The sequence below is a fragment of the Scyliorhinus torazame genome, chromosome 24 (genome assembly GCF_047496885.1).
Source record: "Scyliorhinus torazame isolate Kashiwa2021f chromosome 24, sScyTor2.1, whole genome shotgun sequence".
NCBI lineage: Eukaryota > Metazoa > Chordata > Chondrichthyes > Carcharhiniformes > Scyliorhinidae > Scyliorhinus > Scyliorhinus torazame.
This window is the reverse complement of record NC_092730.1, coordinates 38,553,530-38,697,708: the sequence shown is the minus strand read 5'-3', so window position 1 is coordinate 38,697,708 and position 144,179 is coordinate 38,553,530. Positions and strand designations below refer to the sequence as shown.

Genomic DNA, 144,179 nt, shown 5'->3' with positions numbered 1-144,179 from the left:
TTTATGAAGAATCTGCATAGCGGCATTGCCCTTGTGCTCGACTCTTCTATTTGTAAAGACTGCTCACTTATGTCTATTGTTCTGTTCGCAGTGGACGCCACCAAACCAGAAAGAACCAAATTGACCCAGTGATCCCGATATAAAACCAGGGGACAAAAAGTCTTTCTTTTGATTTTACATCAGCAAGGATACAAAATCTAACAGGAATTAAGAAGCACATTGACTTGATAAAATAAGCTTTGCTTCGGAGGAAATGGTAAATTGTTTCAGTGGAATGCACAAAGCGATTTAAATTCTATATTCATCGTCATTTCATTTCAAACTTGATGTGCTTTTACTATTTTTGAACCCTGTATCTGAGTGCCAGAGTCACAGATCTGATTATCCAGTCAGTAACTGATCTTTTCCTGTTGGGTTTTGCTGTGCCAATTTAAGCAGGATTCTCACGTCCTGAGGCCGCCGCTTCCCCGGTGAATGGGAGGCATTGGATCTTCCTGGGGTGAACATTTTGCTGGAGAAATGTAACCTCGTGGAGGAAAAGTTAATATCAGCAGTGGGATTCGGACCCATGCCTCCAGAGGAGACTGTGACCTTAATGCAGTGACTTCGAACGCTCGACCATCCTGACGCGCTGTCGCAAAAGATATGCTGCGTGCAAAAATCGATTAAAATTCTATCTTCGTCGTCATTTAATTTCAAGCTAGAAACAAGTACCAGGTGAAAGATACTGAGGGAGATAGTAAATGGGTGACCAAAAGACAGAGCAAGAGTAGGAAGGCAGTGCAGGTGTCCTCTGCGGTCATCTCCCTGCAAAACAGATATACCGCATTGGATACTGTTGAGGGAGATGGCTCACCAGGGGAAGGCAGCAGCAGCCAGGTTCATGGCACCGTGGCTGGCTCTGCTGCGCAGCTGGGCAGGAAGAAGAATGGCAGGGCTATAGTGATAGGGGACTCAATTGTAAGGGGAATAGACAGGCGGTTCTGCGGACGCAATCGAGACTCCAGGATGGTATGTTGCCTCCCTGGTGCAAGGGTCAAGGATGTCTCGGAGCGGCTGCAGGACATTCTGGGTGGGGGGGGGGGGGGGAGGGTGAACAGCCAGCTGTCGTGGTGCACATATGCACCAACGATATAGGTAAAAAACGGGACAAGGTCCTACAAGCTGAATTTAGGGAGCTTGGAGGAAAACTAAAAAAGTAGGACCTCAAAGGTCGTAATCTCAGGATTGCTACCAGTGCCACGAGCTAGTCAGAGTAGGAGTGTCAGGATTGAGAGGATGAATACGTGGCTCGAGAGATGGTGCAAGAGGGAGGGATTCAAATTCCTGGGACATTGGAACCGGTTCTGGGGGAGGTGGGACCAGTACAAACCGGACGGTCTGCACCTGGGCAGGACTGCAACTGATGCCCTAGGGGGGGTGGTGTTTGCTAGAGCTGTTGGGGAGAGTTGAAACTAATGTGGCAGGGGGATGGGAACCGATGCAGGAAGTTGGAAGGTTGTAAAACAGGGACAGAAATAAAAGGCAGTAATGGGGAAAGTGTAAGGCAGAGAAGCCATAGTCAAAAATCAAAAAGGGCGACAGTACAAGGTACAGTGACTGAGGGGAGCTCAGTGAATAGGACCACGAATACTAAAAGAAATAAAACGGGAAGTGAAAACATTAATGTTAAGCAACGCGGCAGGTTGTTACAGGAAGATATGGGTTCGATGACAAGGAAAATTAGGAGAAAGGTTAAGAGGAAATATAACTTAGGAGAGGTTACTGATCGAGGTGTTAAGATTCAGAACAGAGGTAAAAAAGCCAACATAAGTGTACTTTACCTGAATGCTCGTATTATTCAGAATAAGGTAAATGAGTTGATGGCGCAAATCGTCGTGAATGACTATGATTTAGTGGCCATTACTGAATCATGGTTAAAGGATGGTCACGACTGGGAGTTAAACATCCGAGGGTATCAAACCTTTCGGAAGGACAGAGTGGATGGTAAGGGAGGTGGTGTAGCTCTGTTATTTAAGGATGACATCCGGGCAACAGTAAGGGGTGACACCGGTGCTATGGAGGATAAGGTTGAATCCATTTGGGTGGAAATCAGGAATAGTAAGGCGACAAAGTCACTGATAGGAGTAATCTATAGGCCACCAAATAGTAACATTATGGTGGGGCAGGCAATAAACAATGAAATAACAGATGCATGTAGAAATGGTACACCAGTTATCATGGGGGATTTTAATCTACATGTTGATTGGTTTAACCAGGTCAGTCAAGGCAGCCTTGAGGAGGAGTTTATAGAATGTATCCGCGATAGTTTCCTAGGTGGAACCTACGAGGGAACAAGCGGTCCTAGATCTGGTCCTGTGTAATGAGACAGGATTGATTCAGGATCTCATAGTTAGGGAACCTCTCGGAAGGAGCGATCACAATATGATGGAATTTAAAATACAGATGGAGGGTGAGAAGGTAAAATCAAGCACTAGTGTTTTGCGCTTAAACAAAGGAGATTACAATGGGATGAGAGAAGAACTAGCTAAGGTAGACTGGGAGCAAATATTTTATTGTGAAACAGTTGAGAAACAGTGGAGAACCTTCCAAGTGATTTTGCACAGTGCTCAGCAAAGGTAAATACCAACAAAAAGGAAGGGCGGTAAAAAGAGGGAAAATCGACCGTCGATATCTAAGGAAATAAGGGAGAGTATCAAATTGAAGGATAAAACATACAAAGTAGCAAAGATCAGTGGGAGACTAGAGGACTGGGAAATCTTTAGGGGGCAACTGAAAGCTACTAAAAAAGCTATAAAGAAGAGTAAGATAGATTATGAGAGTAAACTTGCTCAGAATATAAAAACAGATAGTAAAGGTTTCTACAAATACATAAAACAAAAAAGAGTGGCTAAGGTAAATATTTGTCCTTTGGAGGATGAGAAGGGAGATTTAGTAATGGGAGATGAGGAAATGGCTGAGGAACTGAACAGGTTTTTTGGGTCGGTCTTCACAGTGGAAGACACAAATAACATGCCAGTGACTGATGGAAATGAGGCTTTGACAGGTGAGGACCTTGAGAGGATTGTTATCACCAAGGAGGTAGTGATGGGCAAGCTCATGGGGCTAAAGGTAGACAAGTCTCCTGGACCTGATGGAATGCATCCCAGAGTGCTAAAAGGGATGGCTAGGGAAATTGCAAATGCACTAGTGATAATTTACCAAAATTATCTGGGGCCGTCCCGGCGGATTGGAAATTAGCAAACGTGACACCACTGTTTAAAAAAGGAGGTAGGCAGAAAGCGGGTAATTATAGGCCAGTGAGCTTAACTTCGGTAGTAGGGAAGATGCTGGTATCTATCATCAAGGAAGAAATAGCGAGGCATCTGGATGGAAATTGTCCCACTGGACAGACGCAGCATGGGTTCATAAAGGGCAGGTCGCGCCTAACTAATTTAGTGGAATATTTTGAGGACATTAACATTGCGGTAGATAACGGGGAGCCAATGGATGTGGTATATCTGGTATATCTGGATTTCCAGAAAGCCTTTGACAAGGTGCCACACAAAAGGTTGTTGCATCAGATAAAGATGCATGGCATTAAGGGGAAAGTAGTAGCATGGATAGAGGATTGGTTAATTAATAGAAAGCAAAGAGTGGGGATTAATGGGTGTTTCTCTGGTTGGCAATCAGTAGCTAGTGGTGTCCCTCAGTGATCAGTGTTGGGCCCACAACTGTTCACAATTTACATCGATGATTTGGAGTTGGGGACCAAGGGCAATGTGTCCAAGTTTGCATACGACACTAAGATCAGTGGTAAAGCAAAAAGTGCAGAGGATATTGGAAGTCTGCAGAGGGATTTGGATAGGCTAAGTGAATGGGCTAGGGTCTGGCAGATGGAATACAATGTTGACAAATGTGAGGTTATCCATTTTGGTAGGAATAACAGCAAAAGAGATTATTATTTAAATGATAAAATATTAAAACATGCTGCTGTGCAGAGAGACCTGGGTGTTCTAGTGCATGAGTCTCAAAAAGTTGGTTTTCAGGTGCAACAGGTGATTAAGAAGGCAAATGGAATTTTGTCCGTCATTGCTAGAGGGATGGAGTTTAAGACTGGGGAGGGTCTGCTGCAATTGTATAAGGTGTTAGTGAGGCCACACCTAGAGTATTGTGTTCAGTTTTGGTCTCCTTACTTGAGAAAGGACGTACAGGCACTGGAGGGTGTGCAGAGGAGATTCACTAGGTTAATCCCAGAGCTGTAGAGGTTGGATTACGAGGAGAGGTTGAGTAGACTGGGACTGTACTCATTGGAATTTAGAAGGATGAGGGGGGATCTTATAGAAACATATGAGATTATGAAGGGAATAGAAAGGATAGACGCGGGCAGGTTGTTTCCACTGGCGGGTGAAAACAGAACTAGGGGGCATAGCCTCAAAATAAGGGGAAGTAGAATTAGGACTGAGTTTAGAAGGACTTCTTCACCCAAAGCGTTGTGAATCTATGGAATTCCTTGCCCAGTGAAGCAGTAGAGGCTCCTTTATTAAATGTTTTTAAGATAAGGATAGATAGTTTTTTGAAGAATAAAGGGATTAAGGGTTATGGTGTTCGGGCCCGAAAGTGGAGCTGAGTCCACAAAAGATCAGCCATGATCTCATTGAATGGTGGAGCAGGCTCGAGGGGCCAGATGGCCTACTCCTGCTCCTAGTTCTTATATTATCCAGTGATGAACTGGGCTTCTCCCTGTGAGGTCTTGCTGTGCGAATGTAAGCAGGAATCTCATTCCCGAAGGTAACCGCTTCCCCATTGAATCTTCCTGGGGTTGCACATTTTGCTGGAGAAACGTAACCACGTGGAGGAAAAGTTAATGTCAGAAGTAGGATTCGAACCCACCCCTCCAGAGGAGACTGCAACCTTTAACGCAGCGCTTTCGACCATTCGGCCATCCTGACGCGCTGTAACCCAAGATATGCTCCATCGGCGAATCGATTTAAATTCAATTTTCATCTTCATTTCATTTCACACTAGATGTGGTTTTACTATTTTTGAACGCCAGCCAGACTCTTGTATCTGAGTGCGATCGTTCTCCAACACGCTGTGTGTTAAGGAGCTCTCATTTCTGCATTGATCAGTTTGCTCTATTCAACAAAGTCCGTACTGCCGCCTACCTGTTCCTCACACGAAGGTATTAAGAGTCTAAGATCTGAGCGGCCTGATGGATCCAATTAGACAGTTGCATCTTGGCGACTGGAATCTCTCTGCAGAGCTGCTTCTGGTGCTGCTTTCACAGGCTAGTAGCCTAATAGCCCCTCCAGTGTCCAAACACGAGGATGTTCATGCTGTCAAGGCGGCAGAAGAACATTCTGGGAGAAGCCAACTTATTTACATCCGCCAATACAACATGCCAGACTATTTACAACAAGGGAAGTGGAAATTTACCCGGAGTCCTGGGATCATTATTAATTCCTGATCCAGAGTTACTGAGCAGATCATGCCGTCATGAACTGGGCTTCTGCCTGTGGGAACTTGCTGTGCGAATTTAAGCACGAATCTCACGCCCCGAGGCCACCGCTTCCCCTTTGAATCGGAGGTATTGGATCTCCCTGGGCCTGAACATTTTGCTGGAGAAATGTAAGCACGTGGAAGAAAAGTTAATGTCAGAGGGGCATTCGAACCCTCGCCTCCAGCAAGACAGTTTGGCCATCCTGACGAGCTGGGGGAAATGTTATGCTCCGTGCACAAATAGACATAGACATAGAACATACAGTGCTGTAGGAGGCCATTCGGCCTATCGAGTCTGCACCGACCCACTTAAGCCCTCAATTCCACCCTATCACCCTCACCCCGCAACCGGATAATCCTTCCTACTTTTGTGGACACGAAGGGCAATTTTGCATGGCCAATTCAACTAGCCTGCACGTCTTTGGGCTGGAGGAGAAAACCAGAGCACCCGGGGTGAAATTCACGCAGACACAGGGAGAACATGCAGACTCCGCACAGACAGTGACCGAAGCCGGGAATCGAAACTGGAACCCTGGTGCTGTGAAGCAACTGTGCTAACCACGATTCGACCTTGCTGTCCAAAATTTCGAAATAAATTTCTTCTGCGATGGCCGAGAATCGAACACGGGTCAACTGCTTGGAAGGCAACTATGCTCACCACTGTACCACCATCGCTCACAGACCCGCTTTAAATTATATCTTCATTCGCATTTTATTTCTAATCAGTTGTGCTTTTCCTATTTTGGAACACCAGCCATAATCCTGAATCTGAGTACCGTCCTTCTCCAAGCCGCTGGGGGCTAAGGAGCTTCGCATTGATGCATTGATCAGTTTGCTGCAATCAACAAAGACCGAACTCCCGCCGACCTGTTCCTCACACGACGGTATTGAGAGTCTAAGATCTGAGCGGCGTGAAGGATCCAATTGTACAGTTGCATCCTTGCGACTGGAAACTCTCTCCACAGCTGATTCTGGTGCTGCTTTCACAAACAAGTAGCCAGAGAACCCTTCAGTGTCAAAACAGGAGGTCGCTCATGCTGTAAAGGCGGCAGAAGAACTTTCTGGAAGAAGCCAACTGATTCACGTCCGACAATCCAACCAGCCAGACTATTTACAACAAGGGAAGTGGAAATTTACTCGGAGTCCTGGGATCAATATTAATTCCTCAACCAGAGTCACTGAGCAGATCATCCCGTCATGAACTGGGCTTCTGACTGTGGGGTCTTGCTGTGCGAATTTAAGTGCGAATCTCACGTCCCGAGGCCACCGCTTCCCCATTGAATGGGAGGTATTAGATCTTCCTGGGGTTGAACATTTGTTGGAGAAATGTAACCTCGTGGAAAAAAAGGCAATGTCCGAAGTAGGATTCGAACCCACGCCTCCAGAGGAGACTGCAACATTAACGCAGCGCCTTCGACCGCTCGGCCAGCCTGACGAGCTGGCGACAACGTTATGCTACGTGCACAAATAGACATAGACAGAGAACATACAGAGCAGAAGGAGTCCATTCGGCCCATCGAGTCTGCACCGACCCACTTAAGACGTCAATTCCATCCTATCACACTCACCCCGCAACCCAATAATCCTTCCTACTTTTTTGGACACTAAAGGCAATTACGCATGACCAATTCCCCTAGCCAGAGCGTCTTTATGCTGTGGGAGGAAACCGGAGCACCCGGGGTGAAATTCACGCAGACATGGGGAGAACGTGCAGACTCCGCACAGACAGTGACCCAAGCCGGGAATCGAACCTGGAACCCTGGAGCTGTGAAACAACTGTGCTAACCACGGCGCTACCTTGCTCCCCAAAATTTCGAAATAAATTTTTTCTGTGATGGCCGGGCATCGAACCTAGATGAAATGCTTGGAAGGCAGCTATGCTCACCATTATACCACCATCGCTCACTGAAGAACTTTAAATTCTATCTTCATTGACTTTTCATTTCTAATCAGTTGTGCTTTTCCTATTTTTGAACACCAGCCAGAGTCCTGTATCTAAGTGCCGTCCTTCTCCAAGCCGCTGGGGGTTAAGGAGCTTCGCATTGTTGCATTGATCAGTTTGCTGCAATCAACAAAGACCGAACTCCCGCCGACCTGTTCCTCACATGAAGATATTGAGAGTCTAAGATCTGAGCGGCGTGAAGGATCCAATTATACAGTTGCATCCTTGCGACTGGAATCTCTCTCCACAGCTGCTTCTGGTGCTGCTTTCACAAACAAGTAGCCAGAGAACCCTCCAGTGTCCAAACAGGAGGACATTCATCCAGTAAAGGCGGCAGTAGAGTTTTCGGGGAGATGTCGACTGAGACACCTCAATAATCCAACCAGCCAGACTATTTACAACAAGGGACGAGACATTTACCCGGAATCCTGGGATCATTATTAATTCCTCAAATAGTGTCACTGAGCAGATTATCCAGTTGCGAACTGGGCTTCTGCCTGTGGGGTCTTGCTGTGCGAATATCAGCAGGAATCTCATTCCCGGAGTCCACCGCTTTCGCATTGAATGGGAAGTATTGGATCTTCCTGGTGTTGCAAATGTTGCTGGAGAAATGTAACCACGTGGAGGAAAAGGGAATGTCAGAAGTGGGATTCGAAACCACGCCTCCAGAGAAGACTGCGACCTTAACGCAGCGCCTTCGACCGCTCGGCCATCCTGAAGCACTGCGGCAAAAGATATGCTCCATGCGCAAATCGATTTAAATTTAATTTTCATCTTCATTTCATTTCGAACTAGATGTGGGTTAACTATTTTTCAACGCCAGCCAGACTCTTGCATCTGAGTGCGATGGTTCTCCAACACGCTGTGTGTTAAGGAGCTCTCATTTCTGCATTGATCAGTTTGCTCCAATCAACAAAGTCCGTCCTGCCGTCTAACTGTTCCTTACACGAACGTATTAAGAGTCTAAGATCTGAGTGGCGGGAAGGATCCAATGAGAAAGTTGCATCCTGGCGACTGGAATCTCTCTCCACAGCTGGTTCTGGTGCTGCTTTCACAAACAAGTAGCCGAATAACGCCTCCAGTGTCCAAACACGAGGATGTTCATGCTGTAAAGGCGGCAGAAGAACTTTCTGGAAGAAGCCAACTGATACACGTCCGACAATCCGACCAGCCAGACTATATACAACAAGGGAAGTGGAAACTTACCCGGAGTCCTGGGATCAGTATTAATTCGTCAACCAGAGTCACTGAGCAGATTATCCAGTTATGAACTGGGCTTCTGCCTGTGGGGTCTTGCTGTGCGAATATCAGCAGGAATCTCATTCCAGGAGGCCACCGCTTCCTCATTGAATGGGAGGTATTGGACCTTCCTGGTGTTGCATATTTTGCTGGAGGAACGTAACCACGTGGAGGAAAAGGGAATGTCAGAAGTGGGATTCGAACCACGCTTCCAGATAAGACTGCTACCTTAACGCAGCGCCCACGACCGCTCGGCCAGCCTGACGCATGGCGGCCGAAGATTTGCTCCATGCGCAAATCGATTTAAATTTAATTTTCATCTTCATTTCATTTCATTTCAAACTAGATGTGGTTTTACTATTTTTGAACGCCAGCCAGACTCTTGCATCTGAGTGCGATCGTTCTCCAACGCGCTGTGTGTTAAGGAGCTCTCATTTCTGCATTGATCAGTTTGCTCCAATCAACAAAGTCCGTACTGCCGTCTAACTGTTCCTGACACGAAGGTATTAAGAGTCTAAGATCTGAGTGGCGGGAAGGATCCAATTATACAGTTGCATCCTTGCGACTGGAATCTCTCTCCACAGCTGCTTCTGGTGCTGCTTTCACAAACAAGTAGCCAGAAAACCCTTCAGTGTCCAAACAGGAGGTCGTTCATCCAGTAAAGGCGGCAGAAGAGTTTTCTGGGAGATGTCGACTGAGACACCTCGACAATCCAACCAGCCAGACTATTTACAACAAGAGACGAGACATTTGCCCGGAATCCTGGGATCATTATTAATTCCACAAATAGAGTCACTGAGCAGATTATCCAGTTATGAACTGAGCTTCTGCCTGTGGGGTCTTGCTGTGCGAATATCAGCAGGAATCTCATTCCAGGAGGCCACCGCTTACCCATTGAATGGGAGGTATTGGATCTTCCTGGCGTTGCAAATTTTGCTGGAGAAACTTAACCACGTGGAGGAAAAGTTAATGTCAGAAGGGGAATTCGAACCCACGCCTCCAGAGGAGAGTGCGATCTTAACACAGCGCTCTCGACCGCTCGGCCATCCTGACGCACTGTGGCCAAAGATATGCTCCATGCGCAAATCGATTTAAATTTAATTTTCATCTTCATTTCATTTCAAACTAGATGTGGTTTTACTATTTTTGAACGCCAGTCAGACTCTTCCATCTGAGTGCGATCGTTCTCCAACACGCTGTGTGTTAAGGAGCTCTCATTTCTGCATTGATCAGTTTGCTCCAATCAACAAAGTCCGTACTGCCGTCTAACTGTTCCTTACACGAAGGAATTAAGAGTCTAAGATCTGAGTGGCGGGAAGGATCCAATGAGACAGTTGCATCCTGGCGACTGGAATATCTCTGCACAGCTGCATCTGGTGCTGCTTTCACAGAGAAGTAGCCGAATAACGCCTCCAGTGTCCAAACACGAGGATGTTCATGCTGTAAAGGCGGCAGAAGAACTTTCTGGAAGAAGCCAACTGATTCACGTCCGACAATCCAACCAGCCAGACTATTTACAACAATGGAAGTGGAAATTTACCCGGAGTCCTGGCATCAGTATTTATTCCTCAACCAGAGTCACTGAGCAGATCATCCAGTCATGAACTGGGCTTCTGACTGTGGGTCTTGCTGTGCGAATTTAAGTACGAATCTCGCGTCCCGAGGCCACCGCTTCCCCATTGAATGGGAGGTATGAGATCTTCCTGGGGTTGAACAATTTTTGGAGAAATGTAACCTCGTGGAAAAAAAGGCAATGTTAGAAGTAGGATTCGAACCCACGCCTCCAGAGGAGGAGACTGCGTCCTTAACGCCGCGCCTTCGACCGCTCGGCCACCCTGACGAGCTGCAGAAACTGTTATGCTCATGCACAAATAGACATAGAACATACAGTGCAGAAGGAGTCCATTCGCCCATCGAGTCTGCACCGATCCACTTAAGACGTCAATTCCATCCTACCACCCTCACCCCGCAACCCAATAATCCTTCCGACCTTTTTGGACACGAAGGGCAATTACGCATGACCAATTCCCCGAGCCAGCTCGTCTTTATGCCGTGGGAGGAAACCGGAGCACCCGGGGTGAAATTCAGGCAGACATGGGGAGAACGTGCAGACACCGCACAGACAGTGACCCAAGCCGGGAATCGAACCTGGAACCCTGGAGCTGTGAAACAACTGTGCTACCTTGCTGCCCAAAATTTCGAAATAAGCTTTTTCTGCGATGGCTGGGAATCGAACCCAGGTCAACTGCTTGGAAGGCAGCTATGCTCACCATTATACCACCATCGCTCACTGAAGAACTTTAAATTCTATCTTCATTGTCATTTTATTTCTAATCAGTTGTGCTTTTCCTATTTTTGAACACCAGCCAGAGTCCTGTATCTGAGTGCCGTCCTTCTCCAAGCCGCTAGGGGTTAAGGAGCTTCGCGTCGTTGCATTGATCAGTTTGCTGCAATCAACAAAGACCGAACTCCCGCCGACCTGTTCCTCACATGAAGATATTGAGAGTCTAAGATCTGAGCGGCGTGAAGGATCCAATTATACAGTTGCATCCTTGCGACTGTAATCTCTCTCCACAGCTTCTTCTGGTGCTGCTTTCACAAACACGTAGCCAGAAAACCCTTCAGTGTCCAAACAGGAGGACGTTCATCCAGTAAAGGCGGCAGAAAAGTATTCTGCGAGAGGTCGACTGAGACATCTCAATAATCCAACCAGCCAGACTATTTACAACAAGAGAAGAGAAATTTACCCGGAATCCTGGGATCCTTATTAATAGCTCAAACAGAGTCACTGAGCAGATTATCCAGTCATGAACTGGGCATCTGCCTGTGGGGTCTCGCTGTGCGAATATACGCAGGAATCTCATTCCCGGAGGACAACGCTTCCCCATTGAATGGGAGGTATTGGATCTTCCTGGCGTTGCAAATTTTGCTGGAGAAATGTAACCACGTGGAGGAAAAGTTAATGTCAGAAGTGGAATTCGAACCCACACCTCCAAAGGAGACTGCGATATTAACGCAGCGCCTTTGACCGCTCGGTCATCCTGACGCACTGTGGCCAAAGATATGCGCCATGCGCAAATCGATTTAAATTTAATTTTCATCTTCATTTCATTTCAAACTAGATGTGGTTTTACTATTTTTGAACGCCAGCCAGACTCTTGTATCTGAGTGCGATCGTTCTCCAACGCGCTGTGTGATAAGGAGCTCTCATTTCTGCATTGATCAGTTTGCTCCAATCAACAAAGTCCGTACTGCCGCCTACCTGTTCCTCACACGAAGGTATTAAGAGTCTAAGATCTGAGCGGCGGAAAGGATCCAATTAGACAGTTGCATTCTGGCGACTGTAACTCTCTCCACAGCTGCATCTGGTGCTGCTTTCACAGACAAGTAGCCGAATAACGCCTCCAGTGTCCAAACACAAGGAAGTTCATGCTGTAAAGGCGGCAGAAGAACTTTCTGGGAGAAGCCAACGGATTCACCTGCGCCAATCCAAGCAGCCAGACTATTTACAACAAGGGAAGTGAAAATTTACCAGGAGTCCTGTGATCATTATTAATTCCTCAACCAGAGTCACTGAGCAGATCATCTCGTCATGAACTTGGCTTCTGCCTGCGGGGTCTTGCTGTGCGTATTTAAGCAAGAATCTCACGCCCTGAGGCCACCGCTTCGCCATTGAATCGGAGGTATTGGATTATCCTCGGGTTCAACACTTCGCTGGAGAAATGGATCCTCGCGGATGAAAGTTGAATGTCTGAAGTGAGATTCGAACACACGTCTCCAGAGGAGACTGTGACCGAAACGCAGCACCTTCATCCGCTCGGCCATCGGTACGCGCTGTGACAAACGGTGTGTTCCGTGCACGAATCGATTTAAATTCTATCGTCATTGTCATTTCATTTCAAACAAGAACAAAGAACAAAGAAAAGTACAGCACAGGAACAGGCCCTTCGGCCCTCCAAGCCCGTGCCGACCATGCTACCCGTCTAAACTAAAATCTTCTATACTTCCTGGTTCCGTATCCCTCTATTCCCATCCTATTCCTGTATTTGTCAAAATGCCCCTTCCATGTTACTATCGTCCATGGTCCCACCGCCTCCTCCGGCAGCGAGTTCCAGGCACCCACTACCCTCTGTGTAAAAAACGTGCCTCGTACATCTCCTCTAAACATTGCCCCGCGCACCTTAAACCGATGCCGCCCAGTAATTAACACCCCTACCCTGGGCAAATGCCTCTGACTATCCACTGTGTCTATGCCCCTCATAATTTTGTAGACCACTATCAGCTCGCCCGTCAACCTCCGTCGTTCCAGTGAGAACAAACCGAGTTTATTCAACCGCTCCTCATAACTAATGCCCTCCATACCGGGCATCATCCTGGTAAATCTCTTCTGCACCCTTCATAAAGCCTCCACACCCTTCTGGTAGTGTGGCGACCAGAATTGAACACTCTACTCAAAGTGTGGCCAAACTAAGGTTCTATACAGCTGCAACATGACGTGCCAATTCTTGTACTTAGTGCCCCGGCCAATGAAGGCAAGCATGCCGTATGCCTTTCTGACTACCTTCTCCACCTGTGTTGCCCCTTTCAATGACCTGTGGACCTGTTCACCTTGATCTCTCTGACTTTCAATACTCTCGAGTGTTCTACCATTCACTGTATATTCCCTACCTCCATTAGACCTTCCAAAATGCATTACCTCACATTTGTCCGGATTAAACGCCATCTGCCATCTCTCCACCCACGTCTCCAAACGATCTAAATCCTGCGGTATCCGCTGACTGTCCTCATCTCTATCCGCAATTCCACCAATCTGTGTGTCGTCTGCAAACTTACTTATCAGAGCAGTTACATTTTCCTCCAAATCATTTATGTTTTCTACGAACATCAAAGGTCCCAGCACTGATCCCTGCGGAACACCACTAGTCACAGCCATCCAATTAGGAAGGCACCCTTCCATTGCTGCACTCTGCCTTCTATGACCTAACCAGTTCTCGATCTAACTTGCCAGCTCACCCCTGATCCCATGTGACTTCAACTTTTGTGCCGGTCTACCATGAGGGACCTTGTCAAAGGCCTTACTGAAGTCCATATAGATAACATCCACTGCCCTACCTGCATCAATCATCTTTGTGACCTCTTCGAAAAACTGAGTTTACCTTGACAATCCAACCAACCAAACTACTCACAACAAGAGAAGAGGAATTTTACCCGGAGTCCTGGGATCAATGTTAATTCCTCAACCAGAGTCACTGAGCAGATCATCCAGCCATGAATTGGGTTTCTATCTGTACGGTCTTCTTGTGCGAATCGAAGCAGGAATCTCATGTCCTGAGGCCACCGCTTCCCCATTGTATCTGAGTTATTGGACCTTCCTGAGGTTGAACATTTTGCTGCAGAAATTTAACCTCGTGGACGGAAAGTTAATGTCAGCAGTGGGATTCGAACACACGCCTCCAGACGAAACTGCCACCTGAATGCAGTGTCTACGATCGCTCGGCCATCCTGAGACGCTCTGGCAGAAGCCCTCCTCCGTGCACAAATCGATTTGAGATCTTTCTTAATCATCATTTCATTCTAAACTCGATGTGATTTTCCTATTTTTGAACCACAGCCAGAGTCTTGCATCCGACTGGCATCGATCTCCAAGCCGCTGGGGGTTATGGAGCTTCTCAACGCTGCATTGACCTGTTTGCTCCAATCAACAAAGACCAAACTGCCGCCGACCTGTTCCTCATTATTGAGAGTCGAAGATCTGAGCGGCGTGAAGGATGCAATTAGACTGTTGCATTCTTGCGACTGGAATCTTTCTCCACAGCTGCTTCTCTTGCTGCTTTCACAGACAAGTAGCCAAAGAACCCCTGCAGTGTCCAAACAGGAGGACGTTCATCCAGTAAAGGCAGCAGAAGAGGATTATGTGAGAGGTTAAATGAGTCACCTCGACAATCCAACCAGCCAGACTATTTACAACAAGTGAAGAGGAATTTTGACCGGAGTCCTGGGATCCATATTAATTCCTCAACCAGAGTCACTGAGCAGATTATCCGGTCACTAGCTGGGACTTTGCCAGTGGGGTATTGCTGTGCCAATTTAAGCAGGAATCTCACGTCCTGAGGCCAACGGTTCCCCATTGAATGGGAGGTATTGGATGTTTGGTGGTTGAACATTTTGCTGGAGAAATGTAACCTCGTGGAAGAAGAGTTAATGTCAGAAGTGGGAGTCGAACACAGGCCTCAGGGAAGACTGCGATCTTAATGCTGCGACTGGGACCTTAAAGCAGCGCCTTCGAACGTTCGGCCACCCTGCCGCGCTGTGGCAACAGATATGCTCCGTGCACAAATCGATTTAAATTCTATCTTCATCGTAATTTCCTTTCAAACAAGATGTTCTTTTCCTATTTTTGAACCCCAGCCAGAGACCTGCATCTGAGTGCGATCTTTCTCCAAGCCGCTGGGGGGTTAAGGAGCTTTTCATTGCTGCATTTATCAGTTTGCTCCAATCAACAAAGACCGAGCTGCCGCCTACCTGTTCCTCACGCGAAGGTATTGAGAGTCTAAGATCTGAGCGGCGTGAAAGCTCCAATTAGACAGTTGCATCCTGGCGACTGGAATCTCTCTCCACAGCTGCTTCTGGTGCCGCTTTCACAGACAAGTCGCCAAAGAACCTCTTCTGTGTCCACACAGGAGGAAGTTCATCTCATGTCCTGAGGCCACAACTTCCCAATTGAACCGGAGGTATTGGATCTTCCTGGGGTTGAACATTTTGTTTGAGGAACATAACCTCATGGAAGGAATGTTAATGTCAGAAGGGAATTCGAACGCACGCTTCCAGAGGAGACTGCAAACTTAACGCAGCGCCTTCGACCGCTCGGCCATCCTAACGCTTTGTGACAAAACAGATGCTCCGTGCACAAATCGATTTAAATTCTATATTCATCGTAATTTCTTTTCACACTTCATGTGCTTTTCCTATTTTTGAACCCCAGCCAGAGTCCTCTATCTGAGTGCCGTCCTTCTCCAAGCCGCTGGTGTTTAACGAGCTTCTCATTGCTGCATTGATCAGTTTGCTCCAATCAACAAAGACCGAGCTGCCGCCTACCTGTTTCTCACGCGAAGGTGTTGAGAGTCTAAGATCTGAGCGGCGTGAAAGCTCCAATTAGACAGTTGCATCCTGGCGACTGGAATCTCTCTCCACAGCTGCTTCTGGTGCTGCTTTCACAGACAAGTAGGCAAAGAACCCCTTCAGCGTCCAAACAGGAGGACATTCATCCAGCAAAGGCGGCACAAGAGGATTCTGGGAGAGGTCAACTGAGTCACCTCGACAATCCAGCCAGACAGGCTATTTACAACAAGAGAAGAGGAATTTGACCCGGCGTCCTGGGATCAATATTAATTCCTCAACCACAGAGCAGATCATCCAGTCATTAACTGTGCTATTGCCTGTGGGGTTTTGCTGTGCCAATTTAAGGATGAATCACATGTTCTGAGGCCACCGCTTCCCCATTGAATCGGAGGTATTGCATCTTCCTGAACTTCAACGTTTTGCTGCAGAAACGTAACCTCGTGGAGGAAAAGTTAATGTCAGAAGTGGGACTCGAAGCCACGCCTCCAGAGGAGACTGTGACCTTAACGCAGCGCCTTCGGCAGCTCGGCCATCCTGACGAGGTGTGGCCAAATATATGCTCCATGCACAAATCGATTTAAATTCCACCTGCATTTGCATTTCTTTTCAAACTTGATATGCTTTTCCTATTTCTGTAACCCAGCCAGAGCCCCGTATCTGGGTGCCATCCTTCTCCAAGCCGCTGGGGTTTGAGGAGCTTCTCATTGCTGCACTGATCTGTTTGCTCCAATCAACAAAGACGGAACTGCCGCCGACCTGTTCCTCACACGAAGGTATTGAGAATCTAAGATCTGTGAGGCGTGATATATCCAATATAACAGCTGCATCGTGGCGACTGGAATCTCTCTCCACAGCTGCTTCTGGTGATGATTTCACAGACAAATAGCCTAATAACCACTCCAGTGTTCAAACAGGATGAAGTGCATCCAGTTAAGGCGGCAGAAAAGGATTCTGGGAGAAGTCAACTGAATCACCTCGACAATCCAACCAGACCGGCTATTAACAACAAGGGAAGAGGAATTTTGGCAGGCGCCCTGGGATCAAAATTAATTGCTCAAACAGACTTACTGACCAGATCATCTATCGTGAACTGGGCATCTGCCTGTAGGGTCTTGTTCTGCCAACTAAAGCAGGAATCTCACGTCCTGAGGCCACCACTTCCCCATGGAATCGAAGTAATGGACCTTCCTGGGGTTGAACATTACTTGGGGGAAAAGTTAATGTTAGAAGTGGGATTCGAACCCACGCCTCCAGAGGAGACTGCGACCTTAACTCAGCGCCTTTGACCGATCGGACATCCTGACGCGTTGCGACAAAATATATGCCCCGTGCACAAATCTATTTAAATTCTATCTTCATTGACATTTCGTTCCAAACTTGATGTGATTTTACTATTTCTGAACCCCAGCCAGTGTCCTGTATCTGAGAGCCTTCCTTCTCCAAGCCGCTGGGGGTTAAGGAGATTCTCATTGCTTCTTTATCAGTTTTCTCTAATCAACAAAGTCCGAACAGCCGCCTTACTGTTCCTCACACGAAGGTATAGAGAGTCTAAGATCTGACCGGCGTGAAGGATCCAACTAGACAGTTGCATACTGGCGACTGGAATCTCTCTCCACAGCTGTTTCTGGTGCTGCTTACACAGGCAAGTAGCCGAATAACCCCTCCAGTGTCCAAACAGGAGGAAGTTGATCCAGTAAAGGCGGTAGAAGAGGATTCTGGGAGAGGTCAACTGAGTCATTTCGACAATCCAACAAGACAAGCTATTTACACCAAGAGAAGAGGAATTTTACCCGGAGTCCTGGGATCAATATTAATTTGTCTACCAGACTCACTGAGCATATCATCCAGTCATAAGACATAGGAGCGGAAGCAAGGCCATTCGGCCCATCGAGCCCACTCCACCATTCAATCATGGCTGATTTCAACTCCATTTACCCGCTCTCAATACAAGCCCTTAATTCCTCGAGAAATCAAGAATTTATCAACTTCTGTCTTAAAGACACTCAACGTCCCGGCCTCCACCGCCCTCTGTGGCAATGAATTCCACAAACCCACTACTCTTTGGCTGAAGAAATTTCTCCTCATCTCTGTTCTAAAGTGATTCCCTTTTATTCTAAGGCTGTGCCCCCGGCTCCTAGTCTCCCCTGCTCATGGAAACAACTTCCCTACGTCCACCCTATCTAAGCCATTAATTATCTTTTAAGTTTCTATTAGATATCCCCTCAACCTCCTAAACTCCAATGAATATAATCCCAGGATCCTCAGACGTTCATCGTATGTTTGGCCTACCATTCCTGGGATCATCCGTGTGAATCTCCGCTGGACCCGCTCCAGTGCCAGTATGTCCTTCCTGAGGTGTGGGGCCCAACATTTCTCACAGTCTTCTAAATGGGGCCTAACTAACGCTTTATAAAGCTTCAGAAGTACATCCCTGCTTTTATATTCCAAGCCTCTTGAGATAAATGACAACATTGCATTTGCTTTCTTAATTACGGACTCAACCTGCAGGTTTACCTTGAGAGAATCCTGGACTAGGACTCCCAAGTCCCTTTGCTCTTCAGCATTATGAATTTTGTCACCGTTTAGAAAATAGTCCATGCCTCTATTCTTTTTTCCAAAGTGCAAGACCTCGCACTTGCCCACGTTGAATTTCATCAGCCATTTCTTGGACCACTTTCCTAAACTGTCTAAATCTTACTGCAGCCTCCCCACCTCCTCCATACTACCTGCCCCTCCACCTATCTTTGTATCATCGGCAAACTTAGCCAGAATGTCCCCAGTCCCGTCATCTAGATCGTTAATATATAATGAGAACAGCTGTGGCCCCAACACTGAACCCTGCGGGACACCACTCATCACCGGTTGCCATTCCGAAAAAGAGCATTTTATCCCAACTCTCTGCCTTCTGCCTGACAGCCAATCGTCAATCCATGTTAGTACCTTGCCTCGAATACCATGGGCCCTTATTTTACTCAGCAGTCTCCCGTGAGGCACCTTATCAAAGGCCTTTTGGAAGTCAAGATAGATAACATCCATTGGCTCTCCTTGGTCTAACCTATGTGTTATCTCTTCAAAGAACTCTAACAGGTTTGTCAGGCACGACCTCCCCTTACTAAATCCATGCTGACTTGTCCTGATCCGACCCCGTACTGACAAGAATTTAGAAATCTCATCCTTAACAATGGATTCTAGAATCTTGCCAACAACCGAGGATAGACTAATTGGCCTATAATTTTCCATCTTTTTCCTTGTTCCCTTCTTGAACAGGGGGGTTACAACAGCGATTTTCCAATCCTCTGGGACTTTCCCTGACTCCAGTGACTTTTGAAAGATCATAACTAACGCCTCCACTATTTCTTCAGATATCTCCTTTAGAACTCGAGGATGTATCCCATCTGGGCCCGGAGATTTATCAATTTTTAGACCTCTTTGTTTCTCTAGCACTTTCTCCTTTGTGATGGATACCATATTCAACTCTGCCCCCTGACTCTCCTGAATTGTTGGGATATTACTCATGTCTTCTACTGTGAAGACTGACGCAAAGTACTTATTTAGTTCCTCAGCTGTTTCCTTCTCTCCCATCACTAGATTACCAGGGACATTTTGGAGCGGCCCAATGTCTACTTTTGCCTCCCGTTTGTTTTTAATGTATTTAAAGAAACTTTTATTATCAATCCTAACGTTACTTGCTGGCCTACCTTCATAATTGATCCTCTCTTTCCTTATTTCTCTCTTTGTTATCCTGTTTGTTTTTGTAGCCTTCCGAATCTTCTGACTTCCCACTACTCTTTGCCACATTATAGGCTTTCTCTGTTGCTTTGATGCATTCCCTAACTTCCTTTGTCAGCCATGGCTGCCTACTCCCCCCTCTGATAACCTTTCTTTTCTTTGGGACGAACATCTGTACTGTGTCCTCAATTACTCCCAGAAACTCCTGCCATTGCTGTTCTACTGTCTTTCCCACTAGGCTCTGCTCCCAGTCGATTTTCGTCAGTTCCTCCCTCATGCCCCTGTAGTTACCTTTATTTAACTGTAACACCTTTACATCTGATTCTATCTTCTTTCTTTCAAATTGGAGATTGAATTCTACCATGTTATGATCACTGCCTCCTAAGTGTTCCCTTACTTTAAGATCTTTAATCAATTCTGGCTCATTACATATAACTAAGTCCAGAATGGTCTGTCCCCTCGTGGGCTCCATCACAAGCTGTTCTAAAAAGACCCCTCCTGTAAACATTCAATGAATTCCCTTTCCTTGGGTCCACTGGCAGCATTATCTACCCTGTCCACCTGCATATTAAAGTCCCCCATGATCACTGTGACCTTGCCTTTCTGACACGCACTTTCTATTTCGTGGGGCATTTTGTGACCCTGGTCCTGACCACTGTTCGGAGGCCAGTACATAACACCCATTATGGTTTTTCTTTGCCTTTGTGGTTCCTCAACTCTACCCACGCAGACTCCACATCATCTGACCCTATGTCGTTTAGTGCTATCGATTTAATTTCATTCCTAATTAACAAGTCAGCCCCGCCCCCTCTGCCCACCTCTCTGTCTCTTCGATAGGTTGTGAATCCCTGGAGGTTTAAATGCCAGTCCTGAACCCCCTGCAACCACGTCTCTGTGATGCCTACCACATCATACCTGCCAGTCACAATCTGGGCCACAAGCTCATCTACCTTGTTCCGTACACTGCGCGCATTTAAATATAGCACCTTTAATTCTCTATTGACCGTCCCTTTTTGTTTTCTTAGAATGGTGGACCTTGGTTTACTGAGCCTTTCCATACACTGTGTCATATTTTGTGGGACGGGGACTATCGTAACCTCTCCTGAGTTCTGTCTTTTCGTGCGTTTTTGTATTCCTAAGCAGCTACGCTTCCCACTGATTACTTGACCTCATGGTTCCCTGACTCCCCCCCCATTCTCTAGTTTAAAGTCCGACTGACCACCCTATTTACGTTTTTCGCCAGAACACAGGTCCCAGCTCGGTTCAGGTGGAGACCATCCCAACAGTATAGGTCCCCCCCTGTCCTAAAACTGATGCCAGTGTCCCATGAAAAGGAACCCCTCTTTCCCACACCACTCTTTCAGTCACGTCTTATCTTCCCTTATTCTTGCCTCCCTATGCCAATTTGCACGTGGCTCGGGCAGTAATCCGGAGATTATGACCCTTGACGACCTGTTTTTAAATTTGAATCCTAGCTCTTTATAATCTCTAAACAGGTCCTCTTTTCTCGACTTGCCTATGTTGTTGGTATCGACATGGACCACAACAACTGGGTCCGCCCCCTCCCTCACCCGTATCCTTTCAAGGCGGTCAGAGATGTCCCGCACCCTAGCACCGGGCAGGCAACATATCATGCGGGACTCTTTATTCTGCTCACAAAGGATACTATCTATCCCCCTGATAATAGAATCCCCTACAACTACAACTTGCCTATTTACTCCCTCCCCTTGAATGGCCTGCTGAACCATGGTGCCTTGGTCAGCTGACTCATCCTTCCTGCAACCCTGTTCGCCATCCACACAGGGAGCAAGTGCCTCATACCTGTTGGACAGGGTCAAGTGCTGAGGCTCCTGAGTTCCTGACTGCTGCTTCCCGTTACCTGCCTGACTTGCAGTCGCACCCTGCTGTCCCTGGCCACCGGCAGGATTTAAACTACTACTGTCATGAACTGGGCTTCTGCCTTTCGGGTCATGCTGTACGAATTCAAGCAGGAATCTCATGTCCTGAGGCCACCGCTTGCCCATTGAATGTGAGGTATTGGATCTTCCTGGGGTTGAACATTGCGTGGAGGAAAAGTTAATGTCTGAAGTGGGATTCGAACCCACGCCTCCAGAAAAGACTGAGACCTTAGCGCAGCGCCTGCGACCGCTCGGCCACCCTGCCACGTTGCGACAAAATATATGCTCCGTGCACAAATCTATTTAAATTCTATCTTCATTGTCTTTACATTCCAAGCTTGATGTGATTTTACTATTTTTGAACCCCAGCAGAGTCTTGTGTCTGAGTGCCATCCTTCTCCAAGCCGGTGGTGTTTAAGAAGATTCTCATTGCTGCATTGAACAGTTTTCTCTAATCAAGAAAGTCCGAACTGCCGCCTTACTGTTCCTCACACAAAGGTATAGAGAGTCTATGATCCGAGCGGCGTGAAGGATCCAACTAGACAGTTGTATACTGGCGACTGGAATCTCTCTCCACAGCTGCTTCTGGTGCTGCTTACACAGACAAGTAGCCGAATAACCCCTCCAGTGTCCAAACAGCAGGAAGTTGATCCAGTCAAGGCGGCAGATGAGGCTTCTGGGAGAGGTCAACTGAGTCACTTCGACCACCCAACAAGACAAGCTATTTACAACAAGAGAAGAGGAATTTTACCCGGAGTCCTGGGATCAATATTAATTTGTCAACCAGACTCGCTGTGCATATCATCCAGTCATGAACTGGGCTTCTGCCTGTGGGGTCATGCTGTGCCAATTTAAGCAGGAATCCCATGTCCTGAGCTCACCGTTTGCCCATTGAAGGTGAGGTATTGGATCTTCCTGGGGTTGAACATTTCGTGGAGGAAAAGTTAATGTCAGAAGGGGGATTCGAGCCCACGCCTCCAGAGGAGCCTGCGACCTTAACGCTGCGCCTTCGACCGCTCGGCCAGGCAAAACATATGCTCCATGCACAAATCGATTTAAATTCTACCCTCACCGACATTTCCTTGCAAACTTGATGCTCTTTTCCTATTTTTAAACCCTAGACAGAATCCTGTATCGGAGAGCCATGCTTCTCCAAGCCCCTGTTCGTTAATGACCTCCTCATTGATCAGTTTTCGCCAATCAACAAAATCCGAACTGCCGCCTACCTGTTCCTCACACGAAGTATTGAGAGTGTAAGATATGAGTGGAGTGAAGGATCCAATTGGAGAGTTGCATTCTGGCGACTCGAATCACTCTCCATTGCTGCTGCTTTCACAGACAAGTAGCCGAAGAACCCTTAAGTGTCCAAACAGCAGGAAGTTCATCCAGTAAAGGCGGCAGAATAGGATTCTAGGAGAGGTCAACTGAGACACCTCGACATTCCAACCAGCCAGACTATTTACAACAAGAGAAGAGAAATGTTACCCGGCGTCCTGCGATCAATATTATTTCCTCAACCAGACTCACTGAGCACATCATCCAGTCATGGACTGGGCTTCTGTCTGTTGGGCCTTGCTTTGCGAATGTGAGCAGGAATCTCATGTCCTGACGCCACCGCTTCCCAATTGAATCGGAGGTATTGGATCTTCCTGGTGTTGAACGGTTTGCTGGAAACACGTAACCTCGTGGAGGAAAAGGTAATGTCAGAAGTGAGATTCGAACCCACGCCTCCAGAGGAGACTGCAACCTTAACGCAGCGCCTTCGACCGCTCGGCCATCCCGACGCGCTGTGATCAAAGATATGCTCCATGGGCAAATCGATTTTAATTCAATTTTCATCTTCATTTCATTTCAAACTCGATGTGGTTTTACTATTTTTGAACGCCAGCCAGACTCTTGTATCTGAGTGCGATCGTTCTCAAACGCGCTGTGTGTTAAGGAGCTCTCATTTCTGCATTGATCAGTTTGCTCCAATCTACAAAGTCCGTACCACCACTTGCCCATTGAATGTGAGGTATTGGATCTTCCTGGGGTTGAACATTTCGTGGAGGAAAAGTTAATGTCAAAAGTGCGATTCGAACCCACGCCTCTAGAGAAGACTGCGACCTTAACGCAGCGCCATAGCCACTCGGCCATCCTGGTGCGCTGGCGTCAAAACTACGTTCCGTGTACAAATCGACTTAAATTCTATCTTCATCGTCATTTCATTTCAAACAAGATATGCTTTCGCTACTTTTGAACCCCACCCAGTGTCCTGTATCTGAGTGCCATCCTTGTCCAAACTGCTGGGGGTTAAGGAGCTTCTCATTGCCGCATTCATCAGTTTGCTCCAATCAACAAGTACCAAAGTCCCGCTCAACCTGTTCCTCGCACGACGGTATTGAATGTCTAAGATCTGAGAGACGTGAAGTATCCAATTGGAGAGTTGCATTCTGGCGACTGCAATATCTCTCCACAGCTGCTCCCTGTGCTGGTTTCAGAGACATGGAGCCGAACAACCCCTCCAGTGTCCAAACAGGTGAACGGTCATCCAGTAGAGGCGCCAGAAGAGTGTTCTGGGAGAAGTCAACTTAGTCACATCGACTGCAGTGTGGGTAGCTGAAGAACAGGTGTCCAAGACCGGATCAGACTGAAAGCAAAACTTTGATACCAATAAAGAAAATCGCAGATGTGCTGCTGACCAATAGCAACTTGTTTCCGTTTGTTGTGAGTGAGAACACGAATAGCAGAGGATGGTTTCAATCCATCGACTTCTGGGTTATGGGCCCAGCACGCTTCCGCTGCGCCACTCTGCTCGTGGTTGACTCTCTTCGGGGTCGGACTTGAGGCAAGATTTGAAGAAATCAGTAACAGCGTGATTAATGTTCCCAGAGAGTGAAACTTCCGTCACGAACTTCATTCTATGAAGGTGATTCCAGTCACTCCCCACTTTCCCATCAGAATAACGTCACAGAATCAATCACATCACCTTCACAGAACAACCATTCAGCACGAAAATAAATTATCTGAACTATGCTGACCAGTATTAGTGTGTTCAAAAGTGTGTTCCTGTTGAAAGAAAAAATAAGGAAGTGAATAGTTGTGTGGCTACCGCAGGACAGTAATGTTGTAGCTCCTGGTTTAAGGAGCAGAGTGCGCAGCGGAAGCGTGCTGGTTCATTGGCCTGAGGTCGAGGAATCGAGGCATTTCTCTGCTATTTACATTCTCCCTCACACCAAAAGTAAACATAACGCAGATTCCTGTTTGCTTTGCAGCAAATCCCTATCAGAAACTTTTTGCAGTCTAATCCTGACATTAGTCCCAGGAATGAAGGAGGCAGCATGGCACATTACAACATTGTAAAGCTCACACATAGGGAACCACAGAGAAAATTCTTTAAAGTCTCAGACGGTCTGACAACATCTGAAGGGAGTGAAAAGAGCTAACGTTTCGAGTCCAGGTGACTCTTTGTCAAAGCTGGACGGAAACGTTATCGAGCAGTACCCCATAGAGGGGCAATATAGATATACAACGATATCCAGTAATAACTCACAGGGGGCCAACAAGGAAATAAAGCTTTATCGAGCAATGAATCACAATAGAAACAGATTTCCCATTTTCTCTCTCGGACGGATGTGAACAATCCAACCAGCCAGACTACTTACAAGAAATGAAGACGAATTTGTCCCGGAGTCCTGGGATCAATAGTCATTCCTCAACCAGTTTACTGAAGCAGGTTATAGAGTCATTAACTGCGCTTTTGCCTGTGGAGTCTTGCTGTGCGTATTTAAGCGGAATCTGATGCCCTGAGACCAATGTTTTTCCACTGAAAGGGAGCTATTGGATCTTCCTGGAAAAATGTAACCTCGTGGAGGAAAAGTCAAAATCAGGGGTGTGAGTGGAACCCACGCCTCCAGAAGAGACTGCGACCTGAACGTAGCTCCTTAGCCGCTCCGCCATCCTGATGCGCTCGCGTCAAATTTAAGATCCGTGCACAAATCGACTTAAATTCTATCTTCATCGTCATTTCCTTTCAAACAAGATATGCTTTTCCTAATTTTGAACCCCAGGCAGTCCTGTATCTGAGTGCCATCGTTGTCCAAACTGCTGGGGGTTAAGGAGCTTCTCATTGCTGCATTCATCAGTTTGCTCCAATCAACAAGGACCAAATTCCCGCTCAACCTGTTCCTCGCACGACGGTATTGAATGTCTAAGGTCTGAGAGACGTGAAGTATCCAATTGGAGAGTTGCATTCTGGCGACTGCAATCTCTCTCCACAGCTGCTCCCTGTGCTGGTTTCAGAGACATGGAGCCGAACAACCCCTCCAGTGTCCAAATAGGTGAACGGTCACCCAGTAGATGTGTCAGAAGAGTGTTCTGGGAGAAGTCAACTTAGTCACATCGACTGCAGTGTGGGTAGCTGAAGAACAGGTGTCCAAGGCCGGATCAGACTGAAAGCAAAACTTTGATACCAATAAAGAAATTCGCAGAAGTGCTGCTGACCAATAGCAACTTGTTTCCGTTTGGTGTGAGTGAGAATATAAATAGCAGAGGATGGTTTCGATCCATCGACCTCTGGGTTATGGGCCCAGCACGCTTCCGCTGCGCCACTCTGCTCGTGGTTGACGCTCTTCGGCGTCGGTCTTGAGGCAAAGTTTGAAGAAATCAGTAACAACGTGAACAACGTTCCCAAAGAGGTGAAACTTTCTTCCCGAACTTCATTCTATGAAGGTGATTCCAGTCACTCCCACTTTCCCATCAGAACAACGTCACAGAAGAAATCACATCACCTACACAGAACAACCACTGAGCACGAAGGTAAATTAACTGAAATACGCTGACCAGAATCAATGTGCTCAAAAGTGTGTTCTTGTTGAAAGAATAAATGAGGAAGTGAATAGTTGTGTGGCTACCGCAGGGCAGTAATGTTGTGTCTCCTGGTTTAAGGAGCAGAGTGCCGCAGCGGAAGCGTGCTGGGTTATTAGCCTGAGGTCGAGGATTCGAGGCTGTTCTCTGCTATTTACATTCTCCCTCACACCAAAAGTAAACATAACACACGTTCCTGTTTGCTTTGAAGCAAATACCTATCAGAATGTTTCTTGCAGTCTCATCCCGACATTAGTCCCATGAATGAAGAAGACATAAGAACATAAGAACTTGGAACAGGAGTAGGCCATCTGGACCCTCGAGCCGGCTCCGCCATTTAATGAGATCATGGCTGATCTTTGTGGACTCAGCTCCACTCTCCGGCCCGTTCACCATATCCCCGAATCCCTTTATTCTTTAGAAAGGCATTAATCTTTTTCTTAAAAACGTTTAAAGAAGGAGCCTCAACTGCTTCACTGGGCAAGGAATTCCAGAGATTCACAACCCTTTGGGTGAAGAAGTTCCTCCTACACTCCGTCCTAAATCTACCTCCCCTTATTTTGAGGCTATGCCCCCTGATTCTGCTTTCCCCGACCAGTGGAAACAACCTGCCCGCATCTATCCTATCTATTCCCTTCATAATTCTATATGTCTCAATAAGATCCCCCCCCCCGCATCCTTCTAAACTCCAGTGAGTACAGTCCCAGTCTACTCAACCTCGCGTCATAATCTAATCCCCTCAACTCTGGGATCAACCTAGTGAATCTCCTCTGCACTCCCTCCAGTGCCAATATGTCCTTTCTCAGGTAAGGAGACCAAAACTGAACACAATACTCCAGATGCGGCCTCACCAACACCCTATACAATTGCAGCATAAACTCGCTAGTCTTGAACTCCATCCCTCTAGCAATGAAAGACAAAACTCGATTAGCCTTCTTAATCACCTGTTGCACCTGCACACCAACTTTTTGCGACTCGTGCACCAGCACACCCAGGTCCCTCTGCACAGCAGCATGTTTTAACATCTTACCGTTTAAATAATAATCCATTCTGCTGTTATTCCTCCCAAAATGGATAGCCTCAGACTTGGCAACATTGAACTCCATCTGCCAGACCCTAGCCCATTCACCTAACGTATCCAAATCCTTCTACAGACTTCCGGTATCCTCTGCACTTTTTGCTTTACCACTCATCTTAGTGTCGTCTGCAGATTTTGACACATTGCACTTGGTCCCCAACTCCAAATCGTCTATGTAAATTGTGAACAACTGCGGGCCCAACGCTGATCCTTGAGGGACCCCACTAGTTACAGGTTGCCAACCAGAGAAACACCCCTTTGATCCCCACTCTCTGCTTTCTGTTAGTTAACCAATCCTCTACCCATGCTACCACTTTACCCTCAAAGCCATGCATATTTAGTTTATGCAGCAACCTTTTGTGCGGCACCTTGTCAAAAGCTTTCTGGAAATCCAGATATACCACATCCATTGGCTCCCCGTTATCTACTGCACTGGTAACGTCCTCAAACAATTCTACCAAATTAGTCAGACACGAACTATCCTTTGCGAACCCATGCTGCGTCTGCCCAATGGGACAATTTCCCTCCAGGTGCCCCGCTATTTCATCCTTAATGATAGATTCCAGCATTTTCCCTACAACCGAAGTTAAGCTTACCGGCCTATAATTACCCGCTTCCCGCCGACCTCCTTTTTTAACCAGTGGTGTCACGTTTGCTACTTTCCAATCCTCTGGGACCACCCCAGAGCCTTGTGAATTTTGGTAAATTAGCACTAGTGCGTTTACAATTTCCCTAGCCATCTCTTTTAACACCCTGGGATGCAGCCCATCAGGGCCAGGAGACTTGTCTACCTTTAGCCCCATTAGCTTGCCCAATACTGCCTCCTTAGTGATTACAATCATCTCAAAGGTCCTCACCTATCATATCTTTATTTCCATCAGTCACTGGCATGTTATTTGTGTCCTCCACTGTGAAGATTGACCCAAAAAACCTGTTCAGCTCCTCAGCCATTCCCCCGTCTCCTATTATTAAATCTCCCTTCTCATCTTCCAAAGGACCAATATTTACCTTAGCCACTCTTTTTTGTCTTATATATTTGTAGAAGCTGTTACTATCTGCTTTTATGTTCTCAGCCAGTTTACTTTCATAGTCTACCTTACTCTTCTTTATGGCCTTTTTTAGTAGTTTTCTGTTGTCCCCTAAAGACTTCCCAGTCCTCTAGTCTCCCACTAATTTTTGACACTTTGTATGTTTTTCCTTCAATTTGATACTCTCCCTCACCTCCTTAGATATCCACGGTCGATTTTTCCCTTTTCTACCGTCTTTCTTTTTTGTTGGTATGAACCTTTTCGAAACACTGAGAAAGATCGCTCGGAAGGTTCTCCACTGTTCCTCAACTGCTTCACCATGAAGTCTTTGCTCCCAGTCTACCTTAGCTAGTTCTTCTCTCATCCCATTGTAATCGCCTTTGTTTAAGCACAAAGCACTAGTGTTTGATTTTACCTTCTCATCCTCCAACTGTATTTTAAATTCCACCATATTCTGGTCGCTCCTTCCAAGAGGATCCCGAACTATGAGATCATTAATCAATCCTGCCTCATTACACAGGACCAGATCTAGGACCGCTTGTTCCCTTGTAGGTTCTATTACATACTGTTCCAGGAAATTATCCCGGGCACATTCTATAAACTCCTCTTCAAGGCTGCCTTTACCAACCTGGTTAAACCAATCGATATGCAGATTAAAATCTCCCATGATAACCGCTGTACCATTTCTACATGCATCTGTTATTTCTTTGCTTATTGCCTTCCCTACCATCCTGTTACTATTTGGTGGCCTATAGACTACTCCTATCAGTGCCCTTTTCGCCTTACTATTCCTGATTTCCACCCAAATTGATTCAACCTTGTCCTCCATAGCACCAATATCATCCCTTACTATTGCCCGGACGCCATCCTTAAACAACAACGCTACACCACCGCCCTTACCGTCCATTCTATCCTTTCGTATAGTCTGAATCCCTTGAATATTTAACTCCCAGTCGTCACCATCTTTTAACCATGTTTCAGGAATGGCCACTAAATCATAGTCATTCACGATGATTGGCGCCATCAACTCATTTACCTTATTTCGTATACTACGAGCATTCAGGTAAAGTACACTTATGCTGTTTCTTACGTCCTTTTTATGAATCCTAACACCTTGATCAGTAACTTTTCGCAATTTATTTTTCCTCTTACCATTTCTCCTAATTTTCCTTGTCTTTGAACCCATATCTCTACATAATAACCTGTCACGTAACCTGCTGCCTTAATCTCCATTAACCATCATACTGTCCATAGCTTTACATTTCCCTCCCCCCCCCCAACTTGCTAGTTGAAAGTCCTTGTGACCAACCTATTTATCCTATTCGCTAGAACACTGGTCCTAGAATGGTTCAGGTGAAGTCCGTCCCAACGGTACAGGTCCCTCCTGCCCTATTACTGATGCCAATGGCCCATGAAATGGAATCCCTCTTTACCGCACCACTCCTTTAGTGCGGGAAACTTTTCTAATTTTCTCAACCCTATGTCAATTGGCACGTGGCTCGGGTAGTAATCCAGAGTTTATAACCCTGGAAGACCTGTTCTTTAATTTAGTCCCTAGTGTTTGATAATCCCCAAACAGGTGCTCTTTCCTAGTCTTACCTATGTTGTTAGTCCCCACGTGGACCACAACAACTGGATCCTCCCCCTCCCTCTCCAAAATCATTTCAAGCCGATCAGAGATGTCCCTCACCCTGGCATCGGGCAGGCAACATACCATGTGGGACTCTCGATCTGGCTTACAAAGGATGACATCAATCCCCCTAATTATAGAATCCCCTACAACTACCACTTGTCTTTTTGCTCGCCCCTCTTGAATGGCTTCCTGTACCACGGTGCAGTGGTCAGTCAACGCATCCTCCCTACAGCCCTCTTCCTCATCCACACAGGGAGTAAGTACCTCCTGCCTGTTGGACAAGGTCAAGGGCAGAGGCTCCTCAACTCCTAAACTCAGGATCCTCCTACATGCCTCCCTTGCAGTCACACCACTCTGTCCCTGACCACTGTCCGAATTAACAGTACTTATTCTACCGGGTGTGACTGCCTCCTGAAACAAAGCGTCCAGCATGACACATTGCAACATTGTAAAGCTCACGCAGAGGGAACCACGGAGAAAATGTTTTAATCTCAGCAGGTCTGAAAGCATCTGCAGGGAGAGAAAAGAGCGAACGTTTCTAGTCCACGTGACAATTTGTCAAAGCTGCACGGGAAACGTTATCCAGTAGTACCCCATGGAGGGGCAATATTGATATATAACGATATTCAGTAATACCTCACAGTGGGGCAATAAGAAAATAAAGCTTATCGAGCAATAAATCACAATAGAAACCGAGTTCCCAACTTCCCCTCTCGGACGCATGTGAACAATCCAACCAGCCACACTATTTATAAGTTGAGAAGACGAATTTTACCCGGGGTGCTGAGATCAATATGAATTCCTCAACCAGAGTCACTGAAGCAGGTTATCGAGTCATTAACTGGGCTTTTGCCTGTGGGGTCTTGCTGTGCGTATTTAAGCAGGAATCTCATGACCTCAGGCCAACGCTTTTCCAATGAAATTCCTGAGGTTGAAAATCTTTCTGGAGAAATTAAATCTCGTGGAGGAAAAGTCAATATCAGGAGTGGGATTCTAACCCACGTCTCCAAAAGCGACTGCGAGCTGAACGCAGCATCTTAGACCGCCTGGTCATCCTGATGCGTCGTCGTCAAAACTACGCTCCGTGCACAAATCGACTTAAATTCAACCTTCATCGTCGTTTCATTTCAAACAAGACATGCATTTCCTCCTTTTGAACCCCAGCCAGAGTCCTGTATCCGAGTGCTCCAAATGTGGCCTTACCAAAGTTTTGTACAGCTGCATCATCACCACACGGCTCTTAAATGCAACCCCTCTGTTAATGAACACTAGCACACCATTGGCCTTCTCCACAGCTCTATCCACTTGAGTGGCAACTTTCAAACATCTATGAACATAGTCCCCAAGATCTCTCTGCTCCTCCACATTGCCAAGAACCCTACCGTTAACTCTTTATTCCGCATTCATATTTGTCCTTCCAAAATGGACACCTCACACTTTTCAGGATTAAACTCCATCTGCCACTTCTCAGCCCAGCTCTGCATCCTATCTATGTCTCTTTGCAGCCGACAAAAGCCCTCCTCACTATCCACAGCTCCACCAATCTTCGTATCGTCTGTAAATTTACTGACCCACCCTTCAATTCCCTCATCCAAGTCATTAATGAAAATCACAAACAGCAGAGGACCCAGAACTGATCCCTGCGGTACGCCACTGGTAACTGGGATCCAGGCTGAATATTTGCTATCCATCACCACTCTCTGACTTCTATCGGTTAGCCAGTTCGTTATCCAACAGGCCAAATTTCCCACTATCCCATGCCTCCTTACTTTCTGCATATGCCTACCATGGGGATCCTTATCAAATGCCTTAGTAAAATCCATGTACACTACATCCACTTCTTTACCTTCATCCACATGCTTGGTCACCTCCTCAAAGAATTCAATAAGACTTGTTAGGCAAGACCTACCTCTCACAAATCCGTGCTGACTATCCCTAATCAAGCAGTGTCTTTCCAGATACTCAGAAATCCTATCCCTCAGTGCCCTTTCCATTACTTTGCCTACCACCGAAGTAAGACTAACTGGACTGTAATTTCCAGGGTTATCCCTGTTCTCTTCTTTGAACAGGGGAACGACATTCGCCACTCCCCAATCCCCTGGTACCACCCCTGCTGACAGTAAGGACGAAAATATCATTGCCGACGGCTCTGCAATTTCATCTCTTGCTTAACATAGAATTCTTGTATATATTGCGTCAGACCCGGAGGACTTGTCTATCCTCAACTTTTACAAAATGCCCACCACATCTTCCTTCCTAACAAGTATTTCCTCGAGCTTACTGTTTCACACTATCCTCTCCAACAATATGGCCCCTCTCATTTGTAAATACTGAAGAAAAGTACTCGTTCAAGACCTCTCCTATCTCTTCAGACTCAATACACAATCTCCCGCTACTGTCCTTGATCGGGCCTACCCTCGCTCTAGTCATTCTCATATTTCTCACATATGTGTAAAAGGCCTTGGGATTTTCCTGGATCCTACCCGCCAAAGATTTTTCATGCCCTCTCTTAGCTCTCCGAATCCCTTTCTTCAGTTCCCTCCTGGTTATCTTGTATCCCTCCAGCGCCCTGACTGAAACTTGTTTCCTCAGCCTTACATAAGTCTCCTTTTTCCTCTTAACAAGACATTCAACCTCTCTTGTCAACCATGGTTCCCTCACTCGACCATCTCTTCCCTGCCTGACAGGGACATACCTATCAAGGACACGTAGTACCTGTTTCTTGAACAAGTTTCACATTTCACTTGTGTCCTCCCCTGACAGCCTATGTTCCCAACTTATGCACTTCAATGCTTGCCTGACAACATCGTATTTACCCTTCCCCCAATTGTAAACCTTGCCCTGTTGCACGCACCTATTCCTCTCCATTACTAAAGTGAAAGTCACAGAATAGTGGTCACTATCTCCAAAATGCTCCCCCACTAACAAATCTATCACTTGCCTTGATTCATTACCAAGTACCAAATCCAATATGGCCTCCCCACTGGTCGGACAATCTACATACTGTGTTGGAAAAGCTTCCTGGACACACCGCACAAACACCACCCCATCCAAACTATTTGATTACTCATGGACAAAGACGAGAGTGGTCCTCAAGAAAGAGTGCTAAATAGGGGAAAGGCCAAGTATAACAAAATTCGGAAGGAACTACGGAATGGGGATTAGGAGAAGCTCTTTAAGGGTAAATCCACATTTGAAATGTGGGAGTCTTTTAAGGAAAGGTTGATTCGAGTGCAGGACAGACATGTCCCTGTGAAATTCAGGGATAGAAATGGCAAGATTAGGGAACCATGGATGACGGGTGGAATTGTGAGACTTGCTAAAATGAAAAAGGAAGCATACATAAGATCGAGGCGACTTAAATCTGATGAAGCTTTGGAGGAATATCGGGAAAGTAGGACACATCTCAAACGCGCAATAAAGAGTTCTAAAAGGGGTCATGACATATCTTTGGCTAACAGGGTTAAGGAATATCCCAAAGCATGCTATTCGTAGAAAGGAGCAAAAGGGTAACTAGAGAAAGGATTGGCCCACTCAAAGACAAAAGAAGGAATTTATGCGTGGAGTCAGAGGAAATGGGTGAGATTCTTATTGAGTACTTTGCATCGGTATTCACCAAGGAGAGAGACATGACGGATGTTGAGGCTAAGGATGGATGTTTAAATACTCAAGGTCAAGTCGGCATAAGGAAGGGGGAAGTTTGGGTATTCTAAAAGGCATTAAGGTGGACAAGTCCCCAGGTCCGGATGGGATCTATCCCAGGTTACTGAGGGAAGCGAGGGAAGAAATAGCTGGGGCCTTAACAGATATCTTTGCAGCATTCTTGAGCACTGGTGAGGTCCCGGAGGACTGGAGAATTGCTAATGTTGTCCTTTTGTTTAAGCAGGGTAGCAGAGATAATCGTGGGAATTATAGACTTGTGAGCTTGACGTCAGTGGTAGGCAAACTGTTGGAGAAGATACTGCGTGATAGGATCTATTCACATTTGGAAGAAAATAGACTTATTAGTGATAGGCAGCATGGATTTGTGCAGGGAAGGTCATAACTTACAAACCTAATAGAATTCTTTGAGGAAGTGACAACGTTAATTGACGAGGGAAGGCGTTTGATAAAGTTTCCCATGGCAGGTTGATGGAAAAAGTGAAGTCGTATGGGGTTCAGGGTGTACTGGCTAGATGGATAATGAACTGGCTGGGCAACAGGAGACAGAGAGTAGTGGTGGAAGGGAGTGTCTCAAAACGGAGAAAGGTGACTAGTGGTGTTCCACAGGGATCCGTGCTCGGAGCACTGTTGTTTGTGATATATATAAATGACCTGGACGAAGGAACAGGTGGTTTGATTAGCAAGTTTGCAGATGATATTAAGATTGGTGGAGTTGCAGATACCGTGGAGGACTGTCAGAGAATACAGGATAATATAAATAGATTGGAGAGTTGGGCAGAGAAATGGCAGATGGAGTTCAATCCAGGCAAATGCGAGGTGATGCATTTTGGAAGATCTAATTCAAGAGTGGACTTTACGGTCAATGGAAGAGTCCTGGGGAAAATTGATGAAGTGACAAATCTGGGAGTTCAGGTCCATTGTACCCTGAAGGTGGCAACGCAGGTCGATAGAGTGGTCAAAAAAGCATACAGCATGCTTGCCTTCATCGGACGGGGTATTGAGTACAAGAGTCGGCAGGTCATGTTACAGTTGTCTAGAACTTTGGTTAGGCCACAGTTGGAATACTGCGTGCAGTTCTGGTCGCCACATTACCAGAAGGATGTGGATGATTTAGAGAGGGTGCAGAGGAGGTTCACCAGGATGTTGCCTGGTATGGAGGGTGCTAGCTATGAAGAAAGGCTGAGTAGATTAGGATTGTTTTCGTTGGAAAGACGGAGGTTGAAGGGGGACCTGATTGAGGTCTACACAATTATGAGAGGTATATACAGGGTGGATAGCAACAAGCTTTTTCCAAGAGTGGGGGTGTCAATTACAAGGGGTCACGATTTCAAGGTGAGAGGGGGAAAGTTTAAGGGAGGTGTGCGTGGAAAGTATTTTACGCAGAGGGTGGTGGGTGCCTGGAACGCTTTGCCAGCGGAGCTGGTAGAGGCGGGCACGATAGCGTCATTTAAGATGCATCTAGACAGATATATGAACGGGCGGGGAACAGAGGGAAGTAGATCCTTGGAAAATAGGCGACAGGTTTTGATGAAGGCTCTGGATCGGCGCAGGCTGGGAGGGCCGCAGGGCCTGTTCCTGTGCTGTAATTTTATTTGTTCTTTGTTCTTTGTAAAGAGTTTCCACTCAATGTTTGGGAAGTTGAAGTCACCCATGACTACTACCCTGTGATTTCTGTACCTTTCCAAAATCTGTTTCCCAATCTGTTCCTCCACATCTCTGCTAATATTTGGGCCCACAGAAAACTCCCAACAAGGTGACCGCTCCTTTCCTATTTCTGACTTCAACCCATACTACCTCAGTAGACAGATCCTCCTCAAACTGCCTGTCTGCAGCTGTTATACTATCTCTAATTAGCAATGCCACCCCCCACCTCATTTACCACCCTACCTAATCGTATTGAAACATCTATAACCAGGGACCTCCAACAACCATTTCTGCCCCTCTTCTATCCAAGTTCCTGTGATGACCACCACATCGTAGTCCCAAGTAACGATCCATGCCTTAAGTTCACCCACCTTATTCCTGATGCTTCTTGCGTTGAGGTATACACACTTCAACCCACCTCCGTGCCTGCAAGTACTCTCCTTTGTCAGTGTTCCATTCCCCACTGCCTCATTACACGCGTTGGCGTCCTGAATATCGGCTACCTTAGTTGCTGGACTACAAATCCGGTTCCCATTCCCCTGCCAAATTAGTTTATACCCTCCCGAAGAATACTAGAAAACCTCCCTCCAAGGATATTGCTGCCCCTCTGGTTCAGATGCAACCCTTCCTGCTTGTACAGGTCCCACCTCCCCCAGAATGCACTCCAATTATCCAAATACCTGAAGCCCTCCCTCCGACACCATTCCTGCAGCCACGTGTTTAACTGCACTCTCTCCCTATTCCTAGCCTCGCTATCACGTGGCACCGGCAACAAACCAGAGATGACAACTCTGTCTGTTCTGGCTTTTAACTTCCAGCCTAACTCCGTTTATTACCTCCACACCCTTTTTCCTACCTACCTCGTTGATAGCAATGTGCACCACGACCTCTGGCTGCTCACTCTCCGCCTTAAGGATCCTGAAGACACGATACGAGACATCCCTGGCACAGGCACCCGGAAGGCAACATACCTTCTGGGAGTCTCTCTCGCGACCACAGAATCTACTATCTATTCCCTTAACCATTGAATCTCCTATTACGATTGCTTTTCTCTTCTCCCCCTTCCTTTCTGAGCCCCAGACCCAGACTCAGTGCCAGAGAGCTGGCCGCTAAGGCCTTCCCCCGGTAGGTCATCCCCCCCCCCCCCAACAGCATCCAAAACGGTATACTTGTTTTGAAGAGGAACGGCCACGAGGGATCCCTGCACTGTCTGCCTGTTTGTTTTATTTCCCCTGACTGTAATCCAGCTACTCTTGTCCTGTACCTTGGGTGTGCTTACCTCCCTGTAACTATTCTCTATAACCCCCTCTGCCTCGCGGATGATCCGAAGTTCATCCAGCTCCAGCTCCAGTTCCCTAACACGGTCTCTGAAGAGCTGGAGTTGGGTGCACTTCCCTCAGGTACAGTCAGCGCGGACACCGGTGGTATCCCTCACCACCCACATCCTACAGGATGAGCATGTAACTGCCCTAGCCTCCAACCCTTCTTGCCTTACAGAATATAGCTGCCCTGTGGATCGACTGGACTTCCGGCCTCTGACACTGCTCCCAGTCAGCTGCACACTCTATAAACTCCTGGTTCCGTTCTCGCTCTTTGCTGCAATGAAATTAAAGGAGCACCTTACTAACTCCTCACCTAACTCCCTCAGTCACCAAACACTCACTGTAGCAGTCAAATGCACCAAATTCATCACTCAGAGCAAACAAAGTGTGCACTGTAGCTGGATCACTTTTATACTGTGAATCCAGCCTCTGGAGACTGGCCTAATCCAATTAGCTAATTAATAAGCTCCAGCTGCAAGTACCTACAAGTAGAACCTGTGTGTAAAGCTTGTTGAAAATTCAAGTTCTCAACCAAACAGGAACTTTTAAGTTAATTAACTAAATAAAAGAAAGACTAGACTTTAGATCAAAATTAACCCTTATACACCCTCAGTCACGAAACTCTCACTATAGCACGCAAATGCACCAAATTCCGAACTCAGTGAAGAACGCCTCCAGAGGACAAACAGGAGGAACTTCATTCAGTGGAGGCGGCAGAGGAGGATTCTGGAAGAGGTCAACTGAGTCACCTCGACTGCACTGTGGGCAGCCAAAGAACAGGTGTCAAGGAGCGGTTAAGCGCCAAACACGTCCCTCCCTACCTTTCCTCCAAAATGCTCCCGCGTTCAGTCAATGGCACCACATCGATCGCACAGATGTTAAAAAGTGCTTTGCAGGGTTCGTCCGGGATTGGAACCCGGGACCTCTGGCATTTGATCGCAGCAGAATTGCCTACGTGACAATCGCCAAAGCGAGAATCATACCCTTAGACAAACGAGCCACCTGGTGATCAACGTCCCGCTGAAACAATCTTACCATTACTTCCCAACCGAAGCTTATTTTATTAACTCAATGGGCTTCTTAATTCCTGTTGAATTTGGTTTGGTTGTTAAAGTAAAATCCAAATAAACTATTTTTTGTCCCTTGCTTATCTTATCGGGATCATTGGGTCAATTTGGTTCTTTCTGGTTTGTTGGCCTGCACTGCGAACAGAATAATAGACACACGGGACCAGTCTTTATAAATAGAAGCGTCGAGCACATTCTTCATAATGCAGATTCTTCATAATATCCTGAAAGAGAATTGGAAAATGTTGGTTTACTCGGCTGGTCTGGCAACATCTGTGGAGAGAGAAAGAGAGTTACAGTTCCGAGTCAAGTATGACCCTGCTTCTCATACTCTGATTCCCTCTCTCCAGATGCTGCCAGCACTACTGGGATTTTCCAGCATTTTCTGTTTTTATCACGGGACTACCGCCAGCTCTCGGCGACCAACGTGGACACGGTGGGCAAAATGGATTTCGCCTGATCTGCAACTATTCAATGATTCTCTAAACGAGAGTGTAAGATCTGATCAAAGTGAAGTATCCAATTGGAGAGTTGCATCCTGGAGATTGGAATCTGTCTCCACAGCTGCTTCCGGTGTTGCTTTCACAGACAAGTAGCCGAAGAACCCCTCCAGTGGACAAACATGAGGACATTCATCCAGTGGAAGCGGCAGAGGAGGATTCTGGAAGAGGTCAACTGGGTCACCTCGACTGTACTGTTGGCAGCCGAAGAACTGGCGTGAAGAAGTGGTTAAGCTCTAAACATGACCCTCGCTCCCTCCCTCCCTTTCCTCCAAACTACTCCCGAGTTCAGTCAATGGCACCATATCGATCGTACAGATTTTAAAATGTTATTTGCACAGTCCGCAATCTGAACCCGGGATCTCTCTCATTTTATGGCAGCAGAAGATCCTAAGCGAGAATCAGACCAACGAGCCAGCCGGTGGTCAGCGTGCCGCTGACACCATTTTACCATTACCTCCCAAGCAAAATTTATTTTATCAACTCAATGGGCTTCTTAATTCCTGTTCAATTTGGTTTGGTTGTTAAAGTAAAATCGAAAGAAACTCTTTTTTGTCCCTTGCTTTTCTTATCGGGGTCATTGGGTCAATTTGGTTATTTCTGGTTTGTTGGCCTCCGCAGCGAACAGAACAATAGACATCCGGGACCAATCTTTTTAAATAGAAGCGTCGAGCACAAGGGCAATGCCGCTATGGAGATTCTTCATAAAATCCTGAAAGAGAAATATAAAATGTTGGATAACTCGGCTGGTCTGGCAACATCTGTGGAGAGAGAAAGTTACAGTTCCGTGTCCAGTATGACACTGCCTCCCATTCTCGGTTTCCCTCTCAGTCAATGTCTGGTACTGTATGTGAGGGTGGGATTCAGTCTCTATCAGACATTGGTACTGAATGTCAGTGTGGAAATCTTTCTGTATTTATCAATCACAATTATTGTTTGGGAAACGTGAGATGAATACGTAACATCAGCATGGCTGTAACAGATAGAGAAATTCACACAGAAAGAGACTAGCAGGGCAATTCACAGTGACACACAGAAAAGGTGCAGTGCAAACCAGCAAGATACTGAGATGGAGAAATTGGGTATTTAGGAAAATGTGTTTTCTGCTGCACACAGAGAGGCCCTGTTTGTAAATGTATATCCTGCTGTGTAACCGTGCTCTCTGATGTGTAACTGAGCTCTCAGCCGTGTAACTGAGCTCTCTGCTGTGTGACTGTTCTCTCTGTCGTGGAATAATGACTCTGCCGGTGACAGATCTGCACTGCACTGCACTAATTGGAGGGCTGTGACCAGTGGTGTTCCACAGGGATCAGTGCTGGGACCTTTGCTCTTTGTAGTATATATAAATGATTTGGAGGAAAATGTAACTGGTCTGTTTAGCAAGTTTGCAGACGACACAAAGGTTGGTGGAATTGCGGATAGCGATGAGGACTGTCAGAGGGGCGGGGGGGGGGGCTGAACGAAATATTCAGATGAATAAGGAACTCACACCCAAAACAGCAATCAGTAAATAATAAGGGAAGGGAAAGTCAGGGAACCAAGAGGTGAAGTAATCAGTGGGAAGCGTAGCTGCTTAGGAATACAAAAAAGCACGAAAAGACAAAACTCAGGAGAGATTACGATAGTCCCCATCCCACAAAATATGACACAGTGTATGGAAAGGCTCAGTAAACCAAGGTCCACCACACTAAGAAAACAAAAAGGGACGGTCAATAGAGAATTAAAGGTGCTATATTTAAATGCGCGCAGTGTACGGAACAAGGTAGATGAGCTTGTGGCCCAGATTGTGACTGGCAGGTATGATGTGGTAGGCATCACAGAGACATGGTTGCAGGGGGTTCAGGACTGGCATTTAAACATCCAGGGATTCACAACCTATCGAAAAGACAGGGAGGTGGGCAGAGGGGGCGGGGTTGCCTTGTTAATTAGGAATGAAATTAAATCAATAGCACTAAATGACATAGGGTCGGATAATGTGGAGTCTGTGTAGGTAGAGTTGAGGAACCACAAAGGCAAAAAAACCATAATGGGAGTTATGTACAGGCCTCCTAACAGTGGTCAGGACCGGGGGCACAAAATGCACCACGAAATAGAAAGTGCATGTCAGAAAGGCAAGGTCACAGTGATCATGGGGGACTTCAATATGCAGGTGGACTGGGTAAATAATGCTGCCAGTGGACCCAAGGAAAGGGAATTCATTGAATGTTTACAGGAGGGCTTTTTGGAACAGCTTGTGATGGAGCCCACGAGGGAACAGGCCATTCTGGACTTAGTGATATGTAATCAGCCAGACTTGATTAAAGATCTTAAAGTAAGGGAGCACTTAGGAGGCAGTGATCATAATATGGTAGAATTCAATCTCCAATTTGAAAGAAAGAAGGTAGAATCAGATGTAAAGGTGTTACAGTTAAATAAAGGTAACTACAGGGGCATGAGGGAGGAACTGACGAAAATCGACTGGGAGCAGAGCCTAGTGGGAAAGACAGTAGAACAGCAATGGCAGGAGTTTCTGGGAGCAATTGAGGACACAGTGCAGAGGTTCATTCAAAGAAAAGAAAGGTTATCAGAGAGGGGATTAGGCAGCCATGGCTGACAAAGGAAGTTAGGGAATGCATCAAAGCAAAAGAGAAAGCCTATAAATGTGGCAAAGAGTAGTGGGAAGTCAGAAGATTGGGAAGGCTACAAAAACAAACAGGATAACAAAGAGAGAAATAAGGAAAGAGAGGATCAAATATGAAGGTAGGCCAGCCAGTAACATTAGGAAAGATAGTAAAAGTTTCTTTAAATACATTAAAGACAAACGGGAGGCAAAAGTTGACATTGGGCCGCTCCAAAATGATGCTCGTAATTTTGTGATGGGAGACAAGGAAATAGCTGAGGAACTAAATAAGTACTTTGCGTCAGTCTTCACAGTAGAAGACATGAGTAATATCCCACCAATTCCGGAGAGTCAGGGGGCAGAGTTGAATATGGTAGCCATCACAAAGGAGAAAGTGCTAGAGAAACTAAGAGGTCTAAAAATTGATAAATCTCCGGGCCCAGATGGACTACATCCTCGAGTTCTAAAGGAGACAGCTGAAGAAATAGTGGAGGCGTTAATTATGATCTTTCAAAAGTCACTGGAGTCCGGGAAAGTCCCAGAGGATTGGAGAATCGCTGTTGTAACCCCCCTGTTCAAGAAGGGAACAAGGAAAAAGATGGAAAATTATAGGCCAATTAGCCTAACCTCGGTTGTTGGCAAGATTCTAGAATCCATTGTTAAGGATGAGATTTCTAAATTCTTGGAAGTGCAGGGTCAGATTAGGACAAGTCAGCATGGATTTAGTAAGGGGAGGTCGTGCCTGACAAACCTGTTAGAGTTCTTTGAAGAGATAATAAATAGGTTAGACCAAGGAGAGCCAATGGATGTTATCTATCTTGACTTCCAAAAGGCCTTTGATAAGGTGCCTCACGGGAGACTGCTGAGTAAAATAAGGGCCCATGATATTCGAGGCAAGGTACTAACATGGATTGACGATTGGCTGTCAGGCAGAAGGCAGAGAGTTGGGATAAAAGGTTCTTTTTCGGAATGGCAACCGTGACGAGTGGTGTCCCACACGGTTCAGTGTTGGGGCCACAGCTGTTCTCTTTATATATTAACGATCTAGATGACGGGACTGGGGGCATTCCGGCTAAGTTTGCCGGTGATACAAAGTTGGTGGAGGGGCAGGTATTATGGAGGAGGTGGGGAGGCTGCAAAAAGATTTAGACAGTTTAGGAGAGTGGTCCAAGAAATGGCTGATGAAATTCATCGGGGGCAAGTGCGAGGTCTTGCACTTTGGAAAAAAGAATAGAGGCATGGACTATTTTCTAAACGGTGACAAAATTCATAATGCTGAAGTGCAAGGGGACTTGGGAGTCCTAGTCCAGGATTCTCTAAAGGTAAACTTGCAGGTTGAGTCCGTAATTAAGAAAGCAAATGCAATGTTGTCATTCATCTCAAGAGGCTTGGAATATAAAAGCAGGGATGTACTTCTGAAGCTTTATAAAGCATTAGTTGGGCCCCATTTAGAATACTGTGAGCAATTCTGGGCCCCACACCTCAGGAAGGACATACTGGCACTGGAGCGGGTCCAGCGGAGATTCAAACGGATGATCCCAGGAATGGCAGGCTTAACATACGATGAACGTCTGAGGATCCTGGGATTACATTCATTGGAGTTTAGGAGGTTGAGGGGAGATCTAATAGAAACTTACAAGATAATGAATGGCTTAGATAGGGTGGATGTAGGGAAGTTGTTTCCATTAGCAGGGGAGACTAGGACCCGGGGGCACAGCCTTAGAATAAAAGGGAGTCACTTTAGAACAGAGATGAGGAGAAATGTCTTCAGCCAGAGAGTGGTGGGTCTGTGGAATTCATTGCCACAGAGGGCGGTGGAGGCCGGGACGTTGAGTGTCTTTAAGACAGAAGTTGATGAATTCTTGATTTCTCGAGAAATTAAGGGCTATGGAGAGAGAGCGGGTAAATGGAGTTGAAATCAGCCATGATTGAATGGCGGAGTGGACTCGATGGGCCGAATGGCCTTACTTCCGCTCCTATGTCTTATGGTCTTATGGTCTGAATATTTCCTGCAACGTTTGGAAGGAGAAGCAGCAACGGCAGCGAATGGAAACGTGGTTTGGTTTCATTCAGCTGAATGTATTTCTGGGTAAAAAGATCGTGGCAGAAATGGAACATATTTTAAAAATATTTTCTTGTTCTCTTTCCTTTGTCTCTCTATCTGTTTCTTTGTTTCTTTCTCTCTCCCTCGCTCATTGTTTTTGTGCTTCTCCGGGGACTGATTGGATACACAGCGAAACTCAGCCCCATCTCATTCCAACTCTTTTGGACCAGCATGTCCTGGTGATGGGCGGTCCTGAATCAGTGGAAGAATCGACAACCTATTCCATTCTTGGCTCTGTGAGAAGTCCCATTCCTGGTTGTGAGGTGGCTCTGAGATAAAGGGATCGAGAGAGAACGAGGTGACTGCAGTCTGACTCTTACTCTGAAAACAAGTTAGTGCGCCCTTGTACAAAGTGGATGTGTATGAGAACTGGAGAAAAGCAGATCATGGGTCTGTGATTGATTTTATTGAGCAGGACCTTGAAAGGTGAAGCAAACTTCGAACCAGTCAGCGCCTGTCTGAGAACTGGCAAGGAATTAAGGCTGATATTGAAACTGTTGACCTTGAATTAGTTGAGGCAAATCGATTCTTTATGAGGTGTTGGTATATTGTTTTCAGAGACACTGTCATACTTTCTTAAAATATGATTTGTGCTTGTTTTTGTTTTGTTCAATAATTTGGGGAATCTATTTGGAGCGGGTGCAGTTGGTTAATATCTGTGCCTCTTGCTTGGCAGCTCCCCGGGAAGCAGCAGCTCCATTCCTGTCGAGATCTGCGGACACAAACAGGATATCCAAACTATTGCGCACTGCTGCCATCTCCTGGTTGAACGCGAGTTCTACAACACGGTAACGCTGTATTCGTAACACATTTCAATTGGAGCAAAAGAACATTAACATGGTTAAATATTATCATTGTAGTAATCATCTTGAAATCCCCAGATATCTGATTTCTGACTGAGCTACCCAGCTCTACCCGATCTATCGGAATATGAAAGATTCCCATTACAGCCATATTGGTTACAAGAATAACGAATCCCTGATTTAATACATTCACCTGCTTCATTGTTTGTGTATTCGTTCTATAAATACAGAGGGGGCAACATTGCCCAGGGACAGGTGGTGGTATAGTGGTGACTGTCCCAGCATTTGACCCAGATTCAGTTCCTGCCCATCACAGTGGTGAATTATTTAATTAGATACCGCAGGTCCGGGCAGAAAAGGAGTGGACACTCTTCAAATAAAATTCACCAATTGTTTTCATCACCCATGGGTTCCTTATGTAATAACCAGCATCAATTTGTTTTGAGTGGAAACTTAGTTTAAATAAACGACAATCTTCAACATTAATAACTAAGTTCTCTGTCTGCAACAATAGTAAATAGGTGGGTTAAACGGGACAAAAATACGAGCCACGCAAAGTTCCGTTTACAAAATGAGCTTAAAACACTCCTAGTGGCTGAATAACTTAATCACTAAGTAAGTTACATAATTAATACCAGTAAAAAGTTATTACTGAAACAGGATGAAAAGGGCAGCATCAGGGCACAAGGACAAGGTAATGTCTCAGACCAGAGTAAGAGTCCAATGTAATGACACACAGAACATCAGAAATATATTGCATAAATACATTTATTGTGGACTGGTGCCATCTCCTGGCTGAGCGGGAGCCGTGTGACACAGACACTTTCATTCAGGAGCGTTTTAAATTGGAGTGAAATGCACACAAACAACACGAATTTCTTTCTGCTCACTGTGCCAGTTATAGTGATCTGTATTAAACGGCAGGAGCGGGATCCGCAGTCTTCACCTTGTTTTAAAATAATTTAGAGTACCCAATTAATTTTTCCCAATTAAGGGGCAATTTAGCGTGGCCAATCCATCTAGCTTGCACATCTTTGGATTCTGGGGGCGAAACCCACGCAAACACGGGAGAATGTGCAAACTTCACGCTGACAGTGACCCAGAGCCGGGATCGAATCTGGTACCTCGGCGCCGTGAGGCAGTCGTGCTGACCACTGTGCCGCCATGCTGCCCTCGCAATTTCGTTGTTGAAATAAAATCAAAAGAAACAATTTTTGTCCCTTGCTTTTCGTACTGGGATCATGGGTAAATTGGGTTATTTTTGGTTTGTTGGCCTCCACTGCGAACAGAATAAAACACATACGGGACCAGTCTTTGCCGTTGCTGAGTAAGCACTGTGCAATAGTCACTCCGAACGATTCTTTTTTTTATAGAATTTTACAGTGCAGAAGGAGGCCATTCGGCCCATCGAGTCTGCACCGGCTCTTGGAAAGAGCACCCCACCCAAGGTCCACACCTCCACCCTATCCCCATAACCCAGTAACCCCGCCCAACACTAAGAGCAATTTTGGACACTATGGGCAATTTAGCATGGCCAATCCACCTAATCCGCACATCTTTGGACTGTGGGAGGAAACCGGAGCACCCGGAGAAAACCCACGCACACACGGGGAGGATGTGTATACTCCGCACAGACAGTGACCCAAGCAGGAATCGAACTTGGGACCCTGGCGCTGCGAAGCATTTGTGCTATCCACAATGCTACCGTGCTGCTCCTGTTATGAAGCTGCTCTTCAAGCATTCTCTTTCTCAATCTGCTGAAGGCTGAGCTGACACATTGGAGGTGAGGGCGAATCCTGTCTGCTGGATCTGCCTTTTTCCAGTGGTGGCTTCCGATCATGGAAAACGGTCCACATTTTCCACGATCTCGCCATTTTATTCTGTGTGCCATTTCTATGTGAGTGTTGACAACATAATTCAGCTCTTGGTATTCACCGTGATTCAGGGACAGCACGGTAGAATAGTGGTTAGCACTGTGGCTTCACAGCGCCGGGTCTCATGTTCGATTCCCACTTGGATCACTGTCTGTGTTCTCCCAGTGTCTGCGTGGGTTTCTTCCGGGTCCCCAGTTTCCTACCACACTCCAAAGATGTGCAGTTTAGGTGGATTGGCCATGCTAAATTACCCTTAGGTTAGATGGGGTTGCTGGGATACGGGGAAAGGGTGGACGCGTGGGCTTCAGTGGGGTGCTATTAGAAGAGCCGGTGCAGATTCCATGGCACGAATGGCCACCTCTGCACTGTAAATTCTATGATTCTATATTCCCTTAAAAAATGCATCATGAGTAAATGAATGAAAATCGCTTATTGTCACAAGTCGGCTTCAAATGAAGTTACTGTGAAAAGCCCCTAGTCGCCACATTCCTGCGCCTGTTCGGGGAGGCTGGTACGGGAATTGAACCGTGTTGCTGGCCTGCCGTGAATCTGCTTTAAAAGCCAGCGATTTACCCCAGTGTGCTAAACCAGCCCCTGTCTGCTTTTTAGTCTAAACCAGTCATCTCACACGTCTCCAGACTGAACATCATCTTTCGTCGTTTGAAGTTCTAGACTGTCCACGTATCAGTTCAGAACATTTCCAAGTTTGTACCATCATCAAACTTTGAAACTGTTCCCTCTACACCATGATCTAGCACATTGTTATATACCAGGGAAAGCAAATATTCCGGTAGGAACCCTTGTCGAACACTACAAACCTTCTTCCAGTCCGAAAACTCTCTACTGGCCATTATATTCTGTTAGTGATTATTCAACCACATTTATATCCATATTGCTACTGTCGCTTTTATTCCAGGAGCTGTAACATTTCGCCAATTCTGTGCAGTTTTGGTTTCCTTATTTAGGTAAATACGGTTCAGAGGAGGTTTCCTCGATTGGTCCAGGAATGAGCGGGTTTTCTAATGAGGAAAGGTTAGACAGACTGCACTTGTTTCCAATGGAGATGTGAAGAGTGACAGTTGATTTGATTGAAGTACATCAGATTTTGAATGGTCTTGGCAAGGTGGAGGTGGAAAGGATGTCACTGCTTGTGGGTGAGACCAGAACTACTGGGCAGTTAAAAACAAGGATGTCGCCCTTTTCGGATGGAGATGTGGTAATTTCTCACTCCCAGAGAGTTGTGCGACTTTGGAACTCTGCCTCAGAAGGCGCCGGAAGCGGGACATTGATTATTTTTAAGGCGGAGATTCAGCAAATAAATCAAAGGTTTATCGGGGTTACATACAAACCCATTCAGCCAACTACCTGGATGCGCAAGCTTTCGTTTGTTTTTCTTGATATCTGAGGACAAATTCAGAGTCCTACACCATGATGAAACGGTCTTTAAATGTCGCGTTCGTTTCTTCGCGTGTTCTGTCCTGACACATTCTCTGGAGCTCAAACTTGCTCCCGATTTCAGTCAATGACACCGCATGGATCGTCCTGATTAAACATAAACAGAGCTCGTCCGGGATTTGAACCTGGGAGCTCTCGCATTTATATCGTTAACGGAAGTCCCTAAGCGAGAATCATACCCCTAGACCAGCGAGCCAACCGACAGGCAAACGTCACTCAAACCAGCTTATCATTGCGTCCCGAAGCCTATTGTATCAGCTCAATACGCTTTTTAATTCCTGTTCAATTTTGTTTCGTTGTTGAAATAAAATCAAAAGAAACAATTTTTGTCCCTTGCTTTTCGTACTGGGATCATTGGGTAAATTGGGGTATTTTTGGTTTGTTGGCCTCCACTGCGAACAGAATAAAACACATACGGGACCAGTCTTTGCCGTTGCTGAGTAAGCACTGTGCAATGGTCACTCCGAACGATTCTGTCATGAAGCTGCTCTTCAAGTATTCTCTTTCTCAATCTGCTGAAGGCTGAGCTGACACATTGGAGGTGAGGGCGAATCCTATCTGATGGATCTGCCTTTTTCCAGTGGTGGCTTCCGGTCATGGAAAACGGTCCACATTTTCCACGATCTCGCCATTTTATTCTGTGTGCCATTTCTATGTGAGTGTTGACAACATAATTCAGCTCTTGGTATTCACCATGATTCAGTCAGTGGTGGTCTGTGGAAAGTAGGAGTCAGTCTGTGGAGCTCTGTCTCCCATAGACTTGACGTTCAGAGTGACCATTACACAGTCCTTGTGGCGACAAGGTCCCATTTGCACATTGAGGATTCGCACCATCCGGTTATTTGACACTACTACCCTGCTATCAATTTTGAAATACAATTGCTGCATATTTCAGTCTCTGACACTATATGGCAGAGTCAGATTCATTCCATATTTGTAATATACCAATCATTCTTCGGCTTGTTACATATCTTCTGCAACAATCTGTCTTTGGGATTCAGTTAAATCGCTTTGCGAGTGTCTCTGGGACTGTATGAGAGTCTGTCATTCATTCAATATCTTTCATACTCTGAAAATCTCTGTGAAGGTTGAACTAAATCTGTAATGATCAATCTCTGTAATTGTTATTGAGTGGAAAAAATCATTATGTTGTTTGCTAGTTTCCGTTAAAACGTCTGCATATCAGAATCATGACAAAACCTTCAGTGGCAGTGGGCATGCGCGTGTGTTGGGGGAGGTGCATATAGATATTTGGGTGGTGAATGACTCTTTATCTGTCAGCCCCTGCTGTGCACAGGAACAAGTCTGACAACACCAGGTTAAAGTCCAACAGGTGTGTTTCAAACACTAGCTTTCGGAGCACTGCTCGTTCCTCAGGTGAATGAAGAGGTATGTTTCGGAAACATATATAGAGGCAATGTCAAAAATGCAAGACAATGCTTTGAATGCCAGCATTTGCAGGTAATTAAGTCTTTACAGGTCCAGAGATTAAATGAAAATGAGAATGATAATCGCTTATTGTCACAAGTAGGTTTCAAATTAAGTTACCGTAAAAAGCCACATTCCGTCGCCTGTTCGGGGAGACTGATCCGGGAATTGAACCGTGCTTCTGATCTGACTTGATCGGATTTTAAAGCCAGCGATTTAGCCCTGTGCTAAACCAGATAGGAGTGACCCCAGGTTAAAGGGGTGTGAATTGGCTCACACCAGGGCAGTTGGTAGGATTTCGCAAGCCCAGGCCAGATGGTGGGGGATAAATGTAATGCGACATGAATCCAAGGTCCCGGTTGAGGCCGTACTCATGTATGCGGAACTTGGCAAGAAGTTTCTGTTCGGCGATTTTCATTGTCGCGCGTCCTGAAGGCCGCCTTGCAGAACACTTACCCGGAGATCAGAGTCTCAATGCCCTTGACTGCTGAATTGTTCTCCTACGTGTTCTCTGGTGTGACATGTGAATATTCGATTCATTCTCTATCTGCAGACTCTGTTGCTTTGTGTGGCACAGGTCTCCCCAGACCAACGAGCCAGCCGCTGATTTGATCTCACTTGAAGCAACTTTTAATTGCGTCCAAAGCCCATCAGTTTCCCTACACAATTATAGATCAGAAATATGAAAGGACAATGTGACATTTATCTCTCTGTTCTGGAGCTGATCAGAAGCAGCGATGTCAGTTTGCACCACTCGCCAAGTCGGTCTGTGGATGCGCCTCGCCAATCACGTGGGTAATGTAATTCTGCCAGTCAGTGGGTTCAGTTGGCATTTTAGGAGAAATTCGAAGTCATCATGACTTCATCAGTGGCCTCATGGTTAAGGTGTGAGTGATGTTTATCATGATGTGATCAAATGTGTGTCTATTTCAGTCTTTCCGCAGGGAGTTTTCATACTGAGGAGAAACATGTTGGACATGGTCTGGGAATGTTTCACTCCGGTCCATTCCCAACATATCCTGCCCTGATGGGATGGGCTTTTCCTTCCAATCGTTGCAGAACACTTTTTGAATATTGATTAATATTCGTTAATTATCATTTATTAAGTATTGTTTCATATGTTTAGTGTAGTTTATTTAAAAATACTAATTACCAGACGCGATAAATTTTTACTTTCATTCCCGAAACAGCCAAATTGGGTGAAAACCATCAATGAGATGCAAAGGGAGCCCCGATTATTTGTGTGGTCAGTGGTTTGTTTATGGAGCTGAGTAAATATTCCGGAGCAGAGCGGCTGCGAGCGGGGTTCGAACCTCCGCGGGGATACAATAATGTGGGTTTGTCGTTTGTGTCCACACATTTGGCGAGGAATGGAGCTGCTGCTGCCCGGTGAGCTGGGCAAGCAAGAAGCACAGATATTGACCAACTGCACCCGCTCCAAATAGATTACCCAAACTACTGGACAAAACAAAAACAAGCACAACTGGTCTTTTCAGAAACTATGTCAGTCTCTACGAAAACAATATGCCAACACAGCTTCAAGATTCGATCTGCTGTAAGAATTCACTATGAACTGCCTCAATGTCAGCCGTAATTCCTTACCAGCTCTCAGATAGAAGCTGGCTGTTTAGAAGTTTCCTTCACTTTTCTAGTTCCGGCTCAGTAAAAATCAATCACACCCCCATGATCTGCTTTTCTCCTGTTCTCAGACACATCCACTTTCTACAAGTGCGCACGAAATGATTTGAGTCAGACTCGTTCTCTCTCGATCCCTTTATCCCAGAGCCACCTCACAACCAGGAATGGAACTTCTTACAGAGCAAGAATGGAATAGTTTGTCGATTCTTCCACTGATTCACGATCGTCCATCACCAGGACGTATTCGTCCAAAAGAGTTGGGATGAGATGTGGCTGAGTTTCACTGTGTATCCAATCAGTCCCCGGAGAAGCACAAAAACAGTGAGTGAGGGAGAGAGAAAGAAACATACAGAGAGACAACAGAAAGAGAACAAGAAAATATTTTTAAAAAATGTTCCATTTCTGCCAAGATCTTTTTACACAGAAATACATTCACCTGAATGAAACCGAACCACGTTTCCATTCGCTGCCGTTGCTGCTTCTCCTTCCGAACGTTGCAGGAAACTTTATTATTTATTGATTGTTGCTTTGAGTGTGAACTCCTTATTTATCTTTATGTTTCGTTTAGTTTCCAAAAAGGACGTTTTTCTAAAAAACTGAATTCGATAAATGTTAACACCGTTAACAGACAACCAACCGAAATTCCGATTCATTGTCGAGCCGGCAGCTTTTCCGGGGAGTTGAACAAACATTTCGAATCACACTCGAATCTGCCGGGGGGGGGGGGGGGGGGGGGGAGGCGCTATTGGATTTGAAGTCCAACGACTTGACCACTCGGCCATCACAGCTGCATAATTCAACAGTAATTTGGTCGATAGAAGACATTCTAAAACCGGCCTGGAATCACTCCAGGAAGTAATTGCATTCAAGCGATCAAAGCGGCCCCGGGGTTTATGTGAGGAGGGGTTGAATCTTGTGGAAAATAACCATTCAATTTGGAAAGAAGCCTTCAGATATTCGAAAATCTGAGTTCCCTAAACGCACAATTCCACTGATTAAATAGTTTGTGTAACAACATCAGTTACATTGGAAATATATTAGAAATTCATGTTCCTTTTCAAATGCAGCAGCACTAAACTTCCCAGTCTGGATGAAAATTAAAATGATGAATCTCGAAATTAGAGCACCGAGGGAGACCAGTGGAGACCGAATGGTCACGTGATGACGCAACTAAAATGATCACGTGTCTGGATTCCTGCAATTCTCCCCGGATCGCGGTCAGAGCACAAGCCAGGAGGAGCAGCTCAATTATTAAATCAATTATTTTTTTATTACAACTCCCAGGTTTCCAGTGATTCAAAGACGACCATTTCTACATGGTGTCAGTAGTGGACATTTTAGCAGAAGCATTTGAATGCATCAACCTCCTTGCTTCATAAAATCGTAGATTCTCCAGCGCAGAAAGCCATTCGGCCCAACAAGTCATTACTTACCCTCCGAATGAGCACCGCAGCCACTCTCCACAGCTCGGCTAGCTCAGTCGGCAGAGTCGTGGGTTCGAGCCCCATGTTGGGCGCTTCCTTACTATTATCGGTAAAGATTGATGCTGAATGAACTGTCTTCACAACAAGAAGGCAAGGTTATGTCGCTGGGCTGGGAATCCAGAGGTCTGAACTAACCCTTGGTGACAAGATTTAACAAATCTGGAATTGAAATTTCGTCGCAGTAATAGCGCAGAAAGGTTCTGCTTTAGGCGGATCAATTTCCACAACTGGGAACACATTTACACAACAGGGAACGATTTGACACAACCACAGTGAAGATCTGTCACCAGCAGAGTGACGGTTCCGACAGAGAAAGCACAGTTACACAGCAGAGAGCACAGTTGCACAGCAGAAAACACATTTTCCGAAAAAAACAGTTTCTTCATATCGGCACCTTTTCTGTGTGTCATTGTGTGTGTGTCCTGATAGTCTCTTCCTGCATTTCTCTGTGTCTTTCTCTGTCTGTCACAGCCGTGATGATGTTACGGATTCATCTCACTTTTCCCAAACAGTAATTGTGATTGACAGAAATATTTCCACACTGACATTCAGTACCAATGTCTGATAAAGACTGCATTCCACAAAAAGTACCAGCCATTGACTCATAATAAAGGCATCCTGCTCTCACAACCTGTTCCAGAGACTGAGGTGCAGACTGTTCCCTCCACTCGCGAACACTACCTGTGATTTACAGAAACAGAACAAATCTCAGTCAGGTGAGTAGCAGAGTTTGATGGGTACGACATGTATTCCACAATCGCCTTCTCTGCGCCAGATAATCAGATGCAGTCGGCATACGGCGTCTGTGTTGTTTTAACAAGAGTTTTACACAAGAACCGGAACACATTTACACAATATCAGGGTATAAGACGGAGGAGCAGAAGTAGACCATTCAGCCTATCGAATGTGCTCTGTATTTCAATGAGATAATGCTTGATCTGATATATGACGTGTTATGACCTCATACGGTGGCACGTTGTCACAGTGGCTACCTCACAGCGCCCGCGATCCGGGTTCAATTCCAGCCTTTGGTCACTGACTGTATGGAGTTTGCACTTTTTTTCTGTGTCTATGGGTTTCCTCCGGGTGCTGCGATTTCCTCGCACGTCCAAATGTGTGTGGGTGAGATGGAATGCCCATGCTAAATTGCCCCTTTGTGTTTATAAAGTTGGGGAGTGCGTTACAGGGATGTGGTTGGGGCATAGGGACTCTTTCAGAGTCGATGGGCCGAATGGCCACCTTTTACATTTTAATGATTTCATGATGATCCTCATGCCCACTTTCCCGGCTTTTCATCTCTAGATTTCATGATTAACCTTTAAAACCAATACTCCAACTAAGCCTCAGGTACCAGTAACTCCTCAATGGACGCTAATTTTCCGGCAGCCAATCATTTGATCAGTCTGAGGGAAGTCGCATCCTGGAAACATCATAAATTGATCCAGTTCCAAAGTAAATTAAGTCGCTTCACTCCCTGATAACCAGAGGCTGCTTTCCCCGTTGACGGTGAGATCTGACTGATGGTGATTTAACCTGAGGATCACGATACCTCAGGCGAATGGCAAGGCTGTGAAGGCGGGGTTTTCCTGATTCAGTTCTATTGTAACCGTGTGATCTTAATCTAAATAACCTGGTTCTCACTCTGTTAATATTGTCTCACGCTGAGGCAGACCTCACCGGTTGGATAGACGAGTGATCGTTCTTCAGTCTTGTCATGGACGAATCCGCTAAATACAAGACCATAAGACCATAAGAAATAGGAGCGGAAGTAAGGCCATTCGGCCCATCGAGTCCACTCCACCATTCAATCATGGCTGATTTCAACTCCATTTACCCGCTCTCTCTCCACAGCCCTTAATTCCTCGAGAAATCAAGAATTTATCAACTTCTGTCTTAAAGACACTCAACGTCCCGGCCTCCACCGCCCTCTGTGGCAATGAATTCCACAGACCCACCACTCTCTGGCTGAAGAAATTTCTCCTAATCTCTGTTCTAAAGTGACTCCCTTTTATTCTACGGCTGTGCCCCCGTGTCCTAGTCTCCCCTGCTAATGGAAACAACTTCCCTACATCCACCCTATCTAAGCCATTCATTATCTTGTAAGTTTCTATTAGATCTCCCCTCAACCTCCTACACTCCAATGAATATAATCCCAGGACCCTCAGACGTTCATCGTATGTTAGGCCTACCATTCCTGGGATCATCCGCGTGAATCTCCGCTGGACACGCTCCAGTGCCAGTATGTCCTTCCTGAGGCGTGGTGCCCAAAATTGCTCACAGTATTCTAAATGGGGCCTAACTAATGCTTTATAAAGCTTCGGAAGTACATCCCTGCTTTTATATTCCAAGCCTCTTGAGATGAATGACAACATTGCATTTGCTTTCTTAATTACGGACTCAACCTGCAAGTTTACCTTTAGAGAATCCTGGACTAGGACCCACAAGTCCCTTTGCACTTCAGCATTATGAATTTTGTCACCGTTTAGAAAATAGTCCATGCCTCTATTCCTTTTTCCAAAGTTCAAGACCTCACGCTGAATTTCATCAGCCATTTCTTGGACCACTCTCCTAAACTGTCTAAATCTTTCTGGAGCCTCCCCACCTCCTCCATACTACCTGCCCCTCCAGCTATCTTTGTATCATCGGCAAACTTAGCCAGAATGCCCCCAGTCCCGTCATTTAGATCGTTAATATATAAAGAGAACAGCTGTGGCCCCAACACTGAACCCTGCGGGACACCACTCGTCACCGGTTGCCATTCCGAAAAAGAACCTTTAATCCCAACTCTCTGCCTTCTGCCTGACAGCCAATCGTCAATCCATGTTAGTACCTTGCCTCGAATACCATGGGCCCTTATTTTACTCAGCAGTCTCCCGTGAGGCACCTTATCAAAGGCCTTTTGGAAGTCAAGATAGATAACGTCCATTGGCTCTCCTTGGTCTAACCTATTTATTATCTCTTCAAAGAACTCTAACAGGTTTGTCAGGCACGACCTCCACTTACTAAATCCATGCTGACTTGTCCTAATCCGACCCTGCACTTCCAAGAATTTAGAAATCTCATCCTGAACAATGGATTCTAGAATCTTGCCAACAACCGAGGTTAGGCTAATTGGCCTATAGTTCTCCATCTTTATCCTTGTTCCCTTCTTGAACAGGGGGTTACAACAGCGATTTTCCAATCCTCTGGGACTTTCCCTGACTCCAGTGATTTTTGAAAGATCATAACTAACGCCTCCACTATTTCTTCAGCAATCTCCTTTAGAACTCTGGAATATAGCACATCTGGGCCCGGAGATTTATCAATTTTTAGACCTCTTAGTTTCTCTAGCACTTTCTCCTTTTTGATGGCTACCATATTCAACTCTGCCCCCTGACTCTCCGGAATTGTTGGGCTTTTACTCATGTCTTCTACAGTGAAGACTGACGCAAAGTACTTATTTAGTTCCTCAGCTATTTCCTTGTCTCCCATCACTAGATTACCAGTGTCATTTTGGAGCGGCCCAATGTCAACTTTTGCCTCCCGTTTGTTTTTAATGTATTTAAAGAAACTTTTACTATCATTCCTAATGTTATTGGCTCGGCTACCTTCATATTTGATCCTCTCTTTCCTTATTTCTCTCTTTGTTATCCTCTGTTTGTTTTTGTAGCCTTCCCAATCTCCTGACTTCCCACTACTCTTTGCCACATTTATAGGCTTTCTCTCTGCTTTGATGCAGTCCCTAACTTACTTTGTCAGTCATGGCTGCCGAATCCCCCCTCTGACAATCTTTCTTTTCTTTGGGATGAACCTCTGTGCTGTGTCCTCAATTACTCCCAGAAACTCCTGCCATTGCTGTTCTACTGTCATTCCCACTAGGCTCTGCTCCAAGTCGATTTTCGTCAGTTCCTCCCTCATGCCCCTGTAGTTACCTTTATTTAACTGTAACACGTTTACATCTGATTCTACCTTCTTTCTTTCAAATTGGAGATTGAATTCTACCATATTATGATCACTGCCTCCTAAGTGCTCCCTTACTTTACGATCTTTAATCAAGTCTGGCTCATTACATAACACTAAGTCCAGTATGGCCTGTTCCCTCGTGGGCTCCATCACAAGCTGTTCCAAAAAGCCCTCCTGTAAACATTCAATGAAATCCCTTTCCTTGGGTCCACTGACAGCATTATTTACCCAGTCCACCTGCATATTGAAGTCCCCCATGATCACTGTGTCCTTGCCTTTCTGACATGCACTTTCTATTTCGTGGTGCATTTTGTGCCCCCGGTCCTGACCACTGTTTGGAGGCCTGTACATAACTCCCATTATGTTTTTTATTCCTTTGTGGTTCCTCAACTCTACCCACACAGACTCCACATCATCTGACCCTATGTCGTTTAGTGCTATTGATTTAATTTCATTCCTAATTAACAAGGCAACCCCGCCCCCTCTGCCCACCTCTCTGTCTTTTCGATAGGTTGTGAATCCCTGGATGTTTAAATGCCAGTCCTGAACCCCCTGCCACCATGTCTCTGTGATGCCTACCACGTCATACCTGCCAGTCATAATCTGGGCCACAAGCTCATCTACCTTGTTCCTTACACTGCGCGCATTTAAATATAGCACCTTTAATTCTCTATTGACCGTCCCTTTTTGTTTTCTTAGTGTGGTGGACCTTGGTTTACTGAGCCTTTCCATACACTGTGTCATATTTTGTGGGACGGGGACTATCGTAACCTCTCCTGAGTTTTGTCTTTTCGTGCTTTTTTGTATTCCTAAGCAGCTAAGCTTCCCACTGATTACTTCACCTCTTGGTTCCCTGACTTTCCCTCCCCCCCCCCCCCCCAATCTTTAGTTTAAAGTCCTATTGACCACCCTATTTACTCTTTTCGCCAGAACACTGGTCCCAGCTCGGTTCAGGTGGAGACCATCCCAACGGTATAGTTCCCCCCTGTCCCAAAACTGATGCCAGTGTCCCATGAAAAGGAACCCCTCTTTCCCACACCACTCTTTCAGCCACGTGTTAACTTCCCTTATTCTTGCCTCCCTATGCCAATTTGCACGTGGCTCGGGCAGTAATCCGGAGATTATGACCCTTGAGGACCTGTTTTTTAATTTGAATCCTAGCTCTTTATAATCTTTAAACAGGTCCTGTTTCCTAGACTTGCCTATGTTGTTGGTACCGACATGGGCCACAACAACTGGATCCTCCCCCTCCCTCTCAGTATCCTTTCAAGCCGGTCAGATATACCAGGCAACGTACCATGCGGGACTCTTTATCCTCCTCACAAAGGATACTATCATCCCCCTGATAATATAATCCCCTACAACTACAACTTGCCTATTTACTCCCTCCCCTTGAATAGCCTGCTGAACCATGGTGCCTTGGTCAGCTGACTCATCCTTCCTGCAGCCCTGTTCGCCATCCACACAGGGAGCAAGTGCCTCATACCTGTTGGACAGGGTCAAGGGCTGAGGCTCCTGAGTTCCTGACTGCTGGTTCCCTTTAACTGCCTGACCTGCAGTCACACCCTGCTGTCCCTGGCCACTGGCAGGATTTAAACTAGTTACTCTGACAGGTGTGACTGCCTCCTGAAACACAGTGTCCAGGTAAGTCTCCCCCACCCGGAGGTGCCTCAGTGTTTGAAGCTCAGACTCCAGCTCATCAACTCTGAGCCGGAGCTCTTCGAGCAGCCAACACTTACTGCAGATGTGGTCGCTGCAGCTCGCAATGGGATCTGCCAGCTCCCACATCAAGCAGCTCAAGCACATCACCTGACCAGCCATCACTAATTAATTAATTAGTTTAATTTAAGTTTGCGAGTTAGGCTGTGTTTTTTTTAATGTGGTGCCGATTTGCTATCAACCACAATATGAAGGCACTTTCTGGAAAGTTTACCTTTCAACCAGCAATAGTCTCATCGTACCACAATAATTTATCATTAATCTGCTCCAAGTATACTTTCACGACTCGCTGAAAGAATATAATCCCTATTTCCTGGGGAATAAAGCCAGGCAGGAGTAGAAACCTGTAACTGAATGATCAGAAAATGTCCATCGTGAAATGTGTGTTCCGATGATCGACGGATTCCTCTGTGAAGCCGGGAGCGTTTGTTTTTGCTGTCAAATGCTGGTTGATTCCAGTCTTTCAGCGGGGGCCTTTCACACTGTGTGGAAACACCTTGGAAATAATATTGAAGTGTTTCACATCAGTCCATTCATAAAAGTCCCTGAATGTGATGGGAATTCATTTTATTGAAAAACACTGCATTTCCAACATTGAACACGGGGCTGGAGTCAAAGATCACAGAATTTACAGTGCAGAAGGAGGCCATTCGGCCCTTCGTGTCTGCACCGGCTCTTGGAAAGAGCATCCTACCCAACGTCAACACCCCCACCCTTGCCCCATAACCCACTAACCCCACCCAACACTAAGGGCAATTTTGGACACTAAGAGCAATTTATCATGGCCAATCCACCTAACCTGCGCATCTTTGGACTCTGGGCGGATATTTTCCATCAGTTCATGGATGCAAAACGAATTAAGACGTTTCGACGCATGCACTTGTCGGTTGAGGTGGCCGAGTGGTGAAGGCGATGTACTGCTAGTCCATTGTGCTCTGTAACGGCGTTCGAATCCCATCCTCGTCCATTTTTCGTACGCTGTTTTCTCGGAAGTGGGACTCATTTTTCGATGCTGGATCTGCAATCACTGACGTGCAAATCCATTCCAGGTTGTGAGGCCGGATTGCATCGAGCTGTGTTGGAAAAGCGAGAATTCAAAATTCAGTCTTGTTCTGATTGAGATGAGTTGATCGGGTAGGGAGAGAGGAACCACTGATAATGTTGTCTGCTGTCTTGCGGCAGCGAGAGCTGTAGGCAGAATCACTGTGCGGGTGGCATGCTTGTGTGATGGGTTGGGCTGAGTTCACCACATTGCAGTTTCTTGCGAAGTTGGACTGGGCAGTTGCCATACCAAGCAATGATGCAGCCCGATAGGATGCTCTCTATGGCGCATCTGTAGAAGTTTGTGAGAGTCGAAGCAGACATGACGAGTTTCTTGTCCTTCCTTCGGAGGTAGAAACGATGTTGGGCTTTCTAGATTGTTGCATCAACGTGAGTGGACCAGGACAGACTGTTGGTGATGGCGACCCCCAGAGATGTAAAGATATCGACCATCTCCACTTCGCACCCATTGATGCAGACGGGTGTGTGTGTTGTGCAACGCTTCATGGCGTCGATGGTCAGTTCCTTGGTCTTTCCGATATTTAGAGACAGGCTGTTTTAGGTACTGTTATGGGCGAGGCGTTTTCCGAACCCCAAAATGTATCAGAGAGTTCAACCAACCTCTCCCTTGAATGGATTTGTTGCTTTTCCTAGCACATGGCTTTTTACCTAGGTGTGGGATTACAATTATGGACACGTGGGTTTTTAAACACAAAACATTGTTTATTCCATGAACTCAACAGAACATCTGAAATAAACATTGGATCTCTTACCACCTCTTACTTCAAAGATAACTCAGAAAAAATTGCAACAGTAAATAATTCCTTAAACTGTTCCTTCAAACTTCCAAGAGACTTAACACCTTGAAACAGAATCACATCAGGTTAAAGGCTTTACAATTATTAGTTTAAATCACCCAAATGATCCAGAGATGGTCTTTTATGTCAGAGATCCAGCTCCCTGCTAACACAGACACTCCCAACCTCTTTTCAATCTTGCAGCTCCCTGGAAACACACACACACACACAAGGTGCTTTTTAAACTGAAAGTAAAAACCTGAAAAATGGCTGACCTAAAGCCCAGCTCCACCCACTCTCTGGCATCACAGTTTTTTAAAGGTACATTGCTCAAACATCCATGTCTTAAAGGTACTCTTACATGACACCTCCACCCAAGAAAAATAACTTCAATTTCAAGTTGGTTTCATTTTTCACTTTTGCACCATTCACTAAGAAACATACACAGTAAATATACACTTTCGCTTAAAAAACAAAACACATGCCAACAGGTATAATAATGTAGTCCATGTTTTCTTTGTTCTTCTTCCTCCAACCGAAATCCTTCTCGATTGACAGTCTCTTTGAACAAAATCTCTGCACGAGATCTCTGCACGGGGGCAGCTCGGTAGCCTTGTGGATAGCACAATTGCTTCACAGCTCCAGGGTCCCAGATTCGATTCTGGCTTGGGTCACTGTCTATGCGGAGTCTGCACATCCTCCCCGTGTGTGCGTGGGTTTCCTCCGGGAGCTCCGGTTTCCTCCCACAGTCCAAAGATGTGCGGGTTAGGTGGATTGGCCATGATAAATTGCCCTTAGTGTCCAAAATTGCCCGTGGGGTTACTGGGTTATGGGGTTATGGGGCTAGGGTGGCGGTGTTGACCTTGGGTAGGGTGCTCTTTCCAAGAACCGGTGCAGACTCGATGGGCTGAATGGACTCCTTCTGCTCTGTAAATTCTATGATAATGATCCATCCATTCCTCTACTACTCTGCATTCCTCTTTAGAATCAAATACTTTAGTTCAATCTGACCACATAGTCCCTTGCAATTCTCCAATACAGGAACATTGGTGATCACAGCTTTCAGGCAGTCAAATGCCTGTTGAAAGTACGCTGTCCATTGAATATTTTTACGTTTCTTCGGCAATTCCATCAGTGGAGTAATCACGCCACAAAACGTTTGCACTAAAGTTCGATTAAATCCACTCATTCTAAGAAATCGCATTATTTCCCTTCCTCTTGAGGGTATCAGAAACTCCTCAAGGAAAGTGATTCGGGCTCCTGCAAATTCACTTTCGGCTAGTTTCATTACCAACCCCGCCACCTGAAGTCGATCGAAGAACTCCATACGATGCTTTAAATGTTCTTTCCATATCTGGAAGTTGGAAATAAAAGCAGATTGTCCTACTTTCTCAATGCAATCATTCAAACGTGGGATAGGGTAAGAGTCAGTTCTTGTAACTGCATTCACCTTTCTATAGTCCACATACAACCGTTGGGTACCGTCTGGTTTAGGTACCATCACTATGGGTGAGCTCCATTGGCTGCTACCCACTTCAATTATGACATTTTAAGCATACTCTCAATCTCTTTGTTAACCTGTGCCAATTTTAAAGGATTAAGCCTATATGAATGTTGTTTGATAGGAACAGCATTTCCTACATCTACATCATGTATAGCCATTTTAATACTACCCAATTTATCACGACAAACTTGCCCATGTGATTTCAATAACTCTTTCTGGCCAGTTCGTTTTTCCTCTGGAAGGTAACTTAACAATTCATACCAAATTTTAAGAACATCCTCATTATCCAATTTAATTTGAGGATGTCAAATTCACAGTCATCTGGATTTGGTTCGGCACTTTAAGTTAGAATCATTAAAACCTCCTTTTTCTCTCCTTCCCTTTCAAAGTACCTTTTAAGCATATTCACATGACACACTCGGTGAGTCTTCCTTCTATCTGTTGTTTTTACCACTTAATTCACCTCATTTAATTTCCTTTCAATCTGATACTGTCCACAAAACCTAGCTTTTAAAGGCTCCCCTGCCACTGGTAACAGCTTTATCCCCACTGGCAAAACTACGAACTTTGGATTTCTTGTCGCTACCCATTTCATTCCATTTTGTACATACTTTCAAATGTTGTCTAGGCAATTCACCTGCTCTATTTAATCGTTTCCTAAAATTTGACACGTAATCCAATAGTGTAATTTCCGATTTCGCACCCACCAATTTTTCCTTAATCAATTTAGGCGGACTAAAGGACTAAATTTGGTAGACTCATTAGGTGCATCCCTAATTGCAAACAATACGAATGGGATTCATTTATCCCAATCCTCTGGTTAATCTTGACAATACGGCCTCAACATTGGCTTTAATGTCTGATGCAAACTTTCTGACGCTCCCTGCGATTCTGGGTGGGACGCAGTTGATTTAAATTGTTTTATTCCGAAGCTATCCATAACTTCTTTGAATAACTTTCAAGTAAAATTAGTTCCTTGATCGGATTGAATTTCTGGTGGTAGTCCATATCGAGTAAAGAAATGAAGTAACTCCTCCACAATCCTTTTAGCTGTAATATTACGTACTGGAATGGCCTCTGGAAACCTAGTAGACACATCCATTACAGTCAAAAGATATTGATTCCCACTTTTTGTTTTAGAAAGCGGTCCTACACAATCGATTAGGACCCTTGTAAAAGGTTCCTTAAATGCTGGAATGGGTATTAAGGGCGCTGGTTTTATCATTGCTTGAGGTTTCCCTATCACTTGACATGTGCGACATGATTTATAAAATTTAACTACATCTTTATGTAGTCCAGGCGAGTAAAACAATTCTTGATTTTAGCTTGTGTTTTCCTTATTCCCAAATGACCTCCCACTGGTACCTCATGTGCAACTCGCAACACCTCCTTTCTATACCCTACCGGCAATTCTACTTGATGACCTTCTGCCCACTTTTCATCCGCCTGCATATGTACAGGTCTCCATTTTCTCATCAGGCCATCATGTTTACGGTAATAACACACTGGTATACTCTCAGATTCCTCTTCCGTATATGCTTTCTGATATATCCGTTTTATTTCTACATCTTTCTGTTATAACTCCGCAAATATTCCTGAACTAAAAATATCCGCCTCATCCTCCACCTGTTCTTGTTCTTTTTCAACCATCTGATCAAAAATTGTTGCTGATAATTGCACTTCAACTTCACCTTTACTCTTTGATTTCTCCTCTTGTCTTAACCTGTAACTTTGCGACCTTGTTCCTACACAAACCGGAAAAATCCCAGGATATTCGTCCTTCAACACTTCAGTTGACTGATTTTCCACTGGCTTATCAACCACAGTAGGCATCACTCCCACCTGCGATGCAGGTATATCATTACCCAAGATAAACTGTATTCCTGGACAAGATAGTTTATCTATTACTCCTACTACCTCTTCACCATTCTTCACTGGACTTTCCAACCTCACCTTATACAATGGAATGCGACTCCTCTCACCCTGAATTCCACATATCACCACCTTTTCTGGCAACATTCTTCCCAAACTACATAATTCCTCATTTTTACCATTAAAGATTGACTAGCCACTGTATCTCAAAACATTGTGACTTCTTCACCTGCTCCTCTTGATACACGTAAGTAAATTCTACCCACACAAGTAAATTCTCTAAATACATCTGGCACCTTCTTAACAATTACTTCTTGAACAGGCTGTACAATTGTTTGCACCTCCTTCGCGTCCCTTGGGATTTCCTTCACCACTCTTACAAACCCCACCGTCTTTTCCTGTTTTACCACATCACCCTTCTCAGTGTTTGTCTTCAACCACCAACACTGTGACTTTAATGGCCTAGTTTATTACAGTGAAAACATTTGAAACTTTTCATTTCTTTTCCACCCTCCTGGATTTCTTTTTTAATCAGAGGTACACTCCCTTTATTGTCTCCCATCATATCACCTTTACCTTTACCACTTGAGTATTTCTCATGTCCCCAGTTTCTATCCCTCATCGGCTGAAACTGATGTCGGAAAACAATCTTTGATTTATGAACGTATTCATAATCATCTGCCATTTCCGATACTAATTTCGCAGCTCTAACCTTCTGTTCTTCCACATGAGTTCTCACTACATCAGGAATTGAATTTTTAAACTCCTCCAAAAGTATAATTTTCTGAGAACTTAATACATTTGGTCTATTTTCAAAGCCCTTATCCACCTATCAAAATTACTCTGTTTCAGCCTTTCAAACTCCATGTATGTTTGACCAAATTATTTCCTTAAATTTCTAAACCTTAGTCTGTAAGCTTCAGGCACTCGCTCAGATGCCTTAAGATGGGTTTCTTCACCTGCTCATACGTTCCAGATTCCACCTCCGGTCGTGATGCAAACACTTCACTAGCTCTACCTACCAGCTTTGTTTGAATCAGTAACGCCCACATGTCCTGTGGCCATTTCAATTGTTTAGCTTCCTTCTGAAATGAAATGAAAAAGGCTTCCACTTCCTTCTCGTCAAACCGTGGCAGTGCTTGGACATATTTAAATAGTTTCCCACCAAGCCTTCGACTATGACGCGCTTTCACACTATCCTCATCACTATCATCCAGCTGTACGTTTCCCTTTACATCTGCCAATGTTAACTGATTGTCATCTTTCATGGCCATTTCTGAAGTTCAAACTCGCTCTCTTTATCTTTTTCCCTCCTCTGTGTTTCCATTTCTTTTTCTTTTTGTTCTGCTAGGACTATTCTTTCTTTTCTCCTTTCTGCTCTCTCCTTTTCTTTTTCCTCTCTCTCTCGCTTTCTCTTTCTTTTTCCTCTCTCTCCCTCTCCTATTCAAGCCGCTTTAATTCTTTCTCATGTTCCATTTGCTTAATTTGCAACTGAATTTTTGCCATTTCCAATGAGTCAAACTCTATCGTATGCAAATTTAAATGCTTAACCACCGCCATAATTACTTCATCTTTTCGCATTTTGTCAGGTAAGGTTAACTGCAATGTTCTTGCCAAATCTAACAGTCTGATTTTCGTTTCTGCCCGTAAAGTACTCCGTGTGACATTCTCCGCCCCCAAAAACTTCTGAGCCTCTGAAAGAGCCATTGTTCACAACACTCTCCCCACGTAAACTAAAATACCACACCTGAAAAGGAACAATCCTTCACTGTCTTTAAGTTCACAAAAGCCAATCCAATAGATAGACTTTTATCCCGGACGAGCCCCCAATTTCTATGGGTGAGGCATTTTCAGAACCCCAAAATGTATCATGGAGTTCAACCAACCTCTCCCTTTAATGGATTTGTTGCTTTTCCTAGCACACGGCTTTTTCCCTAGGTGTATTATTATTATACAATTATGGACTCGTGGGCTTTTAAACACAAAGCACTGTTTATTCCATGAACTCAACTTAACATCTTAAATAAACATTGGATCTCTTAACGCCCCTTACTTCAAAGATAACTCAGAAAATATTGCAACAGAAACAATTCCTTAAAATGTTCCTTCAAACTTCCAAGAGACTTAACACATTTAAACAGAATAACATCAGGTTGAAGGCTTTACAATTATCAGTTTAAATCACCCAAATGATCCAGAGGTGGTCTTTTATGTCAGAGAACCAGCACCCTGCAAACTAAGACACTCCCAATCTCTTTTCAAACTTGCAGCTCTCTGGAAACACACAGACACACACAAGCTGCTTTTTAAACTGAAAGTAAAAATCTGCAAAATGGCTGACCTAAAGCCCAGCTCCACCCACTCTCTGACATCACTGTTTTCTTAAATGTACATTGCTTAAACTTACATGTTTTAAATGTACACTCACATGACAGTGCACTATGCAACCATGTGATTTATCTACCTTCTGTATCTGATTCGTCATTGTTTGGGATACGACCTACCGCAGTGGTATCATCCACAAACGTATAGCTTGAGTTGGAGCTAAATCCTGCCACACAGGATATGCCTCCATATTCAGCGGGTCCGACAATGACAAGACTGAAGAACGATCACTCGTCTATCAAATCAGTGAGGTTTGCCTCACTGTGAGACAAGATTAGCAGAAGGAAAACCAAATTAATTAGATTGAGATCACACGGTTATACTAGACCTGAAACATGAAAACCCCGCCATCTCACAATTCCCGTTCCAGCCTCCCCGAACCGGCGCCGGAATATGGCGACTCCGGGCTTTTCACAGTAACTTGATTGAAGCCTACTTGTGACAATAAGAGATTATTAGTATTATTATTATTGCTCCTCGCCTGAAGTATGGTGATCCTCAGGTTAAATCACCACCAGTCAGATCTTACACTCAAAGGGCCTATGGTCATCAGGGACTTAATTTATTTTAGAACTGGATCAATGTATGACATTTCCAGGATGTGACTTCACTCAAGACTGGCCAAATGACTGACAGCCGGGAAATTAACGACCATTGAGGAGTTGCCGCTACCTGAGGCTTGGTGGGATTGCTGGTTTTAAAGGTTCATCATGAAATCTAGAGATAAAATGCCGGGAAAGTGGACATGAGTATTATCATGAGATCATTAAAATGTAAAAGGAGGCCATTCATCCAATGGACTCTGCAACGATATTCTGAAAGAGCCTCTGTGTCCCCATCACATCCCTGTAACACCACCCAACTTTCTGAACACTAAGGGGCAATTTAGCATGGACAGTCCACCTAACCCGCACACATTTGGACTGTGCGAGGAAATCGCAGCACCCGGAGGGAACCCACACAGACACGGAGAGAAAGTGCAAACTCCACACAGTCAGTGACCAAAAGCTGGAATTGAACCCGGATCGCTGGCTCTGTGAGGTAACCACTGTGATAATGTGCCACTGTATAAGGCCATAACACGTCATATATCAGATCAAGCATGATCTCATTGAAATACGGAGCATATTCGATGGGCTGAATGGCCTACTTCTGCTCCTACGTCTTATACCCTAATATTGTGTAAATCTGTTCCTGTTCTTGGGCAAAACCCTTGTTAAACCAACACAGACGCCGCATGTCGTCTGCATCTGATTATCTGGCGCAGAGAAGGTGATTGTGGAATACATGTCGTACCCATCAAACTCTGCTACTCACCTGACTGAGATTTGTTCTGTATCTGTAAATCACAGGTAGTATTCGCGAGTGGAGGGAACACTCTGCACCCCAGTCTCAATAGTTTGTGAGAGCAGGATTCCTTCATTATGAGTCAATGTCTGGGACTGTATGTGAGGGTGGGTTTCAGTCTCTATCAGACATTGGTACTGAATGTCAGTTTGGAAATGTTTCTGTATCTATCAATCACAATTACTGTTTGGGAAAAGTGAGATTAATACATAACAGCAGCACTGCTGTAACAGACAGAGAAAGATACACAAAAAATCAGGAAGAGACTATCAGGACACACATACAATGACACACAGAAAAGGTGCCTAGATGGAGAAACTGTTTTTTTAGGAAAATGTGTTTTCTGCTGCACACAGAGAGGCCCTGTTTGTAAAATTATATCTTGCTGTGTAACTGAGCTCTCTGCTGTGTAACCGTGCTCTCTGCCATGGAACCGTGACACTGCCGGTGACAGATCTTCACTGTAGTTGTGTCAAATCATTATCTGTTGTGTAATGTGTTCCCAGTTGTGGAAGTAAGATCCGTCGGAAGCAGAAGCTTTCTGCGCCGTTACTGAGAAGCAATTTTAATTCCATATTTATTAAAATTTGTCACGAGGTTCGTTCAGATCTCTGGATTCCCAGTCAAGGGACATAACCTCGTGTTCCTGTTATGAAGACAGTTCATTCAGCATCAACATTTTCAGATAATAACAAGAAAGCGCCCAACGTGGGGCTCGAACCCACGACCCTGGGATTAAGAGTCCCATGCTCTACCGACTGAGCTAGCCGGGCTGCTGATTTGCTATTTATTAAACCGCTTCTTGAAGAGAGTTGCTGCGGTGCTCATTCGGGGGGGTCAATGCTGACTTGTTGGGCCGAATGGCCTACTTCTGAGCTGGATATTCTACGATTCTGCGATACAAGCATGTTGATGCGGTGAAGTCCTTCTGCCATACTGCCCACTCCTGACACCATGTAGAAATGCTGGTCTCTCAATGACTGGCGACCAATGGCATGTAATAAAAAATAACTGACTTAATAATTGAGCAGCTCCTCCTGGCTTGTGCTCTGACCGCGATCCGGGGAACTGCCGGAATCCCGACACGTGACAATTTTAGTTGCGTCATCAGGTCATCAGGTGACCGTTCGGCCTGCACAGGTCTCCTTCTGTGCTGTAATTTCTAGATTTCATCATTTAAATTTTCTTCCAGACTGTAAAGTGTGGTCCTGTTCCATTTGAATTTCCAATATATTTCCAATGTAACTGATGTTGTTCCACAATCTATTTAATCGGTGGAATTGTGCGTTTAGGGAGCTGAGGTTTTCGAGTCTCTCAAGGCCTCTCTCCAAATCCAATGGTCATTTTCCACGAAGATTCAACCCCTCCTCACATAAACACCGGGGCCCCGTTGATCGTTTGAATGCAATAACTTCCTGGAGTGATTCCAGGCTGGTTTTAGAATGTATTCTATCGACCAAATTACTAGTGAATGACACACTAAACACAGCTGATGGCAGACTGGTTAAGGCGTCGGACTTGAAATCAATGTTGTGTCCCCGCGCTGGTTCGAGCCTTGCTCGCAGCGACTGTGATTCGAAGTGTTTGCTGAACTCCCCGCGCAAGCCACTGAATCGGAATATTTGTAAATGAACGGTTTGAACCTATATCAGAATCAGTCAGCATTTGTTTTGGAAACTGAACGACATATAAAGAAGCTCGCACTCAAAACAACAATCAATAAATAATAACGTGTCCTGCAATGTTTGGAAGGAGAAGCAGCAACGGCAGCGAATGGAAACGTGGTTCGGTTTCATTCAGCTGAATGTATTTTTGGGTAAAAAGATCGTGTTAGAAATGGAACATATTTTATCTCTCTATCTGTTTCTTTGTTTCTTTCTCTCTCCCTCACTCACTGTTTTTGTGCTTCTCCGGGGACTGATTGGATACAGTGAAACTCAGCCCTATATCATCCCAACTCTTTTGGACGAATACATCCTGGCGATGGGCGGTCCTGAATCAGTGGAAGAATCGACAAACTATTCCATTCTTGGCTCTGTGAGAAGTTCCATTCCTGGTTGTGAGGTGGCTCTGGGATAAAGGGATCGAGAGAGAACGAGGTGACTGCAGTCTGACTCTTACTCTGAAAACCAGTTCGTGCGCCCTTGTACAAAGTGGATGTGTCTGAGAACAGGAGGAAAGCAGATCATGGGCCTGTGATTGATTTTATTGAGCCGGACCTTGAAAAGTGAAGCAAACTTCTAACCAGTCGGTGCCTGTCTGAGAACTGGTAAGGAACTACGGCTGATATTGAAACGGTTCATCTTTAATTAGTTACAGCAAATCGATTCTTTCAGATGTGTTGGTGTATTGTTTCAGAGTCACTGTCATAGTTTCTTAAAATATGATTTGTGCTTGTTTTTGTTTTGTTCAGTAATTTGGGGAATCTATTTGGAGCGGGTGCAGTTGGTCAGTATCTGTGCCTCTTGCTTCGCAGCTCCCCGGGAAGCAGCAGCTCCATTCCTATCGAGATACCTGTTCCTCACTCGAAGATATTGAGAGCCTAAGATCTGAGCGACGTGAAGTATCCAATTGGAGAGTTGCATCCTGACGACTGCATTCTCTCTCCACAGCTGCTCCCGGTGCTGCTTTCACAGACAAGTAGCCGAAGAATCCCTCCTGTGTCCAAACAGGAGAACGTTCATCCAGGAGAGGCGCCAGAAGAGTGTTCTGGGAGAAGTCAACTTTGTCACCTCGACTATACTGTGGGTAGCTGAAGAACAGGTGTCAAAGAGCGGATCAGACTGTAAGTAAAACGTTGATACTAATAAAGAAAAAGGTAGATGTGCTGCTGGCAAATAGCGACTTGTTTCCGTTTGGTGTGATTGAGAATATGAATAGCAGAAGATGGTTTGGATCCATCGACCTCTGGGTTATGGGCCGCTGCTCCACGCTGCTCGTGCTTGACCCTGTCCGGGGTCGGACTTGAGGCAAAGTTTGAAGAAATCTCTAACAGCGTGATCAATGTTCCCAGAGAGGTGAAACTGCCGCCCCGAACTTCATTCTATGAAGATGATTCCAGTCACTCCCCACTTTATCATCAGAACAACGTCACACAAGAAATCACATCACCTTCACAGAACAACATTCAGAACGCAAGTAAATTATCTGAAATTTGCTGACCAGAATTACTGTGCTCAAACGTGTGTTCGAGTTGAAAGAAAAAATGAGGAAGTGAATAGCTGTGTGGCGACCGCAGGGCAGTAAAATCGTAGCTCCTGGTTTAAGGAGCAGAGTGCCGCAGCGGAAGCGTGTTGGGGCATTAGCCCAACGTCAGGGAATCGTGGCTATTCTCTGCTATTTACATTCTCCCTGACACAAAAAGAAAACATAACGCACGTTCCTGTTTGCTTTGCAGCAAATACCTATCAGAAACTTTCTGGCAGTCTCATCCCGACATTTGTCCCAAGAATGAAGGAGATAGCATGACACATTACAACATTGTAAAGCTCACACATAGGGAACCACAGAGAAAATGCTTTAAAGACCAGGTAACAATTTGTCAAAGCTGGACTGGAAACGTTATCCAATAGTACCCAACAGAGGGGCAATATAGAGAAATAACGTTATCCAGTAATACCTCACAGGGGGCCAATAAGGAAATAAAGTTTTATCCAGCAGTAAATCACAATAGACACCGAGTTTCCAACTTCCCCTCTCGGACGGATGTGAACACTCTAACCAGCCAGACTATTTACAAGAAGATAAGACAAATTTTACCCGGAGTCCTGTGCTCAATATTAATTCCTCAACCAGAGTCACTGCAGCAGATTATCGAGGCATTAACTGCGCTTTTGCCTGTGTGGTCTTGCTGTGCGTATTTAAACAGGAATCTCATGTCCTGAGACCAACGCTTTTCCACTCAAAGGGACGTATTGGATCTTCCTGATGTTGAACATCTTGCTGGAGAAATTTAACCTCAGGGAGAAAGAGTCAATATTAGGAATGGGAGTCGAACCCACGCCTCGAGTGGAGACTTCGATCTAAACGCAGCAGCTTAGACCACTGGGCTATCGTCCAAACTGAAATCAATACACAAATCGACATAAACTCTATCTTCATCGTCATTTAATTTCAAACAATAGATGCTTACCCTACTTTTGATCCCTAGCCAGAGTCCTGCATCTGAGTGCCATTCTTATCCAACCCGCTGGGGGTTAAGGAGCTTCTCATTGCTGCATTGATCAGTTTGCTCCAATCACAAGAACCGAATTCCCGCTCTACTTGTTCCCCACACGAAGATATTGAGAGTCTAAGATCTGAGCGACGTGAAGTATACAATTGGAGAGTTGCATTCTGGCGACTGCATTCTCTCTCCACAGCTGCTTCCGGTGCTGCTTTCACGGACAAGTAGCCGAAGAACCCCTCCAGTGTCCAAACAGGTGATCGTTCATCCACTAGAGGAGCCAGAAGAATGTTCTGGGAGAACTGAACTTCGTCTCCTCGACTGTACTGTGGGTAGCTGAAGAACCGGTGCCAAAGAGCGGGTCAGACTGAAAGCAAAACGTTGATACTAATAAAGAAAAAGGCAGATGTGCTGCTGACAAATAGCAACTTGTTTCCGTTTCGTGTGAGTGAGAATATAAATAGCAGAGGATGGTTTAGATCCATAGACCTCTGGGTTAGGGGTCCAGCACACGTCCGCTGCGCCACTTTGCTCGTAGTTGATCTTCTCTGGGGTCGGACTTGAAGCAAAGCTTGAAGAAATCAGTAAGAGCGTGATCAATGTTCCCAGAGAACTGCCGTCCCGAACTTCCTTCTATGAAGGTGATTCCAGTCATTCCCCACTTTCTCATCAGAACAACTTCACAGAATAAATCACATCCCCTTCATAGAACAACCGTTCAGCACGAAAGTAAATTAACTGAACTATGCAGACCAGAATCAGTGTGCTCAAACGTGTGTTCTTGTTGAAAGAACAAATGCGGAAGTGAATAGTTGCCTGGCTACAGCCAGGCAGTACTGTTGTAGCTCCTGGTTTAAGGAGCAGAGTGCCGCAGCGGAAGCGTGCTGGGCCATTAGCCCGAGGTCGAGGAATCGAGGCTATTCTCTGCTATTTACATTCTACCTCACAGCAAAAGTAAACATAACGCACGTTCCTGTTTTCTTTGCAGCAAATACCTTTCAGAATCCTTCTTGCAGTCTCGTCCCAGGAATGAAGGAGACAGCAGGACACAGTACAACATTGCATAGCTCACACAGAGGGAAGCACAGATAAAATGCTTTAAAGTCTCTGCTCAATTGATCCTCAAGATAAACACTTCCAAATTCCACCAATTCCATTGGGAAATGCATGAATATAGATTGTTTAAATTTTACATACTTCTAACACCTCTCCGTCCACCCGATCACATTCTATCACCGACAGTTCATGTGAATCTCCCGCGCTCTGTTGCGGTTCTGTGTCGTGGCCAGTATATGTCAACACACTGTGGCAGAGAGAAGTTCACAGATTAGAGTGAGACACAACTGATAAAAATTGTTTTTATTATATTAAAGTTGGGACGGCGGGATTTCGAAGAAGATAATATGTGGTGATGATCTTTTCTTATATTTTGGTTGTGTTGAATCCGTCAACATGTTGTATGTGGGAGTGAGGTGCATTCTCTCTGCCCTTCTCTGGTCCTGTTTGTAAATGGGGGATTCCTGTCACTCTCGGGTAATGTGTGAGAGTGTAAGAGACATTCTGAACCTGTCAGTCTTCGTCACTATATGTGCCGGTGGATACGTTGTCAGTGGAACCGCACCGTGACACAAGTTCTTCGGCTACCCACAGTACCGTTGAGGTTACCGGGATGACGTCTCCCATAATTCTCTTCAGCCACCTCTCCAGGATGAACCTCCTCCTGTTTGTAGACTGGAGGGGTTCTTTGGCTACTTGCCTGGAATAAGATCGCATATTAAAATTCCATTGAAGTAAATGAGTTGTATCATGTGGTTAAGGAGACGCACAATAATCCATTGTACTCTGCACACGTGGATTCAAATCCCATCCTCGTCTGCAATGTGTCTGTTGTGTCTCTGTTTGGTCCACTTCATGAGCATGAAGTACAAATGCTGTGATTTTTTGCTTTGGTTCACGAGCTTGGCGGGTGGTGAATTCGGCGAACACTGTCCATGTTGAAACCGCATTATAAAAAGGTGAGAAAGTTACTTATTTCAGTCCCTGCCCTAATTGCGTATAAATTCTGAGTTGGAAACTGTTTCCTCCTCTCATTTTGAAACTCACAAAGTCGCGCAAAAGATAAGTTCATAAAATGAAGAAACATAATTCAGCCATTAGACCCATCGAGTCTGCCCGCCATTCTATCATGGCTGATATCTTCCCCATCTGCGAACTACAATGTTACAGACAAAGAGGTCGATTGCGTTATCAGCAGGAACACCTTCTCCCTAGAACGCATGCCCTCGAAGCGGGAGTAGGCAATTTAGCCTCCTGAGCATAACACCTTCCATGTGATGTTGGCTGATCCCATCCTGGCGTCAACTCCACCGTCTTCCCGTTCTCCGTATCCCTTCAACTCCTTACCAATAAGAATCTCTCTACATCCTCCTTAAACTTACTCACGCTCCCTGCATCCAACGCAACTGGGGTACCGAATTCCACGGAATCATAAACCCTTTGGGATAAGTAGTTTTTACTCAATTTTTAAAAAAATTACAGTGCGGAAGGAGCCAATTCGGCCCATCGAGTCTGCACCGGCTCTTGGAAAGAGCACCCTACCCAAGGTCCACACTTCCAACCTATCCCCATAACCCAGTAACCCCACCCAACACTAAGGGCAATTCTGGACACGAAGGGCAATTTTGGACACTAAGGGCAATTTTATCATGGCCAATCCACCTAACCTGCACATCTTTGGACTGTGGGAGGAAACCGGAGCACCCGGAGGAAATCCACGCACACACGGGGAGGATGTGCAAAACTCTGCACTGACAGTGACCCAAACCAGAATCGAACCTGGGACTCTGGAGCTGCGAAGCAATTGCGCTATCCACAATGCTACTGTGCTGCCCTAAAAGGCAGATGTGCTGCTAACAAATAGCAACTAGTTCTCGTTTGGTGTGAATGAGAATATGAATAGCCAAAGATGGTTTCAATCCATCTACCTTTGGGTTACGGGCCCAGCACGCTTCCCTTGCGCCATTCAACTCGTGACTAAATCTATTATTCTAAGAGCATGACCTCTCCTTTTAGAATGCCCCACAAGAGGAAGCAACAGCTCCACGTCAACTTTGTCCATACCTTTTGGCACCTGATACACCTCAATTAGATAATGACGCATACATTCTGAGTGAGAAGCTGTGGACCAGTCTTCCTCAGTTTGAAACTCACGATGTCGCACAATAACATCCGATTCAACTATTAGATCGATGACCGGGAATCGAACTGGGACAACTGATTGGAAGAAAACTTTGCTCACCACTCTCCCATCATCGCTGCATTTCCAATTTTGAACACCAGGTGGAATAGAAGGAGGCAGATACATTCAAACAGTTCATGGATGCAAAACGAATTAAGACATATTGACATGTGCACTTGTGGGACGAAGTGGCCGAGTGGTTATGGCGCTGTGCTGCTAATCCATTGTGCTCTACACATGTGTGTTCGAATTCCATGCTCGTTGATTTTAAATCCACTTTTCTCGGAAGTAGGCCTCCTTTTTCCAAGATGGATATGCAATCACTGATGTGACAATCTATTCCAAATTGTCAGGCCAGATTGCATCGAGTTGGGTTAGAGGACGGTGGAACGGAGGCAGACGTGTTTGGGGCTTAACCGCTCTTTGACACCAGTTCTTCTTCGGCTACCCACAGTACAGTCGAGGATACCGGGTTGACTTCTCCCATAATTACCTTCTGCCACCTCTCCTGGATGAACATCCTCCTGTTTGTGCACTGGAGGGTTGCTTCGGTCACTTGTCTGTGAGAAGGTCAGATATTAAAGTTCCATGAAGTAAAGGAGTTGTACCACGTGGTTAAGGGGATGCACAAGAAACCTTTGTGCTCTGCGCACTTGAGTTCGAATCCAATCCTCGTCTGTAACGTATCTGTTGTGTCTCTGTTTGATCCACTTGATGAGGGTGACGGAAAAATGCTGTGATTTTTAGTGTTTGGGGCTTGGGGTTGTGAATAATCGAACACTTTCCATATTGAAACCACTTTAGAAAATGACGAGAAAGTTACTTAATTCACTCACCCCCATAATTGCGCACACATTCTGAGTTGGAAACTATTTTTTTCCCTCAGTTTGACAGCCATGAAGCCGCGCAAACGATAGATTCATCAGATATATGAGCAGTATTACGCCATTCGACCCATCGAGTCTGCCCGCCATTCGATCATGACTGAAATGTTCATCATCTGCTACCTGAAATGTTACGGAGCAAGAGATGGATTGAGATATCAGCCAGAACACTTCCTCCCGAGAACACATAACATTGGAGCTGGGATATGCAATTTAGCCTCTTGGGCGTAAAACCTTCCATGTGATCTTGCCTGATCAAACATAATGGCCTCAACACCACCGTCCTGCCCGTTCTCCAGAACCCTTCAACTCATTACCAATAAAAGTCTCTCTAAGTCCTCCTTAACTTTCTCACTGTCCCTGCATCCACCACACTCTCAGGAAGTGAATTCCACAGAATTACAACCCTTTGGGAGAAGTAGTTTTTCTTTTTTAAATTTGCCTCCTCATATTCTAAGATGATGACCTCTCGTTTTAGACTGCCCCACAACAGGTAACATCAACTCCACGTCGACAATATCTACACCTTTTCGCATCTTGAACACCTCACTTAGATAATCCGTATAAATTCTGAATGAGAAACAGTTGACCAGTCTTCCTCAGTTTGAAACTCAGGATGTCGCGCAAAAACATCCGATCCAACTATTACTGCGATGGACGGGAATCGAAACGAAGTCAACGGTTTCTAAAGCAGCGATGCTCACCACTATACCACCATCACTGCGTTTCCCCTGTTAAACACCTGGTTGAATAGAAAGAGGCAAATAATTTCCATCAGTTCATGGATGCAAAACGAATTAAGACGTATTGACGCGAAAAATTGTGCGACGAGGTGGCCGAGTGGTTAAGGCGATGGATTGCTAATCTATTGTGCTCTGCGCACGTGGGTTCGAATCCCATCCTCGTCGACTTTTCGTCCATTGTTTCTCGGAAGTGGGATTCATTTTTACACGATGGATCTGCAATCACTGATGTGACAAACTATTCCAAGTTGTCAGGACACTTGCATCGAGTTGTGTTAGAGCAGGGACGAACGGAGGCACGAACGGCGGCAGACGTGTTTGGGGCTTAATCCCACATTGCCACCAATTCTTCTGCGGCTCCCCACTGTGCAGTCGAGGTTACCGGGTTCACTTCTCCCATTATTAACTTCTGCCACCTCTCGTGGATGAACGTCCTCCTGATTGTACATTGGTGGGGTGCTTCGGCTACTTGTCTGTGACAAGATCGGATATTAAAGTTCCATGAACTAAAGGGGTTGTACCACGTGGTTAAGGTGATGTACAATAATGCATTGTACTCTGCACTCGTGGATTCAAATCCCATTCTTGTCTGTAACGTGTCTGTTGTATCTCTGTTTCGTCCACTTCATGAGGATATAGAAAAAAGGCTGTGATTTTTAGCTTTTGTTTAAGGGCTTGGCGGGCGGTGAATAGTCGAACACTGTCCATGGTGAAACCAAATAATAAAAAGCTGAGAAAGTTACTTTTCACTCCCTGCCCTAATTGCGCATAAATTCTGAGTTGGAAAATGTTCCTTCCTCTCAGTTTGAAACTCACGAAGTCGCACAAAAGATAAGTTCATAAAATATAGGAGCAGAATTAAGCCATTAGACCCATCGAGTCTGCCCCGCCATTCTATCACGGATGATGTGTTCCTCATCTGTTACCTACAATGTTACAGATGAAGAGGGCGATTGATCTCAGCTAGAATACGTCCTCACTATAACACATGACCTAGGAGCGGGAGAAGGCAACTTAGCCTTCTGAGACTAACACATTCCATGAGATCTTGGCTGATCCCATACTGGCCTCAACTCCACCCGTTCTCCATAACCCTTCCACTCATTACCAACAACAATCTCTCTAACTCCTCCGTAAATGTATTCAGTGTCCCTGCATCCATCGCAATCTGGAGTAGCGAATTCCAAGGAATCACAAGTCTTTAGAGGCTAGATTCACTGTATAAAAGTAATCCCCTACCGTGCAGACTGTGTTTGCACTGAGTGCTGAATTTGGTGCATTTGAGTGCTATAGTGAGAGTTTGGTGACTGAGGGAGTGCTGAATTTGGTGCATTTGAGTGCTCTAGTGAGAGTTTGGTGACTGACGGAGTAAAGTGAGGAGGGAGTAAAGTGCTGCTTGCATTTTGTTTCCTCCATTTCCGCAAAGAGTGAGAAGAGAGCCAGGAGTTTACAGAGTGCAGCTGACTGGGAGCAGTGTCGGAGGGCGGAGATCCAGTTGGTCCACAGGGCAGCTATATTCTGCAAGGTAAGAGGGGATGGCGGCTAGGCCAGTTGCATGCTCCTCCTGTAGGATGTGGGTGGTGAGGGATACCACCGATGTCCGCGCTGACTATACCAGCGGGAAGTGCACCCAACTCCAGCTCCTCAAAGACCGTGTTAGGGAACTGGAGCTGAAGCTGGATGAACTTCGGATCATCCGGGAGGCAGAGGGGGCGATAGAGAAGAGTTACAGGGATGTAACCACACCCAAGGTACAGGACAATAATAGCTGGGTTAGAGTCAGGGGCGGGTGGGGGGGGGGGAGGCAGACAGTGCAGGGATCCCTCGTGGCCGTTCCCCTTCAAAATAAGTATACCGTTTTGGACGCTGTTGGGGGGTGACCTACCGGGGGAAGGCCCTAGCGGCCAGGTCTCTGGCACTGAGTCTGGCTCTGGGGCTCAGAAGGGAAGGGGGGAGAATAGAAAAGCAATAGTTGTAGGAGATTCAATTGTTAGGGGAATAGATAGAAGATTCTGAGGTCGCGAGCGAGACTCCCGGAAGATATGTTGCCTCCCGGGTGCCAGGGCCAAGGATGTCTCGGATCGTGTCTTCAGGATCCTTAAGGGGGAGGGGGAGCAGCCAGAAGTCGTGGTGCACATTGGTACCAACGACGTAGGTAGGAAAAGGGGTGGGAGGTAATAAATGAGTTTAGGGAGATAGGCTGGAAGTTAAAAGCCAGGACAGACAGAGTTGTCATCTCTGGTCTGTTGCCGGTGCCACGTGATAGCGAGGCTAGGAATGGGGAGAGAGTGCAGCTGAACACGTGGCTGCAGGAATGCTGTAGGAGGGAGGGCTTCAGGTATTTGGATAATTGGAGTGCATTCTGGGGAAGGTGGGACCTGTACAAGCAGGACGGGTTGCATCTGAACCAGAGGGGTACCAATATCCTGGGAGGGAGGTTTTCTAGTACTCTTCCGGAACGTTTAAACTAATTTGGCAGGGGAATGTGAACTGGATTTGTAGTCCAGCAACTAAGGTAGCCGATATTCAGGACGGCAAAGCGTGTAATGAGGCAGTGGGGAAGGGAACACTGACAAAGGAGAGTACTTGCAGGCACGGAGATGGCTTGAAGTGTGTATACTTCAACGCAAGAAGCATCGGGAATAAGGTGGGTGAACATATGGCAAGGATCGGAACTTGGGACTACGATGTGGTGGCCATCACGGAGATTTGGATAGAACAGGGACAGAAATGGTTGTTGGAGGTCCCTGGTTATAGATGTTTAAATAAGATTAGGGAGGCTGGTAAAAGAGGTGGGGGGGTGGCATTGTCAATTAGAGATAGTATAACAGCTGCAGAAAGGCAGTTCGAGGAGTATCAGCCTACTGAGGTAGTATGGGTTGAAGTCAGAAATAGGAAAGGAGCAGTCACCTTGTTAGGAGTTTTCTTTAGGCCCCCCAATAGTCGCAGAGATGTGGAGGAACAGATTGGGAAACAGATTTTGGAGAGGTGCAGAAGTCACAGGGTAGAAGTCATGGGTGACTTAAACTTCCCAAACATTGAGTGGAAACTCTTTAGATCAAAATAGTTTGGATGGGGTGGTGTTTGTGTAGTGTGTCCAGGAAGCTTTTCTAACACAGTATGTAGATCGTCCGATCAGAGGAGGGGCAATATTGGATTTAGTACTTGGTAATGAACCAGGGGAAGTGATAGATTTGTTAGTGGGGGAGAATTTTGGAGATAGTGACCACAATTCTGTGACTTTCACTTTAGTAATGGAGAGGGATAGGTGCGTGCAACAGGGCAAGGTTTACAATTGGGGGAAGGGTAAATACGATGTTGTCAGACAAGAATTGAAGTGCATAAGTTGGGAACATAGGCTGTCAGGGAAGGACACAAGTGCAATGTGGAACTTGTTCAAGGAACAGGTAGTACGTGTCCTTGATATGTATGTCCCTGTCAGGCAGGGAAGAGATGGTCGAGTGAGGGAACCATGGTTGACAAGAGAGGTTGAATGTCTTGTTAAGAGGAAAAAGGAGACCTATGTAAGGCTGAGGAAACAAGGTACAGACAGGGCGTTGGAGGGATACAAGATAGCCAGGAGGGAACTGAAGAAAGGGATTAGGAGAGCTAAGAGAGGGCATGAACAATCTTTGGTGGGTAGGATCAAGGAAAACCCCAAGGCCTTTTACACATATGTGAGAAACATGAGAATGACTAGAGCGAGGGTAGGTCCGATCAAGGACAGGAGTGGGAGATTGTGCATTGAGTCTGAAGAGATAGGAGAGGTCTTGAACGAGTACTTTTCTTCTGTATTTACAAATGAGAGGGGCCATATTGTTGGAGAGGACAGTGTGAAACAGATTGGTAAGCTCGAGGAAATACTTGTTAGGAAGGAAGATGTGTTGGGCATTTTGAAAAACTTGAGGATAGACAAGTCCCCCAGGCCTGACGGAATATATCCAAGGATTCTATGGGAAGCAAGAGATGAAACTGCAGAGCCGTTGGCAATGATCTTTTCGTCCTCGCTGTCAACAGGGGTGGTACCAGGGGATTGGAGAGTGGCGAATGTCGTGCCCCTCTTCAAAAAAGGGAATAGGGATAACCCTGGGCATTACAGGCCAGTTAGTCTTACTTTGGTGGTAGGCAAAGTCATGGAAAGGGTACTGAAGGATAGGATTTCTGAGCATCTGGAAAGACACTGCTTGATTAGGGCTAGTCAGCACGGATTTGTGAGGGGTAGGTCTTGCCTTAAAAGTCTTATTGAATTCTTTGAGGAGGTGACCAATCATGTGGATGAAGGTAAAGCAGTGGATGTAGTGTACATGGATTTGAGGAAGGCATTTGATAAGGTTCCCCATGGTAGGCGTATGCAGAAAGTAAGGAGGCATGGGATAGTGGGAAATTTCGCCAGTTGGATAACGAACTGGCTAACCAGTAGAAGTCAGAGAGTGGTGGTCGATGGCACATATTCAGCCTGGACCCCAGTTACCAGTGGCGTACCGCAGGGATCAGTTCTGGGTCCTCTGCTGCTGGCGATTTTCATTAATGACTTGGATGAGGGAGTTGAAGGGTGGGTCAGTAAACTTGCCGATGATACGAAGGTTCGTGGGGTTGTGGATAGTGAGGAGGGCTGTTGTCGGCTGCAAAGAGACATAGATAGGATGCAGAGCTGGGCTGAGAAGTGGCAGATGGAGTTTAACCCTGAAAAGTGTGAGGTTGCAAGGACAAATATGAATGCGGAATACAGGGTTAACGGTAGAGCACTTGGCAATGTGGAGGAGCAGAGAGATCTTGGGGTCTATGTTCATACATCTTTGAAAGTTGCCACTCAAGTGGATAGAGCTGTGAAGAAGGTCTATGGTGTGCTCGCGTTCATTAACAGAGGGGTTGAATTTAAAGCCGTGAGGTGATGATGCAGCTGTACAGAACTTTGGTAAGGCCACATTGGGAGTACTGTGTACAGTTCTGGTCGCCTCATTTTTGGAAGGATGTGGAAGCTTTGGAAAAGGTGCAAAGGAGATTTACCAGGATGTTGCCTGGAATGGAGAGTAGGTCTTACGAGGAAAGGTTGACGGTGCTAGGCCTTTTCTCATTAGAATGGAGAAGGATGAGGGGCAACTTGATAGAGGTTTATAAAATGATCAGGGGAATAGATAGAGTAGACCGTCAGAGATTGTTTTCCCGGGTGGAACAAACCATTACAACAGGACATAAATTTCAGGTGAATGGTGGAAGATATAGGGGGGGATGTCAGAGATAGGTTCTTTACCCAGAGAGTAGTGGGGGCATGGAATGCACCTCCTGTGGAAGTAGTTGAGTCGGAAACATTAGGGACCTTCAAGCAGCTATTGGATAGGTACATGGATTACGGTAAAATGATATAGTGTAGATTTATTTGTTCTTAAGGGCAGCACGGTAGCATTGTGGAGAGCGCAATTGCTTCACTGCTCCAGGTTCGATTCCGGCTTGGGTCACTGTCTGTGTGGAATCTACGCATCCTCCCAGCGTCTGCGTGTGTTTCCTCCGGGTGCTCCGGTTTCCTCCCACAGTCCAAAGATGTGCAGGTTAGGTGGATTGGCCATGATAAATAGCACTTAGTGTCCAAAATTGCCCTTAATGTTGGGTGGAGGTGTTGACTTTGGGTAGGGTTCTCTTTCCAAGAGCCGGTGCAGACTCAATGGGCCGAATGGCCTCCTTCTGCACTGTAAATTCCATGATTAATTTAGGGCAGAGGTTCGGCACAACATCGATGTGCTGTATTTTTCTATGTTTTGGGGAAAGTATACTTTTCCTCAAATCTTTTTTAAATTTGAGATCTCTTATTGTAAGATTATGACCTCGCAATTTAGAATGCCCCACAAGAGGAAGCATCAACTCCGCGTTTACTTTATCCATACCGTTTGACATCTTATACACCTCAATTACAGAATTGCGCATAAATTCTGACTGAGAAACTGTTGGCCAGTCTTCCTCAGTTTGAAACTCACAATGTCGCACAAACACATCCGTTACAACTATTACTGCGATGGGACAAGTAGTTTTTCCTCAAATGTTTTTTAAATTTGCTATCTCTTACTCTAAGCTTAAGAACTCTGGTTTGAGAATGCCGCAAAAGAGGAAGCATTATCTCCACATATACTTGATCCTGACCGTTTCGCAGTTTATACACCTCAAGTAGATATCAGCGTAAAACGTCACAGTTAGAAACTGTTTCTCTTCTTCACTTTGAAACCCACAATGTCACGCAAAAGCTTACGATTACATTTTTACTGCGATGGCCGGCATTCAATCTCGGTTGAACTGCTTATAAGGCAGCTATGCTCACCACTGTACCACCGCCGCTCACTGCCTGAGTCCTTTTGGTACCTGGCATTTGTTTGATAAACTGTTTGTAAAAAAAAGTCGTACTAAGCTTCTGTTATTTTACTCCAATTTAATATGCTTCTGAATGAAAGTGTCCTTGTCGCACGGCTCCCGCTCAGCCAGAAGAATTGCCGAGTCCGCAATAAATATATTTATGCAATTGAATTCCGATGTTCTGTGTGTCCTTACATAGGATTCTTACTCCGACCTGAGACCGAACCTAGTCCTGATCCTGTGTATTTCACCAGTATTCAGTAATCTACAGTCTCTCCAGTGGATTCTGACGTTATCGGTTCTTATTCCACAAGAGTCTGCTCTTGGGCGGCACCGCGGCACAGGGGCTGTCACTGCTGTCACACAGCGACAGGGACCCGGGTTCAATTCCGGGGTAACACGGTCTTCGAATCGGCACCGACCCTCGGAATGAGCACTGTACCTTGGTCCAAAACCCTAACCTCCCCCTGGAACCTCACCTGAGGCAATTTAGCCGGGCCAGTCAATCTCAGGAATTGAGTAAGCGGAGGGAACTGTGACAGGAAACCAGGGTACCCAGAGAACACCCACGCAGACATGGGGAGAACGTGCAAACTCCGCACACAGTCACCCAATGCTGGAATTGAACCCGGATCCCTGGCTTTGTGATGCAGCAGTGCTAACCACAGGGCTTTGGTCCCACCCAAAAGCCGACTCCGCTGGACAGCACGCTGGCGCAGTGGTTAGCACTGTGGTATCACGCGCCGAGGTCCCAGGTTCGATCGCGGCTCTATGTGACTGTCCCTGTGAAGTTTGCACATTCCCCCCGTGACTGCGTGTGTTTCGCCCCCACAACCCAAAATAAATGTGTAAGCTAGGTGGATTGTCGACGCTAAATTGCCCCTTAATTGGAAAAAATGAATTGGGTACTCGAAATTTATTTTAAAAAGGCGTCTCTGGCGGATTTCGAACCAATAACGTCAGAACGTCTCAGCAGAACACGAAATACAAGTCCTACACTGTATCACTTGCTCTATAGAGCCACCAATGATCTATTTTTATTATTGTTTATTATGTAAATAATTTAGTTGCTAATCCATCTGGCCCCAGGAGTAAACATAACACAGTTTGTAAATTGAACTTTGATTGTATCGTTTTTTTGACCCGATTAACCCACCCTTTTACTAATGTTTCTATTTACTATTGTTGACTAAAGATTCCGCGGAAAACAAGTTGAAACTGGATAGATGAAGTTAGATGATGAGAATATTTTGTGAATTTTATTTGAGGACTGTCCCCTCATTTTCTGTCCTGACCTGCGAAATCTAATTAAATAATTCACCACTGTGATGGCCAGGAGCTGAACCTGTGTCAATTGTTCGGACAGACGTAACTCTACTACCATCTCTTACCGGGCTTGGTCACCCCCTCTGTATTTATAGAACGAATACACAAGCAATGAACCGGGAGAATGGACTAAATCAGAGATTAGATTGTTTTGCAACAATGTGGCTGGAATGGGAGTCTTACATTTTCCGACAGACCGGGATGAGCAGGTTCGCTCAGTCAGAAAGCAGATGTCTGGGGCTTTAGTAGTGATTAATTGGTGTTTTACAATAATGCACTTCTAAAGAAGTGTGAAATACTTAAACATTTAAATTGATTGAATGTCTTTTTAACTTCAAAAACAGGATGTGTTGGCCATAGCTGTGTTCTTTAACGCCTGTGAAGCTATCAGTATTTCAAACAAGCTGCGGCTGTTAACCCTTTGTGGGACCTTTCCCTTTCTTTTAAAATCTCAGGCTTTTCCAGGCTCACTTTCATGGTTCGAATGACATATTTTTCCATTTTTGCATTACATCCCCTCTTGGCATTTGAAACATGGCCCCCTTCTTTTAATTCTTATCCCCCTACTCATTTTATACCATCGTACCCCATATCTGTGCTTTCAATATTCAATTTTCCTGGTTTCAAATCGTGTCCCAACCCCATCGTGTGCTTTTATCCATCGCTTATACCACAGTTGACAGACAGGTTATTCCTTAATTGTAATCACCGTGGACTATAGTGGCATCTGTTCAGAAAGGTAACACAATAGCTATTTTTCGTGTATTACACTATCTCCAAAGCATTTTATCTCCTTGGGATAGCAGCACCGTACAAGCTGCCACGTGTCCCTTAGGATCAGTAAGCCACTCAATACATCAGTAACCAAAAAGGTTGTTTATCTGTCACTGGCAGTCGAGTGTCCCATTCCTGTTGAATCGAAATTGCTTTATGTTCCTCATTGGTATCGTAAACGACTATATCATGTATTAACCACTTACTTCCGTGCCTCATCAATTTAAAAGGTGTCTTTGAACTCACTTCCAACCCTGATTTTCTCTCATGGGTAACTAACATGTCCCTGAACCAAGTACGTCCGGAAACATTTGATAGACATGCTATTGTAACTGACTGCCATGTCTCTTCAAGATCCCTGTCCTCCGTTATCATGTCTTGAAACACATGAAGCGTATATTTGCCCTTATAACAGTCGCCACATAACCAATCAAAAATGGTTGACAACCCTGTTTCTATTACAAGGAGCAATACATTTAATACATCCACTGGTGGGGGTCCAACTCAATTGAGCCCACTTTCTTCACATCGAATCATCACTTTATCGTCTTCCATATAAACATTATTCCTCCCTGTTGTCAAGTACAAAGTTACAAAAGTAAGCCTTATCTTAACACTTTGCTTTGCAACTAATCACACAAACAGTTTGTGTGTTACAGCTTTACATATGTTTTAGCAATCACAATTTGAAAGACAAAATATAATATCAACACATCGTTTCCTGGTCTTAACAGAGTGCTTTATAAGCCAGCACTTGTGACCAATAATGAGAGTATATAAATCACACATGGTATTAACAACATCAATATTCCCCGTGATATGATATGTGCTGGTACTTTGGTAAATTACCCACGAGATTACCCTTACTACACTTTAAGTGAACCCTTGTTTAGCCCCTTTGTATTAATACAGTTCCATTTTACAGAAAACTCTCACCCTTTGTGGTTGTTGAGTAAACAAAATTTGTTCAAACTGTTGAGCAGCTTTAGCTCCGTCATCATCAGACAGACTGAGATTCCCTGCTGCTTTTCGCTATTGTATGACAAGTTGTGCTCCTGTCTCAAGTTCTAATTAACTCTGTCAGATTCTGTGCTGTTGCGTTTAGTTCTAAGCATGTCAATTGTATCTGTAGATGTCACTTGTTCTTTAGAATAATTCATGCTTTTGACAGCATCCAATGCTATCCTAGTTCCAATTGTTCTATTGCCCAGCTATCTGCCGCCTGTTGTAGTTTAGTGCTGTTAGTCTCCCTCTAACTAAAATTAACTACCAAAGTCCAGCATTTGTTCCTTGTCAGTTGGCATCTGTTATCTCAAGCCATGTCAAATTCTTTTTCATACATACATAACAATTCTTAATAAGATGCACGACATTTCTTTTTAATAACTATCATAATGCCTCAAGGGAACTTCGTTTAATACATTGGTTGTAAATTTCCCACCGCAACATCAAGCTCAAACAAACAAAAATGTCTTCATACTATTGTCTCGTAAACTGTGTGGGTTCCTCGTCAGTCGCTGCTGTCTGTCGCGGCCCTTAAAAAATCCATCATGTAGTACACGTCCCGTGGAGAACTCAGATCATCCATCAGCTGGTGTCCAGGCCACATGTCCTGTCAGAGATGTGTGACCGAAGGTTTCACTGCTCAGTAATCATTTGATACTTCGGTTTATTCCTAACTCGAAAAGATTTCTTCCTGGCTTTGGCATTTACGTTCCTCAATTATGTAACCAATTGTATCATTTTTCTCTCTTTCCGTTGAGCAATTTTATTTCAACATTTGCAACATAGGTTTTGACATAATTTAAAATTTCCCAATTTCCACAGCACTGCTGCGGCAATTACCCCTCCCGCAATTGATCGAAACAAGTACCAATTGTTTTGAACAAAGGTTAACATAGTCCAAAACCATTTAAATGGACTTGCTATAATTTTAATTGCTGTTTTAAATGTTTCTTTAATTTTTAAGCCCACGTCTATGAAATCGTTTCCCAAATTATTCCTACTTGTGGTTTTGTTTTGCAACGCATTTCTTATCTTAACTTGCCCTTTCTCGGGGTCCCAGTTAGTATCATTAGTTTTCCCGAATACTGTCTAAAAATCTTTAACCGATCTGATAATTTTAGTACGTATTCCAGGCTGCTTGTAAGTGCTCCCAACATTCTACTGATCATTTTGTTACTGACACTGTTGCTTGATTCTAACATACTGCCGTTGAGCCCTATCTCCTGGATGTCTTGGAAATTAATGATTTCTTCTGTTATATTTAAACATTTGCTTATTCTTATTTTTATTCTGTGTTTTATCTGATTGAAGCTGGTATCTATTTTTCCATGTCCCATTACTTCACCTGATTTCCCTAATGCAATTAGAATACTAATATTCCGAAACTAATCACGGTAATCCCCATTAACATTGTTGCCCCCCATTTTAAGCAATCTAGCTTACTCCTAATCCTAGCTTCTTCCATTCCTTCTTTGAACCTGATCCTTATTTCGCTCTTGATTGTAGTCATATTTCTCCTTCCTAACAAATGTGTCTGTATCATTCTATCCATCTGAAAAATCAAACGATCAGGCCAAGGTTGGAGAGGGCCCTATTTGTTCATTTGTATCTTCTATTCTTGTTCGGATACTCCAGAAGTGCCCTCTCCAGGACTTCCGGATGTCCTTTGCTACCATAAGTTTTTTTTGTTTTTTTTGCTGGCTGGGTTTTTGCTCATATATGTACATCATACAATTAAGGCCGGTTAAGCCTTCTCCTTCTATCATTGCATCCCTGAGTGAGATTCGAAGAATCTCAAACTCCTCCTCTTTTGCTCGGTCAGTGGTCCAATCTGGTTGAAGCTTACCCTGATACATTTCGGATATTGCTACTGCCTTCACTTCAATTTCTTTATTTCTGATTATGACAGGAGTTTTATGAAAGGTAAGTTCTGAACATGACATTTTAACTTCATCATCTGTCCTATCAATGCTGCTAACAGGTTCACTGTCATCCCACTCTACTTCATCACATAATACTAGTGAGTGCAGTAATTCCCTGACACTCATAACCAAACATTCCTTTCCTCTAAAGCCTGTCCATTGTCTGGGCTTTTCAATTTATCCACAGAACTCCCTTCACTGTATCGGTGAAGTTTTGGTTCATATTTTTTCCAAATCCATAGCCCGGGTCAATCATTAATTTCGTACAACATTCCTTTTTTCCTTGTCCAACCGGTTTGGGGGGTATGGTCTGCCTACTGGCATGGCACCATTGCGGTGATACAGTCTCTGAACACTGTTAGGCTAATTTTATGTCCCCGAGTCATCCCAACATCTTTTAAACTATATACTCCCTCACTAATTGGGACAATCAGTTTGTCACTTCTCCACAATCCTGCACATCCTTTCAGAATTACATCATCGTTAGCTAGGTTTTCTCTGCAGTCATGCCATTTTGTCATTATCATACCATCCCACATACAATCCTTGCTGATTGCGTTTCTTCGTTACTGCCGAAAGGTTGCCTATGGATTATCATAATCCCTTGGTTATTATTTAGCTGGGTCAGATGTTTTACTTCTGACACAATTCTTTTTGCTCCAGACGCCATGCTTCTCTAATTCAACTCTATGTTCACCCAAATTCTGAACGATCTTTTCTTTACCTTTTACCTGGTTTTAGTTGGTAGCTTCACCCAAACTGCCTCTGTGCAATCGATTGGTATTTAATATCGCAATTTTTCCTGCATCGAATTTTATTAAATATTTCCCTGCCATCAGATTCGCATTTCCTGATACTGAAAGTAATGCTCCTAATCTAACTTCTGGTCTAATATCTTTATTCCCTAAAGCTCCTTCTATCATGTATTTAACATTCTAAACATCATTTTTCCTGCTCCTGACTATCTTTTGAGTCTTCGGGCACTAGGAACCTGCTGGAGCTGTGCCGTGTCAATTTCAACGGGTTAGTTTCAAAGTACTTTCCTGCACAGAGCTCTGACTGCTCCCGAGTAAAACCTCTTTTTGTGTTTATGCTGTGACCAATTTCGTTCTGAACATACTGATTTACTACCTCATAATATTGGTCACATTTCTACCTTCCGTTTATAACTTCTAATTGATGTGAAACTCGGTTTTGCAAAATACAACATTTTAAAAACTTGAAACACCAAAGGGAAATTCACAAATCCTTATTAAACACACACACACACACACACTCATTTATCCACCGAGACCTTGGATGTCTATTCCATCGGGTTTTAGGTACTCTAACAAAAATTGAGACCCCTCCGTTCTGATAAGCCTCTCTTATCCAGGAGTTTTTTTTGCCTCATTTAATCTCTTCCACTCTCGCCCCGTACTCTCGCCCCGTTGCTTCATCTCTCTTGACCGTGTTTCAGAGCAGGAGGATTACCCTAATTGCCATTTTCTGGACTTCTAAATATCTGTTCCTGGTTGTCCCTTTCAGGTGCACTCCGACATTCAGGATATGCACCCTATCTGGGACCTAGCCAGGGGTACGGAGGCACTATCTTCTTGTTTTAGTTAAAGGTCGATTGATCTTGGTCTCTAAAGTTTTCTCGGCGTCCCTATTTCTCTCGGCTTCCCCTCACAATCTGCTTGACTCCAAGGAAGATTTATTTTTGTCCTCCTTCTACCAGTAATGGATGCAAGAATCCCAGTATCTTTACTAAGATGTCTTGCAGACTTTTACTCAGGGTCAGTATCTTCTAGTCTTCTGACGCTCGCACCCAACTGAGTTTTATGTCCCCCCCCCTCCCCCCCCCCCCTCCAGATCCACAGAATATCCTTCCAAAAGTCAATCACACATGACTTTCCGCATTAAACTCGGCAGGTAAAGTTCGCCTCACACATAGACTAGAAACTTCTAATATTCTATCCTTTGTTCCGGTTAGAAACTTTTAATATTCTAACAATTATTTGGGAACTAGAAACGTCTAATATTCCATTCCCTTTTAGGTTAGAAACTTCTAATATTCAAACCTCCACCTGCTTAACTAGAAACTTCTAATATTCGAGCCTCGCTTTACCCAGAAACTTCTAATATTCTAGGCCTCCAAGTTGCGCGCCATGAAGTTAAAACCTCACCACTATTCTTAGAACTCCCCCTGTACCAGAAAAGGGTCAAGATATTCTAAATGATGAACAGGGATTCTCACTCCCTGACTCCTATGCAGACTTAGGTGGGCGCAATTCGGGTCAAAGCAGTGTTTCATGTTATCCCACGGCATAACCCATGTCTTCAGAGAAGATTCTGTTTACTTTCCACTCAGGTGCTTCACTCACGGGTCCGGCTTTTCTAAGTAGAGTGAAGTAAACTTTCTAATAAACACTCTTTCAGGTTATCAATTTAAGTTAGTTTTAATTTCAAATTAAAAGATGTAATCACTGTTTTTACAGAAAAGTAATAAAATCTTTTCTTTGCATCTTCCTGGTCAGTTGTTAGACCTTCAAGTCTGCCTTCACAATTTTCTCCTGTAACTTTTGTTTTTTTCCTGATGGATTCGCTGTTCTGCTCGGCTTCCGTGTTCAGTCCTTCCCATGACCGAGGGTAGCTATGAGAGCTGGCTGCTGAATTATTAGGTATTATATAGCCCTTTGCGCAGCCTTAGTTTCTACATGGCATTTATTGAAATGTAGCTGTTGCTTGCTGACTGTAGCTAATGCAATCTCCCTGTCGTTGAACGAGCTGATTCTGCTTGACATGTAATACTTTTGTTTGGCAGGTAATACATTTATTTGTTGCTTCGTCAGCAACTTTTCTGACATCTGTCTTTAGTGATGTTTTTTCTCAGTCTCAATACTGGATATGAACTCGTGTCCAACGAAGCAGTTCGCCTCTGCACTTCTACTGGTCAGCTGGTGTCAACGGCAGGTCGCTCCCTATATTTCTAACCTTATCTGGCTTGGACCTGTACCCTATGACCTGATTATTTGCTAAAAGATTTTTAACGTCAAAAATGTGTAAATTATGGGGTAAACGTGCCACCTCATGTGTTTCTTAGCTGGAAAGCAGTTGTCTCATATTTAAGTGGCGTCAGCAAGGTTTCCCGCTTAACCTTCTCCCCCAATTTAAACCTAAGATCCTGGTTGTTCCTTTTTTAATTGCTCAGTAAAATAATGCACTTCTCGGGAAGTGTGAAATACTGTTCCCGTTTATATAACTTAAGATTTTAAATTGATTGCATGTCTTTTTAACTTTAAAAACAGGTTCAGTTGTCCATATCTGTGTTTTTTAACGGCTGCGAAGCTATCTGTATTTCAAAAAAGCTGCGGCTGTTAACCCTTTGTGGGACCTTTCCCTTTCATTTAAAATCTCTGTCTTTTCCAGGTTCACATTCATGGTTCAAATGACATATTTTTTCATTATAACCTGTTCCACGAAGGTATTGAGAGACGAAGATCTGAGCGACGTGAAGTATCCAATTGGAGAGATGCATCCTGGCGACTGGAATCCCTCTCCACAGCTGCTTCCGGTGCTGCTTTCACAGCCGAATAACCCCTCCAGTGTCCAAACAGGTGAAAGTTCATCCAGTCGAGGCGGCAGTAGAGTGTTCTGGGAGAAATCAACTTAGTGACCTCGACTGTACTGTGGTTAGCTGAAGAACAGGTGTGAAAGAGCGGATCAGACTGAAAGCAAAACTTTGATACTAATAAAGAAAAAGGCCGATGTGCTGTTGACAAATAGCAACTTGTTTCCGTTTCGTGTGAGAATACGAATAGCAGAGAATGGTTTCGATCCATCGACCTCTGGGTTGTAGGCACAGAACAATCCCGCTTGTGCTCAAACGTGTGTTCCCAGTGTGCTCAAACGTGTGTTCTATTTGAAAGAAAAAAATGAGGAAGTGAATAGTTGTGTGGCGAACGCAGGGCAGTAATGTTGTAGCACCTGGTTTAAGGAACAGAGTGCCGCAGCGGAAGCGTGCTGGGTTATTAGCCCGAGGTCGAGGAATCGAGGGTATTCTCTGCTATTTGCATTCTCCCTCACACCAAAAGTAAACATAACAGGCGTTCCTGTTTGCTTTGCAGCAAATACCGATCAAAATCTTTCTTGCAGTCTCATCCCGACATTAGTCCCAAGAATGAAAGAGACAGCATGACACATTACAACATTGTAATGCTCACACATAGGGAACCACAGAGAAAATGCTTTAAAGTCTCAACAGATCTGACAGCATCTGGAGAGAGAGAAATGAGCTCACGTTTCGTGTCCAGGTGACCCTGAGTCAAAACTGCACGGGAAACGTTGTCCAGTAGTACCCCACAGAGGGGCAATATAGATATATAACGATATACAGTAATAACTCACACGGGGGCAATAAGGAAAAAAGCTTTCTCGAGCAATGAATCACAATAGAAACCGAGTCCCCAACTTCCCCTCTTGGACGGATGTGAACAATCCAACCTGCCAGACTATTTACATGAGAAGACGAATTTTACCCTTATCTTGAGATCAAAATTAATTCCTCAACCAGAGTCACGGAAGCAGATTATCGAGTCATGAACTGGGCCTTTGCCGGTGTGGTCTTGCTGTGCATATTTAAGCAGGAATCTCATGTCCTGAGACCAACGCTTTTCCATTGAAAGGGAGGTATTGGATCTTCCTGAGGTTAAACATCTTGCTGGAAAAATTTAACCTCGTGGAGGAAAAGGCAACATGAGGAGTGGGACTCGAACCCACGCCTACAGAAAAGACTGCGACCTGAACGCAGCGCCTTAGACCGCTCAGCCATCCTGATGCGTTAACACAGAAACTAAGATCCGTGCACAAATCGACTTAAAGTCTGTCTTCATCTTTATTTCATTTCAAAGAAGATATGCTTTTCCTACTTTAGAACCCGAGCTAGAGTCCTATATCTGAGTGCCATTCTTGGCCAAACCGCTGGTGGTTAAGGAGCTTCTCATTGCTGCATTGATCAGTTTGCTCTAATTAACAAGGTCCGATTTCCCGCTCTACCTGTTTCTCAGACGAAGGTATTGAAAGTCTAAAATCTGAGCGACGTGAAGTATCCAATTGGAGAGTTGCATTCTGGAAACTGCAATCTCTCTCCACAGCTGCTTCCGGTGCTGCTTTCACAGACAAGGAGCCGAAGAACCCCTCCAGTGTCCAATCAGGTGAACGTTCATCCAGTAGTGGCGGTAGAAGAGTGTTCTGGGAGAAGGCAACTTAGTCACCTCGACTGTACTGTGGTTAGCTGAAGAACAGGTGTCAAAGAGTGGATCAGACTGAAAGCAAAACATTGGTACCAATAAAGAAAAAGGCAGATGTGCTGCTGACAAATAGCAACTCGTTTCCGTTTGGTGTGAGTGAGAGTACGAATAGCAGAAGATGGTTTCGATCCATCGACCTCTGGGTTATGGGCCCAGCACGCTTCCGCTGCACCACTCTACTCATAGCTCGTTATTTTCGTGGTCGGACTTGAGGCAAAGTTTGAGGACATCTGTAATAGCGTGATCAATGTTCCCAGAGTGGCGAATCTACCGCCCCGAACTTCATTTTATGAAGATGATTCCAGTCACTCCCCACTTTCCCATCAGAACAACGTCACAGAAGAAATCACGTCACCATCACAGAACAGCCATTCAGCACGAAAGTAAAGTATCTGAACTATGCTGACCAGAATCAGTGTGCTCAAACGTGTGTTCTTGTTGAAAGAAAAAAATGAGGAAGTGAATCGTTGTGTGGCTACCGCAGGGCAGTAATGTTGTAGCTTCTGGTTTAAGGAACAGAGTGCCGCAGCGGAAGCGTGCTGGGCTACTAGCCCGACGTCGAGGAATCGAGGGTATTCTCTGCTATTTGCATTCTCCCTCACACCAAAAGTAAACATAACAGGCGTTCCTGTTTGCTTTGCAGCAAATACCGATCAAAATCCTTCTTGCAGTCTCATCCCGACATTAGTCCCAAGAATGAATGAGACAGCATGACACATTACAACATTGTAATGCTCACACATAGGGAACCACAGAGAAAATGCTTCAAAGTCTCAGCAGATCTGACAGCATCTGGAGAGAGAGAAATGAGCTCACGTTTCGTGTCCAGGTGACCCTTAGTCAAAACTGCACGGGAAACGTTATCCAGTAGTACCCCACAGAGGAACAATATAGATATATAACGATATCCAGTACTAACTCACAGGGGGCCAATAAGGAAATTAAGCTTTATCGAGCAATGAATCACAATAGAAACCGAGTCCCCAACTTCCCCTCTTTGACAGATGTGAACAATCCAACCTGCCAGACTATTTACACGAGAAGACGAATTTTACCCTTCTCTTGGGATCAATATTAATTCCTCAACCAGAGTCACTGAAGCAGATTATCGAGTCATGAACTGGGCTTTTGCCGGTGGGGTCTTGCTGTGCATATTTAAGCAGAAATCTCATGTCCTGAGACCAACGCTTTTCCATTGAAAGGGAGGTATTGGATCTTCCTGAGGTTGAACATCTTGCTGGAGAAATTTAACCTCGTGGAGGAAAAGGCAACATCAGGAGTGGGAATCGAACCATCGCCTCCAGAAGAGACTGCGACCTAAACGCAGCGCCTTAAACCGCTCGGCCATCCCGATGCGCTAACGCCGAAACTAAGATCCGTGCACAAATCGACTTAAAGTCTGTCTTCATCTTTGTTTCATTTCAAACAAGATATGTTTTTCCTACTTTAGAACCCGAGCCAGAGTCCTGTATCTGAGTGCCATTCTTGGCCAAACCGCTGGTGGTTAAGGAGCTTCTCATTGCTGCATTGATCAGTTTGCTCTAATCAACAAGGTCCGATTTCCCGCTCTCCCTGTTCTTCAGACGAAGGTATTGAAAGTCTAAGATCTGAGGACGTGAAGTATCCAATTGGAGAGTTGCATTCCGGAAACTGCAATCTCTTTCCACAGCTGCTTCCGGTGCTGCTTTCACAGACAAGTCGGCGAAGAACCCCTCCAGTGTCCAATCAGGTGAACGTTCATCCAGTAGTGGCGGCAGAAGAGAGTTCTGGGAGAAGTCAACTTAGTCACCTCGACTGTACTGTGGTTAGCTGAAGAACAGGTGTCAAAGAGTGGATCAGACTGAAAGCAAAACATTGGTACTGATAAAGAAAAAGGCAGATGTGCTGCTGACAAATAGCAACTCGTTTCCGTTTGGTGTGAGTGAGAATACGAATAGCAGAGAATGGTTTCGATCCATCGACCTCTGGGTTATGGGCCCAGCACGCTTCCGCTGCGCCACTCTGCTCATAACTCATTATTTTTGTGGTCGGACTTGAGGCAAAGTTTGAGGAAGTCTGTAACAGCGTGATCAATGTTCCCAGAGAGATGAAACTGCCGTCCCGAACTTCATTTTATAAAGGTGATTCCAGTCACTCCACACTTTCCCATCAGAACAACGTCACAGAAGAAATCACATCACCTTCCACAGAACAACCATTTAGCACGAAAGTAAAGTATCTGAACAATGCTGACCAGAATCAGTGTGCTCAAACGTGTGTTCTTGTTGAAAGAAAAAAATGAGGAAGTGAATATTTGTGTGGCGACCGCAGGGCAGTAATGTTGTAGCTCCTGGTTTAAGGAACAGAGTGCCGCAGCGGAAGCGTGCTGGGCTATTAGCCCGAGGTCGAGGAATCGAGGGTATTCTCTGCTATTTGCATTCTCCCTCACACCAAAAGTAAACATAACAGGCGTTCCTGTTTGCTTTGCAGCAAATAGCTATCAGAAACTTTCTTGCAGTCTCATCCCGACATTAGTCCCAAGAATGAAGGAGACAGCATGACACATTACAACATTGTAAAGCTCACACATAGGGAATCACAGCGAAAATGCTTTAAGGTCTCAGCAGATCTGAGAGCATCTGGAGAGAGAGAAATGGGCTAATGTTTCGTGTCCAGGTGACCCTTAGTCAAAGCTGCTCGGGAAACGTTATCCAGCAGTACCCCACAGAGGGGAAATATAGATATATAACGATATCCAGTAATAACTCACAGGGGGCCAATAAGGAAATAAAGCTTTATCGAGCAATGAATCACAATAGAAACCGAGTCCCCAACTTCCCCTCTTGGACGGATGTGAACAATCCAACCTGCCAGACTATTTACATGAGAAAACGAATTTTACCCTTCTCTTGGGATCAATATTAATTCCTCAACCAGAGTCAATGAAGCAGATTATCGAGTCATGAACTGGGCTTTTGCCGGTGGGGTCTTGCTGTGCATATTTAAGCAGGAATCTCATGTCCTGAGACCAACGCTTTTCCATTGAAAGGGAGGTATTGGATCTTCCTGAGGTTGAACATCTTGCTGGAGAAATTTAACTTCGTGGAGGAAAAGGCAATATCAGGAGTGGGATTCGAACCCACGCCTCAAGAAGAGACTGCGATCTGAACGCAGCGCCTTAGACCGCTCGGTCACCCTAATGCGTTATCGCGAAAGCTAAGATCCGTGCACAAATCGACTTAAAGTCTATTTTCATCGTTATTTCATTTCAAACAAGATATGCTTTTCCTACTTTTGAACCCCAGCCAGAGTCCTGTATCTGAGTGCCATCCTTGTCCAAACCGCTGGTGTTTAAGGAGCTTCTCATTGCTGCATTGATCAGTTTGCTCTAATCAACAAGGTCCGATTTCCCGCTCGACCTGTTCCTCAGACGAAGGTATTGAAAGTAAAATCTGAACGACGTGATGTATCAAATTGCAGAGTTGCACTCTGGAAACTGCAATCTCTTTCCACAGTTGCTTCCGGTGCTGCATTCACAGACAAGTTCACAGACTGTACTGTGGTTAGCTGAAAAACAAGTAGCGGATCAGACAGAAAGCAAAACTTTGCTACTAATAAAGAAGAAGGCAGGTGTGCTGCTGACAAATAGCGACTTGTTTCCGTTTGGTGTGAGTGAGAATATAAATAGGCTTGCAACTTGCTGGCGAGGCCGTCGCCGGTGATGATGACGTGGCGTGGACTCGCTGAACCAGGTTCAGGAGCTCGAGCACCGAGCAGGGACGCTCTGTCAGGCCCGACGATTTCAAACCACAGTGTTGCCTTGATCGCCTTGTTGGTTACCCCTAGTTGACAGGAACCACTGGCAGCTATGCCATTGCTATTGTAGTCAAGGAACTGGCAGGCCGGTGGAAGAATGCTTGGTCTGGCGCGCATGGTGTCGAGGCCGGATTTTGAGATGAGGTTCGCTGATGCGCCGGTGTGAAGTTTGAATCGGATGCAAGCCTTGTCTCATTTCATTTCATTTCGTTTTCATTTCATTAATTGTGTGGACAGCACACCACTCGTCGATCCACACTGAGGATCGAGAGGCGTTTCGCGTTGTGGTGGAAGGCAGCGCATGTGTAGTTATGATGCCCACCCGGTATGGGGACCTGACGCACTCAGCATCAGGGTCTGTTGGGCTGTCGGGTTCGGAATCTGGCATGCCTTGTTGTATTGAGCGGACACTTCGGCGCCGCAGCTGGGATCGCTGGCTGCTGAGCGGTGGAGCAGATCTGCAAAGGGCTGCATAGTGGCCAAGCTTGCCACACTGTAGACACTGGCATCATTTTGCCGGACATTTCCGCTTTAAGTGGGTGGAGCCACAATTCGGAGATGTCATGACGCCGACGACAGGGCATTCCGTGCGCCATCGTGCATGCGCAGTGCGGTCAGTCGTCGTACGCACCTGTGCAGTCGTGTTTTCGGCCTCATTGTCCACTCGGTCATGGCGCACATGTGCAGGGACCCGGGAAAAGTGCACAAAGCGACCACTCTCCTCGATGCTCAGGCCCTGCATTTGAACAATGGCCTGCACCCGTTCCACCTCGTGGGAGGCCAGTTTTGCAGTTTCTGCCGCCTTATGTGGGAGTAACGATTCTTAGCATGCTCATGGATAACGCATGTCTCGATAGCAACTGAGAGGGTCAACTGTTTGACTTTCAGGAGCTGCTGCCGAAGGGAGTCAGAGTGGACCCCGAAAACGATCTGTACCCGGATCATGGAATCTGCCGTCGAGTCATAGTTTCATGACTGCGCTAGAATGCGGAGATGGGTCACGAAGGACTGAAAAGGTTAATTCTTACTCTGAAGCCTCTGCTGGAAAAAGTACAATTCAAAGCTCTCATTCACCTCAGTGTCGCAGTGGCTGTCAAACTTCAGCAGGACTGTTTTGAATTTTGTTTTGTCTTCGCCGGCAGCGAACGTAAGGGAGTTGTAGATGTGGATGGCATGGTCCCCCACGGTGGAGAGAAATAATGTGATCTTCCTGGCATCCGATGCTGCTTCGAGGTCGGAGGCCTCGATGTACAGGAGGAACTTTTGCTTGAAGATTTTCCAATTGGCGCCAAGGTTGCCGGAGATGCGGAGCTGCGGAGGAGGCTGGTGTTTTCCATTTCACCGGATGGCTGCTTCCTGGTCAATGCTGATTCACTCGAGGTAGGTCCGTCAAGATCAGTATCACTCTGGTACCATGATGTGTTAGGCAGGTAGGCTCAATGTGGACTGCACTCGATGCAGGGAAGCTAAAAACAGACGTCGAACACTGGAGAAAATCCAACACTGTTTTATTCAACGATAGAACTGATACACATATTCAGCTGTGGGTCGACATTATACTGAACTGACTGGAGACCTTGTAGTAGCCTGATCAGACTTACTAGCTACCGCATGGTGTTTGCACTTGCTAGCTCGTGGACTCTGACTGTCTCAGTGGCTGGGTCCAGAGAGAGCGGGAAACCTAGTGGCCTCTGGCTTTATAGTGGTAGTGTCCTGTTTGGTGATTGGCTGCACTGTGTTGTGCTTACTGGTCATCCTGTGTGTCCATCACTGACTGTCTGCATCTCATTATATACATGAGTGGATATTATGACAGACTCCAAATCCAATGGTCTTTTTCCATGGATATTCTATCCCTTCTCACAGACAGACTGGGAGACCCGTCATCGCATGAAAGCAATAACTTCCTGGAGTGATTCCAGGTTGGGTTTATATCGCATAAATTGTCAATGAGTGTCTTGTTAAACGTGGTTCAGTTAGCGGAGTGGCTGTGGCTTGGTACTTGCAATCAAATGGGGTTCCCCCGCACAGATTCGAAACCTACCTGCACTGTAGGCAGCACGGTAGCACAGTGGTTAGCACAGTTGTTTCACAGCTCCGGGAGCTGTCTGTGCGGCGTCTGCGCGTTCATCCGGTGTCTGCGTAGGTTTCCTCCGGGTGCCTCCGATTTCTTTCGGAAGTTCGGTGCAGACTCAAGAGGCCGAATGTCCTGCAGGGGTTCTCTGGATAACAAATTAGAATCGTCAGAACTCCGACATTGACGGGATGTTTAAGGCGTCTGACTGATCTTCATCATGATGCGATCAAATGTTAGTATCTTTCAGTCTTTCCGCGGTGTTTTATTTACAATGTGTAGAAACATGTTTAACATGGTGTTGAAGTGTTTCCCATCAGTCCATTCAGAACAATCCTTCAGCTGATATGATGGAAATGTAATTTGCTGACAGAAACAACATTTCCAACACTTCACATCTGGCTGCACATCTGGACCAATGCACAAAGACGACCTTCTTCCGTTAGTTATTGTGGATATTAAACATCCATGAGGTGTTTGGTGAAGTCAGGTCCTGTGGCGAGTTGGCCGAGAGGTGATGGCGATGCGCTGCTAATCCATTGTGCTTTGCATCTGCGGGTCTGAATCCATCCTCGTCGATGATCCATTTCCTGCGTCTCCGCGTTGGGCCACTTATTGAGGGTGCCCTGATGATTCATTCAGTGTATCCGGAACTAGGATGGAGTTTAGATTCGGAGTTCAACAGGCCTGAGGAGTGAATCTTCTTGCACCAATCTCTATACCGATATTCCTCATCCTTTGTCTGATAATCGATTTAAATCACGACACCAGTTTTGGCAGGAGTTTGGCACCATGAAAACTTGCGGCCTCAGATGCTCCAAAACAGACGCCAGCTTCATCTGGGGCACTGCTGGCAGATTTTGTCTTTCCGGAACCGGCCGCCCAGCCGTGAAAACAAGTTCATCAGAGGATCTCATTACACTGTAAGACGGAGGAGCAGAAGTAGGCCATTCGGCCAATCGTGTCTGCTCCACCATTCAAAGAGATTATGACTGATCTGATATAATCCTCAAATCCACTTTCCCGCCACATCCCCATAATCCTTGTTTTCTTTACTGATTAAATCTTGAACATATTAACTGACCCACCCTCGACAATCCTATTCGCTTAGAAACGATATTTCCACAGATACACTATCTCCTTAGAGAAGAAATTACTCATCATTTCTGGCTTAACTGGGCGGTCCCTTACCCTGAGATTAATCCCTCAGGTCCCAGACTCTCCCACGTGGAGAAACAACCTCTCAGCATCCACCCTGTCAACCCCCCTGAAAAGCTATTAAATCTGTGAATTTGAATGGTGGGAATTATTCCCTGTCCCAAAGATTAGTTCAGGCCTCTGGATTCCCAATCCAGTGACATAATATTTCATCCCTCTGAACAACAGTTGATTCGGCTCATTATTAAACATCTTGGGCCAGTGGGCCGATGAATGGCAGATGGAGTTTAATTTGGATAAATGTGAGGTGAGGCATTTTGGTAGCTCAAATCAGTGATTGACCTACTCAGTTAATGGTATGGAGTTGGGGAGAATTACAGAACAAACAGATCGAGGAGAACAGGTTCACACATCCTTGAAGGTGGTGTCGCAGGTGGACAGGGTGGTGAAGAAGGCATTCAGCATGCTAGGTTTTAAGGTCAAAATATTGAATCCAAGAGTTGTACAAGACATGCTGGTAAGACCACACGGGAAATACTGTGTTCAATTCTGGTCACCCTATTTTCGGAAGGATATTGTTAAACTAGAAAGGGTGCAGAAGTGATTTACAAGGATGGTACCAGGACTTGATGGTGTGAGTGAAAAGTAGAGGCTGGATAGGCTGGGACTTTTTTTTCCTGGAGCGTCGGAGGCTTATGGGTGATGTCATAGAGGTCTATGAAATAATGAGGAACATAAATAAGGTAATGAGGAGCATCTGAACGGGCTGCCAGAGGCAGTGGTAGTGGCGGGTATCATTTTGATTTTAAAAATCAGTTCGACAGTTACATGGGCAGGGTGGGTGTAGATGGATATGGGCCAAATGCGGGCAAGTGGGACTAGCTTAGTGATAGAAACTGGGCGGCATTGACAAGCTGGGACGAAGGGCTGTTTCCATGCTGCCAACATCCACTACTCTTTGACTCTGTCTGTCTTCCTGATGATATTAGAATTTCCTCCACAGAATTCTATTGAACCGTTTGATACATAATATTTTATTCTATATTTTATCCAAGTCAAACAGGTACTGTGGATTCATCAGGGGATAAACAAAATACTAGGATGAGAGCGAATTGAATGAACAATGTTCCCAAAAATTATATTCCAAACAGAGCCCTGCAACGTTTGGATGGGAAGGTGAAACTTTGAGCGGAGAAAGGAAAACTCGGCTGACAGCAAGCTCCACCGGATTTCGATATCAAACGATCGCGGTGGGACTCGAGCTTCCAATCTTCTGATATCTTCATTATGTTCACCGAAATCAGACGCCTTAGCCATTAGGCCACGCGACCACCGCATGGGACATACGAGCCGATGTTTATCGCATGTGAATAAATACTGTGATTCTCTCTGTTTCCCGAGAAACCAGTACAATGCAGAAGGAGGCCATTCGGCCCATCGACTCTGCACCGACCCTCCAATCCTGCACCCCACTCATGCTTTAATTTGGATCTAGACTGGGACGTTCGGTGCTGTTCCATGTAAAGCAAAAACGAACTTCGAGGATATTTCCAATGTAACTGTTTTTCTTCCGCAAACATTGAATCAGTGAAATTGTGCGTTTCGGGAACTGGGATTTTCGAGTCTCTCAAGGCTTCTCTCCAAATCCATTGGTCATTTTAAGGTAGATTCAACCGCTCCTCACATAAACACCGGGGCACCGTTCATTGCAGGAATGCAAGAACTTCCTGGAGTGATTCCAGGCCGGTTTTATAATGTTTAATGAATGACCTATTGAACCGGGCTGCGATGGTCGAGTGGTTAAGGTGTTGGACTTCCCCAGCAGGTTCGAGCCCTGCTCCCAACGACTGTGACTGAAGAATTAATCGATTTTTAGTCAACGGTTTGACACAAAGTTCGCTACTTAGTAAATTCTAATATCAATATCCTCAGGAAGAGGGTTAATGATATTTTGGACATCAGCCCGGCTAGTTTAGTCGGTAGAGCATCATAGATTATCATAGAATTGCATCGAGTCTGTACCGGCTCTTGGAAAGAGCACCCTACCCAAGGTCAACACCTCCACCCTATTCCCATAACCCAGTAACCCCACCCAACACTAAGGGCAATTTTGGAGACTAAGGGCAATTTACCATGGCCAATCCACCTAACCTGCACATCTTTGGACTGTGGGAGGAAACCGGAGCACCCGGACGAAACCCACGCACACACGGGGAGGATGTGCAGACTCCGCACAGACAGTGACTCAAGCCGGAATCGAACCTGGGACCCTGGAGCTGTGAAGCAATTGTGCTATCCACAATGGTACCGTGCTGCCCTCATGCATTGGACTCTTAATCCCAGGGTCGTGGGTTCCAGACCCACGTTGGGCGCTTCCATATTGCAATCTGAGAGTGGTGAGCTGAACGAACTGATTTGATAACAGGAACACAAGGTTATATTCCTGGACTGGGAATCCAGAGGCTTGAACTAATCTTTCGTGACAAGATTTAATTAATCTGGAATTGAAATTTCATCTCAGTAATGGCGCAGAAAGGTTCTGCTGCAGACGGATCATATTTCCACAACTGGGAACACATTTACACAACAGGGAATGATTAGCACAACCACAGTGAAGATCTGTCCCCGGCAGAGTCACGGTTCCAACAGAGAGAACAGTTACACAGCAGAGAGAACAGTTAAACAGCAGAGAGCTCAGTTACACAGCAGAGAGCTCAGTTACACAGCAGAGAGCTCAGTTACACAGCAGAAAGCTCAGTTACACAGCAGACAGCAGAGAGCACAGTTACACAGCAGAGAGCTCAGTTACACAGCAGAGAGCTCAGTTACACAGCAGAGAGCACAGTTACACAGCAGGAAAAACATTTAATTGCCTATCTTTGTGGAACAGAAAATCCCTTTTTGCTAAATAACCAGTTTTTCCATCTCAGTATCTTGCTGGTTTGCTCGGCACCTTTTCTGTGTGTCATTGTGTGTGTGTCCTGATAGTCTCTTCCTGCTTTGCTGTGTGTCTTTCTCTGTCTGTCACAGCCGTGCTGATGTTCCGTGTTATTGTCCAGCCAAGGTGAGCTTCACAACACGTGGTTCTCGTTTAAGAAAAAAATAGTTATGTGGCTGCCGCAGAACAGCAATTGCGAACACGGCGAACCTAAAAAGCAGAGTGGCGCAGCGGAAGCGTGCTGGGCCCATAACCCAGAGGTCGATGGATCGAAACCATCCTCTGCTATTGATATTCTCAGTCACCCCAAAATTAAAAATGACGCTATCAACCTGCGGCACATCCGCCTTTTCTTTTCAGTAGATTCGTATCAAAGTGTTGCATCCAGTGTGATCCGGACATTTGCGCCAGGAATGAAGCAGACAGCATTACATCACTGTGAAGCCCAAAGTAACAAAATAGGGAAGCTCTTCAATTCACTCTCACTGAGGAAAACAGACAACATCTGCTGTGGTGTGTGAGTATTATTGGTGCCAATATCACATCGCCACTGACTGGAATGGGTTATGTTTTATTAACACAGTCATGTCATTTGGTAAAGATCGAACCGGGAGTTTTTCAGTGTTTTCAAATCCTTTAACAGCGAGAACGTGAAAAGTTTATATAATAACTTCCAGGAATACCCCACAGAGGGGTAATAAGCATATATAACAATATCCAATAATAAACCACTATAGAAACCGAGATCACAGTTTCGCCACTCGGACGGATGTGAACAATCCAACCAGACTATTTAGAACAAGCGAAGATTCCTGCCTCCAGCCACCTCGCTGTCTCCAACTCTCTTCCTCAGCTCGAAACACACGGAATCACGCAAACGCCTCCAATCAAATTATTATTGCGATGGCCGGGAATCGTACCCGGATCAACTGCTTGGAAGGCATCGATGCTCACCTGTATCCCCCCATCACTTACTGCCGAATGTTGAGTCCTTTTGATGCTTTGCATTAGTTTGATAAATAGTTTCGTAAACAACGTCTTACTATGTTTATGTTATTTCACTCCAATTTAAAATGCTCCTGAATGAAAGTATCCGTGTCGCACGGCTCCCCGTCAGCCAGGAGATGGCACCAGTCCACAATAAAAGTATTTATTTCTGATGTTCTGTGTGTCATTACATGGGACTCTTGCTCTGGCCTGAGACCTTACCTTGTCCTTGTGTCCTGATGCTGCCGTTTGCACCCTGCTTAAGTAATCATAGAATCCCTCCAGTGCAGAAGGAGACCATTCGGCCCATCCAGTCTGCACTGACCCTCGGAAAGAGCACCCCAACACGGCCCAATCATCTCCGAACCGTTCGGATACATCAGGTGTCAGTCTCCTATGGAGACGAGGGTTCAATCCCACTCCTGACATTGACATTGATTCTCAGCTGCGATAAAATGCCCGGGTTCAAAAATGCGGACGAGCCCGGATGGTGTCATTGACTGAAATAGGGAGGAGGTTTCAGCTCCCTGGAAGTTATTGCAGCGAATATATCAGTGCAGAACACGTGAAGAAACGGACAGGGTATTTAAAGGTCGTTTGATCAGGGTGTGGGATTCTGAATTTCTCCTCAAGTAAAAACAGACGCACGCTTGTGCATCCGCGCAGCTGGCTGAATACAATGGTTATTTGTACCTGATAAACCTTTGATTTAGCCAACGCCCTTGCGGGATGAGGTGGCCGAGTGGTTAAGGAGACGGACTGCTAATCCATTGAGCTCTCCGTGCGTTGGTTCGAAACCCATCATTGTCGATTTTCCATCCTGCTTTCTCTCAGTGGGACTCATTTTTCCAAAGTATCTGCAATCACTGATGTGACAATCCAGTCCAAGTTGTGAGGCCGGATTGCATCGAGTTGTGTTGGAAGCGCGAGAATTAAAATTCAGTCTTGTTCCGATTGAGATGCATTGATCGGATAGTGAGGTCGGAACCACTCTGTCTATTGGGTAGTGTCAAAGCCAAGCGACATTTCATTGTTCGAGAGAATGAGGAGTTTAGGGAATCAGGATATTTGCCCGGCAAAAATCTGCTGGAGGAGGGAATGAGGGGAGTCCAAAAATGTATTCAGAACCTTAATGTAGCGGCGGCAATGCAGATTCACCAGAATGATACAGACATAGAAGGTTTCAATTACGAGAACAGATTAGAATTATAGAATCATAGAATGGTTCCAGCACAGGGTGCGCCATTCCGCCCACCGTGTCCATGTCAGTCGCCCAGAGCTGGTAAATCTCAGCAGACCTGGCAGCATCTGTGGAGCGGGAAACAGAGAATGGGAAGCATGGTCAGACTGGACTGGAAACTGTAACTCTGTTTCTCTCTCCACAGATGCTGCCAGACCAGCCGAGTTATCCAACATTGTCTATTTCTGTTGCAGCATTTTATGAAGTATCTCCAGAGCGGCCTTGCCTTTGTGCTCGGCGTTTCTATTTATTTATTTAGTTCTGTATAAATTTAGAGCACCCAATTATTTTTTTTCTCCAATTAAGGGCCAATTTAGCGTGGCCAATCCACGTACCTTGCACATCTTTGGGTTGCGGGGGTGAAACCCACGCACACATGGGAAGAATTAGCAAATTCCAGGCGGGCAGTGACCCAGGGCCGGAATGACGCTTCTATTTATAAAGACTGGTCCCGTATGGGCACTAAGGGCAATTTATCCAATCCACATAATGCACGTCTTTGCACTGTGGGAGGAATCCGGAGCACCCGGAGGAAACCCACGCAGACACGGGCAGAAGGTGCAGACTCCGCACAGGCAGTGAATCGAACCTGGTACCCTGGCACTGTGAAGCCACAGTGCTAGCCACTTGTGCTACCGTGCTTTGTGCCCAGAGAAGTCATTGCAGCGAATATATCAGTGGAGAACAAGTAAAGAAATGAAAACGACATTTTTAAAAAACCGCACGCTTGTGCACCCAGGTAACTGGCTGAATGCAATGGTTGTATGCAACCCCGATAAACCTTTGATTTATTTGCTGAACAAGAATTTCCCCATCTCCGCCTTAAACATAATCAATGTCCCGCTTCCGCGGCCTTCTGAGGCAGAGTTCCAAAGTCGCGCAACTCTCTGAGAGGGAGAGATTTCCTCATCTCCGTCCGAAAAAGAGCGACATCCTTGTTTTTAACTGCCCAGTTGTTCTGGTGTCATCCACGAGCAGTGAGATTGAACCAACTGTTTGGACAGCCCAGTAGCACAATGGTTAGCACAGTTGGTTCAATATTCTCAGATAATAATATGGACGCGGCCAACTGGGAGGTAGAGTCCCATGCTCTACTGACTGAGCTATCCGAGTCTCCGCATGTTTGATTAAACTGCTCAAAAATATAAACTGAGCGGGTCAATCTGAAATATCCGCAAACATTTACCAGCATTGTGGTTTTGAACGGAGTCGTTTCGGGAACATTCCCACAGAGAGAAATTCCTGGAACCAGCGGCAGAAAATCCTCCTGAGCCTGACGTGATTTGAACACGCAGCCTTCTGATCTGGAGTCAGACGCGCTACCGTTGCGCCACAAGCCCAAGTGCGGACCATTGCGGGTTTCTCCTCATAGATTTATGTTTTATTTATACCCAACTGTGCGAAAGAAACGCAAAGAAGTTCGATTGAGGGATATTAAAGGGCCCTGAAGTAAAGCAGCTGTACCACGTGGTTAAGGTGATGCACAATAATCCATTGTGCTCTGTACACGTGGCTTCAAATCCCATCCTCGTCTGTGACGTGTCTGTTGTGTCTCTGTTTGGTCCCCTCATGGGGTTGTGGTGATCCACTGTAATAGGAGATGTAAGGTAGGATAAATAATAAATAATAATTTATTATTGCGATGGCCGGGAATCGAACCCGGATCAACTGCTTGAAAGGCAGCTATGCTCACCACTATACCACCATCGCTCACTGACTGGAGACGTGTCCTGTTGGTTCTTTAGATCAGTTTGATTAACTGTTTCTTATCAAGTACTTACTTTGCGTAAGTTATTTCACTCCAATTTAAAATGCTCCTGAATGAAAGTGTTCGTGTCGCACGGCTCCCGTTCAGCCAGGAGACGGCACCAGTCCACAATAAATGTACATTCTATGTGTCATTACACAGGACACTTACTCTGACCTGAGACCTTAACTCGTCCTGTGTCCTGATGCTGCCATTTTCACCCTATTTCAGTAATCAGAGAATGCCTCCAGTGCAGAAGGAGGCCATTCGGCCCATGGAACCGGTACCGACCCTCGGAAAGAGCACCAGATTTCGGCCCAAACGCACCTAACCTTTCAAATACGTCAGGATGGCCGAGCGCAGGTCGCAGTCTCTTCTGGAGGTCAGGGCTCGAATCCCACTCCTGAAATTGACTTTACCTCCGCGAGGCACCATCCAAACCTGGAACCCCTCCCTAACAGCGCTGTGTGTGTACATACACCATATGGACTTGCAGCGGTTCCAGAATCCCCTCACCGCCCATTCTCACGGTCAATTAATGATAGATTGTAAATGTTTGGCCGAATCAGCGACAATCAAAGCCAGAGCCCTGGTGATTAGCTGAACATGCTCAGACTCTGTAGCTTCGTCCGGTAAAGTGTCTGTTCCCCAAAGAAAAATCTGGACTCAAATCCCAGCCCAGCCTTATTCCGTTTGACCACCTGTGCGATTGAGAACTTCCTCCACAACAGGGGGAAATGTGTTGGATTTCTAGTCGGAAAATATGCCTTTTGCAGGTTTAAATTCAGTAGAATATCTACAGAGATTGCAACGCAAGTACTGATTTTAGCTGCCATCATCCAGTTGTTAAATCTTTCCACTAGAAACCCACTGGATTTTTCCCTTTGACTTGAGTCCTGCTCCCAGAGGATCAGTTCAGTATTTTCAGTAATATTATATTTTGAATTCTATGTCCAGAGAATTGTGACGCTGAAATTGCTCACACTTCTCTCCATTGTTATCTACTCTGCAGGTATTGACTACACCTTCGAATGGAGACATGCTCACAGGGCTGTGAGAGAGGCTTTCTTTCAGGCGTGAGGCCTCGTTTGGTCCATCAGCAGCAACCGGATGCCTGCAGAGAAACTCAGAATACCGAGCCCCTCTTCCCAGGATGGACTTAATCAGGGACAAGATGTTGGTTGAAGAGAGAATCAAAGGTCTGAAGAATTGGTCTCAGATTCCTTGCGTTTTGTGAAGAGAACAAGATGGTGGAGCAATGTGACAATACCAGGATACGAGTTTGGGATATTATCCAGTCTGTGCTGGGAGAGCTGCGGGAAGGACGTTGTCTTGTCTGCCCACCCAAGCTGAATGTTGGGATTGAGGTGGTGATCAGATTCCGAGATGAGGGTGAAATCCTTTCACTGAGTTTCAAGCTCACAGTTCGGTTGAGTGTCTTGAGTTACAGGAAGATACAGACGGGATGGTCAAATGGGCAGAAAAGTGGCTGATGGAATTTAACGCTGAAAAATTAGATGTGATCATTTGGTAGGGGGTTTTCGCAGTAACTTCATTGGAGTGTTAATATAATCCTATTTGTGACAATAAAGAATATTATATTATTATTATAGGATTAATGTTAATGGCCTGACACTGGGAAGTCCTGAGGAACAAAGGGATCTTGGAGTGTTTGTCCAGAGATCTCTGAAGGCAGAAGGGCAGGTTAATAGGGTGGTGGAAAAGACATTTGAGATATTTGTCTTTATCAATCGGGGCATGGATTACAAAAGCAGAGAGGTCATGGTGGAGTTGTATAGAATGTTGGGGAGGTCACAGCTGGAGTACCGTGTGCAATTCTGGTCACCACATTATAGGAAATATGTGACTGCACTGGATGGGGTGCAGAGGTGATTCAGCAGGATGTTGCTTGGGATGGAACATTTAGGATATGAAGAGAGGTTGGATAGACTTGTTTTCTCTCTCACGCAGGAACAGAGATGACTGAGGGGTGATCTCATCGAGGTGTACAAGATTATGATAGGTATAGACAGGGCGGATAAGGAGCACCTGTGCCCCTCAGTCACAAGGGGACACTATTGTTCTGTGATTCTGTTACAGATCAGATCTTGGAGGTATCGCTGCTGTATTGCCAGGTGGCGTGGTGTGATCCGGAGAGCAAAAGCTTCCATCGAGGACGGGGTTCTCAATAAGAACAAACTGGAGGTGTGGGATGTCAGAATCTGCTCAGCACTGATTCATTTTTATTCATTGTTGTGTCCTGGAATAAACACGTGGATTGTAGCTGTCCATTAAAAACAAAAATAGAATTCGGAAATTTCTGGCCAGTAACTTCACCATGTCCACGTTACATCACTCAGCATCCTCAGCTGCATCACATCTGGTCCACGTTTCCTCAGCAGAGAGCAGTTTCACAGCAGAGAGTACATTTCCACTGGAGAGATCGCAGTTTCTCAGCAGAGCGCACAGTTCACGGCAGAGAACACAGTACCACAGCAGAGAGCACAGTTTCACAGCAGAGAACACAGTCCCACAGCAGAGAGCACATTTCCACAGGAGAGGTCTCTCTCTCATACAGTGTGTGAGTTCTCCCTGAATGCTCTCACCTTCTGACCTATTGCTCACGTGTCCACTCCCATGGTGTTGAAGTGTTTCCCATCAGTCCGTTCAGAACAATCCTTCAGCTGATATGTTGGAAATGTAATTTGCTGACAGAGACTATATTTCCAACATTTCACAACTGGCTGCACATCTGGACCAATGGAAAAATACAACCTTCTTCCGTTAGTTGTTGCAGATGTTAAAGGTCCATGAGGTGGTTTGGTGAAGTCAGGTCATTTGGCGAGTTGGCCGAGAGGTGATGGCGATGCGCTGCTAATCCATTGTGCTTTGCATCTGCGGGTCTGAATCCATCCTCCTCGATGATCCATTTCCTGCATCTCCGTGTTGGGTCACTTATTGAGGGTGACCTGATGATTCATTCAGTGTATCCGGAACTAGGATGGAGTTTAGATTCGGAGTTCAACAGGCCTGAGGAGTGAATCTTCTTGCACCAATCTCTATACCGACATTCCTAATCCTCTGTCTGATAATCGATTTAAATCACGACACCAGCTTTGGGCAGGAGTTTGGCACCATGAATACTTGCGGCTTCAGAAGCTCCAAAACAGACGCCAGCTTCATCTGGGGCACTGCTGGCAGATTTTGTCTTTCCAGAACCGGCCGCCCAGCCGTGAAAACAAGTCCATCAGATGACCTCATTACACTGTAAGACGGAGGAGCTGAAGTAGGCCATTCGGCCCATCCTGTCTGCTCCACCATTCAAAGAGGTTATGATTGACATGATATAATCTTCAAACCCACTTTCCCGCCTTATCCCCATAACCCTTGATTCCCTTACTGATTTAATCTTGCACATATTAACTTCCCCAGCCTCGACAAGTATTCGCTTAGAAACAATGTTTCCACAGATACACTATACTCTGAGAGAACAAATTACTCATCATTTCTGATTTAATTGGGCGGCCCCTTACTCTGTTCCTCTGTTTAAGAAGGGTAGCAAGGATAATCCCGGGAACTACAGGCCGGTGAGCCTTACGTCAGTGGTAGGGAAATTACTGGAGAGAATTCTTAGAGACAAGATCTACTCCCATTTGGAAGCAAATGGACGTATTAGTGAGAGGCAGCACGGTTTTGTGAAGGGGAGGTCGTGTCTCACTAACTTGATAGAGTTTTTCGAGGAGGTCACTAAGATGATTGATGCAGGTAGGGCTGTAGATGTTGTCTATATGGACTTCAGTAAGGCCTTTGACAAGGTCCCTCATGGTAGACTAGTACAAAAGGTGAAGTCACACGGGATCAGGGGTGAACTGGCAAGGTGGATACAGAACTGGCTAGGCCATAGAAGGCAGAGGGTAGCAATGGAGGGATGCTTTTCTAATTGGAGGGCTGTGACCAGTGGTGTTCCACAGGGATCAGTGCTGGGACCTTTGCTCTTTGTAGTATATATAAATGATTTGGAGGAAAATGTAACTGGTCTGATTAGTAAGTTTGCAGACGACACAAAGGTTGGTGGAATTGCGGATAGCGATGAGGACTGTCTGAGGATACAGCAGGATTTAGATTGTCTGGAGACTTGGGCGGAGAGATGGCAGATGGAGTTTAATCCGGACAAATGTGAGGTAATGCATTTTGGAAGGTCTAATGCAGGTAAGGAATATGCAGTGAATGGTAGAACCCTCAAGAGTATTGAAAGTCAAAGAGATCTAGGAGTACAGGTCCACAGGTCATTGAAAGGGGCAACACAGGTGGAGAAGGCAGTCAAGAAGGCATACGGCATGCTTGCCTTCATTGGCCGGGGCATTGAGTATAAGAATTGGCAAGTCATGTTGCAGCTGTATAGAACCTTAGTTAGGCCACACTTGGAGTATAGTGTTCAATTCTGGTCGCCACACTACCAGAAGGATGTGGAGGCTTTAGAGAGGGTGCAGAAGAGATTTACCAGAATGTTGCCTGGTATGGAGGGCATAAGCTATGAGGAGCGGTTGAATAAACTCGGTTTGTTCTCACTGGAACGAAGGAGGTTGAGGGGCGACCTGATAGAGGTATACAAAATTATGAGGGGCATAGACAGAGTGGATAGTCAGAGGCTTTTCCCCAGGGTAGAGGGGCCAATTACTCGGGGGCAGAGGTTTAAGGTGAGAGGGGCAAGGTTTAGTGTAGATGTACGAGGCAAGTTTTTTACGCAGAGGGTAGTGGGTACCTGGAACTCGCTACCGGAGGAGGTAGTGGAAGCAGGGACGATAGTGACATTTAAGGGGCATCTTGACAAATATATGAATAGGATGGGAATAGAAGGATACGGACCCAGGAAGTGTAGAAGATTGTAGTTTAGTCGGGCAGTATGGTCGGCACGGGCTTGGAGGGCCGAAGGGCCTGTTCCTGTGCTGTACATTTCTTTGTTCTTTGTTCTTTGTTCTGAGATCATTCCCTCTGGTCCTAGACTCTCCCACATGGAGAAACAACCTCTCACCATCCACCCTGTCAACGCCCCTGAAAATCAATTGAATCAGTGAATTTGAACGGTGAGCTTTATTCCCTGTCCCAAAGAGTATTTCAGGCCTCTGGATTCCCAATCCAGTGAGATAATCTTTCATCCCTCTGAACAAAAAACAGTTGATTCAGCTCATTATTAAACATCTTGGGCCAGTGGGCCGATGAATGGCAGATGGAGTTTAATTTGGATAAATGTGAGGTGATGTATTTTGGTAGCTCAAATCAGGGATTGACCTAATCAGTTACTAGTAGGGAGTTGGGGAGAATTACAGAACAAACAGATCTAGGAGTACAGGTTCACAGCTCCTTGAAGGTGGTGTCGCAGGTGGATAGGGTGGTGAAGAAGGCATTCGGAATGCGAGGTTTTAAGCTCAAAATGTTGAATACAAAAGTTGGGACGTCTTGTTCATTGGTAAGACCACACATGGAATATTGTGTTCAGTTCTGGTCACCCTATTTTCGGAAGGATATTGTTAAACTAGAAAGAGTGCAGAAGTGGTTTACAAGGGTGCTACCAGGACTTGATGGTCTGAGTGAAAGGTAGAGGCTGGATAGGCTGGCACTTTTTTTCCTGGAGCGTAGGAGGCTTATGGATGATGTCATAGAGGTCTATGAAATAATGAGGAGCATAAATAAGGTAATGAGGAGCATCTGGAACGGCTCTGGCAGTGGTAGAGGCGGGTATCATTTTATCTTTTAAAAATCAGTTCGACAGTTACATGGGCAGGGTGGGTATAGAGGGATATGGGCCAAATGCGGACAAGTGGGACTAGCTTAGTGAAAGAAAATGGGCGGCATTGACAAGCTGGGCCGAAGGGCTTTTTCCATGCTGCCAACATCTATGACTCTGTCTGTCTTCCTGACGACATTAGAATTTCCTCCACAGAATTGTAGTGAACCGATTGATACATAATATTTTATTCTATTCTTTATCCAAGTCAAACAGATACTGTGGATTCATCAGGGGATAAACAAAATACTAGGATGAGAGCGAATTGAATGAAAACAATGTTAGAAGGAATTATATTCCATAAAAAGCCCTGCAATGCTTGGATGGAAAGGTGAAACTATGAGCTGAAGAGGGAAAACTCGGCTGTCAGCAAGTTCCACCGGATTTCTGTATAAAACGACTGCGACAGGTATCTGATATCATCATTAGATTCATCGAAGTCAGACGCCTTGTCCATTAGGCCACGCGGCCACCGCCAGTGGCGTGCGAGCCAATGTTTATCCCATGTGAATAAATACTGTGATCATATCTGTTTCCATAGAAACCAGTAAAATGCAGAAGGAGGCTATTCGGCCCATCGAGTCTACACTGACCCTCCAATCCTGCACCCCACTCATGAGAGGGGAGGGACGGATTTCAGGGGTTGGAATGGGGGCCAGAGTTGCTCCATCGGACCCAATATTCCAGTAGAGGGCAGGTGCGTGAGCTTTCGGAGGGTCAGTACAGACTCGTTGTGCCGAATGGTCTTCATTTGCACAATAGGGATTCTCTGATTCTATGACAGCAGCGGGTTTAGGTGGCGAAGCCCTTGTGCCATCCTGCCCACTCCTGACACCATGGAGAAATTCTGATCTCTCAAAGACTGGCGACCAAGGACGTGTAACAAAAAATAATTTATTTACTGTTTGAGCAGCTGCTCCAGGCTTGTGCTCTGAGCGCGATCCGGGGAGAACACCTGATCATTTTAGATGCGGAACACGTAATCACGTGACCATTCGGTCTGCACAGGCCTCCTTCTGTGCTGCCAGTTTCTGTGATTGAATTGCTTTAATTTGGATCTGGACTGGGAAGTTCGGTGCTGTTCCATGTAAAGCAAAAATGAACTTCTAGGATATTTCCAAAGTAACTGATTTTCTTCCGTAAACAATTGAATCCGTGAAATTGTGCGTTTCGGGAACTGGGATTTTCGAGTCTCTCAAGGCTTCTCTCCAAATCCAATGGTCAATTGTAAGGTAGATTCAACCGCTCCTCACATAAACACCGGGGCACCGTTCATCGCAGGAATGCAAGAACTTCCTGGAGTGATTCCTGGCCGGTTTTATAATGTTTTGTATGTTTAATGAATGACCTATTGAACCGAGCTGCGATGGTCGAGTGGTTAAGGTGTTGGACTTCCCCAGCAGGTTCGAGCCCTGCTCCCAACGACTGTGACTGAAGAATTAATCGATTTTTAGAAAAAGGTTTGACACAAAGTTCGCTGCTTAGCAAATTCTAATCTCCTCAGGAAGAGGGTCAATAATATTTCTGACAGCAGCCCGGCTAGCTCAGTCGGTAGAGCATAGGACATTTAATCCCACGGTCGTGCATTCAAGCCCTATATTGTTTCATATTGGGTTCAAGCCCCATATTGGGCGCTTCCATCTGAGAATTTTGAGCTGACCGAACTGTTTTGATAACAGGAATACAAGGTTCTGTCCCGGGACGGGGAATCCACAGGCCTGAACTAATCTTTCATGACAAGATTTGATGAATCTGGAATTGAAATTTCTCAGTAATGGCGGAGAAAGGTTCTGATTCAGACGGATCATATTTCCACAACTGGGAACACATTTACACAACAGGGAATGATTTGACCCAACCACGGTGAAGATCTGTCACCGGCACAGTCACGGTTCCAGGACAGAGAGAACAGTTACACAGCAGAGAGCACAATTGTACAGCAGAGAGCGCAGTTACTCAGCAGAGAACTCAGTTACACAGCAGAGAGCTCAGTTACACAGCAGAGAGGACACTTACGCAGCAGAGAGCACAATTATACAGAAGAGAGCGCAGTTACTCAGCAGAGAGCACAGTTACACAGCAGAGACCTCAGTTACACAGCAGAGAGCTCAGTTGCACAGCAGAGTGCACAATTATACAGAAGAGAGCACAGATACACAGCAGAGAGCACAGTTACGCAACAGAAAGCACAGTTACACAGCAGAGAGCACAGTTACACAGCAGAGAGCACAGTTACACAGCAGAGAGTACAGTTACACAGCAGAGAGCTCAGTTACAAAGCAGAGAGCACAGTTACACAGCAGAGAACACAGTTACACAGCAGAGAGCACAGTTACGCAGCAGAAAGCACAGGTACACAGCAGAGAGCACAGTTACACAGCAGAGAGCACAGTTACACAGCAGAACGCACTGTTACACAGCAGAAAGCTCAGTTACACAGCAGAGTGCACAGTTACACAGCAGAGAGCACAGTTACACAGCAGAGAGCACAGTTACACAGCAGAAAGCACTGTTACACAGCAGAGAGCTCAGTTACACAGCAGAGAGCTTAGTTACACAGCAGAGAGCTCAGTTACACAGCAGAGAGCTCAGTTACACAGCAGAAAGCACAGTTACGCAGCAGAGAGCACAGTTACACAGCAGAAAGCACAGATACACAACAGAGAGCTCAGTTACACAGCAGAGAGCTCAGTTACACAGCAGGGAGCACAGTTACACAGCAGAAAGCTCAGTTACACAGCAGAAAGCACAGTTACGCAGCAGAGAGCACAGTTACGCAGCAGAGAGCTCAGTTACACAGCAGAGAGCACAGTTACGCAGCAGAGAGCACAGTTACACAGCAGAAAGCACAGATACACAACAGAGAGCTCAGTTACACAGCAGAGAGCTCAGTTACACAGCAGAGAGCACAGTTACACAGCAGAGAGCACAGTTACAGAGCAGAGAGCACAGTTACGCAGCAGAAATACATTTAATTGCCTATCTTTGTGCAACAGAAAACCCCGTTTTCCTAAATAACTAGTTTGTCCATCTCAGTATCTTGCTGGTTTGCACTGCACCTCTTCTGTGTGTCATTGTGTGTGTGTGTCCTGATAGTCTCTTCCTGCTTTTCTGTGTGTCTTCCTCTGTCTGTTACAGCCGTGCTGAAGTTCCGGGTTATTGTCCAGCCAAAGTGAGCTTCACAACACTTGGGTTCTCGTTTTAAAAAAAATAGTTATCTGGCTGCCTCAGAGCAGTAATTGCGAACACGGCGGACGTAAGGAGCGGAGTGGCGCAGCGGAAGCGTGCTGGGCCCATAACCCATAAACCAACCTCTGCTATTTATATTCTCACTCACACCAAAAGTAAACATGTCGCTATCACCGTGCATCCGCCTTTTCTTTTCAGTAAATTAGTATCAAAGTGTTGCTTCCAGTGTGATCCGGACATTTGTCATTTCACATCACTGTGAAGCTCAAAGTAACGAAATCGGGAAGCTCTTCAATTGACTTTCTCTGAGGGAAACAGACAGCATCTGCTGTGGTGTGTGAGTTTTATTGGTGCCAATATCACATCTCCACTGACAGAAATGGGTTATGTTTTATTAACACAGTCATATCATTTGATAAAGATAGAACCAGGAGTTTTTCAATGTTTCCAATTCCTTTAACAGAGCGAAGGGGAAAAGTGTCTACAATAACGTCCAGGAATACCCCACAGAGGGGTCATAAGGACAAGGTAAGGGCAGCACGGCAGCATAGTGGAATTGCTTTGACAAAACATTGAAATCTATACACGTCAGTCTCGACTCAATAAAACTCGAGATGCATTTGTAGGCATAGTATTATTTATTTTTAACCAACTTGCAAGTCTGAATCGCATCACACAAACCCAGAACACAAGCTGCCTCCTGGGTCTTCCGAATTGAGTGCTATTGGAGACAAAGGAATCTCTACAAATACATTCAAATGACATCAAGTTTCACATACAGATTCCCATAGGCGATCCTAGACCCCTCCTGACCTGGCCATACATCCTAATTGGCTCACTTCTCATTCCTTAACCCTGGATCTCTTGTTACCCAGCATCCTTTTCTCCACCTCCACCAGACACACCTCCCCCTTTCGTGCCATGCTTTCTAAAATCCTTTGTCTGTGAACTCACTAGAATTAGACTGGCCTACATCTACATTACTGTAACTAATATACTTAAACTAACTATTTTATATCACATTCATCAGCTTCACAGTTCCAGGGTCCCAGGTTCGATTCCCGGCTGGGTCACTGTCTGTGTGGAGTCTCTACATTCTCCTCGTGTGTGAGTGGGTTTCCTCTGGGTGATCCGGTTTCCTCCCACAGTCCAAAGATGTGCAGGTTAGGTGGATTGGCCATGCTAAATTGCCCTTAGTATTGGTTGAGTGGGGTTATTGGGTTATGGGGATAGGGTGATGTGGGCTTGGGTAGGGTGTTCTTTCCAAGAGCGGGTGCAGACCCGATGGGCCGAATGGCCTCCTGCTGCACTGTAAATTCTATATATAACAATATCCAATAATAAACCACTACAGAAACCGAGATCACAGTTTCGCCACTCGGACGGATGTGAACAATCCAACCAGACTATTTAGAACAAGCGGAGATTCCTGCCTCCAGCCACCTCACTTTCTCCAGCTCTCTTCCTCAGCTCGAAACACACGAAATCACGCAAACGCCTCCGATCAAATTATTATTGCGATGGCCGGGAATCGACCCCGGATCAACTGCTTGGAAGGCAGCGATGCTCACCAGTATCCCCCCATCACTTACTGCCGAATGTTGAGTCCTTTTGATGCTTTGCTTTGTTTCGTAAACAACGTCTTACTATGTTCATGTTATTTCACTCCAATTTAAAAATTTTCCTGAATGAACGTGTCCGTGTCGCACTGCTCCCGTTCAGCCAGGAGATGGCACCAGTCCACAATAAATGTATTTATTTCTGATGTTCTGTGTGTCATTACATAGGACTCTTGCTCTGGCCTGAGACCTCACCTTGTCCTTGTGGCCTGATGCTGCCGTTTGCACCCTGGTTAAGTAATCATAGAATCCCTCCAGTGCAGAAGGAGACCATTCGGCCCATCCAGTCTGCACCGACCCTCGGAAAGAGCACCCCAACACGGCCCAATCCCCTAGAACCGTTTGGATACATCAGGTGTCAGTATCCTCTGGAGACGAGGCTTCAATCCCACTCCTGACATTGACATTGATTCTCAGCTGCGATAAAATGCCAGAGGTCCCGGGTTCAAAAATCCGGACCAGCCCGGATGGTGTCACTGACTGAAATCGGGAGGAGGTTTGAGCTGCCGGGAACTTATTGCAGCGAATATATCAGTGCAGAACACGTGAAAAATCGGACAGGGTATTTAAAGGTCGTTTGATCATGGTGTGGGATTCTGAATTTATCCTCAAGCAAAAACAGCATCCGCGCAGCTGGCTGAATACAATGGTTGTTTGTACCTGATAAACCTTTGATTTGACCAACGCGCTTGCGGGGTGAGGTGGCCGAGTGGTTAAGGGGACGGATTGCTAATCTGTTGGGCTCTCCGTGCGTGGGTTCGAAACCCATCATTGTCGATTTTCCATCCTGCTTTCTCCCAGTGGGACTCATTTTTCCAAATGTATCTGCAATCACTGATGTGACAATCCAGTCCAAGTTGTGAGGCCGGATTGCATCGAGTTGTGTTGGAAGCGCGAGAATTGAAAATTCAGTCTTGTTCAGATTGAGATGCATTGATCGGGTAGTGAGGTCGGAACCACTCTGTCTATTGGGCAGTGTCAAAGCCAAGCGACATTTCATTGTTCGAGAGAATGAGGAGTTTACGGAATCAGGATATTTACCCGGCAAAATCTGCTGGAGGAGGGAATGAGGGGAGTCCAAAAATGTATTCAGAACTTTAATGTAGCGGCGGCAATGGAGCTTCACCAGAATGATACAGACATAGAAGGTTTCAATTACGAGGACAGCTGAGAATTTTAGAATTATAGAATGGTTCCAGCACAGGGTGCGGCCATTCCGCCCACCGTGTCCATGTCAGTCGCCCAGAGCTGGAAAATCTCAGCAGACCTGGCAGCGGGAAACAGAGAATGGGAAGCAGGGTCAGACTGGACTGGAAACTGTAACTCAGTTTCTCTCTCCACAGATGCTGCCAGACCAGCCGAGTTATCCAACATTGTATATTTCTGTTGCAGCATTTTATGAAGAATCTCCATAGCGGCCTTGCCTTTGTGCTCGGCGTTTCTATTTATTTATTTAGTTCTGTATAAATTTAGAGTACCCAATTATTTTTTTCCCAATTAAGGGCCAATTTTGCGTGGCCAACCCACATACCTTGCACATCTTTGGGTTGTGGGGGTGAATCCCACGCACACATGGGAAGAATGAGCAAACTCCAGACGGGCAGTGACCCAGGGCCGGGATGACGCTTCTATTTATAAAGACTGCTCCCGTATGGGCACTAAGGGCAATTTATCCAATCCACCTAATGCACGTCTTTGCACTGTGGGAGGAATCCGGAGCACCCGGAGGAAACCCACGCAGGCACGGGCAGAACGTGCAGACTCCGCACAGACAGTGAATCGAACATGGGAGCCTGGCGCTGTGAAGCCACAGTGCTAGCCACTTGTGCTACCGTGCTTTGTGCCCAGAGAAGTTATTGCAGCGAATATATCAGTGGAGAACACGTGAAGAAATGAAAACGACATTTTAAGACCGTTTCACCATGGTGTGGAACTGATATATCAAATAAAAAACCGCACGCTTGTGCACCCAGGTAACTGGCTGAATGCAATGGTTGTATGCAACCCCGATAAACCTTTGACTTATTTGCTGAACAAGAATTTCCCCATCTCCGCCTTAAAAATAATCAATGTCCCGCTTCCGCGGCCTTCTGAGGCAGAGTTCCAAAGTCGCACAACTCTCTGAGAGGGAGAAATCTCCTCATCTCCGTCCGAAAAAGAGCGACATCCTTATTTTTAACTGCCCAGTAGTTCTAGTCACCCACGAGCAGTGAGATTTGACCAACTGTATGGGCAGCACGGTAGCACAATGGTTAGCACAGTTGATTCAATATTCTCAGATAATAATATGGAAGCGGCCAACGTGCGGCTCGAACCCTCGACCCTGGGAGGTAGACTTCCATTGCTCTACCGACTGAGCTATCCGAATGTTTGATGAAACTGCTCAAAAATATAAACTGAGCGGGTAAATCTGAAATATTCGGAAAAATTGTGGCTTTGAACGGAGTCATTTCGGGAACATTCCCACAGAGAGAAATTCCTGGAACCAGCTGCAGAAAAACTTCCTGAGCCTGACGTGATTTGAACACGCAGCCTTCTGATCTGGAGTCAGACGCGCTACCGTTGCGCCACAAGCCCAAGCCCAACAATTGGGCGTCTCTCCTCATAGATTTATGTTTTATTTACACCCAACCGTGCGAAAGAAACCCAAAGAAGTTATATTGAGGGATACTAAAGGGCCCTGAAAATAAAGCAGCTGTATCACGTGGTTAAGGTGATGCACAATAATCCATTGTGCTCTGTACACGTGGCTTCAAATCCCATCCTCGTCTGTCACGTGCCTGTTGTGTCTCTGTTTGGTCCACTTCATGAGGCTGAAGTGAAAATGCTGTGATTTTTAGCTCTTGTCGGAGGGCTTGGGCAGTGAATAGTCGAACACTGTCCATATTGAAACCACATTAAAAATGATGAGAAAGTTACTTATTTCATTCCCCGCTGTACTTGCCACTAAATTCCGAGTGAGAAACTTTCTCTTCCTCAGTTTGAAACTCACAAAGAGGTGCAAAAATTCCCAATTTATTATTGCGATGGCCGGGAATCGAACCCGGGTCAACTGCTTGGAAGGCAGCTATGCTCACCACTATACCACCATCGCTCACTGATTGGAGACGTGTCCTTTTGGTTCTTTAGATCAGTTTGATTTACTGATTCGTAACAAATACTTACTTTGCGTAATTTGTTTCACTCCAATTTAAAATGCTCCTGAATGAAAGTGTTCGTGTCGCACGGCTCCTGTTCAGCCAGGAGATGGCACCAGTCCACAATAAATGTACATTCTATGTGTCATTACATAGGACACTTACTCTAGCCTGAGACCTTAACTTGTCCTTGTGTCCTGGATGCTGCCATTTTCACCCTATTTCAGTAATCATAGAATGCCTCCAGTGCGGAAGGAGGCCATTCGGCCCATCGAGTCGGCACCGACCCTCGGAAAGAGCACCCGATTTCGGCCCAATCGCACCTAACCTTTCGAATACGTCAGGATGGCCGAGCGCAGGTCGCAGTCTCCTCTGGAGGTCAGGGCTCGAATCCCACTCCTGAAATTGACTTTTCCTCCGCGAGGCACCATCCAAACCTGGAACCCCTCCCTAACAGCGCTGTGTGTGTACATACACCATATGGACTTGCAGCGGTTCCAGAATCCGCTCACCGCCCATTCTCACGGTCAATTAATGTTAGACTGCAAATGTTTGGCCGAATCAGCGACAATCACTGCCAGAGAGACCTGCAATAACCCTCAGGGCAGGAAAGGCAATTCAATGTCCTTTGATCCAAAAGCAAAATACTGCGGATGCTGCAAATCTGAAACAAAGACAGAAAATGCTGGAAATATTCAGTTGATCCGGCAGCTTCTGTGGAGAGAGAAACAGATCGTTCCAACGAAAGGTCAGGTTGTGAAATGTTAACTATTTCACTTTTCACAGATACTACAGATCCGTACCGTATTTCCAGCATTCCCTTGTGATTAGCTGAACATCCTCAGACTCTGTAGCTTCGTCCGGTAAAGTGTCTGTTCCGTAAAGAAAAATCTGGACTCAAATCTCAGCCCAGCCTTATTCCGTTTGACCACTTGTGCGATTGAGAACTTCCTCCACAACAGGGGGAAATGTGTTGGATTTCTAGTCGGAAAATATGCCTTTTGCAGGTTTAAATTCAGTAGAATATCTACAGAGATTGTAACGCAAGGACTGATTTCAGCTGCCATCATCCAGTTGTTAAATCTTTCCACTAAAAATCCACTGGATGTTCCCCTTTGACTTGAGTCATGCTCCCAGAAGATCAGTTCAGTATTTTCAGTAATATTATATTTTGAATTCTATGTCCAGAGAATTGTGACGCTGAAATTGCTCACACTTCTCTCCATTGTTATCTACTCTGCAGGTATTGACTGCACCGTCTAATGGAGACATGCTCACAGGGCTGTGAGAGAGGCTTTCTTTCAGGCGCGAGGCCTCTTTTGGTCCATCAACAGGATGTCTGCAGAGAAACTCAGAATACCGAGCCCCTCTTCCCAGGATGGACTTAATCAGGGACAAGATGTTGTTTGAAGAGAGAATCAAAGGTCTGAAGAATTGGTCTCAGATTCCTGGCGTTTTGTGAAGAGAACAAGGTGGTGGAGCAATGTGACAATAGCAGGATACGAGTTTGGGATATTATCCAGTCTGTGCTGGGGAGCTGCGTGAAGGACGTTGTCTTGTCTGCCCACCCAAGCTGAATGTTGGGATTGAGGTGGTGATCAGATTCCGAGAGGAGGGTGAAATCCTTTCACTGAGTTTCAAGCTCACAGTGCGGTTGAGTGTCTTGAGTTACAGGAAGATACAGACGGGATGGTCAAATGGGCAGAAAAGTGGCTGATGGAATTTAACGCTGCAATATTAGATGTGATCCATTTGGTAGGGATTTTCGCAGTAACTTCATTGCAGTGTTAATATAAGCCTATTTGTAACAATAAAGAATATAATATTATTATTATTGGATTAATGTGAATGGCCTGACACGGGGAAGTCCTGAGGAACAAAGGGACCTTGGAGTGTTTGTCCATAGATCTCTGAAGGCAGAAGGGTAGGTTAATAGGGTGGTGGAAAAGACATATGAGATACGTGTCTTTATCAATCGGGGCATGGATTACAAAAGCAGAGAGGTCATGGTGGAGTTGTATAGAATGTTGGTGAGGCCACAGCTGGAGTATCGTGTGCAATTCTGGTCACCACATTCTAGCAAATATGTGACTGCACTGGATGGGGTGCAAAGGTGATTCAGCAGGATGCTGCTTGGGATGGAACATTTAGGATATGAAGAGAGGTTGGATCGGCTTGTTTTCTCTCTCTCGCGGGAACAGAGATGACTGAGGGGTGATCTCATCGAGGTGTACAAGATTATGATAGGTATAGACAGGGCGGATAGGGAGCACCTGTTCCCCTCAGTCAAAAGGGGACACTATTGTTCTGTGATTCTGTTACAGATCAGATCTTGGAGGTATCGCTGCTGTATTCCCAGGAGGTGGTGGTCTGATTCGGAGAGCAAAAGCTTCCATCGAGGACGGGGTTCTCAATAAGAACAAACTGGAGGTGTGGGATGTTAGAATCTGCTCAGCACTGATTCATTTTTATTCATTGTTGTGTCCTGGAATAAACACGTGGATTGTAGCGGTCCATTAAAAACAAAAATAGAATTCGGAAATTTCTGGCCAGTAACTTCACCATGTCCACGTTACATCACTCAGCATCCTCAGCTGCATCACATCTGGTCCACGTTTCCATAGCAGAGAGCACAGTTTCAGAGCAGAGAGTACATTTCCACTGGAGAGATCGCAGTTTCTCAGCAGAGCGCACAGTCCACGGCAGAGAACACAGTCCCACAGCAGAGAGCACAGTTTCACAGCAGAGAACACAGTAACACAGCAGAGAACACAGTCCCACAGCAGAGAACACAGTAACACAGCAGAGAGCACAGTTTCACAGCAGAGAGCACAGTAACACAGCAGAGAGCACATTTCCACAGGAGAGGTCGCCGTTTCCCAGCAGAGGCACAGTCTACAGCAGAGATCATATTCCAAAGCAGAGAGTAGTTACACAGTAGAGATCTCGGTTCCACAGTAGAAATCACAGTTCAGCGGGAGAGAATATACTTAAATATCGGAAAGCAGTTTAATTAACATCAGGGAAGACCTTTCAATAACAGAGTGAAGATGCAGATAACACAGTTACACAAGAGGAAAGAGGGGAGATTTTACAACAAAGAACAAAGACAAAGAAAAGTACAGAAGAGGAACAGGCCCTTCGGCCCTCCAAGCCTGTGCCGACCATGCTGTCCATCTGAGCTAAAATCTTCTCGTCTTCCTGGGTCCGTATCCCTATATTCCCATCCTATTCATGTATTTGTCAAGATGCCCTTAAATGTCACTATCGTCCCTGCTTCCACCACCTCATCTGTCAGCGAGTTCCAGGCACCCACTACCCTCTGTGTAAAATACTTGCCTCGTACATCTCCTGTAAACCTTGCCCCTCACACCTTAAACCTATGTCCCCCAGTAATTGACCCCTCTACCCTGGGAAAAAGCCTCTGACTATCCACTCTGTCTATGCCCCTCATAATTTTGTAGACCACTTTCAGGTCACCCCTCAACCTCCGTCGTTCCAGTGAGAACAAACCAAATTTATTGAACTGCTCCTCATAGCTAATGCCCTCCATACCAGGCAACATCCTGGCAAATTTCTTCTGCACCCTCTCTAAAGCCTCCACATCCTTCTGGTAGTGTGGCGACCAGAATTGAACACTATACTCCATGTGTGGCCTAACTAAGGTCCTACACAGCTGCAACATGACTTGCCAATTCTTATACTCAGTGCCCGGGCCAATGAAGGCAAGCATGCCATATGCCTTCTTGACTACCTTCTCCACCTGTGTTGCCCCTTTCAGTGACCTGTGGACCTGTACACCTCGATCTCTCTGACTGTCAATACACTTGAGGGTTCTACCATTCACTGTATATTCCCTACCTGCATTAGATCTTCTAAAATGCATTACCTCACATTTGTCCGGATTAAACTCCATCTGCCATCTCTCCATCCAAGTCTCCAAACTATCTAAATCCTGCTGTATCCTCTGACAGTCCTCATCGCTATCCGCAATTCCACCAACCTTTTTTCGTCTGCAATCTTACTAATCAGACCCGTTACATTTTTCTCCAAATCATTTATATATACTACGAACAGCAAAGATCCCAGCACTGATCCCTGCGGGACACCACCAGACATAGCCCTCCAGTCAGAAACGCACCCTTCCATTGCTACTCTCTGCCTTCTATGACCTAGCCAAGTCGGTATCCATCTTGCTAGCTCACCCCTGATCCCCTGTGACTTCACCTTTTGTACCAGTCTGCCATGAGGGACCTTGTCAAATGCTTTACTGAAGTCCATATAGACAACATCCACTGCCCTCGCTGCATCAATCACCTTTGTGACCTCTTCCAAAAACTCTATCAAGTTAGTGCGACATGACCTCCCCTTCACAAAACCGTGCTGCCTCTCTCTAATACGTCCATTTGTTTCCAAATGGGAGTAGATCCTGTCTCGAAGAACTCTCTCCAGTAATTTCCCTACCACTGACGTAAGGCTCACCGGCCTGTAGGTCCCTGCATTATCCTTGCTCCCCTTCTTAAACAAAGGAACAACATTGGCTCTTCTCCAGTCCTCCGGGGCATCACCTGAAGACAGAGAACACTGGAACTTAATGGGAACACTTTCTATATATGACCAGTCAGTCGATGTGTGTTATCTTGTGTGAGGTGACAGTGTCCAGCTGCTGTGTGTGTGTGTGTGTGTGTGTGTTGCATTGTTGGTGAGTTGCACAGTGGAATTGTGCCGCCAGGGTGCGCTGTCGAGCACACGTGGTCCTGATGAACAACATTGCGGAAGTAAGGAATTGTGTCGCTTCAACGCAATAACAAACATGGAGCAGAGTGGCGCAGCGGAAGCGTGCTGGGCCCATAACCCAGAGGTCGATGGATCGAAACCATTCTCTGCTAGTTTTTTTTTATACTTTCCGTTACAGTAAAAAGAAACATTTAGCTTCTCACCACAAGTATATCTGACATTTCTTTCCAGGAAACGGTTTTTTTTACTCGGCTGGAAGGGGGTTCCATCAAACATTTAATTTGTGCAACCAATGTCTGAAATGGCATTTACTCCCACAGGGACACACGCTGTAAATGCTGCAAACACACACAGGCTTTCCATGATTGCAGAATGTTCAGCACCATTCACAACTCCTCTGTTAATGAAACAGTCCATGTCCAAATGCAGCAACCTGGACAATATCCAGGCTTGGGCTGAAAAGTTCCAGGCAAAGACCATCTCTAATAAGTGAGAATCTAACCATCGCCCCTTGACATTCACCGGAATTCCCATCACTGAAACCCCACTGCCAACATCTGACTGATTGCCATTGGGCAGAAACTGAACTGGTCATATAAACACTGTGGCTAGAAGGCAGGCCAAAGACTCGGACTCCTGTGGCGAGGCACTCACTCCCTGACTCCCCAAACCCTGTCGACACAGCATAAATCAGGAATGTATTGGAATAATTTCCATTTCCTTTAATAGTTGCAATTTCAACAACACTGAATAGGTTTGACACCATCTAGGACAAAGCATCCTGCTTGATCGGTACCCCATCCACAAACACTCACTCGCTCCACCACTGATGCAGAGTGGCAGCGTGTATACCAGCTACAGGATTCACTGCAGGAAGTCACCAAGGCTCCTTTGGCAACACCTTCCAAACCCACATCCACCACCATCTAGAGAGGGACAAGGGCGGCCGACACCACAACCTGGAGGCTCTCCTCCAGCCACTCACCATCCTGTATTGGAACTATATCTCTGTTACTTCACTGCAGCTGGATTAATTATTTCTCTGATGTAATGTATCTGTCTCTGTGTATATCTGTGTCTGTGAGCACATGCGTGTTTCTATATATGTGTGTGTGTCTGAGAATATGTGTGAATGTTTATGTGCCTGTGTGTGTATACATGTATGTGCGGGTGTGTACAACTGTGTGTGTATAATGTGTGTGACTCTGTACACTGTGTGTGTACGTGTGTATAGCTGTGTGTGTATACCTGTGCATGTGTATGCTTGTGTGTGCGCGCGCAGTCTTCCAATTGTATGTCATTATTGTTTCCTCTCTGAGAGTCTTTTAACCATTTCTAAATCTCTCAGAGGTACAATTGTTGAGTCTGATTGCTTCTTGTGATTGCTATTTATGAGTGAGCACAGTGTCTTTCAGCATTTTACTCTGAACAACCGTTTGAGAGTAATCCTGAATCTGTCATGCTCCAGGACTCAGTGTGAGGATGGATCATAACACCATAAGACATAGGAGCGGAAGTAAGGCCATTCGGCCCATCGAGTCCACTCCACCATTCAATCATGTCTGATTTCAACTCCATTTACCAGCTCTCTCTCCATAGCCCTTAATTCCTCGAGAAATCAAGAATTTATCAACTTCTGTCTTAAAAACACTCAACGTCCCGACCTCCACCGCCCTCTGTGGCAATGAATTCCACAGACCCACCACTCTCTGGCTGAAGAAATTTCTCCTCAGCTCTGTTCCAAAGTGACTCCCTTTTATTCTAAGGCTGTGCCCCCGGGTCCTAGTCTCCCCTGCTAATGGAAACATCTTCCCTACGTCCAACCGATCTAAGCCATTCATTATCTTGTAAGTTTCTATTAGATCTCCCCTCAACCTCCTAAACTCCAATGAATATAATCCCAGGATCCTCAGACATTTATGAATTTTGTCACCGTTTAGAAAATAGTCCATGCCTCTATTCCTTTTTCCAAAGTGCAAGACCTCGCACTTGCCCACGTTGAATTTCATCAGCCATTTCTTGGACCACTCTACTAAACTGTCTAAATCGTTCTGCAGCCTCCCCACCTCCTCCATACTACCTGCCCCTCCACCTATCTTTGTATCATCGGCAAACTTAGCCAGAATGCCCTCAGTCCCGTCTTCTAGATCGTTAATATATAAAGAGAACAGCTGCGGCCCCAACACTGAACCCTGCGGGACACCACTCGTCACCGGTTGCCATTCTGAAAAAGAACCTTTTATCCCAACTCTCTGCCTTCTGCCTGACAGCCAATCGTCAATCCATGTTAGTACCTTGCCTCGAATACCATGGGCCCTTATTTTACTCAGCAGTCTCCCGTGAGGCACCTTCTCAAAGGCCTTTTGGAAGTCAAGATAGATAACATCCATTGGCTCTCCTTGGTCTAACCTATTTGTTATCTCTTTAAAGAACTCTAACAGGTTTGTCAGGCACGACATCCCCTTACTAAATCCATGCTGACTTGTCCTAATCCGACCCTGCACTTCCAAGAATTTAGAAATCTCATCCTTAACAATGGATTATAGAATCTTGCCAACAACCGAGGTTAGGCTAATTGGCCTATAAGTTTCCATCTTTTTCCTTGTTCCCTTCTTGAACAGGGGTGTTACAACAGCGATTTTCCAATCCTCTGGGAATTTCCGTGACTCCAGTGACTTTTGAAAGATCATTACTAACGCCTCCACTATTTCTTCAGCTATCTCCTTTAGAACTCTAGGATGTAGCCCATCTGGGCCCGGAGATTTATCAATTTTTAGACCTCTTAGTTTCTCTAGCACGTTCTCCTTTGTGATGGCTACCATATTCAACTCTGCCCCCTGACTCTCCGGAATTGTTGGGATATTACTCATTTATTCTACTGTGGAGACTGATGCAAAGTACTTATTTAGTTTCTCACCTATTTCCTTCTCTCCCATCACTAGATTACCAGCATCATTTTGGAGCGGCCGAATGTCTACTTTTGCCTCCCGTTTGTTTTTAATGTATTTAAAGAAACCTTTGCTATCATTCCTAATGTTACTGGCTAACCTGCCTTCATAATTGATCCTCTCTTTCCTTATTTCTCTCTTTGTTATCCTCTGTTTGTTTTTGTAGCCTTCCCAATCTTCTGACTTCCCACTACTCTTTCCACATTATAGGCTTTCTCTTTCGCTTTGATGCATTCCCTAACTTCCTTTGTCAACCATGGCTGCCTAATTCCCCCTCTGATAACCTTTCTTTTCATTGGGATGAACCTCTGTACTGTGTCCTCAATTACTCCCAGAAACTCCTGCCATTGCTGTTCTACTGTCTTTCCCACTCGGCTCTGCTCCCAGTCGATTTTCGTCAGTTCCTCCCTCATGCCCCTGTAGTTACCTTTATTTAACTGTAATACCTTTACATCTGATTCTACCTTCTTTCTTTCAAATTGAAGATTGAATTCTACCATATTATGATCACTGCCTCCTAAGTGTTCCCTTACTTTAAGATCTTCAATCAAGTCTGACTCATTACATAACACTAAGTCCAGAATGGCCTGTTCCCTCGTGGGCTCCATCACAAGTTGTTCCAAAAAGCCCTCCTGTAAACATTCAATGAATTCCCTTTCCTTGGGTCCACTGACAGCATTATTTACCCAGTCCACCTGCATATTGAAGTCCCCCATGATCACTGTGACCTTGCCTTTCTGACATGCCCTTTCTATTTCGTGGTGCATTTTGTGCCCCCGGTCCTGACCACTGTTAGGAGGCCTGTACATAACTCCCATTATGGTTTTTTTTGCCATTGTGGTTCCTCAACTCTACCCACCCAGACGCCACATCATCTGACCCTATGTCGTTGAGTGCTATTGATTTAATTTCATTCCTAATTAACAAGGCAACCCCACCCCCTCTGCCCACTTCTCTGTCTTTTCCATAGGTTGTGAATCCCTGGATGTTTAAATGCCAGTCCTGAACCCCCTGCAACCACGTCTCTGTGATGCCTACCACATCATACCTGCCAGTCACAATCTGGGCCACAAGCTCATCTACCTTGTTCTGTACACTGCGCGCATTTAAATATAGTACCTTTAATTCTCTATTGACCGTCCCTTTTTGTTTTCATAGTGTGGTGGACCTTGGTTTACTGAGCCTTTCCATACACTGTGTCATATTTTGTGGGATGGGGACTATCGTAACCTCTCCTGAGTTTTGTCTTTTCGTGCTTTTTTGTATTCCTAAGCAGCTACGCTTCCCACTGATTACTTCACCTCTTGGTTCCCTGACTTTCCCTTCCCCCCCAATCTCTAGTTTAAAGTCCGATTGACTACCCTATTTACTCTTTTCGCCAGAACACTGGTCCCAGCTCGGTTCAGGTGGAGACCATCCCAACGGTATAGGTCCCCCCTGTCCCAAAACTATGCCAGTGTCCCATGAAAAGGAACCCCTCTTTCCCACACCACTCTTTCAGCCACGTGTTAACTTCCCTTATTCTTACCTCCCTATGCCAATTTGCATGTGGCTCAGGCAGTAATCCGGAGATTATGACCCTTGAGGACCTGTTTTTTAATTTGAATCCTAGCTCTTTATAATCTCTAAACAGGTCCTCTTTCCTAGACTTGCCTATGTTGTTGGTACCGACATGGACCACAACAACTGGATCCTCCCCCTCCCTCTCCAGTATCCTTTCAAGCCGGTCAGAGATGTCCCGCACCCGAGCACCGGGCAGGCAACATACCATGCGGGACTCTTTATCCTGCTCACAAAGGATACTATCTATCCCCCTGATAATAGAATCCCCTACAACTACAACTTGCCTATTTACTCCCTCCCCATGAATGGCCTGCTGAACCATGGTGCCTTGGTCAGCTGACTCATCCTTCCTGCAGCCCTGTTCGCCATCCACACAGGGAGCAAGTGCCTCATACCTATTGGACAGGGTCAAGGGATGAGGCTCCTGAGTTCCTGACTGCTGGTTCCCTTGAACTGCCTGACCTGCAGTCACACCCTGCTGTCCCTGGCCACGGGCAGGATTTAAACTTCTTACTCTGACAGGTGTGACTGCCTCCTGAAACACAGTGTCCAGGTAAGTCTCCCCCTCCCGGATGTGCTTCAGTGTTTGAAACTCAGACTCCGGGTCATCAACTCTGAGCCAGAGCTCTTCGAGCAGACAACACTTACAGCAGATGTGATCGCTGCAGCTCGCAATGGGATCTGCCAGCTCCCACATCAAGCAGCTCAAGCACATCACCTGACCAGCCATCACTAATTAATTAATTAGTTTAATTTAAGTTTATGAGTTTAGCTGTGTTTTTTTTTTTAATTTGGGGCAGATTTGCTATCAACCAATCAGCTCACAGCTTCCCTCTGCCGTCACTTTTGGGGGGAAAAAACTGGAAAACGAAGTTACCGTTAGGTTTTTATCCTCACAGAGACTGCTCCTCCTCCTCCGAACGGCTCCCGAAATTAGGCCCGAAGAAAGAGAGAGAACAAAACAGTCGGGAAAAAGCACCTTCTCCCACTCTTCACCGAATTACCTCACTGCACCAAATTCTCACTCTGTCTGTGTCTCACTCACTCAGGCTGTGTCTCCTTGACCTGCGCAATGCTTACAAAGTTCACTTTCTGTCTGTCTTTTATACAGACTTTAGGATGACTCACACTAAAACTTCAAAGAGAAGAATACAATGTGTACCTTTGTGCCCCTCAACAGGCCTCAGGTGACTGCCAGATAACTGCCTCTCAACAATTAGGGTGGGGGCAGCTTCAGCCAATCAGACACTAATCTACACTGCACTTTTAACTGAAAAACAGCAAAATTAGATTAACTACTTACCTTTCCTGGTTACCTCACTGCACCAAATTACCAAATTCTCACTCTGTCTGTGTCTCACTCACTCAGGCTGTGTCTCCTTGACCTGTGCATGTGTTCAGATCGTACTCTGAACATGTGTCTATGAAATATCCTGCATCTGTCACACTGCAGGACTCAGTGTGATGATGGATCTTAGTCTGAATATGTGTTTGGGGATTATCCTGTACCTGTCAGGCTCTGTGACTCAGTGGGAGGATGCGGTTCAGGATGTGACATTTCAACCTCTGGGACAGTTTATAAGTTTGCATTCATTCCACGTAAATTTCCAGCACAGAAAGAAACCATTGCTGTGGGAGGTTTGAAGCAAACAATGTGAGAGTTTTGGACCAGCATTTAATATCAGAACACAATTGTGAAAGATAATGTAACCTTCAACCTGATACTGGATTGCTCTGGAAGTTTAACTCAGGTTGTACACATTGATTTGATCTGTGCCACTCAGTCTGTTTCTGAGTCAGAATTTTGACATGAATGTAAAATGGACCACAGTCTGGAATTGATACAGTATCTTCCTTCAGGGACAGATTCAGTGAGAATTTTCCAATAGTTTGCAAATTACATCTCAGTTCATAGTCAGCGAAATTATATTGTATCTTTTATTTTCATAAACTAGGTGAGTTTTAAACAAGAATCAGAGTTTTTATCTTTGTCGCTTTCAGCATATCTCAATCTGAGAATGCACCTGATATTTGTGTTTGCAGCTAATGTATTTGTGAGGACGCACTCTGAGGATTAGTACAGCCACCCCTGATGTGAGTGATGTAACTGGTATTTAACTCGAATCTCAGAGTACATTATTACGGTTAATTGTGTAATTCTTAACCGGAAACCATGTGTCAGTTTTCTCTGATATTGATTATTTCACTAAGCTGCTCCATTGTGGAACTGATACAGTGATGATGAGAATGGGTGAGAATTTGCACTGGGATTTATGGGGCCTCCTGTCAGTGGTACTGAGTTAGGGTGACATGGACACAACGTCTGTCTCTCCTGCTGTTTGATTGATGGGTTGAAAATGTGTCTCTGGAACAGTTTCCGCTGCCTGAGACTGTGGAACTGATGACCTGTCTGTGTCTCTTTGCTCTGTCAGTGACAATGTACGGATTGTGTGTGGGAAGGAGCTGGCGACACTCTTCCCTGTAACTTGTGTGGAGAAAACATCACATTTATTCATCTTCAGAATATTCTGGTATTTGTCTGTGGAAACAAATGATATTTAAAAACTAAAGGACAGTCAACCATTAACCAATCACAGGCCAGGGAGAAGAATGTGCAGGTTTTGATTGGCTGACATTTTCAAATTCGAAACGCCCGCCAATTTCAGTGCAGGAAAATCCCAAATAACGGAACGGCTCAATGTTCAGGAAACTATTTGAATCTCACACTTTGTTATCTGTTTCTTGATTTTTCCCTCCCAGAATCCTGGCGTTATTTTAGGAACAGATTGAACTTGTCAATCTCATCAGTAACCGGCAGTAATAAGACCCCGTTCAGCAATTTAAAACGGAGCAAATCTCAGCTCACTGCAAAAGCAGAAACATCGAGATTACCAACCAACTCCTTCACACAGGCTTCACAGGGACAGAGAGAAAGGGCTGACTTCGGAGCCTCTCTCCTGAAAGCGGCCGGGAATGTTACACTGGGAAGTGTGGAGAGAATCCCCGACTCTATCCAGCCGGTGGAACAGGCAGCTTTGTGTCCGGAGAATAGGGAGGGCCGGGGAGAGGCAGATCTTAAAGCGCTGCAATGGACTGAGTTCCTGTGTGTGCTCAAATCTCGCTGGTTCCGGCCCCTGAGAAAACTGCGGAATAAACAGATCAGCCCTAAAATAACCTCTTCATTCCCACCTTTACTGTGTTCCGGGAGCGGGAAACACATCACCCGAGAGAAAAAATAATAATTTCCTTATGAATTTAACTCACCAGTTGTTAAACTCTGAATATAGTTATCATTAAATTTAAATAATTCCCTCCTGAAATTGTGCTTCTCCTCATTGTCCGTCACAAATGCCAGACTGCGTTTAAAATCCGCTCTCAATTCAGTTTGATTCTCTTCTGTGTGAAAGTGTCTGTGACGGGCGGGTATGAAGCCACATTCACAACATTCTGGAACGGGACAAATCTCTCTCCTTCACAAAGAGATTTCTCATCAAGTCAATGCGGGAAAAGATGGTGCAGCTTTTTCACAGAGATTGTGGGAGGCTCTTAAAAGAGCCGTTGGGTTTGATGAGTTTGAGAACAGTTTTACTTGGAGCTGGTGTACTTGGTCACCGCCTTTGTCCCTTCCGACACGGCGTGCTTGGCCAGTTCCCCGGGCAGCAGCAGGCGCACGGCGGTCTGGATCTCCCGGGAGCTGATGGTGCTGCGCTTGTTGTAATGGGCCAGGCGGGAAGCCTCACCCGCGATGCGCTCGAAAATATCGTTGACGAACGAGTTCATGATGCTCATGGCCTTGGAGGAGATGCCGGTGTCGGGGTGAACCTGCTTCATCACTTTGTAGATGTAGATGGAGTAACTCTCCTTCCTCGACCTTCGCCGCTTCTTGCCGCCCTTTACTGCCGGTTTCTTAATGACTTTCTTGGCTCCCTTCTTGGAAGCTGGTTTCGATGTTGGTTTCTTCTCGTCAGCCATCGTCAATATCACCCAGAAATAAAGCAAACCTCTTCCGAGCGCTGATTAAATAGACAGAGCCTCACATCTATGCTAATGAGGAATGGGGAAAGGAATGATTGTGATTGGACATTGTGAACATGAGGACAGCCAGTTATGTTCTGTTTATTTGATTAAATATAAAAGCAGACCAGTCAAAATTAGGATTTTCCACCAATCAGAAACCATCTTATACAAACATGAACTACATTTCAGAAAGAATGTCACCAGTCCCAGTTTGTCAGTGTGTAAAGATCCACCGGGAAAAGTCACTAGTCTGTCGGTGAGAGGGACTCTTCACCACAGAGGGAATGTGCGGGACTGTGGGATACATTCAGGAACTGTGAGTGTCTTGTAATATGTGAGTGTGAGTATGAGTTTTACTCACTCTCTGGAACAGCCAACTGTATAGACTCTGGACTCTTGAGACTGGTAAATCTACCTTTTTATAATGGGTTTAAAAATTGCATCCATAAATGTGCGAAGCATTAAAGATACTTCGCGGTGTGTAGCCACGCTCAACTATTTGGCAAATGTAAAAGCTGACCTACTGTTCCTGCAAGAGTACGGAATTCCGCACCTCAGCAACTACAGGCGCTGGTCGAGCTGGTGGTCCCACGGGCCATCCATCTGGTCAGGAGGAAACGACTGCCGCTCCTCCGGCCTGGATATTCTGCTGCGGGGAGGCAACTTCACCATCTCCGACGTTAAGGAGGTGGTGGGCGGGCGCCTCCTCGTAGCAGACGTGAAATACAAAAACACCCCTCTCAGACTTATTAATGTGTACGCCCTGGCTGTAAAAAGTGAGCGGCTGGCAGTCCTTCAGCAACTCCCACTGCTGTTGGCCACCTCCAAGCCAGTCATCCTGGGTGGTGACTTCAACTGCATCATCGATGCGGCTGGACGATCCAGCAAAGCCGACAGCAAACTAGACGCTACGTGCAGACTCCTGATGGAAACGGTAAAAGACGCCAAGCTGCTCGACGTCTGCAGCAACCCTGCAGACGGAGCGCAGCGTAGATACACATGGTCACGGCCTGACGGGTCCGTCCGCTCCAGGATAGACTTCTTTTTTGTGTCCCGAGCTTTCACGGTCAGGTCCACTGACGTAACGCCGGTGTTCTTCTCTGACCACTGCCTCCTACTGGCCGACTGCCACCTGCAGGAAGACCAGGGGGTAGGCAGGGGGACATGGAAGCTAAATGTAAAACTGCTGACCCCTGAGAACATCGAGGAACTCAGGAGGGATTACAAAGGTTGGAGAACCGTGAAACCCCTCTTTGAGGCCCCACATCTCTGGTGGGAAGCAATCAAGGGGAACATCAAGAGGTTTTTCATCCTCAAGGGCGTTCAAAAGGTGAGAGAGAGATGAGGGGTCATGTCCAGGCTCCAGAAAAGCATGCAAAATTTGCTCCAGCTGCAGTCGATGGGGGTGGATGTCAAGGAGGATCTCCAAGAGGTGAAGAGCCAGCAAGCCTCGCTCTACACCTCGGAGGCCTCCAAGGTTATCTTCCGTTCCAGAGTCCGCTCCGTGGAGCAGGACGAAAAGTGCTCACGCTTCTTCTTCCAAAAGGTGCACAGAGAGACCTCTGTGATCAGCAGCCTGAAGGAAGAAGATGGCTCTGAAAAGTCATCGCAGTCTGACATCCTGAGGATCAGCCAATCCTTTTATGCCGGACTGTATGACCTGAAGCCAACAGATAGCACTGTTCCCAGACCTTCCTGTCGACTATCACGGAGGTCATAGGCGACAGCGAGCTGGAAAACCTGGACAAACCACTAACTCTGGACAAGCTGACACAGGCCGTCAAGTCCTTCGAGACGAGTAAAACTCCCGGAAGCGACGGCTTACCGGTTGAGTTGTATTTGGCTCTGTGGGACTGGATGGGCCCAGACCTGCTGGAAGTGTACGAGAGTATGCTTCTGGAAGGCAGCATGTCAGAGTCCATGAGGAAAGGCATCATCACCCTCATCTACAAGCAGAAGGGGGAAAGGGAAGAAATTCGAATTAGGCGACCCATTTCATTGTTGAATGTGGACTACAAAATTCTAGCCAAGGTCATCGCCAGTCGGGTCAGGTCTGCTCTGGAGTCGGTGATCCACCCTGACCAGACCTGTGCTGTACCCGGCAGGAAGATCTCTGATAGCCTCGCGCTACTCAGGGATACGATCGCCTACGTGCAGGACAGGGGGGTGGACACTTGCCTCATCAGCCTTGACCAGGAGAAGGCTTTTGACAGAATATCGCACACCTACATGATGGATGTGCTCTCCAAAATGGGGTTTGGGGAGAGAATTCGCAATTGGATCAAACTGCTCTACACAAACATCTATAGCGCAGTCTCAATCAATGGGTGGGAATCAGAAAAGTTCCAGATCAAATCTGGAGTCAGGCAGGGCTGCCCTCTCTCCTCTGCCCTTTTTGTGTGCTGCATAGAACCTTTTGCCGAGTCCATCAGGAGGGATCCGGGCATAAGAGGAGTGACGATCCCAGGCAGTGGAGGCATGCAAGTCAAGGCCTCCCTGTACATGGACGACGTTGCCGTCTTCTGCTCGGATCCCGCGTCTGTATGCAGGCTCTTGACCACCTGCGACCAGTTTGAACTGGCCTCGGGAGCCAAGGTAAACCGTGGCAAGAGCGAGGCCATGTTCTTTGGAAACTGGGCCGACCGGTCCTTTGTCCCCTTCACTGTCAGGTCAGATTACCTCAAGGTGCTGGGGATATGGTTCGGAGCTGCTGGGGCGTGCACCAAAAACTGGGAGGAGTGCATAGGAAAGGTAAGACAGAAACTGGGCTGGTGGGAGCAACGCTCCCTCTCCATTGCGGGCAAACCCCTGGTCATCAGGTGTGAGGTACTCTTGGTGCTACTGTACGTGGCGCAGGTCTGGCCCATAACCTGACCCTACGCCACAGCAGTCACCCGGGCCATCTTCAAATTTATCTGGCGATCCAAGATGGACCGTGTCCGAAGGGACACCATGTACAAACCTCTGGAGAAGGGAGGGCGGAACGTACCCAACGCCTCCCTCATCCTGTTGGCCACCTTTGTGTCCAGCTGCATCAAGCTGTGCGTGGACCCCCAGTATGCAAACACCAAGTGTCACTACATACTGAGGTTCTACCTGTCCCCGGTGTTACGAAGGATGGGCCTGGCCTCATTGCCGCGGAACGTTCCAAGTAGTTGGACCGTACCGTACCACCTGTCCTTCGTGGAAAAGTTTTTGAAGAAAAACACCTTTGACCACAAGGCAATGAAGCAGTGGTCAGCACGTAATGTCCTCGAGGCCCTCAGAGAAAAGGAGACCATGGAGGACGTTGGATGGTTCCCTGAGCAGACTGCCAAAGTCATCTGGCAGAACGCCTCATCACCAGAACTTTCAAACAAGCACCAAGACCTAGCTTGGCTGGTGGTGAGAAGGGCCCTCCCCGTCAGATTCTTCATGTACACCTGAAGGCTCTGCGCCAATGCACGCTGCCCTCGGAGTGGCTGTGGGGGAAATGAGACAGTCACACACCTCCTTGTGGAATGTGCCTTTGCAAAGAAGGTCTGGATAGAGATGCAGTGGTATTTGTCAAGGTTTATCCCAAACAGATCTGTGACAAAGGACTCTGTGCTCTACGGACTGTTTCCAGGGACACACACCGAGACAAATATCAACTGCTGCTGGAAGGTCATCAACTCGGTCAAAGACGCTCTTTGGTCTGCCCGAAACTTGCTGATCTTCCAGTGCAAAGAATTGTTCTCGACCGAGTGTTGCAGACTGGCACATTCCAAGGTCCAGGACAACGTGCTGAGGGACGCACTCAAGCTTGGGGCAGCTGCTGCCAAGGCGCAATGGGGAAAGACTGCTGTGTAAAGTCTTTCCAGCAAATGTACACCGAGGGGCGGGTAACAGTGTAAAGCCCCTCGGTCTGGGCAACCAACACTCCAATGTACAAAAACAAACATGGCACTGTAAATATTTAAGAAGGAATTGTAATGTAAAGAGTGATATGTGTATGAGAATATCAAAATTGAATGAAAGTCAAGGCAACATGTAACCCTGCCGGAAATGTACAGTCAAGACAATTTGAAATGTTTCTGTAATGCTTATGATAAATTTTTATGAATAAAGTATATTTTTTTGAAAAAAAAAAAAGAGTTTTACTCACTCTCTGACACAGTGTGTGAGTGTGGGATTTACTCGCTCTTTGATACAGTGTGTGAGTGTGGGATTTACTCACTCTCTGATACAGTGTGTGAGTGTGGGATTTACTCACTCTCTGATACAGTGTGTGAGTGTGAGATTTACTCACTCTCTGATACAGAGTGTGTGTGAGATTTACTCACTCTCTGATACAGTGTGTGAGTGTGGGATTGATTCACTCTCTGATACATTGTGAGAGTGTGGGATTTATTCACTCTCTGATACAGTGTGAGAGTGTGGGATTCACTCACTCTCTGATACTGTGTGTGTGTGGGATTTATTCACTCTCTGATACAGTGTGTGAGTGGGGGATTTACTCACTCTCTGATACTGTGTGTGAGTGTGGGATTTACTCAGTCTCTGTTACTGTATGAGAGTGGGATTTACGCACTCTCTGATACAGTCTGTGTGTGTGGGATTTACTCACTCTCTGACACAGTGTGAGAGTGTGGGATTTACTCACTCTCTGATACAGTGTGAGAGTGTGGGATGTACGCACTTTCTGATACTGTGTGCGAGTGTGGGATTTACTCACTCTGATACAGTGTGTGAGTGTGGGATTTACTCACTCTCTGATAGTGTGTGAGTGTGAGATTTACTCACTCTCTGATACAGTGTGTGAGTGTGGGATTTACTCACTCTCTGATACCCTGTGTGAGTGTGGGATTTACTCACTCTCTGATACCCTGTGTGAGTGTGGGATTTAATCACTCTCTGATACAGTGTGTGTGTGTCGGATTTACTCTCTCTCTAATACAGTGTGTGAGTGTTGGATTTACTCACTCTCCGATACAGTGTGTGAGAGGGGGATTTCCTCACTCTCTGATACAGTGTGTGAGTGTGGCATTTACTCACTCCCTGATACAGTGTGAGTGTCGGTTTTACTCACTCTCCGATACCATGTGAGAGTGGGGGATTTCCTCACTCTCCGATAGTGTGTGAGTGGGGGATTTCCTCACTCTCTGATACAGTGTCTGTGTGGAATTTACTCACTCTCTGATACAGTGTGTGAGTGTGGGATTTACTCACTCTCTGATACAGTGTGTGAGTGTGGTATTTACCCACTCGCTGATACAGTGTGTGTGTGGGGGGGATTTACTCACTCTCTGACAGTGTGAGTGTGGGATTTACTCACTCTCTGATACAGTGTGAGAGTGTGGGATTTACTCACTCTCTGATACAGTCAGTGTGAGTGGGATTGACTCACTCTCTGATACAGTGTGTGTCTGGGGGATTTACTCACTCTCTGATACAGTGTGTGAGTGTGGGATTTACTCACTCTCTGATACAGTGTGAGAGTGTGGGATTTATCACACTCTGACACAGTGTGAGTGTGGGATTTACTCACTCTCTAAAAAAGTGTGAGAGTGTGGGATTTACTCACTCTCTGATACAGTGTGTGAGTGTGGGATTTACTCACTCTGATAGTGTGCGTGTGGGATTTACTCACTCTCTGATACAGTGTGTGAGTGTGGGGTTTACTCACTCTCTGATACAGTGTGTGAGTGTGGGATTTACTCACTCTCTGATACAATGTGTGAGTGTGGGATTTACTCACTCTCTGATACAGTGTGTGAGTGTGGGATTTACTCACTCTCTGATACAGTGTGTGTGTGGGATTTACTCACTCTTTGATACAGTGTGTGAGTGTGGGATTTCCTCACTCTCTGATGGTGTGTGTGTGGGATTTACACACTTTCTGTTACAGTATGTGAGTGTGGGATTTACTCCCTCTCTGATACTGTGTGTGAGTGTGGGATTTACTCACTCTCTGATACAGTGTGTGTGTGGGGAATTTACTCACTCTCTGACACAGGATGTGAGTGTGGGATTTACTCACTCTCTGATACAGTGTGTGAGTGTGGGATTTACTCGCTCTCTGATACAGTGTGTGTGTGGGATTTACTCACTCTCTGATACAGTGTGTGAGTGTGGGATTTACTCACTCTCTGATACAGTGTGAGAGTGTGGGATTTACTCACTCTCTGATACAGTGTGTGAGTGTGGGATTTACTCACTCTCTGATACAGTGTGTGAGTGTGGGATTTACTCACTCTCTGATACATTGTGAGTGTGAGTATTACTCTCGCTGAAGCCTTACCAACATTTTACAGTTCCAGCAGAACCTGCGTGTTCTTAAACTCTATGCCTCGGCTAATATAGACTGTGGTACCATAGGCCTGGCATTTTCAAGCTCAGGGTTGTGACCTGTGGGTGAATCTCCGGAAGGTTTCAGGAGGGTGGCGGTAATCAAGATTGCGGGGGGAATGGCCAATGGTCACAACCAGCTTTTAAAAGTGCCGGCCGTGATGGCTGTTTGAGACTAACGGCCATCCCGCGCGTTCCTGCCTTATCAAGTAGTGCGCAAGGTGTACCGGCTCCTCCTGATGTCAGTGCACAGTCCCAGGCCAGTTATTTTCAGCAAATTCTCGAGTCCTCCCACCGGAAGCGCTGGCAGACTGCAGGTCACACGCCCCGTACGCTGACATCACGTGTTCTGGGCCCGAGAGAGATTCCTCCATTTTGCAGCTGCCAGCAGTGCTGGAGTGAACTCCAGGGCCTCTGGTGAACAACCCATGAAGAAGCTGAAAACAGGAACAAAGCAGCACAATGATGATTATTTGAGGGGTGGGTTTATAAATTGTGCCACTTCAATCAGGAGTCAAATTTCATGGGTGTTACATGCAGGGAATTACTGGCAAATGAATGTTTAAAACCTCAAATTGTCAAAGACATTTGAAGACTAAGTATGGCGAGTTCGAGGACAAACCTCTGTAATTTTTGTCAATGAATGCAGTGAGATCTTCAATCATCAGCTGAAGTCATTATCAGAAATGTAACATTGAATAACAAAGCAAGTGAGATCGTGGGGACCAAGCAGGCTCACCTGTCACATTAAAGTCAAGTGAAAATGGTGTGTCGCGAAGATCAGCCGCGATGACCGCAAAGGCTGCCCAGCGAGGGTCCCGAAGGATGGCCGGTTGGTAAAAATGGGACCCCGGTTAAAAAGTTTGATCCACACTGCCATAGGCTTCCTTACCCATTGTATCCAGCTGCTCTGCTACCTTAAGGTACTGGTGTACATGCACACCAAGATCCCTCCGGTCCTTCGTGCCTCCCAGCGTCCTGCCATTTATCATGTATTCTCTTGTCTTGTTTGTCCTGCCCAACTGCATCTCTTCCAGATTGAATTCCGTTTGCCACTGATCAGTCCATCTGTGTCCTCCTGTATTCGGAGGCTATCCTCCTCAATATTTACCACCCCACCAAATTTCATATTTGCAGCAAACTTACTGATCAACCCTCCTATATTCATATCTAAAACATTTGTATCAACCACAAACAGCAAGGGCCTCAACACTGATCCCTGTGGGAAACCACTGGACATAATCTTCCAATCAGAGGCTCTGGACTGGTTTAGCACAGTGGACTAAACAGCAGAACAATGCCAGCAGCGCGGGTTCAATTCCCGTACCGGCCTCCCCGAACTGGTGCCGGAATGTGGCGACTTGGTGCTTTTCACAGTAACTTCATTGAAGCCTACTTGTGACAATAAGCAATTATTATTGTTTGAAAAACATTCCTCCACCAACAGCCTCTGCTTCCTGCCACTCAGCAATTTTGGATCCAATTTGCCAAATTTCCTTTGGCCCCTTAGGCATGTGTCTTCACATCAGTCACCCATGTGGGACCTGATGAAAAGCCTTGCTGAAGTCCAAGTAGATTACGTCAAATGCATTTCACTCATCTACACACCTGTTCACCTCTTCGAAACATTCAATCCATTTCGTCAGACATGTCCTCCCCTTAACCAAACCACGCTGACCTTTTAATCACTGCCTCTACAAATGCAGATTAATTCTGTGTCTCAGATTTGCTTCCAATAGTTTCCCCACCACTCGGGTTAGACTGACTGGCCTGTAGTTTCCTGGTTAATCCTTTCCTCTCTTCTTCATAATGGTGCTACATTGGCGATCCTCCAGTCTGCCAATGTAGTACCATTATGAAGAAGAGAGGAAAGGCCTCTCCTGTGGCCAGAGAGGAATTGAAAATTATTGCCAGTGCCCCTGCTGTTTCCTCGTTTGCCTCACTCATCAGCCTGGGATACATTTCATCTGGCCCTGGAGCTTTGTCTACTTTGAAGCCTCCCAGTCAGAACCTCCTCTCTGTCTATATTAATCTCTTTAGTTTTATTACAGTCCTTCTCCCTGATTTCTATACCCACACTGTCCTTCTCACGGGTGAACACTGACGCAAGTACCATTGAGAACCCCACCTACATCCCCCGGCTCCACACACAAGTTACCACTGTGATGCATCATGGGCCTTACTCTGCCCCAAGTTATCATTTTTCCCTGAATGTACTTGTAGAACAACTTAACAACTTTATTTTACCTGCCAGTATCCTTTCATGTCTCCTTTTTGCTCTCCTCGTTTTCGTTTTAAGTTCCCTCTTGCACATTCTGTACACCTCTCGCGCTTCTGCTGTTTTGAGCCCTCAATATCTGCCACAAGCCTCCCCTTTTCTACTTATCCAACGCTGTATATCTCTCAATATACATGGTTGACTAGATTTGTTGGTCCCACCCTTTTCTTGATTGGAACATGTTGGCCGCGTACTCTCCCTATTTCCTTGTTGAATGTTTCCCACTGTTCTGTCACAGATTTACCGAAAGGTGTCTGCTCCCGATCCACTCTGGCCAAATCAGATCTGATCTGATTCAAATCAGCCTTCCTCCAGTTGTGAACTTTGATCTCAGGTCCATCCATGTCCTTTTCCATGACTATCTTGAATCTAATGAAGTTATGATCACTGTCTGCAAAATGCTCCCCCAACGATACTTCAACCACTTGTCCAGCTTCGTTACTGAAAGTGAAGTCCAAGACCGCCCCTCTCTTGTCTGTCCCTCTACGTACTGGCTTAAAAAGTTCTCATGGATGTATTTTAAGAATTCCGCTCCCTCTAAACTTTTCGCACTATGACTACCCCAGTTCATATTGAGGAAGTTGCGATCCCCCACTGTTCCCACTATCACAACCCTATTACTTTTCCTCTTCTCTGAAATTTTCCTCCATATTTGCTCTAATGTTAGCTCTAATATTTGGGCCCCACAAGGCTGCCTACTTAGCCCCTTACTATACTCCCTGTACACACACGACTGAGTGGAAAATTTGGTTCCAACTCCATCTACACGTTTGCAGACGATGCGACCATAGTGGGCCGGATCGCGAATAACGACGACTCAGAATGCAGGAGGGAGATTGAGAATCTAGTGGAGTGGTGCAGCGACAACAACCTCTCCCTCAATGCCAGCAAAACTAAAGAATCATAGAATTTACAGAGCAGAAAGAGGCCATTCGGCCCATCGAGACTGCACCCACTCTTTGAAAGAGCACCCTCCCCAAGCCCACACCTCCACCCTATCCCCATAACCCAGTAACCCCACCCAACACTAAGGGCAATTTTGGACACTAAGGGCAATTTATTATGGCCAATCCACCTAACCTGCACATCTTTGGACTGTGGGAGGAAACCGGAGCACCCGGAGGAAATCCACGCACACACGGGGAGAACGTGCAGACGCCGCACAGACACTGATCCACGCCGGGAATCGAAACTGGGACCCTGGAGCTGTGAAGCAATTGTGCTAACCACCATGCTACCGTGCTGCCCTTCATTGTCTTCAGAAGGCAAAGAATGGTACACACCCCTGTCAGTTTCTATGAGGCCGAGGTGGATATGGTTAGCAGTTTCAAATTCCTAGTACACCGCTCCAAAAATCTGTCCTGGTCCACCCACACCGACGTTACCACCAAGAAATCTCAACAGGGCCTTTACTTCCTCAGGAAACTAAGGAAATTCGGCATGTCCACATTAACTCTTCCCAACTTTTACAGATGCACCATAGAAAGCATCCTATCAGGCTGCATCACGGCCTGGTATGGCAACCGCTCGGCCCAAAACCGCAAGACACTTCAGAGAGTCGTGAACACAGCCCAGTCCATCACACAAACCTGCCTCCCATTCATTGACTCCATCTCCACCTCCCGCTGCCTGGGGAAAGCGGCAAGCACAATCAAAGACCCCTCCCACCCGGCTTACTCACTCTTCCAACATCTTCCATTGGGCAGGAGACACAAAAGTCTGGTAACATGCACAAACAGACTCAAAAACAGCTTCTTCCCCACTTTTACCAGACTCCTAAATGACCCTCTTATGGACTGACCTCATTAACACTACACCCCTGTATGCTTCACCCGATGCCGGTGTCTATGTAGTTACATTGTGTACCTTGTGTTGCCCTATTATGTATTTTCTTTTATTTCCTTTTCTTTTCATGTACTTAATGATCTGTTGAGCTGCTCGCAGAAAAATACCTTTCACTGCGAGCAGCTCAACAGATCATTAAGTACATGAAAAGAAAAGGGAATAAAAGAAAAGACATAATAGGGCAACACAACATATACAATGTAACTACATAAGCACTGGCATCGGATGAAGCATTCAGGGTGTAGTGTTAATGAGGTCAGTCCATAAGAGGGTCATTTCGGAGTCTGATAACAGTGGGGAAGAAGCTGTTTTTGAGTCTGTTCGTGCGTGTTCTCAGACTTCTGTATCTCCTGCCCGATGGAAGAAGTTGGAAGAGTGAATAAGCCGGGTGGGAGGGATTATTGATTATGCTGCCCGCTTTCCCCAGGCAACGGGAGGTGTAGATGGAGTCAATGGATGGGCGGCAGGTTTGTGTGATGGACTGGGCTGTGTTCACTACTCTCTGAAGTTTCTTGCAGTCCTGGGCCGAGCAGTTGCCATACCAGGCTGTGATGCAGCCCGATAGGATCCTTTTATTGGTGCATCTGTAAAAGTTGGTAAGGGTTAATGTGGACATGCCGAATTTCCTTAGTTTCCGGAGGAAGTATAGGGGCTGTTGTGCTTTCTTGGTGGTAGCGTCGACGTGGGTGGACCAGGACAGATTTCTGCAGATGTGCACCCCCAGGAATTTGAAACTGCTAACCATCTCCACCTCGGCCCCGTTGATGCTGACAGGGGTGTGTACAGTACTTTGCTTCCTGAAGTCATTTACCAGCTCTTTAGTTTTGCTGGCATTGAGGGAGAAATTGTTGTCGCTAGTTTAGCACACGGCTAAATCGCTGGCTTTGAAAAGAGACCAAGGCAGGCCAGCAGCACGGTTCAATTCCCATACCAGCCTCTCCGAACA

The 144,179-nt window shown here is 45.7% G+C and overlaps 15 non-coding genes across 15 annotated transcripts; 3 read left to right on the top strand and 12 right to left on the bottom strand.

The window, feature by feature from the left end:
• Window positions 1–6,084: 6,084 nt before the first annotated feature.
• On the bottom strand, window positions 6,085–6,156 carry trnag-ucc (transfer RNA glycine (anticodon UCC)). Its single transcript has one exon. It is a non-coding gene; the product is annotated as a tRNA-Gly (tRNA).
• Window positions 6,157–8,059: 1,903 nt separating this feature from the next.
• On the bottom strand, window positions 8,060–8,142 carry trnal-aag (transfer RNA leucine (anticodon AAG)). Its single transcript has one exon. It is a non-coding gene; the product is annotated as a tRNA-Leu (tRNA).
• A 2,735-nt stretch (window positions 8,143–10,877) lies between these two features.
• On the bottom strand, window positions 10,878–10,949 carry trnag-ucc (transfer RNA glycine (anticodon UCC)). Its single transcript has one exon. It is a non-coding gene; the product is annotated as a tRNA-Gly (tRNA).
• Window positions 10,950–11,625: 676 nt separating this feature from the next.
• Window positions 11,626–11,708, bottom strand: trnai-aau (transfer RNA isoleucine (anticodon AAU)). Its single transcript has one exon. It is a non-coding gene; the product is annotated as a tRNA-Ile (tRNA).
• Window positions 11,709–23,109: 11,401 nt separating this feature from the next.
• On the bottom strand, window positions 23,110–23,192 carry trnal-aag (transfer RNA leucine (anticodon AAG)). Its single transcript has one exon. It is a non-coding gene; the product is annotated as a tRNA-Leu (tRNA).
• Window positions 23,193–25,932: 2,740 nt separating this feature from the next.
• trnam-cau (transfer RNA methionine (anticodon CAU)) lies at window positions 25,933–26,004 on the bottom strand. Its single transcript has one exon. It is a non-coding gene; the product is annotated as a tRNA-Met (tRNA).
• Window positions 26,005–66,880: 40,876 nt separating this feature from the next.
• Window positions 66,881–66,953, bottom strand: trnak-cuu (transfer RNA lysine (anticodon CUU)). Its single transcript has one exon. It is a non-coding gene; the product is annotated as a tRNA-Lys (tRNA).
• An 8,340-nt stretch (window positions 66,954–75,293) lies between these two features.
• Window positions 75,294–75,375, top strand: trnas-gcu (transfer RNA serine (anticodon GCU)). Its single transcript has one exon. It is a non-coding gene; the product is annotated as a tRNA-Ser (tRNA).
• Window positions 75,376–93,801: 18,426 nt separating this feature from the next.
• On the bottom strand, window positions 93,802–93,873 carry trnam-cau (transfer RNA methionine (anticodon CAU)). The gene has a single exon. It is a non-coding gene; the product is annotated as a tRNA-Met (tRNA).
• An 8,175-nt stretch (window positions 93,874–102,048) lies between these two features.
• Window positions 102,049–102,120, top strand: trnam-cau (transfer RNA methionine (anticodon CAU)). The gene has a single exon. It is a non-coding gene; the product is annotated as a tRNA-Met (tRNA).
• A 3,207-nt stretch (window positions 102,121–105,327) lies between these two features.
• Window positions 105,328–105,399, bottom strand: trnaw-cca (transfer RNA tryptophan (anticodon CCA)). Its single transcript has one exon. It is a non-coding gene; the product is annotated as a tRNA-Trp (tRNA).
• Window positions 105,400–105,697: 298 nt separating this feature from the next.
• trnae-uuc (transfer RNA glutamic acid (anticodon UUC)) lies at window positions 105,698–105,769 on the bottom strand. Its single transcript has one exon. It is a non-coding gene; the product is annotated as a tRNA-Glu (tRNA).
• A 13,135-nt stretch (window positions 105,770–118,904) lies between these two features.
• On the bottom strand, window positions 118,905–118,976 carry trnaw-cca (transfer RNA tryptophan (anticodon CCA)). Its single transcript has one exon. It is a non-coding gene; the product is annotated as a tRNA-Trp (tRNA).
• Window positions 118,977–119,421: 445 nt separating this feature from the next.
• Window positions 119,422–119,493, bottom strand: trnag-ucc (transfer RNA glycine (anticodon UCC)). The gene has a single exon. It is a non-coding gene; the product is annotated as a tRNA-Gly (tRNA).
• Window positions 119,494–124,353: 4,860 nt separating this feature from the next.
• On the top strand, window positions 124,354–124,425 carry trnam-cau (transfer RNA methionine (anticodon CAU)). Its single transcript has one exon. It is a non-coding gene; the product is annotated as a tRNA-Met (tRNA).
• Window positions 124,426–144,179: the final 19,754 nt, after the last annotated feature.